This window comes from Peromyscus maniculatus, chromosome 19, assembly GCF_049852395.1.
Source record: "Peromyscus maniculatus bairdii isolate BWxNUB_F1_BW_parent chromosome 19, HU_Pman_BW_mat_3.1, whole genome shotgun sequence".
Taxonomy (NCBI): Eukaryota; Metazoa; Chordata; class Mammalia; order Rodentia; family Cricetidae; genus Peromyscus; species Peromyscus maniculatus.
Window position 1 is genome coordinate 2,355,067 of NC_134870.1, and position 144,179 is coordinate 2,499,245.

At 43.0% G+C, this 144,179-nt stretch overlaps 1 long non-coding RNA gene across 1 annotated transcript; it reads left to right on the forward strand.

Moving 5' to 3' along the window:
- Positions 1 to 24,513: 24,513 nt before the first annotated feature.
- Positions 24,514 to 86,591, forward strand: LOC121823986 (uncharacterized). The gene is made up of 2 exons (XR_013045970.1): positions 24,514 to 24,719; positions 86,256 to 86,591. It is a non-coding gene; the product is annotated as an uncharacterized LOC121823986 (long non-coding RNA).
- Positions 86,592 to 144,179: the final 57,588 nt, after the last annotated feature.

Genomic DNA, 144,179 nt, shown 5'->3' on the forward strand with positions numbered 1-144,179 from the left:
TAGTCTTTGGCAGTTGGGCGTCCACCTGGGTGGTGTTTCCTATAGTCCTTGAAAGTGGCTAAGGGAGGTAACTGGTTCCAGAGAAAGCCTTTCCTGAGGCTGTTCTCCAAATACCTGGAATGTGTATGTCCAGAGAGGGATCAGTCTACACTGTTAGTCCTTCTTAGGGGAAAGTCAATTGGGAAAACTATGAAGGCACACATGATTTTCATAACAGAATACAGCTGATATATAACAAGCCAAGTAACACCAAAAACTCCTTGGGATTTGGCTTCCTCTGGAGGAATTCCCTGATCCCTCCAGGTAGTGACTTTGCCATAACCAGCTGAGTTCTTACGATATATTTCTGCGGCCCGCAAGAGTTCCCCTTTTTTCATTTAGTTAAAAAAAATTTTTTGTAGGACATTGAATATGTAGATAAACTTAAGTTTGGAGATTTCTGAAAAATGATAAATAATGATTAATCAACATTGATATTTAATCAATATTGTACCTATAATATATATTTATAATCAATACTCTATATAGATGGCAGGCTGAGGATTAGTTTAACCATCTAATAGGTATAGCTGTATACAGTTAGAATATCTCTGTCTCCAAAAGGGAGCAGATGATTAATCATAAAAATCTATCCTTAGCTAGTATGGCATAATATGGTCAAAAGTGTCTGAATACTATTATTGTGACTTATCAAAAAGAAATGGTTAGTTTGGAACATTAACTCTATCTATTATTCTTTGGTTAGTGGTATTAATTTGGCTAACCTGTATTTTAAGGAGGCATAGTTAACAAGTTACCTGAGTCATGGGCACCTGTGGGACCAAGGCTGCAGCTGAGGCTTACCTAATTTAAATTTGTAATCAATGCAATATTAAACTATTAGCTATGAGAGAACAGTGATAACCTGTGTCGGGGTATACATAGCAAGACTTACATACATACAATTCAGGATCATGGGCAGAACTTATACAATTAACAATAGAGCATTTTTAAGGGCAGTCCAGCCCCTGGGCTGGAGAGTTCAGTTCACAAAGAGGGGTACGTGACAAAGGGGGCTGTAGAAATCTCTCATGGTTACTTCCTGCGGATATGGGGGCGAAGCTGGGGGTCTTGAGGCCTGGGATGCAGTGGAAACCCAGGAAGCGCAGGCTGTTTCAGGCTCTGTGAGACAGGCAGTGTAGCAGAATTTTCCGTCTCGAGGGCTGGAGGGCGAGATGCAGGGTTGGGCCGGACAGCACATAGGTGTGGGCTGGAGGGTGGGATGCAGACCTGCAGCTAGACAGCATGTCCATGGTCCAGAGAATGACAACCTGTAACTCTTTAAATGGTTAGAATTTCTGCTGGGAACAAATATGTGTATTAATGGTAGAACATGCAGCTGAGGAGTTTTAAAGATGAGGAGTTTTAAAGAGGAAACTTTTTCTCTTAGGTGTACCTATGGGATATTAAAGGCCTGGTTAGCAGATGAGAGAAGGGGGGATACCAGGCCAGGGAGAGGGAAGGCCCCTCCCCTACCCAGAGGAGAAAAAGAAATTTTGTAAGTGGGAGATAAGAACTGTAGTTAGGTTGCATTCCTCCCAGTCCTTCTTGGTTTGTGAGCGTTGGCAAATTTTGATTTCCTGAAGCTTGTGAGAACCTTAATGGACAAAAGCTTAGACATGTTAGCAATATAACAGAGGTAAATTTTGTCAGACAAAAATATGAATCCTTGGAGTCTCAACAGAATCAGGATAGCCAGAGAATGATATCTGAAATGTGTCATTTATATATCTCTCAAGTCTCATTATCTTTTGACAAAAGTTAATAAAATACATTTAGAAGAGAATTATTATTTTTAATCATATTTCTATGAGTTTTATATCATTGATGAACAGTTCATCAAAAGGATCTGGAATTGTATCAATTTATTTATATTTAACACTCAATATTTAAGAATCTAGAGGTAAATAACAGTCTGTATTCAGTTTGGCAGCTTTAGAGCGCCTTTGTCCTGCAGTGGCCTAGTATATGGCGTGACCAGGCGATCCAGGATTCATAAAGGCAGGTCAATGTCCTGTAAAGACATGTAAGCATATCCTCTTCCTGACAGTATGAAAACATCAGGACTTTTTCAAATACCCGTGAGAAGATCACAGAGGCTTAGGTGTAACTTTGTGGCTTGGCCTGGGAGTAATAAGGAATGCCTGTAGTGGGACATATGAAAAATCTAAGCGCCAATTCTTAAGAGTTCTTGAAGTATAAGTAAGGCTATTGTCTATATATGAGTTCTAGGCATTCCTAAAATTGAAAAGCAGTAAAAATAAATGGTGTATTACTTCTTATTTCATAACCAAAAATCATAAGTAAGCCTCATGGTGAGCTTCCATAGGGAAAGAATTTGTAATTGTTGGACAGAAATAAGAAAAGGTGCCAGTATATCCTGTAGAGTTATTTGCCATTCTATAGACTCATAAGTTTTATAGTTTGATATCATCTGTGCAATAAAATTATTGTAAGATACACACACACACATACACACACACACACACAATTATTAGATTGGGGGACCATGAAGAAGCTATAACTGACAATTCTGAAAGTTAATCTGTATGGATAAAATGAGGAATTCTGTTCAAAGAATGAGTCCTGGATAAACAGAACTCGCATTTCCTGTTCTATATGTCGGCTTTGGCTTCCATCATGGCAGGGTGAGTAGGCAAACAAAGTATTTGAAATGCTGACAATCTTTAGGGTGAGGAGGCATGGTAAAGAAGCAATCTTGTACATTTCTTGTAACAGTCTATAATCCTGATATTCCTAAATAAAAAGATATTGGGGTGATTTAAAGGCTGGTGGGGGGCTTTATATGCCCAATATTTAAGTTTTTCCTCCACCAGACAGGTAGCAATTACAATTCTCTCAGCATTTAAAGGTCACTGCTTAACCCAGATAGGAGCATCAGATTTACAAGTAACAGAGTCAACAGTGGACAGTGGCCCCTAGGATAAATTTTGATACCTTAGGCTATGTCTGTCATGTATGATTTCTGGAATAAAGGGCCCAATTATGCCTTGAGCTTGTTTACTCACGTTTCTTTAAGTTTAAAACCCATATAAGAGACAAAGGAGTAATAGTCATCTTAAGTACTTGGTAAATCTTTTCCTGAAATATAAGAAACAACCGTGCTTATGTCTAGCAAGCCGATATTTTTTCCCCCTGTATTTTAAGTATTTAGTTGGTTTGGAATCCTGAATCCAGAAGGCCATATCATTGGAATTCACACCAGTAGCTCCCTTAGGCTCTGCCCTGCATGAATCTGAATTGTTTTTGTAGAGGGTTGTACAATAATCTTAATTTCTTTAGTAAAGTCAGGATCAACCTTTACTGGGACAATTTTTATACCTTGTACAGCAGAGGAGCTACAGCCTATGTTTAGCCCCAGTGTCCCTTCTGGGGAGGTCCAGACTCGTATATTAAGACATAAAAGTCCATTCCTAAAGCTTATATATCTCAGACCTCAATAAAAACTTCATCCACAGATCTAACTTAAGTATACCTCTTCAGTATCTCTAGGTTATTACTGAGATTCATATATCATTAATAGCATATCTAGATGTTTATGTGTTACAATGATCTATCCTAATAACTGGCAATTCATATATCATGTTATTTTTTTTTTAACTTTCCTAAACATTCTCTATATCTAAACCTTTATATCCCTATAAAAACTTTATATCCAAAAGCATCTATGTATTAAACTTGTCAGGAGAAATAAGTGATTGATTATTAAAAATAGCCAATGTAAAGTGAATTTCTTTTAATAAAGGAATGGTAGAGGGTCATTTTGAAATCTGTTAGGTGAGCTATCTTTTACTTGAAATTGGATAGTAAGGCAAATTGTCTTTAAATCTGGTAAATGGAAATATAATCTAAATTATCTTAAAGCATAGTTTGGACAAAACCCTGGCAATAAAGGGTATGGCAGTTTTGTCCAAAGCTTAAACATTTTAAATGCTAGGGGGCTAAGTAATGAATTGATTATATGAAATTTAACATACATAGTATGTATATAAGTATAATTTTGTATACATTAGAGGATTTGATCATTTATGATGATCAAGTTTTAATTTGTATCCTGAAAATTATCTCTAATAGCTTATAGCTTAAGTACAACTTATCCCTAACAGTTTACAGTTTAGGTCGGCCAATCAATCAATAAGTTTTATCTCTCTCTCTCTCTCTCTCTCTCTCTCTCTCTCTCTCTCTCTCTCTCTCTTTTTTTTTTTTTTTTTTTTTTTTTTAAGATTTATTTATCATGTACACAGTGTTTTGTCTGCACATATCCCTGCAGGCCAGAAGAGGGCGCCAGATCTCATTACAGATGGTTATGAGCCACCACGTGGTTGCTGGGAATTGAACTCAGGACCTTTGGAAGAGCAAGCTGTGCTCTTAACCTCTGAGCCATCTCTCCAGCCCCGTTTTATTTCTTAATTATCTTTAATTAAAGTAAACTTATTCTTAAGTTAGTTGCCCTTATAAGCTTAGAATTTTGGTTTTATACCCGCCAGTTTAGCCTTAAAAATATTAAGTTTGTACTGAAATTTTTTTTTTTTAATATAGAAACAGGAACTCTTATTAAAAATATAGTATATGAGGAGAGTAACAATTTAATAAATCCTTTAAGGTGTATCATGAAATGAAATAAGCACAGTAAATTTACAGGCCCAAACTAAAACAAAGGAGGAGGAATTTTTTATTTCTTTATTTTTTATTTTTGTAGCAGTTGCAGCCTGTTTGTCCAGTCTGTATCAAGCCGTATAGCCACGCCACCGGGAATGGCAAGGTGAGGAGAAGGGTGGAGCCCAAGTGAGCTGAGATGCAGATAGCAGATAGTTAGGTTCAGAGAGAAGGCAGATGTTTAGGATTCCGACCCCCAAACGTCTTCAGGGGTCTGATGAATCCATACAGGTCGTAGTAGGGCGTCCCCTAACCAGGACCTGTTTTTTTGAAATGAGTTAACTGAAGTTCTTGTACTTGGCCAAGATTTTTGTAAATTACCAAGAACTTAAATAGTCAACCCAGAAAAAGGAAAGAGAGAAAAGGACACTTTTTTAGGAGAGTTAGAAGTTGCCATTAGTTTTTAAACCGGCTCAGGCTGTCAGGCTTGTACAGTTATTTAAATGAAGGCTGCTGGATCAAGCTTCTAGTTAACAATTAGAAGTTTACAGCTCAAGTTCGCCTTTGGATTTCAATTAATTTTAGCAAGAAAGGCTGTTTGTAGCAGGACGCTGCTACTACTATGGAGAACATAATGAACTTCATTAGCTCTGGTTTATGCTCTCAGGAGGTCTGGTAGTGTGAGAATATTGTGTTACCTCCTTGTAAGACCCTGAATGAAGTAATGGCAGGTTTCTCCTTAAAAGGGAGGGGTTAAAATCTCTGACGCTTATCATAGTCTGATGGTAAATTAATTTAATAAGGTTGGCAGCTTTTAGGGGTCTCCTAAATCTTTCCATACATTTTTTAGGAGGCCTTATGGGATTAAGATAGTCTGTCGTTTCCTTATTTAAGCTTATAAACAGACTAGAGCTGACTGAAATGCCTTTCGTCTTATGCCTGTGTCCTGTAATTTCTATCAAAAACTGATTCTCTTTTGACTCGTGGACTCATGGTGCAAGAAGGATTTTTTTTTTTTTTTTTTTTTTTTTTTTTCGAGACAGGGTTTCTTTGTGTAGCTTTGCGCCTTTCCTGGATCGCACTCTGTAGACCAGGCTAGCCTCGAACTCACAGAGACCCTCACAGATCCTGTGGCTCTGCCTCCAGAGTGCTGGGATTAAAGGCATGCGCCACCACCGCCCGTCTGCAAGAAGGATTCTTAATAGGGAAGGGAGATATTTAACTATTCACCTACTCACCACAAAGAGGCCTGGGGTTCCTCCCGGTCTGCAGCACCTTTGGTGAGGGATGGTTATAGGTGATACTTCGGAGGTCTCCAAAATCGTACCTCCCGGAGAGTTGAACCTCTAACTGGGCAGCTCTCTGTGAAGCGATACCTCTATCCCTGGATATGCTTCAGTACCTACTTCTATCAGTCCCCTGAGTACCTAAACAGTTAAGTCTGTTCGTGGCGCCAGGTAACGAGGACTATGGGGGTCCAGCCCCTCGATAGTCCCCTCCCAGGGTCCGCGGAAGGCTCTATCAACCAGCTGAGGATCTATTCTTTAGGGTCGGTAAATCAGTCTACGCACGCAGAGTTCTTTGGTCCATTCGCTTTAATTCTTCTGGCATAACATCCTTTATACACAGTTCAGTTCTGTTCTCGTCTAGCTCCTTTCTTGCCTGATTTCTCTCTATATTTATCTACTGTCCCCTCTATGTTCTATCTTAATTCCTTCATCTAGTTCTGTCCCTTCTAGGTTCTCATCTACTGTCTCCTTCTCTCTCATCTGGCTCTTCCTCATCTTGTTCTTCCCCATCTGGCTCTTCCTCATCTTCCATCTCGTTCCTCTAGTCCTCTCTTTTAGCTCTTCAATCTAGTTCTTCCCCATCTCAGCTCGTTCCTCTCCAGTTCTTACCCATCTCGTTCTTCCATTTTCTTCTCTCTTCCCTTTCCTCCTGTCCTCTGCTTTACAGTTATATATCTCCCCAAAATCACAATCCTCCCCTCCACCCAGGACACTCAGCCTGAACTTCCTCAGGCAGTGATTGTCCGCTATCAGGATCAAATGGAGGGTTGATAAGAATTACAAAGAGGGGCACTAGTTGTTAATTACCATTTGTGACCCAAAGGGGAAGTGACTAATGAATTAACTAAAGGCTAAATATGGGTAACATCTAAGAAGAGGGATCTTACGTGCACAACTATAACCTTAAATGTGTTTGGTAAAGGATGTTAAAAATCTATAAGTTGCTAGGTCAATGGGAGAAAATAAAACTGTCTTCTTTTTTCCTGTGGCTCCTATCTGTTCAAGCTGTCTGCCGTTTACTGCAGGGTGGGGGAAAGTGTGCTCAGTCTCTAGGCAACCTGTGTACAGCTAGATGCCTCTGGTGATAGCTAAAGGGAGATCTGGAACTGGAGGTAAGGTTTGGGAAAAGAGGAAGTAAGGCTTAATTTGCACATCCACCAGGCCTTCTCAAACAGGTAGCCTGGAAGCTTAAGTCTGTTCTTAGAGAGTACAGAGGTATCTCTGGTAAGGTACTTTCCTCCATCCGGTGATGGACCTGGCCAGATGCTGCCAATAATGATAATTACAGGGAGGCTTGAACTGGGAGTTCTGGCTGAGCATAGCTGTTAGCACAGAAGTTTATCTAAATATTCCTAGAAGTGGTTAGGTAAGTAGTTAGAGGTCTATAAAGTTAGTAAGGCTGTAAGAAAGAAGGGCCTAAGCTAAATTGTGTAAAACTATTACTTAGTGTCCACCTGGCCTAGGCGGCGTCCTCTTGTGAATTTACTGTAAGTCAGGAGACTTGTACGTGGGCTGCTATCACTTGTTAGTCCTTGGAAGTTGGGCGCCCCCCTGGGTGGTGTCTCCTTGTGGAATTTAAGTCAGGAGACTTTCAGGTGGGCTGTTATCATTGTTAGTCTTTGGCAGTTGGGCGTCCACCTGGGTGGTGTTTCCTATAGTCCTTGAAAGTGGCTAAGGGAGGTAACTGGTTCCAGAGAAAGCCTTTCCTGAGGCTGTTCTCCAAATACCTGGAATGTGTATGTCCAGAGAGGGATCAGTCTACACTGTTAGTCCTTCTTAGGGGAAAGTCAATTGGGAAAACTATGAAGGCACACATGATTTTCATAACAGAATACAGCTGATATATAACAAGCCAAGTAACACCAAAAACTCCTTGGGATTTGGCTTCCTCTGGAGGAATTCCCTGATCCCTCCAGGTAGTGACTTTGCCATAACCAGCTGAGTTCTTACGATATATTTCTGCGGCCCGCAAGAGGGAAGTTCCCTACTGTGACCTTCAGTCTGAAACAAAGTGGAGTTGATTCATAAATACCAAAAGACATCTGGTTCCTTCCCTTCTATTGTATCTCTGGGTCTCCACCAACCGTGCAGCACTGGGTGGCTGGAAGTTTTCTTTTGCAGAAAGCTGATTTTGAAACAGACCTTCCTGCACTGTTCACTTTGGTAGGCGAACGTTGAATTTTGTCATTAGTCCTAAAGCAGTGGAAGATGCTTCTCTCCAGAAAAGGGAGCCATTCAGTGACCAGGCCTGCCGAGGCAGACACCATACGGCAGGCTGAAGCTCCACAGGTCACCCCGGCCCGGTTCCAGAACAGACTCTGGACAGGGAGAGGCAGAGGGGTGCTGGGGACTGGACAGGCCTCAGTGATCCATCTCAGGGAGCTGAAGCCAGTCCTGTGCTGCAGCCAAAAGGACCGCAAGGGGACAAACAGTGCGGCCCGTAGGTGGATTCGGAAGAGAGCTAAGAGTTGATGTAGCTGCAGTGTCTTACGCTTCCATGGCATTCACAGTGCTCACCTTCGTCAGTACGTCCCAGCCTGTTTATAATATTTATTTACTTTTAGAAAGACAAAGATCAAGAGAAAATGTGTGTGTGTATGTGTGTGTATGTGTATGTGTGTATGTATGTGTGTATGGGTGTGTATGTATGTATGTGTGTGTATGCGTGTGTATGTGTGTGGATGTATGTGTGTGTATGTGTGTGTATGTGTGTGTATGTATGTGTGTGTATGTGTGTGTATGTGTGTGTGTATGTGTGTGTATGTATGTGTGTGTATGTACGTGTGTGTATGTGTGTGTGTATGTATGTGTGTGTATGTATGTGTGTGTATGTATGCGTGTGTATGTGTGTGTATGTATGTGTGTGTATGTATGTGTGTGTATGTATGTGTGTGTGTGTATGTGTGTGTATGTGTGTGTGTATGTATGTGTGTGTATGTGTGTATGTGTGTGTGTATGTGTGTGTATGTATGTGTGTGTATGTGTATGTATGTATGTGTGTGGATGTGTGTGGATGTATGTGTGTATGTATGTGTGTGGATGTATGTGTGTATGTATGTGTGTGGATGTGTGTGGATGTATGTGTGTGTATGTATGTGTGTGGATGTGTGTGGATGTATGTGTGTGTATGTATGTGTGTGTATGTATGTGTGTATATGTATGTGTATGTATGTGTGTGTATGTATGTGTGTATATGTATGCGTTGTATGTGTGTGTGTGTATGTGTGTGTATGTATGTGTGTGTACGTGTGTGTATGTGTGTATGTACGTGTGTGTATGTGTGTATGTACGTGTGTGTATGTGTGTGTATGTGTGTGTGTGTGTGTGTATGTATGTGTGTGTATGTGTGTATGTATGTGTGTGTATGTGTGTGTATGTATGTGTGTGTATGTGTGTGTATGTACGTGTGTGTGTATGTGTGTATGTATGTGTGTGTATGTGTGTGTATGTGTGTGTGTATATGTGTGTGTATGTGTGTATGTATGTGTGTATGTATGTGTGTGTGTATGTGTGTATGTGTGTGTGTGTATGTGTGTGTGTATGTGGTGTGTATGTGTGTGTATATGTGTGTATATGTGTGTATGTGTGTGTGTGTGTATGTGTGTGTGTATGTGTGTGTGTATATGTGTGTATGTGTGTATGTGTGTGTATGTGTGTGTGTGTGCTCGTGCAAGCTGCAGTGTTTGTGCAGCAATTAAAGGACAAATTTGTGGAGTTGTTTCTCTCCTTCCACCAAGGAGGTTCGCAGGCTCAAACCCGGGTCCTTGGGCCTGGCAGAGGGACCTTTACCCGCTGAGCCGTCTAACACGCCAGCCCGTCTTCTAAATTTCGATCGAATTCTTATCACAATACAAGTGGCTGTTATTAACAGTTAGTCCCTTTCTCGCAGCTTTGGGCCTGAAAGCAGCTAGCACTGATAGTCTTTCTAAAAATAAGTCAAAATTGCCGTTCCCGTCAAGAGGGAATTTCCCAGTACTGCTTCAGCTTAAGAAAATCCCGCTTTATTCCTTCTTTCTGTAGCACCCAAACAATTTCCAAAGACAATTGTCATTCCATATTTTTATCTACATGTCCTATCAAAATAAACCTAAGTCTTATGGGACATCACAGAAAACCCAGGAGACAAGGCATCACCAGTGAGATTGTGTCTTCTGGATATAAAGGGAAGCTGTCGTCATAAGATCTCAGTATGTCCCTAAACAAGATCAGAGCAATGATAATACCAGAAGAGGAAAGTCTCACAGAGCCCCGCCTCCATGTGAAGAGCAGCAAGCAGTTAATGGCTAATGAGAAGAGGAATCAGTTTTCTCCAGAGAAAAGCTAGGTGGTCATCCATCACCAAGACAAGCCCCAAAATACATGTACATGCAAGCAACATAAAATAGACTCAGCAAGCTATAGCCACATATTTATGCTTGTGTATACACAATAATTAGAGAGACCATGAATTTGAGAGGAAATAGGGGCGATGACATGGAGTGAGGTCTTGGAAGGAGAAGAGGGAGGGGAAATGATGTAAATACATCATTCAGATATGAAATTCTCAAAAATTAATTAAAATATAAACTTAGGGTATAGACCATAAGACATACCGATCAATACTTTCTTCTCCTTTTCTGCCTCCTGCTGGGATCAGGAACCCAGTTTAAGGCTGGTTGGTGATGATGTAATAGTTCCACATAACTTAAGTTACCTCTCATGCCAAGAAGTTGAAGACCAAGTTCTCTGCAAGAAAGAACACTTGTATCTCGGCATCTGCTAATGATCTCTCCAGTTTAGTGGCAAAGTTTTGTTTCATTTTTAGATGTTTTATTCTGTAGAATGTATCAGGTTGCAATGTATTTAAAGTGTTTTTTTAATAAGGTATATTTGGCATAAATATGAACTAAACAAGTCAATGAAGGACTATAAAGTTTACTTTTTAGAAAGAAGTTTGAAATGATGAGGAAAACCAGTTACCTGCTAACACATGATTTGTGATGTAACTTTCTCCCTACAAGAATAAGCCAGAGCAACCCTCCCCCAGGAGGCAAAGGACCCAGAAGCTACTTTCCTGGGCTTATAGCACACATGATTTCACATGACACACCTAGCCTTTCAACAGAGGAAGAAGCAAGGAACCTCACCTACTTTTAACAAACACGCGTGCCCATTTGCCCACAGTTCTCCCACATATGAAGATCTCTGGCCACTTCCACCACAGCACACACTCACAGTCGTGTTAATGAGCTCACACTTCAGCCACACAAAAGGCTTTTAAAGTCAAACCACACATGAATTTTATGCTCGTGCTCCAGAGAGACTGATGAATCATAGACTCTCTGTGTGGGTCTCATAAACACTGGCTAAACCCAATGGTAATCCAAGTGCCTGCCATGAATGAGGTACCAGGACAGAAAAGGCTTGCTCTCTCCAGGCTGACAGAGCAAAATGTTTAGACACTTATCTTAGATAATTTTAATATCTAAGCTAGTGTTTTTGAAACATCTCTCTTGTTTTTATGTCTCCTACACTGGCATAAACAGAGCCCATGTACTTAATTTATACCTTTAGAAGGTTCTGAATTGAAATGCTATGTGTTAAACGTACCACGTTTTCTTTATCCATTCTTCAGTTGAGGGACATCTAGGTTGTTTCCAGTTTCTGACTATTATGAATAAAGCTGCTATGAACATAGTTGAGCAAGTGTCTGTGTAGGAGGATGGAATGTCCTTTGGGTGTATGCCCAAGAATGGGGAACCCTGCGGAAGAGGGAGAGGAAAGATCATAAGAGTCAGAGGGGATGGCGGACACCAGAGAACATGGACCAATGAATCAACTCAGCAGGGCTCATATGGACTCAGAGACTGAAACAGCAAACACGGCCTGCGTGGGCCTGCACCAGGTCCTCTGCGCATGTCATGGCTGTTAGCTTGGTGTTTTGTGGACTCCTAACAGTGGGAGAGGGTGGGTCTCCGACTCTTTTCCTGCTGTTGGGTCGCCTTGTCCAGTCTTGATATGAGGACTTTTGCCTTGTCTTGTGGTGTCTTGCTTTGTGCTGTTTGGCTGTTGTCTCTTGGAGGCCTGCCTTTTCTGAAGAAGAATCAGAGGGGATTGGATCTGGGGGAGAGGGGAGGTGGGAGGAGCTGGGAATAGAGGGAGGGGAAACTGTGGTTGGGATGTATTGTATGAGAGAAGAATCTATTTTCAATAAATAGATAAATAGAGATGCTGTGTGCTTCTCTTGGGTCCCTAAGTGGTCCTCTACTTCCCAGAGGGAAGCACTCCTTTCTCACGTGTCTTTCTGTCCTCCATGATACCCACCCCAGTGGCTTCCCTACGGCAAGACGTTACAAAGGTTGGCCCGTGAAGCTGGCTCAGGAGGTAACGATGCTTGCCGCCAAACCTAAAGACCTAAGTTTGATCCCTTGGGATACATATGGCGGAAGGAGAGAACTGACTCCCACAAGCTGTCCTCTGCATATGTGTCCTAGTACATGTGTGTACACATACATATAAATGTAACTAAAAGTAGTTTTAAAAGCTGGAATAAATTAGCCTGACTTCATTCAACTGCTAATTTAGTTGTTTCTCTATGTTTCTGGATTCTAGTTGGGAGTAAAAGCACTGGGAAGAGTTCACTAAAAATTGAACATATCAATCCTGAAAGCAGCAAGCCCTAGCCAGAGTAATTCACGTCCTTTGCACATTAAGGACAAATGAGAAACTGTAAAGTGTTCATGAAAATATCACAAGTGCTCTACGTCTTTCTGGCTCCTCTAGGACTCTCCAGCATGCAGGAGAGAGGTGTACTGCAAAGCCTTGGCTCCACTCTGGAAATTCAAGCTGTCTGGTTGTTTGTTCTTGTTTGTGAGAATTCTTCTTCCGAAGTCACTTTTACTAACTTTATCACATTCTTTACAAACCTCGGAAGGAGAGGCTTTTGACGTAGAAAGTTTAGAAAAGTTGAAAGAGTCCACTGACCTCTGTAAGTGAGAAGTGTGATACGTCCAGACGATCCTCAACTTGCTCATCGTCTGCAAGGGGCCACTTGGAGAGTTATCCTGGGAGTAGGGAACTCTGTGATCATGTGTAGCTCCAAACATCTCATAAATGGAGCCTGACAGCTGCTGGAATGGCTGCCTAAACTTTGCTGGGGTCCATCTTACCACAGGGTGACCCAGGGGAACACGTCGTTTGCTTGTTATCACCACCCATCCCTTTCCAGTGAGATCCAGTAGGAAAGCCGCCCACTTGCCCCAAGCATTCCCTCTGCAGCAGTTACCAGTCAGGGACCTCCAGACCTGTGCCCTGTGCTGGGACCCACGTCCAGGGCAACAGAGTCGAAGGACACGGGGAGGACTTCATCTGATGAGCTTGCCATAGGTGGGGTGCCAAGCTACGGAGAGCAGGGAGGCCCGTGATGGTGGAAGAGACAAGGGGGATCTAAGTGGAGTCGTGTTTGGATCCCAGCAAAGGTTCCCTGTATGACAATGACTGATTTAGTTCATTTCAAGCTCTTCAATCCTGGGATTTTTTTTTTCTTTAAGAGGAGGGACAAAAGGAGTGGGCAGAAGGGAGAAAAACAAAACAAAACAGCACCCAGCCACGCTTTCCCATAGTGCCGCACAAGGTCCTGACACGGTCCTCTCGGTAGTGGGCTGCCAGTCAAGGTCATCTCGTGGAGAAGCATCCATCTAAGTGGTGGTGACCTGCCCAGACGATCAGGGTTCGTCATCTCAGGAAGAAGAAACCAGTAGTTGCCCGAGTCTGTGCTGGCTGGTGCGTTGTATACAGCTGTAGCAGGAATCTTAAAAGTTCTTACTAATAAAATCAAACCCGAGGCCGGTTATTGGGGTCCATGCTGGTAGATCAGAGAGACAGAATAAGCCACAGCTATCTCACCTCGCCACTTCCTCAGCTGGTCCTGTTTCCTCAGACTGGAGGCCTCTGTGTCCTCATCCAGAATGAATCTCAGCTGTACTGTGTTGCTCCATAGCCTGAAAGCTTAACCAGGCCACATGCTTAACCAGCCAAATGCTTAACCAGCCAAATGCCTCTAGTTTCTGGTCCTCACGCCTTATATATCTTTCTACTTTCTACCACCACTCCCTGGGATTAAAGGCTGGCTTTCTGGGATTAAAGGCGTGTCACCATGCTTGGCTATTTCCAATGTGGCCTTGAACTCACAGAGATCCAGAGGGATTTCTATCTCTGGAATGCTAGGATTAAAGGTGTGAGTGCCACCATTTTCTAGCCTTTGTATCTAGTGGCTGTCTGTTCTCTGACCCCAGATAAATTTATTAAGGTACACAATATTTTGGTGAACACAATACCACCACATACAGCGAGGAGGAAACGTAAGCTCAAAGGTGCAGGGCAAGGCAGACGAAGGATTACGCTCCTGAAGAAACTGCTGTGCAGCCCGAGAGAGCTGAGCAGTGTCTCTGGCAGGTAGCCTGAACCTGTAAGAAAAATGTGAACTATGCGCAGTGTCGACAAAGGCGATGCTCTGTAAACAGGCTGGAGAACCCTCCTGCACAGGGAGAGAGGGGTTTGTATTTACCTTTCAGAGATGCTGGGTCCACCCTGTCCCACGCTGAAAGAAGGGAATGTTTCTGACACCTTCAAATCTTGAGTGCATACCACATACCACACCACTGGAATCCAGCCACAGTGGGCATGGCCGTCTCTGTAAACTGACCAGTCTAGCACTCTAGATGTATGTATAGCATCGTCCAGGGACTTCCAGGGTCATTCTTTTTGGAGTGGTCAGGCTTGGCTCATCTACATATGGGGAGAAATGTACCCGCCCTGATCCTGCTCCCCACCTCTACAAGCCTCCATGGCTACCAGTATGTAAGGCACCTCACCAGGTGTGCTTGAGATGAGACAATCTTTGGTAGGAGCCTTGGCAGAAAGCAGACAAGGTGATTAAGAGCAGGGAAAGAATGGATTAACTGAAGACTAAAGAGTGAATGGATGATGTGGTTGGTGATGTAGGATGCTCCTCTTGTTAGGAAAGAGAGAACGTAAAGCATGAAACACAATTCCCTCCTGGAAAGTCCCCAGTAGGTCTCTTCCTCGTTCAACTGCTGACTTTTTTCTGTGTGTTTTTCACGGTCTGCTCCATGTTGGAGTCATTCACTTGTGCCTGGCCCGCTCTGCTCCATCTTAGAAGACAGAGCACGTTGAAGCCTTGCCTCCGTCTTCCTTCCAGGTCCAGGCCCAGTACAGGGCAGATGCCCATTGAACATTATCTGCTTTAAAACCGGCTGTTTAGGAAGGGAAAAAGAACTGCCTGGGGACAAGAGAAGTGTTCAAAGGGTTACAGACCACACAGTAGGCCTTCTAAAGTAGGTCTTCTAAAGCCCATTTGCAAGTCAAGAGCTATTAATGAGAATATATTCAGAGAGAACCCAAGGCATTAGTAAACAGAAAGATAAAAATCTGAGTTAAACGAGACACAGGAACAAAAGTTTATCTGCTTATTATCACACAGTGTTATCTCTGAAAAAAAAATTCCCATTATCACCATTACAGCACATTGCTTCACGGCCCTTTGGCTAAGATCAAGTGTGGTGTCATCATTGCACACACACACACACACACACACACACACACAGATACACACACACACACAGATACACACATACAGGTGCACACACACAACACACACAGATGTACACACACAAACACACACAGATGCATGTACACACACAAACCACACACAGATGCACACAGAGGCAAACACACAGATATATGCACACACACACACCACATACATACAGGTGCACACATACACAGGTACACACACACACACACACACACACACACACACACACACGTGAGGGGATTGAGAGATTTGAGATGCATCAGAAACCATGCATACAAGTTAGAAACTTGGGCAAACCCTGAGAAATACTTTAAAGTTCATGGTGTGGTGAGGAGGGCAGCTGTGACAGCAATGGTTCCAAAACACACTAGCAGAGTGTGTGGTGGTCACTGCAGGGAACTCTGAGAACAGAACGCTGCTACAAGACGCTGTGTAGAAGGACATGTCTACTGAGCAATGGACGTCAATGAGGAAGTCCTAGTTAGAAAGGCATGGTGTTTTACTGTAAAGATAACTCGGCAGAGACATGGCCTTTCTGTCATAAAGGATCAAAATCAGCAGCTAAGGCAGTCAAGACAGAGTTTCCACCAGCCACACAGTTAACCTGATATCTTGAATGACGCACAGTGAAGCGCCAAGATGCGGGAAAGATTCCAGAAGCAGGAGAGTCAGTGTGTCCACCTGTCCTGTCATCGGGGCCTCGACAAAGCCTCAGATGTGGAAATAACCACATACACATGTAAATCACACATTTGGAAAGCGAAGGGGAGAAAACAGGACCGTTTCAAAGAATGAGCTGGTTTGTTTGTGTGGAAAGCGAAGGAGAGAAACTGGGACCATTTCAAAGAATGAGCTGGTTTGTTTGTGTGGAAAGCCAAGGGGAGAAAACGGGACCATTTCAAAAAATGAGCTGGTTTGTCTGTGTGGAAAGCGAAGGAGACTAAGGGGGGGCCATGTTTAAAACACATTGTCAAATAATTATCAAGAAGAAGCACTTTTTCATATGTTTTAACTTTCTAAGGAGCATGGAAACAAAGAAAATACTTATCTGCAAAAAGGCAGACCCTCAATTAAGTATTAAGATGCTCGTCAATAACTGTAACAGCAGGTTCCTAAGAGAGCTAATACGCCATTCCTCTCTGTATATGTGAAAATAATTATGTTTCTTAGTCAAATTACGTGTAGACCTGTTCAGGGTCATAAACTGAGCCAGCAGCCACTTGGGCCTCTTTCTGATCTCTGATTTTCTTCCATTTTCTGTTGCTTATCTTCTACATGTGCTTGTAATAACCTGCCCTCTTGCTGGCACCTTCCTGTAAATGTGATGCCTATCTGGGTTTATTCCAGCTAAGTCAACTGAATTCAATAAAACCATCCTGGCTCATGCTCCAGGAGACCTATTACTCCACTGGCATGCTACTGTGGCCACCGTTCCACAATGTTTCAGGTTCTCTTTGGGCTTGAGTTATGCTGCGTTACTGTATACCTAAGATAAGAGGCTTCTGCGGTCTGTTCAGTGTTATCACAGGACACACAGTGACTTTTTTATTGAAGGCACTCAGGGAGTACCTCCTCACAGATGCAGGTTTTACTGAAACTGATCCAGAGGCCTTGTATACGTGTGCGGGTGTGTGCATCCTCATGTGTGCATAAATGTGTACACATGCACACTTCCAAACATACATAAACATACATGCATAACTGAAAACAAGGCTGGACTACTCTCCAAGGTTAGCTGACTTCCTCCAATAATCCTTGAACTATTCAAGTTTAAATCCTGAAGAGGACAGCACAGTGGAAGCCTGCTCTCCCTCTGGACCCACCAACCCAGTCTTTGGCCTTTTTAAGCTCTTTACTTCCTTGAATATCCAGTCATTCCAAAACTTGAGGTACTCAGACCCCACAGCCTTCATTGAGTCAAAAATGGGGTGTTTGGGGAAGGTACAACATATTAAGGAGCCTTTGGAACTTTTACAGTTCCTGGAAAGGCCGTGGTGGGCTAGCTGTCTGCCTTCTTTGGTTTTGGATTTTATCCTCTCTCTGAGGAAATGTTTGTCCCAGGCTTCCCTGAAGCTTTGTCTAACGTCACATGTGATTTTGATGAATCGATTATTGGGAGAAAATAATTATTTTTAAAAGCCAGCTTAATAGGGGAAAACTATTTCAAAACATGACGTCAAAAACTGCACATGGCTGATGATAAAATGTTGGGTCTCTCAGTCATGAAAGCTGCATAAAGGAGAGACGAACATCCTCACCTTTTAGGAGAAAGTACAGCTAGACAGCCCAGGAACAGAGCCACACAGCAGAGGTGAGAAGAAGAAGGTAGGCCGTACTCCTTTTATTTTTTCCTTTTTTTTTTAATTAAGAGATTTTCTATTCATTTTACATATCAGCCACAGATTCCCCTGTCCTCCCACCTCCTACCCCCCAGCCTTTCCCTCCAACCCTCCCCCATTCCCACCTCCTCCAAGACAAGGTCTCCCATGGGGAGTCAGCAGAGCCTGGTACATTCAGTTGAGGCAGGTTCAAGCCCCTCCTCCCTGCACCAAGGCTGAGCAAAGTGTCCCATCATAGGCACTGGGCTCCAAAAAGCTGGCTCATGCACTAAGGGTAGGTCCCATTCCCACTGCCTGGGGGCCTCCTAAACAGTTCATGCTAAACAACTGTCTCACTTATCCAGAGGGCCTAGTCCAGTTCCATGGGGGCTCCTTAGCTATTAGTCCACAGTTCATGTGTTTCTACTAGTTTGGCTAGTTGTCTCTGTACTTTTTCCAATTATGGTCTCGATATCTCTTGCTCATAGAATCCCTCCTCTCTCTCGTCGATTGGACTCCTGGAGCTCTGCCTGGGACCTGGCCATGGATTTCTGCATCTGCTTCCATCAGTCACTGGATGAGGATTCTATTATGATAGTGAGGGTATTTAGCCATCCGATCACCAGAGTAGGTCAGCTCAGGCACCCTCTTGACCATTGCCAGTAGTCTATGGTGGAGTCACCTTTGTGGATTTCTGGGGACCTCCCTAGCACTCTGCCTCTCCCTATTCCCATGGTGCCTTCGTTTTTCATGGTATCTCTTTCCTTGTTCTCCCACTCTATTCTCATTCCAGCTTGAACCTCCCGCTCCCCTGGGCTCTCATTCCCCTGTCCCTTGCCCTGCATTACCCCCCTCACCCCCAGTTTGCTTATATAGATCCCATCCACTTCTCCATTGCTGGGTGATCCTTGTGTCTTTCCTAGGGTCCTCTTTACTAGCCTCCCTGGAGCTGTGGGATGCAGTCTGATTATCCTTTGCTTTACATCTAGTATCCACTTATGAGTGAGTACATGCAACCACTTTGGAAATCAGTATGGTGGTTTCTCAGAAAATTGGGAATCAATCTTCCTCAAGACCCAGCTACACCATTCTTGGGAATATACCCAAGAAATGCCCAATCATACCATAAGGACACATGTTCAACTATGTTCATAGCAGCATTATTTGTAATAGCCAGAACCTGGAAACAACCTAGATGCCCCTCAACTTGAGTTATGCATGTATGTAAAGAATGGCTAAAGAAAATGTGGTACATATACACAATGGAGTACTACTCAGCAGAAAAAAAAACAATGACATCATGAGGTTTGCGGGCAAATGGATGGAACTAGAAAAAATCATCCTGAGTGAGGTGATCCTTCCTTTATTTTTTTCGGTACTGGATCAAACCCAACTAGGTGAGCACTCTGCACCCAGCTGGTCCCCGCCCCTTCTAATATCTCCATGATTCAGAGACTGAATTCAGCACGAACTAAGAAAACTTCTCTAGCTTTTTCTTTACACAGACACAGATTTTGAAGCAGCTGTGGAAACAGTCTCCTCTTCTTTGTCATGTCGTCTTATATTCACTAAGTTAATGCACCTTCCAGGGAAGAACTTAGGCGGTGAGCATGTGGAGGATTAGCATTAATATTTCTGTGCTTCCAACCAGGAGCAAAGGTTAAAAAAAAATCTGTAGATTTCAACTATGGGAGGTTGGTGTTCATGTAACCCATCAGCTCTGTACCAAGGAAACAAAGTGGGGGGGGGGGGGCAGGGAAAATGAAGTAGATAGAGATGTTTCCTGAATAAAGCAACAATTCTCACAGAATGTCAAAGACACTAGAAATTTGATTGGCATCACTCTTTTAAGGTTTCAAGCTGTAGATAAAATTAAAGGGGGAGGGGTTCATCACCTGACACAGAAAAAAATCTTCACAATCCACCCCTCAAGGATGAAAGGCTTGGCCAGCACTGAGCATTGATTAGTGCTAACACAACATTAACATGTGCTTTATTAATCTAGTTTAAAGCTTGCGGGGGGGGGGGGGGGGGCATCGCGGCAGGTGCTTGCTGACCCTCGAGCTGACCTTATTTAGCCATAAAGTATCAAGAGCAGTGAGCAGGTCAACATGATTGTGACCCGGAAGCTAAAGATGCATCTGAAAACTAAATGCTGTCTCAGCAAAAACCAGCAACTGCCGGTGCCCTCAGGAAAGACAACCAGGTGGCCATTGTGAGCTGGGACTGGAAGTGGCGGAGAGGGAAGAGGTGAGAAGCGGGGGCAGCAGGGTGGAGCACCACTCGATGGCAGGAGAAGACAGCGACATCGGAGGAGCGGAAGAGCAGTGCCACACTTGGTGGAACTGAAAACTGGAAATCAAATATGGAACGTGATTTTTCAAAAGTCTCCTCAAAATGAAAGCAAACAGCAGGAAGAAAAAATGGTGTGAAATAAAATAACAGAAGGTAAGGGGTAGAGATTCAAGCTACATCCCGTTGCCATTTCTAGTGTAGGAACCAGAGTGCGGAGACACGTGTTTCCTGCTAGATCATGAAGTCCGTGGAGATCACAGCTTGGCTTCAGCGGGGGGGGGGGGGGGGGGGGGGGGGGGGGGGCGTTAATAAACCTCGGTCAACTGCAGTTGAGGGGCAGGGGGTCACAAGCCTCAGGCCAGCCTGGGATTCATTGTGAGACCCCGTCCCACAGAGAGAAGGACACAGCATGGCATGCTTGGGCGTAGAAGATGCAGAGTGAGTAGACAACATTCACCAAGTCAATACATATTTAGTAAAATCCCAGCCCCAAACACCAATAGGTGGGTGTTTGTGTGTTTTGTTTGATTGATTTGGGGGAGGGAAAGGACATGGAGACTAGAAAAACTGATTCCTAAAGTTCCCATTAGGCTGGGATGTGGCTCAGTGGTAGAGGGTGTGCATGAGGCTCTTAGTTCAATCCCAGCACCACTCAAATTAAATAATATAAAATTCATATTTAAAAACAACACATAGCCAGGGAATATAGAAGACAAAGAAGCTGTGGAACAAGAGTGCTTTGGGCCTCCTTGACATTAAGACATAATTATGCTGTACACATTTATCAGCTTACTAAGGTCTCTGATAAAAAATACTGCAGCCAGTTCAAACACTGCAAGTTTATTTTCTAGAGGGCAGAAGTCTGAAGTGGGTCTCACTGAGCTAGGTGTGGGTGGGGCTGTGTTCCTTTCCAGAGCGCTGCTGGGGAGTCGGCTTCCTCTCCTGTAACTTCCGGAAGTCACTGTCGCCACTGTCTTTGTGGCTCTCTGCCTCCATCTTTAAAGCTAGAACCACTATCTTTCTCTGGAAATTTAGTCAAGTTTCTCCATCAAATAATCTTTAAAGTATCCCCAACACAAGGTTTTTTTATTTAACTACATCTGTAAGATTCCGTTGCCATGCAAATGAATGTGTTTATAAGTGCTAGGAATTTAAATCTATATTTGGACAAAAGAGACATTTTTCTGCCTAACATGCATAATTCCAATACATGTATACACAAAACAATCAAATATAAGAGCAAACATCAATCAAATACCTTAGAAAGTCTAGCATTAGACCACAATAAACACAAGGGGTTAATTTATTATAAATCCCATCTCATCAGTGGGAAAGATGACTTAGTCAATACTTGTTGAAATGACCAAGTTATAATTGAAAATGGACCAAATTGAACACCAACCACATGTATTATAACAACATTAATTCAAGATGAATCAAAGATTGAAATAAAAAATGAATCTATAACAAAAACAATATAAACTATTGAGGAGCTTTTTATAACCCTTAAATAAGGAAACCCTATAAGAAAATGCTAATAAATTAAACAGCATAAAATTATCATACACATGGTTACACATGAATAAAATCAAAATGCAAACAGTATACAGTATTTTTTAAATTTTCAATTTACCACTGTCGAAGGTAATGTCTTAAGGTTTCTATTGTTGTGAAGAGATACGATGACCATGGCAACACTTATAAAGGAAAACATTTAATTAGGGTGGCTTACAGTTCAGAGGTTTAGTCAGTTATCATCATGGTGGGACATGGCAGCAGGCAGGAGAACATGGTGCTGGAGAAGTAGCCGAGTGTCCTACTTCCTGGCTTGCAGGCAATAGGAAGTGGTCTGTCTCATGGCTAAGCATAGATGAGATCTCAAAGCCAGCCTCCACAGTGATGCACTTCCTCCAACAAAGCCACACCTACTCCAACAAAGTCACACCTCCTAATAGTGTCACTCCCATTGGGGACCATTTTCTTTCAAACCACCACGGGTAAATATCCATACTAAATGAAGAGTTTGGGCTAGAGTTTGGGCTCAGGTGGTTGAAAGCATATACTGCTCTTGCAGAGGATCCAACATTGGCTCCTGGAACCCATATGAAACACATACACATTATTAAAATAATAAAAATGAATCTTATGCATGAAGAGACCCTATAAATTGATTAATAATACTCTAGTCCCAAAAACAGAAGGTACATATAAGTAGTTCATAGAAAAGAAAGTGGTGTCACTATATAGCCCTGGCTGGCTATATAGTGACCCACCTGCCTCCGTCTTCAGAGAGCTGGGGTTAAAGACATATACCATCACTCCTGGCTTAAATGGCTTTATTTTATTTTAACTTTTTTAAAATTAATTTTATATATGAACCACAGATCGCCTGCCCTCTGAACCCTCCCCCACTCCACTCCCACCCCCTCCACCCCTAATTCCCTCCTCCAACAGGGTAACTTCTCCCATGGAGGGACAGCTAAGCCTGGTATATTCAGTTGAGGTAGGACCAAGCCCCTTCCTGCTTCATCGGGGTGAGCAAGGTGTCCGACCATAGGTAATGGGATCCAGAAAGCCAGCTCATGCACCAGGGATAGATCCTGATCACACTACCTGGAGCCCCTCAAACAGATCCAGCTACACAACTGTCTCCCATATGCAGAGGGTCTAGTCCGGGCCCATGCAGGTTAAATGGCTTTTAAATATGAAAATATGTTTAATCTTTCTCAGAAAGAAATTGAAAAACACTCTGACCTTTTTTTATTATAAAGCAGACTGACCATGATAAACAAGACTTATAACAAGCTACATTAACCAGATATGAACACATAATATTGGACTAGATATTAATTGATTAAAGCCCAGTGAGAGTAATTTGTAGCACCTAGTAAAATTTCAAATGTACATATGTAGGTGAGCATGGTAGCACAGACCTGTAATCCCAGAAGGCAGAGGTAGGAGAAGTACAAACTCCAGGCCAGCCTGAACTATATACTCATTGTCCCCAAAACAAAAGAAAACATGAAATGAGTAAAGGGGGTGGAGGAGGGGGACAGACATTGGATGGAGCAATTCTGTTCCTTTGAATTTGTACAATACAGCATATGTGACCAGACTAGAATATATGATGGATATTCATTCTATGTTATTTTTACAGCAACTTAATTGACATAAAAATGTTTACTAGTAGGCCTCTGGTTGATTAGGATATTTCATACATTAAGACAGGTGAGTAATATTAGGCAATCAAAAATAAAGTAATTTCTATATACCAACATAAATGGATCATCTCAATAATTTTAAACTTGAAATATAGAATAGTCGACAAAGGATGCATGCGGCACTATGGTCAAGCACTAGTCCCCAATCCCACAAAAGGACACATCCCAACCCCACAAAAGGACACACCCCAACCCCACAAAAGGATGCATCCCAACCCCACAAAAGGACACATCCCAACCCCACAAAAGGACACATCCCAACCCCACAAAAGGACACATCCCAACCCCACAAAAGGACATACCCCAACCCCACAAAAGGACACATCCCAACCCCACAAAAGGACACATCCCAACCCCACAAAAGGACACATCCCAACCCCACAAAAGGACACATCCCAACCCCACAAAAGGACGCATCCCCAACCCCACAAAAGGACACATCCCAACCCCACAAAAGGACATATCCCAACCCCACAAAAGGACACATCCCAACCCCACAAAAGGACACATCCCAACCCCACAAAATGATATGGAAAATCAATTGTCAAATTACAGAGCAGTTTCTAATGCAAAGAAGGAATAATTTTTAGGCTCTCTCTCTCGTCTCTCATTCTCCCCCTCCTCTCTCCTCTTCTGCCTCTCCTCTCCTACTTCCCCTCTCTTCCCCTCTCTTCCCCTCTCTCTCTCTTTTCTTGAAAGTTAATTATAACTAAAATTCTAACATGAACTGTGATGGGCATAAGTCACCTCTTAGGCATGATAACTGAATGCCAAGTGTAAGCCAGCAGATTTGTGGGGGTTCCCCCTTTCTTCCACTTTTCCCTAGCAAATATTCTGGGAAATGAGTCATTTTTTTATTTCCACATGAAGTATATCTCACTGTGAAATCATTCTCTTCATTCTTCAGACACCCCAAACTTGACCCACAATCCAAACTATGTTCTTTTCTCATTGGAATGTAAGGTTTCATGAAACTGTTACTTTCACCTGCAAAATAAAGGATTTAATCTAAACATCACTATGTGTTATTTCCCTAAATAGTTTTGCAAAGGCTTCTGGGAAGTGTCTGAGAACACCTGTAAGGTCATTGTCCCACCAGCCTTCGTTTTAAAGATGCTGCAGTGTGTGGATACTGTTGCTATGCCAACGGAGAGCCCGTGCCCCTGCTCACACTCAGAGAGTAAGAACTGTCTCGCCCACCGCAAGCAGTAAGAAGGCACACTCTCCGAGACCGTCTTCAAACTGCAGCTTCCAGAAGGCCTGCTGACTCCTCGATGTCTGCTGCCTTCCTTTTCTTATTAGATATCCTGCATGAGGTCACGATTCGGCGAACAAGACAGCTCCGGTAAGCTCTCATCCGGGGGCTGGTTGACATCTGTGTCTACCAGAAGTACAGCAACTGAAACGCAAGTCCTGGAATTCAGATCTGCGGTGGCAGCTGTCCACAGAGGTGGGCAGTTTACCACTTTGGTTTACAAAGACAGCAAAACCTTGCTGATTTTCTTGTAGATATTTTGAACTCCTCTAGAAAGCCATTGAATTTTCAAATCTGTACGTGGCATTGCTCTTGCTGTGACGTGACATCGCTCTCGCTGTGACGTGGCATTCTCCAGCTGGCCGTGACACATTGCTCTAGTTGATTTTGAAACTGGCTATTTTGCTTTCTACATTTTTCCTGATCATTTTCCCCAAAACTTGAACAACTTTAGCGGCTTTTTCAAATATAGTCATTTTACTCTTTAGAAGCTACTTTGCTGGCTTTCTCTTTTTTTATTTTATTTTCTTGTCTTGATCACCTATTCTTTCCACTTTCTTTGGTTTCATTTTATAATTGTTTTGTTAATTTTAGGAATGAAAGACCATTGGTTTTTAGGATATTTCTTTTTTCCAATACAGCCATTTAAGAGAACAATTTCTCTCCCTTAACTCCAGCTAGAGTCCTCAATATTTGATACTATCATTATCATTTAACTCAACAGTGCTCTGTTGTCTTAGAAATCTTCACTTCCTCCTTCAGCACAGCCCCTCACTTCCCTCCCTCCTGAAGAAAATATCTTCTTAACCACAGGAACCTATTACAAGAAAGGATTTTTGAACCTAGACTTACAAAAGATTTCTGCCAGTAAGACTCTTTCTGCAAAGGTAAAACCTACAGACGTGAAGACAAAATCACCAGCATCCTCGCAAAATGATAAGTGGCACACCAGTGGCACAAATACATTTGTATTCATTTTTTATTGTTTTTGAGATTATAATTACATCTTTCCTCCATTTAACCTTCCCATATACCCCTCCTTGCTCTTTCAAATTCATGACCTCTTTTTTTCATTAATTGTACACACACACACACACACACCCTGAATACAGAAATGCAGCTGGCTCAGCATGTATAATGCTGCACATATGTAGTGGATATCCAACAAGTATTGGATGACAAACTGATATGCTGGTTCCTGAGGAAGACTGTTCTCCCACTCCCTGTTTTCCTGGGTTTCCTGTACTTCCCTGTGGAGCCTCCTGGGCTTTCCCATAATCCCCAGCATGCTTATCAGGGGTGTCTTTGTTCAGCTCACATTTGGGCAGTATGTTGGTGAGACTTTGTGGGTGTAGCTTCTGACATTCCTAGGAAACACAATCTCACAGTAGGTTTCCTGCTCCTCTGGCTCTTACAATCTTTTCACCCCGTCCTCTGGAACAGCCCTTGAGCCTTGGGCGCAGGAGTTGGGGTGTAGATGTATCAGCTGGCCTGGACTCAATTGGTTGTGGTTTTCTGTAATGGTTTCTGTCTGCTAGAGGAGAACCGTTCATGATGAGGAGTGGAAACCACACTTATCTGTGAGTATAAAGATAAATATTTAGAGTGTAGTTAAGGATCCATGCTGGTTTAGTAAGGCGGCTGTTATAGGTTCTCCTCTACGATTCATGACTTCACTTGCCCTGCATAGATGGCTAGGTTTCTAGTATCAGGCATGATTTCCCTCCTGTTGAGAAGTATTAAGTATAATTAGAGAGATGTCGGTTACCACCAAGGTATGAGTGCCACCACTGCATCCTTAGGGTTGTGCCACACTGGTCATTCCTGTGGCTCATGGGCATTGTAGCTGGGTAGAACTGCTGGTCGCTTGCCTAATTTGGAAGCTTACGTGGTGCCTTCTGAACCATAAAAGCTAATCATTGAGGAGGAGGCTTTCAGGTCAGTTCCAGCTCAGGAGCCTCTGGGCTCTGTGTTTGAAGTGCATGGTGTCTTCAGCAATAGAGACTAACCTCCCGTCTCTGCGGGACAACTAAGAGCAACAGCAATAGCCTAGAATGTTCAGGAAGTCTCTTGTACAGCCCATACTAACAACTCAAAAGAAGGCTTCTCAAATTGGTGTTGGGTTTTTAGAATGGTCTTTGGCTCTTTGAGGGAGCCATCTTGTCTGCCCAGATAGGGAAATTTCATTTAAACTACATATTTATACACCAACTCACGGGTACTATAGGTACTTTTAAATAGACTAGTTAAGAGAATGATCCTTTAAGACTCTGGAATACAATTCAGCTATAAAGAAAAAAGAAAACACCAACTTTGCAGGTAAATGGATGGAACTAGGAAGGAGCATTATTGAATGAGGTAACCTAGCCCCAGAAAGAAAAACATCACATGCTTTCTCTTGTCAGAGGCTCCTAGCTCAAAGTCTTCAGATGTGAGTACATAACCTGGAGTAACTGCAGAGATCAAGAAAGTAAAATGGGACCCCTGCTGCAGCAGCATGGAAGGACACAATGGAAAGGGGAACAGCTGGGTACCAGTGATCCGATGGGGAGATGGGGAGGGGTGGTCTGACTAGACAGGTAGAAGGTGGACACAGGATAAGGAGGGAGGAACGTAAAATAACAGACAACTTAAAAAACCCAGACTGAGACCCATGCAGTGTAGACTTGGGCTCCCTCTCATGGCATGGGCCTCAAGTTGGACCCGTCATGGGTTGGCCGCTCCCACAAGATTGGCACCACCAGTACCCCAGCACACCTTGTAGGCAGGACAGATTGTCAGTCAAAGGTTCTGTGGCTGGGTTGGTGTCCCGGTCCTACCACTGGAAGCCTTGCCTGGTTACAGAAGATGGCTGGTTCTGGCTGTGTATCTGCCATTTCTAGGAGACTTCTCTAGAGTCACTCTCGTAGATTCCAGGGAGTTTCCACTGCACGGGTGTCTAATCAGCCCCCAAACTCCCCTCATTCCAGTTGTCTCTCCCTGTACTCTTCCCTCCCACCCCTCCCCTGGACCCTCCTGTTTCCATCCCCACCCACCCACAGAATCTCTTCTGTTTCCCCTTCCCAGGGAGATCCAAACATTCTCCTTGAGCCCTCCTTGTCACTTATAGCCTCTTTGGATTGTAGCCTGGTTATCTTCTACTTTACAGTTAATATCCATTTACAAGTGAGTACAAACCATGTTTGTCTTTCTGGGTCTGGGTTACCTCACTCAGGGTGTTGTTTTTTTTTTTCTAGAGCCACACATTTGCCTGCAATTTTCATGATGTTGTTGTTTTTAACAGCTGAGTAATGCTCCATTGTTTAAATGTACCACATTTTCTTTATCCATTCTTTGGTTGAGGGACATCCAGGTTGTTTCCAGTTTCTGACTATTGTGAATAAAGCTGCTATGAACATAGTTGAGCAAGTGTCCTTGTGGTAGGATGGGGTGACATCCTTTGAATATAAGCCCAAGAGTGGGACCAGAGGCTGGGTAGCCCAGAGACCCAGGATAGAACCAAACAGGACTGGTCTTGAATATTATTAAGGACCAACTTGAATAATATTCCCAGGGACCCAGAAGAGAAGCTATGAATGGCGTGAATTATTTTCAGAAAAAAAAAATCTAAGTACACTGAGCTCTTAGTCCATAGATTTATTCTTCTGGGATAACATCCTATCTACACAGCTTCAGTTCTGCTCTCATGCCTGGCTCCTTTCTTGCCTGATTTCTCTCCACATTTATCTCCTGTCCCCTCTAAGTTTTATCTTAATTCCCTCATCTTAGTTCTACCCCATCTTGGTCTTTCTCATCTCATTCTTACCTATCTTGTTCTTCCCCATCTGGCTCTTCCTCATCTTCCATCTCATTCTTCTAGTTCTCCAGTCAAAAAATTCCTCCAAATCCTCCTCAAGTCTCTGAGATTGACAGTTATATACCCATGCAATAGCATTGCTCTAGCTAAAGCAAGGTCACCAGGCTTGAATTCTTACAGGGTCATAAACGCAGACAAGAGTTTTCCTCAGGCAGTGACCATCAAGCTTTCTTTTACAACCCAAAGGGGAATGGTAAAGGAGGAAGTCAACTAAGAACTAAAATCAGATAATATATCAGAAAAAGGGAATTTATGTGTTCAAGCTACATTCCTAGAAGTGGTTAGGTAAAATGTTAGGAGTCTATAAAGTTAGTATAAATACCACTAAGGCTGTATAAGAAAGGAGGATCCGAGCTTAATTTGCCTTAAATCAGGAGACAGTTTGGCTTTCGATGCTTGATAGGTATTTCAGATCAAATACACTATTATGAGTTCTTGGAAGCATACATAGCTTACAAGAAAATGAGTGCAGGGATCGGCTAATATACATACAAAAGATAAAATATCACCAAGACTTCTTAAGCCGTGGCTTGACCTTTGGAAAAGTCCTTGACCTTTCCAAGTAGTAGCTTTTGTGACAGTAGCTGAGTTCCATTACATTTTCTTATGGCTTGCAGCAGATGGTAAAAAAAATAAAAATAAAATTCAGTGATTCCTAATGATATTCTGCTACACCCATAGATCAATGCCTAGTCCAGTTGTCACCAGAGAGGCATTGTCCATGGGAACAGATACAGAAACCCACACCCAAATACTATGCAAAGCCAGGGAAACCCCACAGAAGACAGGGAGGAAGGATTCTAGGAACCAGAGGGGTAGAGGACACCATGAGAACACAACCCACAGGACCAATTGAGCAGGGCTCCTAGGTCCTCACAGAGACTGACACAACAATCATGAAGCCTGTATGGGTCTGAGCTAGGTCCTCTGCATATATATTTGAATAGCTTGGTGTTCTTGTGGAACTCCTAACAGTGGGAGTGGGAGTTGTCTTTGACTCTTTTGCCTGCTCTTGGGACTCTTTTCCTCCTACTTCATCCAGCCTTGATATGAGGGTTTGTGCCTAGTCTTATTATAATTGGTTATGTCATGTTTGGTTGACATCCTTGGGAGCATGCTCTTTTGTTTTGTTGTTGTTTTGTTTTTGTTTTCTTAAGGGAAATGGAGGAGGAGTGGATTTGGGGGGGAGGGGAGGTAGCAAGGGACTGGGAAGAGTGGAGGTAGAAGAAACTGCAGGCAGACGTAAAGTATGTAAAGAATAAAAATTAAAACAACAAAAACCCAGACTGCAGTGTTCAGGCAGAATGTGCGGCTCACCGTGGATTTCAGCCGACCTTATACTTCTGGAAAAGATTTAGAAAGTGAGGGACAAGGGGAGCTAGGGAGTGCAAAGACCTGGTGGATGGAAAGATGAGAGAGGTGCTTCAACAGTGAGTCAACTAGATTGCTCTTACTGAAAAGTTTATGCTATGAAATGAGTCATTTTAATGATTGAGTCTTAGGGTTAAGAACATTACAAAACTACATTGGAAATTTGTATGAAGTAATTATTATAGAAATATTTATCAGGAAATTTAGCTAGAAAAATTAAAAGGGAAGGGAGTGGGGCAGTAGAGAGCAGACGTGTGTCAAGGTGTTCCCTGGTGAGAGCAGTGGCGTCAGGACTCCACCAGAGTCAGTCCGGGCATCTCGCTAATCCTCGCTGCCACTGTGACCTCAGGCAACAGGTGCACAAGAGCCCCCGGCCACATCAAAGAAGCTGCCACACCGGAAGACTTTATTATGGGATCAAAGGCGTCTCACTTTTTCCTTTGTTGGAGGAAGTACTTCCTGGTATTTGGGGAGTGTTGTTTTTACTTCAACCATGCGTGTGGGGAGCTGCTGCCACCCCCACTCGGTCAGTTACTTTGGATAAGAGCTGTTGTGATGCCTTTCAGCCTGACACCTTCCACGATTATATAAATCCCAGACTCCATAGTTTAACAGTGAGCCAAAACCATGCCACATCTGCTCGATGCTGCGGGTCACTCCCTGGGATGCATCATACTGAATGGAATCCTGCTTTCTGCCAGAACCTCTGGGGGCGTCTGTCACAGCATTCATCTTCTTTCCATCCTCAGCACCATCATCATCATATTTCATGTTCAAGCCTGGATGACATCAGAGACAACTCCCAAGCATACTTCTATAGGTTTTTGCCATGTGGCCACCTATTCCCAGAGTCCCCATCTCCTCACTATTATAGATCAAGTCATATTCCTTATAAACCTCCCCTGAACTCTGCTCACCAGTAAAATCATTAATTCTCATTGCAGTGAGAGTTTGTATTTGACACTATCTACATCTCCTTATTGATTGGCTTTTGTCTTCTCTACTAGAAAAGTTATAAAAATTTTGTCTTTGCTAATAAAGCTTTAAATTTTTTTGAATTATGACAATTTGACATGTGTCTCAAACTGACCAACCTGAATTATTTGATTATGATTCTACATGAATTTGTCTTTTTAAAAATAACTTTATTTTATTTCTCCAAACCTTACCATGGGATAATGTAGCCAGAAGGTGCTTGGCACTGCAGCTTGAGAACCCTGACTAACCGTAGTGAGGAAATCAGTTTTTCAAGTGTTTGCTTCTCCACTGATAGGCTTTTGTCTCCCAAAGCTGCCTGAGAAGTCAGTGTTCTTGCTGATGGTGTCAGTTATGAAAATTATAAGAAAACTCAGGGCAGGAGAGATGGCTCAGTTGTTAAAAAGCACTGTCCACTCTTCCAGAGGAGCCAGGATTTGATTCCCAGCACCCACATGGTAGCTAATAACCATCTGTCACTCCAGTTCCAGGGGATCTGATATCCTCCTCTGGCCTCCAAGGGTATCAGGTACCCATGTGATGATCAGATACATATGCAGACAAAACACTCAAACACATAAAACAAAGAAGTAATGAACTTTTCTATGAAGAAGGACACTGTCTACCCCATGCCTCTGATTTCTTAGTATTTCTTTCTCCCTTTTCTTTCCACCACGACTGCCGGCCTGGAGAGCCTGAGACCCCAGTTGGTCGTGCACACCTCAGCATTTTCTTAGCATTCTTTCTTTCAGGAGCAGGTACTGTGCAGCATCCTCCATACAGAAGGCCTGGGTTCACCAGGGAGCCATCTGCAGATGTGAGTAGTCTGATTCCGGAGTTAACTATTCAGACGCCCCCTTTACTATACATGAAAGCTGTGACTAGCTGCCGCTTTAGCGTCCATCTGACTTACTCTCTTTTTTGTCATAAAATTAGTCAAGGAACTGTTTTTTCCCGGTCTGCTCCCTACTGCGCCAGCACCACTGGACACTTGACTGGTACAGACAGAGGTGCACGTGGGCGGGGCGCTCTGGACGTGGGCGTGGCGCTCTGGACGTGGGCGTGGCGCTCTGGACGTGGGCGTGGCGCTCTGGACGTGGGCGGGGCGCTCTGGGCGTGGGTGGGGCGCTCTGGGCGTGGGCGGGGCGCTCTGGACGTGGGCGGGGCGGGGCAGACCTCCATTTCCTTCCTGAAAGCCTTTGTTTTAGTTACCACAAATGATGGCCACTGCAGTTCCCCAACACTTCAGTCCCAGAGACACTCCCAGGATTCTCTTATTCTTCTGTTATGTAGCCTGAGACCATAAGCCAACTCTGGGCACACACAGCAATCAACCCATGCATTCCCTCATGGAGGCAGAACTTCCCTTTAAACAGGTCCTGGCAAGGGAGACTTTTCCACAATGGAGCGCTTTCCATGTCTCAAAGGAGGGAGTCTTCTCTTCCAAATGTGTATCATGCCACTGTGGAGATTGGCAGTGTTTCTACTAATATAAAAATCAAGAACCTAGGGCCCCGTAGTGGGGGTGCCTACCTTTAATCCCAGCACTCTGGAGGCAGAGGCAGGTGGATCTCTGTGAGTTCGAGATCAGCCTGGCTACAGAGCAAGTTCCAGGACAGCAAGAGCGAAATAATAGAATAACCCTGTCTCAAAAAAAAAAAAAAAATCTGGACCCTAAAGGTCATTTTAAACAAATGAACTAATCCAAACCAATTGATGGTGTGGCCAGAATTCTCCCCAACAACGAAACACACAGTACCAAGTGCCTCACTTTCAGATGACTCAGAGCGCCTCTGAGACAGACAGTTGGGAAAAGGAGACGGGGTGAAATTTCCTTTCCCAGATATTCTCTTCCACATCCGCTGAAATCCAGGTCTCCCTTTCTTCTCTATGGACACCTTCCTAATGTAGGCGCAAATAGGATCTCCCGGGGTTTTCTCATTGTGACCAAGTGAGCTTATATAATCTCAACTCTCATTCCAAAAAAATCAAGATCAATCTAAAAACGCGTCATCTGAATTTGGCAAATGTTCTTGTGGGAAAATCTTTAAGCAAAAGCAAATTTGTTGATGTACTGGGACAAGAAACTCAGAAAACAGATAAAATGTTCCATGAGCCAACTCTATCCTTAGCTTCAACATTCACACTTTTCTCAGCCAACAGTCCCTACCACCTTGGGTGAAGCCAACTCACCAGCTTGTCATTAGTGAGCCAACTGAATTTACCAAAGGACCAGAGAAATTCTAAGACAGTCAGGAGAGTCCCCATGTGCAGAAACCCCGGGCTGTGGTAAAGAAAGAAACCAGCTTAATACAAAAGGGATTAGCAACAGTTATGTGCTTTTAGTTTTTCAAGACAGGGTTTCTCTGTGTAGCTTTGGTGCCTGTCCTGGATCTCACTTTGTAGTCCAGGCTGGCCTCAGACTCACAGAGATCTGCCTGGCTCTGCCTCCCGAGTGCTGGAATTAAAGGCATGCGCCACCACGGCCCGGCTGTTGTCAATGTTTTAATTCTACACCTATGTGTTGTGAGTTTCACAATCTACTGCTGTTAGTTTTGCATTAAATTAAATTATACTTTAAAGAGATATAAGTAATAGCATTTTTCTACTTATGTGTTTACCATTTTTGGTGCCGTTCTTTATTTTGTTTACATCAAGATTCCTTTGGTAATACTTCTTGTACAGGTCTGAGGACGATGATTTCTTTCTGGGTTTTTGTTTTTGTTTTTTTGTTTTTTTAGAGATTTCTTTATCTTTATGTGTATGTGTGAGTGCATGTAGCACATGCATGCTTGGTGCCCACAGAGGCTAGAAGAAGGTGTCAGATGCCCTGGAACTGCAGTTACACATGGCTGCTTCCAACACCCACGCCCTCTGTACAGCAGCAAGCGCTCTTATCCACAGAGCCGTTCTCTAGTCCCTTATTTGCATTTTGAAAGTTTTTAAAATAGTTATTTTAATTTCTAATTGTGTGCACATGCATGTGTGTGCATACGTGTGTGTATTGCATGTCTGTGTATGTGTGTGTGTGCGCGCGCGCGCGTGCGTGCGTGTGCGTGTGTGTGTGCGTGTGCGTGTGCGTGTGTGTGTGTGTGTGTGTGTGTATTGCATGTCTGTGTATGTGTGTGTGCTCGTGTGTGTATGTTTATACGTGTGTGTGTGTGTGTGTGTGTGTGTGTGTGTGTGTGTGTGTTTGCGTGTGGTACCTGCAGATGCCAGCAGAGTCTGTCAGACCCCTGGAGCTGGAGTTAGTGGTGGTTGTGAGCTGCCTGACGTGGGTGCCGGCAGTGGTTCTCACTCCTGCCTGCTGAACCGTCTCCCGGGACCTTTCGTAAGCTATCTTTGTCGGCAAATGGCAAGCCGACAACTTTTTCTTGTTATAATTTAAGAATACGGCTCCATTGTTATATGTCTTTTGTTATTTGTGAAACAAAAAATGCTTTTTGCCTTATCTTTAATCTTCTACACATATATTTTGTTTTTTGTTTTTTATTTTGTTTTGGCTACTTTTAAATTTTGACCTGTTTGAATTTCAACTTGAGGTGTATTACAATAGTTTTCTTCCTGTCTTTCTTTCTTGAAGTTTACTTTTCTTTCTGGGCCTGGAAGTTTACACTTTTCACTAAGTCTGGAGATTTCAACCATTATTTCTTCAACTATTTCTCCTGCCGCACTTCCCTCTGGGACTCAGGAAAGTGACTTAGACACAAGTCCACCCCTCCAGGTCATGCTTTGGGGCTTTGCTGGATGACACCATAGAATCCTTTGACTGGCAGCCAAGTTTTCACTGCCCTAAAGCAAAGCCGTTCTTGAAGTCTACCTGACGTCCTATGAACTTTAGGCTCTCCCAGTAAGCTTGGGTAAATGGCTGCCATTCCACAGTGCTCTCTAGGGGCAGCTTTCTCCTCCCTGCACTCTGCCTCTTGGGGGAAGTCACTTCTTCAGCCCGAGTTCCTTTTCCCTGAGACACAGTCTAGTGCTTTCTTCAGAGAAACAACTAAAGTCATATTTAGCACCAGAGGAATTAGATTTTTAGCTTTTGGTATAAGAAGTATCAAATATTCTGTTTGTAAGTTCTTTAGAGACTCTTGTTTTAAGGCTGGAGAAATGGCTCGGCCATTAGGAACACTTACTTCTCTTTCAGAGGACTTGAGTTCAGTTCCCAGCACCCACATCACAAGACTCACAACTGCCTGCCACTCCAGCTCTAGGAGATCTAACATCCTCTTCTGGCCTCCTTGGGTGCCTGCCCCGATGTGGCAAAAATTTACATAGACACATTCAAATATATAAATAACATTTTTCTAATCTTAAAAAATAAAATAAAACTCATTTTTCCTCAATTTTTCTGCTTATTTTAATTTATACAGATAGTTTTTTTCTATCTGATGTTCACTGATAGAATATGCATGTTTAAAATAGGAGCACTAAAAGCCTCCAAGTGTATGAGAGGGCTTGCTTCTGCCCAACTTTACTATGGCCTCTTCACTCTGGTACATGAAGGAAGAGAGACAGTTCAGAATATTGGCAAATATTACCCAGATCTCCCACTTTTCCGTCCAGTATTTCAAACTTAATTGCTGCAAAGACTCCATCTGCTGATGCCTGGTGGAGAGAACACTTTTTACAAAGCAAGAGAACGGCTAGCTCGTCAGAATGTGTGTAGAGGGGGTGGGGGTCTGAGATCAGGATAACTCTTGGAACCTTTCAGCCTTTTCATTCACTCTCTACTCAGAGGATGCTCCAGGGACCACCCTCGATGCCACGCGGACCTGCCTGTAACCCCGTCAGCTCCTGCCTTCTTCCGTGCTTGCATCAACAGGTCTTTTTACCAGGTCCTAAAAGAACATCACTTCCTACTCCCAGATCCCATGACTTAGTTTCTCTTTCTCCAGTGCTCTTAGAAGCTTAGCAGGCTTCTAAGATCTCCTTGTTGTTTGCTTGTGGACACTTTTCTAATAGACTTTTCACCTTTTCATCGTTTTCTTGTATGATTTTACCTAATTCAAAGTCACTGTACTGGCTGGTTTTGTGTGTCCACTTGACACAAGTTCCAGTCATCAGAGGCAGGAGCCTCAGCTGAGGAAATGCCTCCATAAGATCCAGCTGTAAGGCATTTTCTCATTTAGTGATCAAAGGGGGAGAGCCCAGCCCATGGTGGGGGATTCATCTCTGGGCTGGTGGTCCTGGACTCTATAAGAAAGCAGGCTGAAGTTTGTAGAGCAGAGGACTGTAAAGAAAGCAGGCTGAGCAAGCCAGGGGAAACAAGCCAGTAAGCAGCTCCCCTCCCCCATGGCCTCTGCATCAGCTCCTGCCTCCAGGATCCTGACCTGTGTGAGTTCCTGTCCTGACTTCCTTCAGTGATGAACAGCAATGCTGAAGTGCAAGCCCGATAAACCCTTTCCTCCCTGACTTGCTTTTGGTCACGGTGTTTCATGGCAGCAATAGAAACCTTAACTAAAACAGTCAGGTCCTAGGTGTGCACTAAGGTCTGCATCAAGTCACTCTGGTGCCTTTTCAGTTATTAATGCTTTAGAATTGCCTCACTTTTTCATTCCTGTCCTCCCAGCCCTCTGGAGCAAACACACATACACGTGGACATGCATCTACTTCTCCAGCCTCATTCTTTTTTTTTTTTTAAACATTTATTTATTATGTATATACAGTGCTCTGCCTGCCCGCCAGAAGAGGGCGCCAGATCTCATTACGGATGGCTGTGAGCCCCCATGTGGATGCTGGGAATTGAACTCAGGACCTCTGGAAGAGCAGCCAGTGCTCTTAACCTCTGAGCCATCTCTCCAGCCCCCAGACTCATTCTTTTAACAGTGAATACTAAATACATCCTTTTCATTTATTTTGCCTAGCCAAAAGGCAAGATGAAATAAAATATAAATTTCATTACTGATTAGGATATTGCTCTAGAACACCACATTTTCTCCCAAAGTCCACAAGGCATTTAATTTCAACTAATTACCAATCACAATGAACATGCAGGCCTCAAAGAGTTAAGAAGTTGTCCAGTGTCATACAATCAGAACATAGTAGAACCAGGCTTGTCTCCTTTCAAATTTCCACATGACTTGGATATATTTGGAACCTGTTTCCAAAGGTATAAGCATTATCAAGCACTCATCTAGGTGAACAGAGAGAAGGGAACAATGATGCTTCGTGTACTCATTGCTCAACTTGGACCATTCTCAGGGGTGAGCAACTTTCGCTCCATCACACCCCATCTTTCCTCCTAGAAATTAAATCGAAACAACCCCCCAAAAGAAAAATATTTCACAAGCGACAAACTTTTCAGTTGAAAAAAGTTAATAGTTTAGATTAACTAGGTTTTCAAAAGAATGCCATTTTAAATTATGAATAAAATGTCACCAGTTTGAAACGAGTTCTTTTCACAATTAAAAAACAATAAATTAACAATCTGTGTTTTAAAAATATCCCCACTGATATGATCATAACCCAGACACTATTTTATCTTTCAGCAGGAAAGTATCTGAGTGGATGAAGTTCTCAGACTCCAGAAACCTCAGATCCAGCCTCAGGAAGCACTGAGCACATGACTTCCGTGTGCCCTCCACCTTCTGAGCTTTGTTTTAGGGTTTGTTGTTGTTTTGCTTTTTACTTTTACTTTTTGGGCTCAGTCTGCTCTCAACAAATGTAGACTTACCTCAGCTCTTTGGGTCTTCTTATGTATTTCCGACAGTATTTATCTCTATATTATTTATCTACAAGATGAGCTTAATTCCAGTTCAAAGTAAGAATTCGATCAATGCTTACTTAAGGAGTTATGCGACAGCAAAGTGCTGTGGGATGTCGTTCTGTATGCTGTGAATGTGTTGTTCTGGTTGGTTGATAAATACAACGCTGATTGGTCAATAGCCAGGCGGGAAGTATAGGTGGGCAAGCAGACGAAGAGAACTCTGGGAAGAGGAAGGCTAAGTCAGGAGTCACCGTGGCTAAACATAGATAAGTATTATGGGTTAATTTAAGTGTAAGATCTAGTCAGTAATAAGCCTGAGCTAATGGTCAAGCAGTTATAATTAATATAAGCTTCTGAGTAACTATTTTATAAGCGGGCTGCAGGACTGCGGTGGCCTAGCGGGACCAGAGAAACCTTCCAACTACATCAAAAAACTCACAATGAAGGAAGAAACAGAGATCATCTCTCCCGGGGTTCCTCTCAACAGAGTAGGAACTCCTTTCTGCTGCCACTGTCTGTTTTTGAAAACAGAAAAACGCCGACCCACCCAATCATTCTCCCCTCTGAGATCACTCAGATGACCTAGCATTCTGCATATGAACCAGGAAAGCCCCAGCATGAGGTGGAACCAGGGTGTCTCATGGTTCCCACTTTACCTCATTGCCTGTGAGATGATCTGTGCGTAGCAGTAGGGCCCACAAGCAGAAGATGCTTTCTTGGTGCCATGAAGAGCGTTAGGGAGGCAGGCCCAGATTACCAAGGGAAGAATATTCCTCGCAGTTGCTTCCTGCTGTTACAAAAGGAGTGTACATCTGATGGATGTCAAAGACCATTTTCATAGTGCTGCCTACAGAATGAGAGAAACTGCAGATGCCAGACTGTTTCCTGCACCAGAGGCCTAGCCTTACACTGTGGCCTGGCTAAACTGTGAAAGATGGCCTGTTCAGGTGTCAGGCACCGCCCTAGAGATGGGGGAACTCCAAAGAGGGAATTTACCAGCTCTTGAGAAGGCCATACAGTGACCCCAAACAGAACCCCAGGCTCCTGAGGAGAGCAGAAACATTACCATCCTGTGCACACAGTTCACCTATTAAAACAGAAGCCACATTGAAAAGGCCTTGAGGAAGAAAAGGCTTTAGCCCTTCAGAAACGTGATGCTCATCTTTATGCCCCTAAATGTGGTCCCTGGGACTTTGATTCTTACAAGCAAAAGAGAGAACCAGTTTTGAAGAACAAAGTGTCTTGGCCTGAGAGTAATTTCTTGCTTGTTCAGTCAGAGACAGTTCATTCCGAGTCTGTTCAGTGTCACGGTCAAGGGAGGGGGAAGTAAAGCATTGGTCCAAGAAGCCATCTTGCTCTGAGGAGTGATGAAGTACATTTTTGTGAACTGAGGCACTCTCCAGGTTCTGCTATGCAGAAGGAGCCTGAGTAGGCAGGTACAGGAATAGGCCGGTTCACTGGGAGATTATTAGTGAAACCAGGGGCTTATCTGACACACCAAGAGGGAGAACTAATCCCCTCCAAGAAGAAGAAAGGACAGCGTCTTACTCTAACTTGATAGATCACTCGTGTGGTGGGTGGGAACGCTCTTTCAAGTCCTTTTGGCCTAGGCAGTAAATTATTCCTCATGTTTCTGTTTTGTAGTGGCCAGTGAGCCATGAGTCATGCAGTGACTCACAGCATCATCAGACATGTAGATTTGGGGGTGCTCACTGGGTTCACAGGTTCACACTGATAAAGAAAGTCAGCCTTTGTTGAGATGGTGTCTTTTTTCCATGCTACGTGTCTCCTGTGTTTTTCTTAGCTGCCGCAACCATCTGATTTTGCCATAAGACTCAGAAGATAGCAATGCACAACCCTAGAAACTAGAGAGTCGCGGATGTGATGTTTTAGGGGATTTTAAAGTGTACACCCACATGACAGGCCCTCTATGTATTTTTAAAACCATTTTCACTTTTGCCATTTGTGCTGGCTAGTTTCGTGTTAGCTTGAAACAAGCTAGACATTTTGGAAGAGGGAACCTCAGCTGAGAAAATCCCCTGCCCCAGATCGGCCTGTAGGCAAGCTTGTGGTGCATTTTCTTGATTGATGAATAATGTGGGGGGGCCTGGCTCAATGGGAGGTGCTTCCACCCCTGGACTGGTGGCCCAGGTGCTCTAAGAAAGCAGACTGAGCAAGCCATAAGGAACAAGGCAGTAAGCTCTGACTTCTCTGGATGATGGACTACAATCTAAAAGATAAAATAAACCCTTTCCTCCCCAGTTTGCCTCTGGTAGTGGTGTTTTATCAAAGTATGTTTCTTTAATAAACAGTAATATGCTGGTGCTTTGTTTGGGGACAGTAGATTGCAGTTGGATTTACTATTACAAAAGGGATGTCTCTCAACTTTCCAGGACTTATTTTCCTCATCTTCTGTGTATTCTTGATTCCACAGTAACAGTTCAACAGATTGCAAGTAAAGTGAGACTGTGCATGCACACCTATCTCTCTCTCATAGGTCTCAGACCACACCTTCCTTAGCCTAGTTCTCTCTCTCTCTCTCTCTCTCTCTCTCTCTCTCTCTCTCTCTCTCTCTCTCTCTCTCTCTTCCCTCTCTCTCTCCCTCTCTCTCTCTCTCCCTCTCTCTCTCCCTCTCTCTCTCTTCTCTCTCTCTCTCTCTCTCTTCCTCTCTCTCTCTCTCTCTCTCTCTCTCTCTCTCTCTCTCTCTCTCATGGGTCTTCTCAGACCACACCTTCCTTGGTTGTGTTTACTGATGAGTTCTCTAATCGGGTGACTGAGCTTGTGAGACAACCACTCAAGATACTTACTCTAGCAGAAGGGGACTGCCAAAAGTCTATAGACCCTTGAAGTAAACTCATCCACCCAACAAGTATTTTTAGACATTTACTACATACTGGACATTAAACACCAAAGACCTGGTACCAGCAAAACAGAAAAATCCCTGCCTCTTAGGGAGTTTACGCTGTCCATGCACAAATAGGTAAAGTGTACAGGAGCTGGAAACTCTGGAAATGGAGCAGGCGTCTTAGTAGGGAGTCCAGTTCCAACAGCAGATCCAGGCTTGGCTTCACTGGAATGCTTACTTTCGGATCACAACTTGACGGAGTAAGAGAGAGCCAAGAGCATAGCCCAGGAAGAATGGTCGTGGAGAGGAAAGTACCATGGAAGTCCAGAGGCAGAAACATGGGACATGTTATGGAAGCAGCGGAGTGGCCATGGGAGTCACGATGGAGCAAACTCAGAGAAAGCATAAGATGAAGAGGGCACGAGGGAGCCCAGCACCAGAGCCTCTGGGGGATGGAGGGATGGGGGGAGCTAGACTGCTGACTTGTTTTGACTGGAATAAGAAGCCACTAGAAAATTCTGAAGAGAAGGCAAGTGAGATCTGACTTGCATGTTACAATAAAGTTCAATCTGTCCACCATATTGGAAGATAAAATGAAAGGAGGTGGCACATTTGGGGTCATTAATATTAGGGAAGCAATTTAAATGGCCCAGGAAGGAAAATTTGTTTTGACTGGAGAAGTAGCAGGGAGGTATGAAAAGTAACTGGAATCTAAATATAATTTAAAGGTAAACCCATTAAGATTTCCAGATGGAGTCAGGTGGTGGTGGCGCATGCCTTTAATCCCAGCACTCGGAAGGAGAGCCAATCGGATCTCAGTGAGCTCGAGGCCAGCCTGGTCTACAGAGTGAAATCCAGGACAGGCTCCAAAGTTACACAGAGAAACCCTGTCTTGAAAAAAAAAAAAAAAAAAAAAAGATTTCCAGATGGATTAGAATTGAATGTGAAAAAAGAATTGCGAATGGTCAAATTTGAAAGCCTCTTTTACTGTGCATGCTCTTGTGAGTCATAAACATCCATGTGCTTTTATGAACACTCTCATTGGTCTCTTTTACTAATTGCCCCTGACCTATTCTTATTCCCTTTAGGTCTCTGACCAATAAGCCAAACCACTTAGCAGTGCTCGGGAACTCTGTAGATCTACACTACAGGCTACTCACATGAGGTGTGAATAGCACTGCACCCAGCCATAGTCTGTCACCCAAATATGCAGATGGAGCCTTAACTAATTATTCTTTACCAATAAAAAATCAGGAGTCAGATATTGGGGTAAGAACCTGAAAGATTGGAGAAGCAGGGGAGCAGCCATCAGAGCTTCCCACCTCTTCTGTTCCTTCCTCCAAAAAAGCCAAGACCCTCTCTCTGCTCCACCTTACTACTTCCTGCCTCCTATCTATCTACAGTCCTACAAACATCTATGGCTAATTTTGATAAGCTAGTGGCTAGCTTCACCCTCTGACTCAGAGCAAGCTTTATTTGTCAGAACACAAAACACCACACAACATTTTCCCCTTTTTGTCTAAATAAAAAGGGAAGTGTTTAACTAACATAGTTATATAATGTATACAATAAGTACAATAACTATACAAATACATACAGATAAGAATTACATTAACAATGTTCAATCCATTTGTGTTAGACATATTCAGAGAAAATACTCCATTATCTATCCTATCTTGGTGAGTCCAAAGAGTTGTACCTAATTCACTTTCCATCCTAACTACTATTACCAAACCCAAAGTATCTTTTTATGTCTCTCAACCTTATACACTTTACACCTCTTTTGTGGGTTTCTTTTCTGAATTTGTTAACAAGGAAAACTATAATTATAACTATCTAGTCTTCAATTCCATCAGAGACCTGAGTAAACATTAAGTACAGAGCAAACAACTTCCAAAACTAAGAAATGACAGAAACAGTTGGTTGCCTGGACAGTCACCCAAGATTCCTCTGCAATGTTGGCCTGCAGGCCTAGAATATCTGATAGACTTTTCTATGAATCAGGATTTTGAAGAACTGTTCCACCTTGTCTTGGCAAAGTTTGGCAGTCACTTTCTTTTATATCCTGCTTCTCTAATTTGGACACCATACCATTAGCATTTGAGGTGAGGGCAGTTTCTTACCCAGTAACTAACTTTTGCCATAAAGAAAGTAAACACCATATGGAGTTCCTTCAATGCCTATCATCTTCTCTGAAGTAGATTGGTGCTGCCAGGAGCAGACATTTTTCATTGTCATAAAAAAACCTTATGTTATTAAGGCATCTTAAATGCCATATTCTGTATCTCTGAAGTGCTTGAAGACCACCTATCTAAAACATACCTGTTTAACCTTAAAAACTTACCTAACATGACCACAAGTTTCATTGTAATAGGAACTAACTACTAACCTGCATTCTATATTATCCTAAATAGTTTACAATAATAATTTTCAAGAACTAGAAATTTATATTACATTGTTAAATGAGGTGTATAGGTACAATACCTTAAACAAGAGTAGAAACATATGTACAGTATGTTCTCACAAAAATAATCATAAATTGGTATCAATATACAAAAAATCTTAAACAAGAGTAGAATCATATTTACAATATAACAAAAATAACCTCAAATTTGTATTAATATACAAAAATCCATACCAATGTAAAATTTTTAAGACTGATAGGTTTTTTTGTTTGTTTAAAAGCAGATTCAATAATCTACACTTTTATCCTATCATTTCTATATCCCCCAATGTTCTTTTCAGAACAAGATCCCTGAATCTAATCTCCTTTGTTCAGTTTTTTTTTCTGGCCATTACCAATAACAACTTGTAGCTAATGCCCCTAGAGGATGACAAATATCCATAACCCACTGAACAACAACAACAACAAAAAAGCCTACCCCACTTCTTGGGAATGTACGCATCATGTTCTTAAAATGACTTCCTGTTGTCTGAGGGTGGTGGCATCTTTAGGGGACCCTAAAAAAATGGGATAATTGTCAAGTACTGGGAGAGCTAGTTGTATCATTTTTGTCCAGTTTCTATATAAAGGGAAAGTGCAGAGCTTCTTTCAAGTCCATATGAGAGGAGTCTGTGAGTCTGGACCATCTCAGCTAGCCACCTTGAAATTGTCCTGAACAGTTTATAGTCCAAAGCCAACATTTGAGTGGTGTTTCTCGGCTTAGTGACATTATTACACTCTGGGTGAAAATGTTGTGGGGCCTCATCCTCCTTTTGAAGACTTCAAAGGTTGCTGTTAGGAATGGTCATGGTTCACTGCATTTTAAATAAATGCAGTTTATTTAAATGCATAAATAAAGACATTTTAAATGTCATATGCAGCAGATCTCAAAGAGTTTAAAGGACCACAATTTGTTAAGCACATCTAGAGCACAAAAAATTTAATTCCTAGTCACCTGATAAAAGACTCAAATGCAAAATCATGTACAGGAAGCTAAATAAAGCCTTTTTCTAGAATTATTTAGTACTCTGTATGACCCTTAATATCATGACAAAAAATTTAATATATATATAATATTAGTTTTATAAATTTTGAGATAATATTTATACCTTAAGAGAAGTTTTAAAACTCAAAATAAAATCAAAGAATTATGAGATTTCTGGCAATAGAATAGTCCCTTAATTTTGGTTTTTACTCTGTCTCATATCAGGTGACTCTGCAGGCATGAGACAGAGATTTTGAATTTTTCCTTTAACAAGCATGCTTGGGTTTAGAGAAGGAGAGAGACACACTCCAACTCCAAAGCAGCTTTAATTTTTAATGGAACTGGGACTACCAAAAGACCATTTGTCTCATATGTCTGTAGAGGACAGCAGAAACAAACATTTGGGAAGATTTATGAAATTGTATCCTGTTGGGAATGTGATATACCAGGTCAATTTACCCTTTTCCCTGGGACATTTTCTCTGGATGACTTACTTGTCCTTTGTCTTCAGATGTCTCATTTGCCCAGTGGTCTTCAGATTCTTTAGTTGGATGCCTTCATTGTCCTGGAAAGACAAACATGAAATCCTGTCCCAATCCTAACTTTGGGTAGTTTCCTTTTTAGAAAGTTATATATGATCAAATGAAAAGCGTTTGTTAGTCTTGTAAGTTAGCTTAGCTTGAATGATTCCTGCTAATAGAAAAAGTCTTAGTTTCCCCCTATAAGACCAACTCAGAAACCTTTTCTACATAGGTCTTGAATTTTTTCTCTGTTTGAATGGTAAAAATATCCATTCTAAGATGATATCTTCTCTCTGCCTTAGAATTTCAGTAGGAGAATGCATAGAAGGTAAAATAACCAGAATGCAATCAAGCTCTGAATCCAAATGACCCATGTGTCATCCTATAATTTCTTTTCTATTGAAGCCAATTTCTTCTCAGACTCAGGTGATAATTTTCTTGGACTATTTAAGTCCTTATTACCTTGTAATGTTTGAAATAAATTACTTAGTTCTTGAGTTGTCAATCCAATTGTGGGCTGTAACCAGTTAATATCTCCCAGCAATTTTTCAAAATCATTAAGAGTTTGTAATTGATCTCTCCTGATTTGTACTTTCCATGGTTGAATTTTTTGTAAACCTATCTTATATTTTAGGTAATTAATAGAATCTTCTCTTTGTATTTTTTAGGACCAATTTGTAATCCCCAACATGTATTTTTTTTTTTACTTCTTCAAACATTTTCTCTAAGGTATCTGCATCTGAATCAGCTAGTAAGATATCATCCATATAATGATAAATTATAAATTGAGGGAACTGATTACAAGTTATTTCCAGTGACTGTTTTACAAAATATTGATATAAGATAGAACTATTTAACATTCCTTGTGGAAGAATTTTCCACTGATAACTTTTAACAGGCTGGATATTATTATAAGTAGACACTGAGAAGGCAAATTTTTCTCTATCCTGTTCTTGCAAAGGTATGGAAAAAAAAGCACTCCTTTGAATCAATCACTATAATAGACCATCCTTTAGGTAATAGAGAAGGCAAGAAAATTCCAGGCTGTAAAGAGCCCATTGGCTAAATCACCTTATTAATAGCTCTTAGATCTGTTACCATTTTCCATTTCCAGATTTCTTTTTAATAACAAATACAGGAGAATTTCAAAGACTGCTTTAGCTGCTCCTGTACCAGCTGTTCTAATAGCTGTAATTTTCCTGATATCAAAGACCATTGTTCCATCCAGACAGGGTTGTCAGTTAACTGTCTTAAAGGTAGGGCTGTTGGTGCCTTTGAAAGATCAGCAGCTGTTGTGCCCTCTTTATGTACAACCTGAATGGTCAGTGAATTTTTTTTATAATACCTTTTAATATTTTTTTCAGAAACATAAGTTAGTTTATGGTTTGTGTCTGAGATTGGAGGAATGTTAATCTGGGTATTCCATTGCCGTAACAAAAATCACATCCCCATAAATTTATTGCTATGTTAGCCACACATGGCTTTAATTTTCCTTTCTCTTCTATTCAACCCATCTTGTGCTTTGTTTTACCTAAGATAAAGTTCCAATCTGTCAAAGCTGAACACTTATCTCCTGAAGAGGCCAATTTGGATGTCAAGATTTTGGTGTAATTATTAGTACATCTGCCCCTGTGTCTACCAAACCCTCAATTACAATGTCGTGTGTGTGTGTGTGTGTGTGTGTGTGTGTGTGGTGTGTGTGTGTGTGTGTGTGTGTGTGTGTGTGTGTGTGTGTTTAACATTGGTCTTTGATCATGTATAGAAGTTTGTAAAAATATTTGCTTTATGGTTTCTTTTGAAAATTTTGTTTTATCTTTTAAGGCTGTTCTGTCATCCAGAGCAGAATTTTTTTTATAACAGGTGTTAAGTCTTTTAACTGCTCTGTGGAGGAGTTCCCCCAATGCTGTCAGGGAATGACTGAACCAAGTTTGATATGGAGGCCTGCAAGAGGGTCCCTATGATTTTTCCTAATGGCAAAGGGTTACCTTGCCTGTCCCATGTTGATGTGCATTCATTAATTCAATATCGGCCTTTTGCTGTACCTTCTGTGTATTCCAGAAGGCTGGGAACTTCTGTTTGGATTCTCTCCAGAAAAAAAAAAATTGTTCCTAGGAATTGCCTTGCCTACAATCCCTTTTCACATGACTTGGTTTACCACAATTAAAACATCTAATCTTTTTTTTTTAATCTTAAAATTTTTAGAAGTCACTTCTCCTATCTAAGTATCATTATAAGCATGAGATCCAATATCAGCCATATTTCTAATCCATTCATCTATGGGTGCTGATCTTGCCTTTAAAGGCCAGATCACCCTTTTACATTCTGAATTAATGTTTTCAAAAGCCAAAGATTCAATTAATATTTGTTGAACTTCTGGATCTGATATCATTCTATTGACAGCTGAAGTCAATCTTTGTAAAAAAATCAGTGAAGGCTTCTTTTAGGCCTTGTATAATTTTAGTAGGTGGCTCAGTCCTCTTTCCTGATTCTTCAATCTTGCCCCAAGTATTCAAAGCTGCTGTACAGCACAGGGCCAGCTGATCATCAGGTGTCACCTGTCTTTCCACACCAGCATAATGACCCTCACCAAGGATTTGATGTTGGGAAATCTCATAACCTCTACCCCTACTTTGTTGTTCTATAACCCTAGCTTCATCTCTCCACCAAGTGTTCCACTGCAGCTGAGAACCAGATTCCAATATTGCTGTAACTAAATCTTTCCAGTCTTGTGGAATAATTCTTGTCTGAGTGGCCCTTGAATTTAACATCTCCTTCACAAAAGGTGAATGCATAGCATATGAAACTATTGTTTCCTTAAATCTCTTTAAATGTAATGTTTTGTAGGAACCCAGTTAACTTTTGTATATCCTTAATGGTGCTTATCATCTGGTGGTCATTCTTGAATGGTGACTGGATAAAATAAAGCTAGTTTTCTAGTAAACTTGGACCACTCCTCTTCAGTTTCATAATGTAATGGTGTGGTAACTTCTGTTCTAAACTCCTCTGTCTGTGTGTGAATATTTTTTAGTTTTATTAGTCTGTGTTTCTGTTTGTGTGTGAATATTTTTCTTAACTTCATTAGTCTATCTTTTTAAGAATTTTATCTTACCAGTCAATTTTTCGTATTCAGCACTGATATCAACCAACTTTTGGGGGGATAAAATGAGAATAACCAAAATAATAATTGACATTATGTTAATCCTAGATAATAATTATCCCTTCATTTAATTGCTCCATTTTCAAACCATCCATTGCAGAATCATACAGAAACCTAACTCTGTGCATCATAGTATTTCCCATTTTCAACATGGGGATAAAACATTTTTGTAACTAAGTCACCCTTTAAGAATTCCCAGGTGTCTCACCAGATTTACTGATAATGACAGTGAAGCATGAGGCTGGCTGCTGCTGCACAGGATGGCTGAGCAGAGCACACAGCTGAGGGCAGCTGCAGCTACTCTCGTAGTTGTCAGCTGAGAGTATGTGGTGGTTGCAACAGTAACAGAAGCCTGAGCAGGTGTTGAGGTGACTAACCCAGGGTGTCAGAAGCCTGAGGAGGGAGTCCAAGAGAAGCCCACAACCCACAGGGAGAAGGAGCCATGGAGCCAGCCATCTGAAAGGCAGACACAGGAATGTGTGGGAGCAGCACATGTGACAGATGTGGGAAGTGAGAGCACAGAGCTGCCCGAAGGCAGTCAGCCAGTGCTGGGTAGTGAACTCTGGAGGCATTTGGAGCCAAGGCACCTGTGGAGCTTGGGGCCTGTGGAGACTGTTGTAGAGAGGGTGCAACCAGAATATCCCAGACTCACTCAGAGGGCTTGGGAAAGAAAGGAAAAGCCAGCCAGCGTCATGGCAGCTCAGACGGGTGCAGCTCTGGTGGCTGGTGGCTGCTGCAAAGCCAGAGGTAAGCAGCTATCTCATGGATTTATGACCCATGTTGGGTGCCAAGTTAAGCCTTAACTAATTATTCTTTACCAATAAAAAATCAGGAGTCAGATACTGGGGTAAGAACCTGAAAGATCAGAGAAGCAGGGAAGCAGCCATCAGAGCTTCCTACCTCTTCCGTTCCTTCTTCCAAAAGGGCTGAGACCCTCTCTCTGCCCCACCTTACTACTTCCTGCCTCCTATCTATCTACAGTCCTCCAAACCTCTATGATTAATTTTGGTCAGCTAGTGGCTAGCTCCACCCTCTGACTCCAAGCAAGCTTTATTTGTCAGAACACAATCAACATATCACACAACAGGCAGGCATCAAGGCAAAGCATTTGGCCAATGGCACCTGAAATTAAGAGAATATAAAGAGACTCAAAAGAAATGTCGTGTATGAGATGGTGTCTTAGATACTGTTCTATTGCTGTGAAGAGACATCTGACCTAGGCAATTTATTAAAGAGAGCATTCAACTGGGGGCTTGCTTACAGTTTCAGAGGTGAGTCCATGTCCATCACGGCAGGGGGTGTGGTGATGTACAGCAGGCAGGTGTGGTGCTGGAGCAGTAGCTGATATTTTACATCCAATCCAGCACAAGGCAGAGAGAGTGAGCCTGGACTTGGCATGGGCCTTTGAAACCTCTAAGCCCACACCCAGTGACACACCTCCTTCAACAACATCATACTTCCTAATCTTTCCCAAAACATGATTCCAGCAACGAGGGACAAAGCATCCAAATATATAAGCTTACACATTCTCATATTAATTATCACAGGAGGATAGATGGAAGGCATACAGTTTATAATATAGCCCACATAGCATAGACTATTGAAGAATTCTGTATCAGACATGGATAGGGAACAGTACTTAGCAGGACTTTTTATTACATATATGATTTTAGAGACAAGGTCTCATTATGTAGCCCAAGCTGGCCTCAGAGTCATGGTGATCTTCTTGCTTCAGCCTTCTGTGTGCCGGGATTACAATCATGTATTTAGCCATTAGATACTTCACCTTGAGAGAAGAGTGTGATTATTTGGGATAAATTTACTATGAACATTCAGGGATGTGATTAGTTTGTAGTAGCATGAAAGTGAATACTGGAGAGTCAAAGTAATGGACCATCCTTTGTTCAAGATGTGAACCCATCAGTAAGTACAGACAAGCAGCGGTCATGAAGTAGGGGGAGCCAGGGTCTTTTCCAGCTTGGTGGAAACTGAAAGTGCCAAATGATTCTCTCCACATCCCATCTATGGAGGGCAAGCATGTAGTTGTATGCTCTTGCCTAGGAATTTAACTCTGAAAAACTGCAACTAAGTATTTAAGTCATCCCACTGATAAAGATGGCAGCACAGGGGCCCAGAAATAGCAGCACAGGAGCAGTGTCTGGTGTCGAGGGGTGGTAGCAACAACAGCATTGTTGTACTATTCTCTGGATGTGGCCTGACTTTGGTGTGCCTCTGGCTACTTGGATTTCTATAGTTCTCATGTTTTCTGCAAATAAGCAATAACCTGGTCTTTAGTCAAGCCAGAGAACAGGTGGCATTCTGCCAACAAATTCCTTTTCCCCTTAATTTGGAAAGTTGGTTACTAGTATAGATAAGACAGTGTCCCCACCAGGATAGAAGCAAGGATTGATGTTCCTGAAAACTAAAAATAGAACTACCATGTGATCCAGCTATGTCTGCCTGGGTGTATACCCAAAGGAAAGAAGTCAGGACTTAGCAGACCCATGCTTACTACAGCACGTACTCACATCCGCCGAGTTACAGACTCAGCCTCATACCCATCAGTGGATGACTGGATAAAGAAAGGGGGAAGAGAGAGAGAGAGAGAGAGAGAGAGAGAGAGAGAGAGAGAGAGCGCCAAGGAAGAATGAAATCATACAGTTTACAGGAAAACTGATGAAACTAGAGTTCACCATGTCAAGCAAAATAACTGTTTTATCTCCTGTGTGAAATCAGAGGGCGGAGTGATGAGTGAAAAATAGAAGAGTGATTATTAGAGATGAGGGAAGGAGGGAGATGGTAATGGGGTGTAGTCGGAAGTTTTCCTCTGTCCTGCCTGGACCTGCAGTCACTCAGACCCAAGTAAACACACAGAGGCTTATATCAATTGCGAATTGCATGGCCATGGCCTATGGCTCAATTTCCTTGCTAGCTAACTCTTATAACTAAACTCAGCCCATTTCTGTTAATCTAATGTTGCCAAATGTTCCATGACTTTACCTGTGTGCCATTATATGCTGTTCTTTTCCCTCTTCCTTTCTTCTCCCTCTCTCTTCAATTTCCCACCTTGTTATAACCTGACTTGCCATAGGCCAAATAGCTTTACTTGTCAACCAATCAGAGCACACACATTCACAGCATATAGAAAAACGTCCACAATGGGGAGTAATTTGGACAAAGAATGTTATATGCGTGGATAAAAAGCCACTATTTGTGCCAGCTGGTTTTCATGTCAACTTGACACAAGCTAGAGTCACTGGAGAGGAGGAAGTCTCAACTGAGAAAATGCCTCCATGAGATTGGGCTGTAGGCAAGCCTATTGGGGATTTTATTAATTAATGATTAATGTGGGAGGTCCCACTCCATGGGGAGCAAGACAGCAAGCAGCTCCCCTCCATGGCCTCTGCATCAGCTCCTGCCTCCGGCTTCCTGCCCTGCTTGAGTTCCTGTCCTCACTGCTTTTGATGAGGAACTGTGAGTGAAATAAACCCTGTGCTCCCTGAGTTTCTTTGACTCATGGTGTCTCATCACAGCAACGATAGCTATGACTAAAACACCATTGTTTTCTATAATCAATGTATGCCCCAACTATTATTTCCAATATCAATTTCTCTACCATCCTTTCAATCAAATCAGATTTCTGAGGAGTCAACCATGTACACAGCTCCAAGGGAAGCTCCTCCACTGAAGGTGGATAAGTAGCAGATCTGGTTAATAAGTTGTAGTGAGAAGTAGACTTGTATCTTCATATCTTCTCAGAATCACTGTCCCCAGACTGTCAGCTGCTTGTCCTACCACCAGCGTTTCTCTGGGGAATCCCATGTCCTGTGATGGTCTGCAGCCTGACTCCAGCACCCAGAATCTGGACCCTCATCATTCCCAAACTCAGAAGTACATTTCAGGATAAGGAAATCAACTTCTCTGGTGGCTGCAAAGATTAGAGAACAACCCAGAAGCAGAAGGGAGTTAGCTTTTAGGGAGGCAGACACTGATAGGAAGCAGAAGATATTTCTTTTCTTTCTTTTGTTCCTCTGCCCCCCTTTTTTCTTTTTTCTTTATTTATGTTTTAAATTACACTCATGATATCAATCACATTTGTGGTATTCATAGATTACATTAGCATTATTCATTCAATTATATATATATTTATTTAATTTTAAATATTGAATGTCACTTCTTGAAGGGGGTAGGAGGTCTTAATTACAGGCTTACAGCACAATGGTAGGACCCCGGAGCCTCTGCCCCTTTTTTAAAGGGTGTCACTATGTAGATCAGAGTGGCCTAGAACTCTATCTGCCTCTGCTACCTCCTAAGAGCAGAGATTAAAGGCTTGTCGCCTTACTCAGATGTTGTCAATTGCTCTTTCATTGGCTTGTGCTAAGGCATGATTTCTCCATGTAAATCACTGAGATCCTCAGCATCTTACACGGTCAAAGGTGCAGAACTGCTCAAACAGTGGTTGTTTTCTTGACACCAGATGCAGCATAGCAGTGACTACCTGGAATCAGTGTTTTAAATGCAACTCCATCTCACTCTTGCTAGCCAAAGATAGACCCTCTCAGTAAAGCATTGGCACTTAGGCTTATCAAAGTCTCTACTTTTCAGGGATAGTCTGTTGAAACAATCTCCCTTAAAATTGTTTCTTCTTCTAACCAACAGAAAAGGCTAGCACAGCTGTTCCTTCCCTTTTCCCACCTTGACCAGAGACCTGACCACTGGAGGTGTTTCCTGACCATCAGTGAAGGAGAGCAAGTAGCAGGTCCTGGCCCTGGCAGTCAGTGCTCATCCACGACCCTCCTGCAAGCAAGAAAAACTAAGTCAATTTTCTTTTTAAAATTAGATTATAAAGTAGGCTTCCTTATGATATTTCATTCATACTTAGTTCGGGTTGCATACCCATCCCTTCCTCTCACCCCCTCCCAGCTCCCCATCCTGGCTTAAACCTTACACCCCAGTCTTCCCTTCCTCTTCCATATCACGAGTTATTACCTCTCCCTTAAAGCCTCTTTTCTCCCCTCTTCTCACGGGTCCATTTTAATTCCCTGGCCTCTGCACACACTCAAATCTATATAAACACAAACATAAAAATTATAATCTATGACGCTATGAGTGAAGATGCACCATGTCTTTCTGAAACCTCACTCAATTTAATATTTTCCATCTCCATCCATTTTCTACAAATTTTATTTTTCTTTACACTGAATGGAATTCCATTGTGTATAGGTATAATATTTTCATTGTCTGTTCATCAGTTGTTGGATATCTAGGATGATTCTACTTCCCAGTTATTATGAATAGAACATCAATAAACATGGATGTACAGGCGTCTCTGTGTAGGATATGGAGCCCTTTGGGTATAAGCCCTTAATTGATGTAGTTGATTGAATAGTAGTTTGCCACAGAAATGTAGTAAGAATTCAGCTTAATATGTTAAAGCGATACCTGGAAGAATCAAGGAATTCTTCCAGAGGAAAAACCAAATCTCAAGGAGTATTTGGTGTTATTTGGCTTTTAATATATCGGCTGTTTCCTGCTATGAATTTCATGTGCACTCATAACTTTCCCAAAAACTTTTAACAGTGTATTATCTGAAATATCTCTCAAGCATTCTAGACCAAAACTGCAGACAGAATAAGCCTTTCAGACCAAGTGGTGATCTGAATTAAGGTAAACACCCTTGCAGAGAAGGTCTGTCTTCTAGGCCTGTCTCCTAGGCCAAGCACCTGTCTCCCAGGTACATAGCTTTGTTTTTTGTGCAAATGAAGCTCAGACCCTCCTCTCTCTCACAGTCCAAGTGGCATTCCCAAGCAATTGACTCAGAACAAAAGGGTTTTTTGCACACCAGGGGAAATGAAGCCGTGAGGCAGGTTTCCTAGCATCCAGCAGAGTTACCCATTGGGCCAGAAGGCAGCAGGGCAGAGTTTGCAGATTGTAGGGTTATTGAGACCAGGTCACAGGAAGAAGAATGGGAAGGAATGAGGATGGAGAAGAATGAAGATGAAGATGAGGATGGAGACAGAAAAGAACTTAATTGAGTTATGAGTGGACAGAAGAAAAAGTGACAGGGAGGAGCTAAGCATGAGTAGTGAATTGAAGCTGTATAGATAGAATCTTTCTCAGAGGAAAAAAATAAACGGACTGTAGAGCTCGGTGTACTTAGATTCATTCCCTCAGATTATTCTCATTGCTGGACCCCTGGGAAGGAGACTAGAGGGGCTGGATCCCAAAAGTTTCTGATAGTAGTTCTTTTTTGTTTAAAGAACCATATATACTGAATTTCAAAGTGGCTGTGTTGGTTTACACTGGGCACCAACGGTAAACAAGGGCTCCCTACCCCATTCTCACCCGAGTGTGTTGTCACTTGTTTGCTTGGTACAGCCATTCTGGCTGGAGTGGGACAGAGCCGCAAAGTCATTTTAATACACATTTCTCTGATAGCTAAAGATGTTGAATGCTTTTTAAGTTTTTATTGCCATTTATTTCTTCTTTTGAGAACTCTGTTCAGATCTATAAGCCCCTTTTTTTGGATAATTGGCTTTCTTATTGTTTAGCTTTTTAACTTTTTTGTATACTCTAAGATATTAATCTTTGGGCAAAACTCTTCTCCCATTCTGATGGCTGTCTTTTTGTTCAGGTAACTATTTCCTTTAATGTGCAATTACTTTTTAAAATCAAGATGCCACCATTTGTTGATTATTGGTCTTACTTCCTGAGTAATTGAGTGTTGAATTGTAGTTTGCTCAGCTTTTTTCTCTTGCTATTAGAGTGATGATGATGTACACTTTACATATATGGCAGAAACAGGACGAAAACCTTGTTTGGGGATGAAGTAGTACAGTAGAAGCTAATGCTTCTTAGTTTAATCTGTACGTTGATTCTACTAAATCTTCAAGGGCTCTTTTCTACACCTGGAAAAGGAGTTTTAATTCACCCAAAAGATTAAAGATATGACAAAGAGATAGGTGCCTGGGGACGTGTCCTATGAAGACGTGTCTTAGCCTTGGCTCTCTCTGTTCGCTGGCTGCCATGGTGTGAGCAGCTTTCTTCTGACACGCCCACCTTCATGATGCCCACCTCACCTCCTTAGCCCTAAAGCAACGGCAGAACCATAGACTGAAAGCATGAACCAGAATAAATAACCTCCTTTTAATGAAACAGTTGAGGACATCTTTGAAAGGGTGACAGCCTTATTATTCCCAGAGGTCACAAGGTGTCACAAAGTCAGAGTAATTAAAATAGCAAGGAAACATGCCAAAATACACATCCAGATGATGAGAACATAGTATGGTGTTGCGAAAATAGACCAAGTCCTTTTTGAGGATTCATTCTGTGATTAAAGTAGAATTTTATATTAGTGGAAAAATATGGATTTTTGGAATAAATACTATTGAGACACCTGGTTAGAAATCAGTGAAGGGAAATGTCATGAAATCTCTCATGGCACTTGAAACAAAAATAAATTATTCAGTTTTAACTAATTAAAATTAACAGTAGAAGTGATAGCAGTAATGAAGACAGGTGTAAATGTCTTTTTGTTGCATTTCTTTATTGAAATGCAATTCAGCCTTCAATTGCCCTGTGTCCACTCTTTTTTGATAATTATTAGGGGATGGAAAGATGGTTCAGCAGTTAAGAGCACTGGCTGCTCTTCTTAAGAATCCAGGTCCAGCCAGGCGGTGGTGGCGCACGCCTTTAATCCCAACACTCAGGAAGCAGAGCCAGGTGGAACTTTGTGAGTTTGAGGCCAGCCTGGTCTACAGAGCGAGATCCAGGAAAGGCACAAAGCTATACAGAGAAACCCTTCTCGAAAAACCAAAAAAAAAAAAAAAAAAAGAATCTAGGTCCAATTCCCAGCATCCATGTGGCAACACACAACTATCTGTAATTCCAGTTCCAGGGGCTCTAGTGGCCCTTGGTTTTTGTGGGCACTGCACACATATGCGCATATATACTTGAAAGCAAAACGCCCATACACTGAATGAAAATATAAGAAAAAATAAGTAAGTATGAATTACTAAATATAAATGTACTTAAAGGTGTCATTTCCTCTGAGCTTGGCTTTATCTATGTAACACTCATTCTGCTGTGACGTGTTTTGTATGTTCTGCTTCAGTCAGAATTTTAGTTTTCCTTCCTTCTTTCATACAAAGGCTAACAAAAAGAACTTCCCTCACACTTCAGAAAGTTATGCTCCTGTGTTATTTTTTGTTATTTATTTATTAGTAATAAGAGGTGGGTCTGATAAAGAATTGTCAGAGTGTTCAGAGCATTTAACCCTGGTCCACACTTGTTTGAAACAAATGCACAACTCTGGTGCCCCTGTGTCTGGAGTGTGGGGTCACATGTGTACAACCACACTAGGTCAGTCTTAAAAGGTTTAGCCCAGATAAAGCAGCACTGGTATTTGTAGGCATACAAATATTTTTTAAAAACTGATCACATGTATCATCTGAAGGAAATAATTATATACTCCATAAAAATTAAAAATAAGCCGGGTGGTGGTGGCTCTTGCCTTTAATCCCAGCACTCGGGAGACAGAGGCAGGTGGATCTGTGTGAGTTCAAGGCCAGCCTGGACTACAGAGTGAGTTCCCGGAAAGGCACAAAGCTACACAGAGAAACCCTGTCTCAAGAAAAAAAAAATTAAGTCCAAAAAATATTGGAATAGAAATTGAAAAGTGGTGAACAAATGAATATGTATGTTTTATATTTACTTAAATAATATTAGTAAAAGTTTATAGCTAAACATCTTAGAAAATACCTGTATTATTATTTAGGGTTATCCAAAGGAACTGAACATACACGCTCACACATGCATGTACACATATATATATGCTCATGCACACACATACACACACTCTATAGCAATTGGTTCACACAATAAAGAAGGATAAAAAGTTCTGCAATCTCCCTCAGCAAGCGAGAGAAGAAGAAAAGATTGATGGTATGATTCAGTCCTCATTCACAGGTCTGAGAACTAGAGGGTGCTCCTAAATGAGGGTGTAAGTCTAGTCCACATCCAAACGCTCCAGGACGAGGGATGACTGAGTATGGAGGAAGCAGACATGGATGGTACAGCTCAGGCAGGAGGAGAAGTTGTTACTCCTTCACCTTCTCATGCTCTATTGGACCTCAAGAGACTGAATATGTGTGCCTGCGTTAGTGGGTATTCTAATGCTCTCCTCTTTACCCAGTCCATCATTCAAATATTAATCTCTTCCAACACTATTCTAAAAGACTCACTGAGAGTTATTTGTTCAAGCCTCTGTCCAATAATCTTGATATATAAAATTGCCCTCACAATGTCAGCCTGAAAGACAAGAGTCAGATTGTGACAAGAGAGAATCCTGAAAGCATGGTCAATGTCTCACTGCAATGCAGTGAAGGCAGGAGCAGAAGCTGTTGAAAATAGACTAACCCAGATATTGAGCAAATAGGACAGATGTAACTATGTGCTTTAAAACTTATAGGGAGGTGCTAGAAGAATAGGCACAGGATTCGGAGCTTTCAAACCACAAAAACGAACGAGAATAAGGAAAATGTAAACAAATAACAAAACACAAGAAAGGGAAAACATGGCAACATGGACTTCCAGGCATGCTGTAGCTGCTGCACTCTGGACCTCATGGCTTCTGTGGCGATCTGTACAAGATGGCCACGAGATTGAGCCTGTCAACTCCTTGTCACTGAGGGGACTGTGAGACTCACCCCTCCCTGGGGGGTTATACACAGATAACAGCTGATAAGGGAGGGAGAACTGTTTTCTTCAGTCATGTAAACAAACTGCCACCCTGTCCCAGGCCTGCAAACAACCCTAAGGAAACCCCTTGAGTCACAGAAGGAAAAAACAGAAGGGGGCTATTTGAAGAGAGGGATTAACAGGGGCAGGGGTGGGGTGGGGTGGGGCAGGGGGGAGACACACAACAGAGGATAACAGGGAGTGAATATGATGAAAATATATTATACACGTTTGAAAATGTCATAATGACACCCATTAATTGATACATGCTAATGAGCACATTAACATAAAAAGAAAGGGACTATGAAGAAGGTAGGAGTTGAGAAAATGAGGGGGGTGAAAGATGAAGCGATAGAGAAGAATGCCTCTAGCCCAGCCTCAAAATTGATCATAAGAACTTGTGTGCACTAAATTTCTCAGTCATATGTTCAGAGCCTCGTTGAATATAGATATAGTATAATAGTGTCTCACCCTCCCTTTCTTCAGGGGATGAGTTCTAAGACTCTTCAGTGGATCTTGAAACTACAGACAGCCACAGTACTGAGGATTCTATATGTACAAGCCTCTTGTGCAGTTTAATTTATAAATAAGAAACAACCAGAAGTTATTACGATAACCAGTAATAACCACTAATAAAATACAACAACTATTACAATATACTGTAAGTTATGCAAATTTTCTCTCTCAAAGTATTTTTATTTTATTTTATTCTCCCCTTTAATTTAGTACTTTCTGGCCTCTCTGTGGCCTAGCCATACAGCCATGAGTACTGCTCTTGTGTTGGGGGCTGTACTAGTCAGTGAGAACTAACAGAGATAGACAACGGTCCACCCGCTGGTGAATCCCTCATCAGACTGCTTTCCTCCACCAGAAACTACACGTTACATTTAGTATTCCCCACAGGCACCACGGTATGGATGAGATTAAAGTGTTTCCTTTACAGGGTGAGGGGGCTTTCCAAACGTGGTTTCTCCGTGTAATGAATCTGCCTGTCCTGGATCTCACTCGGTAGACAAGGCTGTCCTCCAACTCACTGAAATCCACCTGCCTCTGCCTCCCAAGTGCTGGGATTAAAGGTGTGAGCCACCACCGCCTGGATGACATAGTTCCCAAAAGTGGAATCTAATAGACGAGAGTAGAGGGGACAGTGGAGAGGACAGTGGAGAGACAGTGGAGACGACAGCGGAGAGGATAGTGGAGAGGACAGTGGAGAGGACGGTGGAGAGGACGGTGGAGAGGACAGTGGAGGGAACAGCGGAGAGGACAGTGGAGGGGACAGTGGAGGGGACAGTGGAGAGGACAGCGGAGGGGACAGCGGAGAGGACAGTGGAGGGGACAGTGGAGGGGACAGTGGAGAGGACAGTGGAGGGGACAGTGGAGGGGACAGTGGAGGGGACAGTGGAGGAGACAGTGGAGGGGACAGTGGAGAGGACAGTGGAGAGGACAGTGGAGGGACAGTGGAGAGGACAGTGGAGAGGACAGTGGAGGGGACAGTGGAGGGGACAGTGGAGAGGACAGTGGAGACACAGTGGAGGGACAGTGGAGAGGACAGTGGAGACACAGTGGAGGGGACAGTGGAGGGGACAGTGGAGAGGACAGTGGAGAGGACAGTGGAGGGGACAGTGGAGGGGACAGTGGAGAGGACAGTGGAGAGGACAGCGGAGAGGACAGCAGAGACACAGTGGAGAGGACAGTGGAGGGGACAGTGGAGAGGACAGTGGAGAGGACAGTGGAGGGGACAGTGGAGAGGACAGTGGAGGGGACAGTGGAGGGGACAGTGGAGGGGACAGTGGAGGGGACAGTGGAGAGGACAGTGGAGAGGACAGTGGAGAGGACAGTGGAGGGGACAGTGGAGGGGACAGTGGAGGGACAGTGGAGAGGACAGTGGAGAGGACAGTGGAGAGGACAGTGGAGGGGACAGTGGAGGGGACAGTGGAGGGGACAGCGGAGAGGACAGTGGAGACACAGTGGAGGGACAGTGGAGAGGACAGTGGAGGGGACAGTGGAGAGGACAGTGGAGGGGACAGTGGAGAGGACAGTGGAGGGGACAGTGGAGGGGACAGTGGAGAGGACAGTGGAGGGGACAGTGGAGGGGACAGTGGAGAGGACAGTGGAGAGGACAGCGGAGAGGACAGTGGAGAGGACAGTGGAGGGGACAGTGGAGGGGACAGTGGAGGGGACAGCGGAGAGGACAGCAGAGACACAGCGGAGAGGACAGTGGAGGGGACAGTGGAGGGGACAGTGGAGGGGACAGTGGAGACACAGTGGAGGGGACAGTGGAGAGGACAGTGGAGAGGACAGTGGAGGGGACAGTGGAGGGGACAGTGGAGAGGACAGCGGAGAGGACAGTGGAGACACAGTGGAGAGGACAGTGGAGAGGACAGTGGAGGGGACAGTGGAGAGGACAGTGGAGAGGACAGTGGAGACACAGTGGAGAGGACAGTGGAGGGGACAGTGGAGAGGACAGTGGAGAGGACAGTGGAGAGGACAGTGGAGGGGACAGTGGAGGGGACAGTGGAGAGGACAGCGGAGAGGACAGTGGAGACACAGTGGAGAGGACAGTGGAGGGGACAGTGGAGAGGACAGTGGAGGGGACAGTGGAGGGACAGTGGAGAGGACAGTGGAGGGGACAGTGGAGAGGACAGTGGAGAGGACAGTGGAGAGGACAGTGGAGGGGACAGTGGAGGGGACAGTCCTCAAGAACATAATGAAGGCACTGACTCCGTTACTCAAGCTCTGCCTTTGATTATTTCACCCTAATTATTGCATTAATTTTCTTCCATCTATCTGTGGAGAAATGAGAAGTCAAAGCTTTGGTTTCTCAAACACTGGACACAAATATCTTCATGTTGGTGACATTGAGGTAGGACAAATAAAGTAATGCATTTTTCATGATTCACTAAAAAATAAGTGAGGGGTTTGAAGAATGGCTCAGCAGTTAGGAGCACTGCTCCTGCAGAGGATCTGGGAGTGGGTCCCAGCACCCACGTCAAGTGGCTCACAACCCCATGTAATTACAGTCCTAAGGGCTCCGATGCACTTTGGCCTCTGTGGCTACCTGTGCACATGTGGCCCACATAAGCTCGTGCAAATGCGCGTGCGCACACACATACACACACACACACACACACACATAAATAAAAAGACACACAGAGCTTTTCAGGATTTCCTATGTCCAGTGTATTTGAGGTTCTTAGTAAAACCACACTGTCTTCAATCCAGCTACCCAGCATCTCTACAGACTTTCAAGTATACCAAGAAGAGAGAAGAATTTCCAAAGAAGAGTCAAAGAATCTGAAAAGGGTGGACTTAAGAAGTCAGGGTGATAAGATTAAGAACTAGCATTGTCTTTTTCTATACCTTAGCATCTAAGCCTTATGTTTTACTCAAAACATCAGTTTCTGCACAAAAGCCCTCTTAGGAATATGGCATGAGATGGCCGAGTCAGAAGCCAGGTAGACCTATCAGAGTGAGTCAGAGTCATGGAAGGTCCCCGCTACACAAGAGGAAAACCGGAGGAGGAGGAGAGGGAAGCTGGCGGGTAACAGTACCAGGACCGAAATCCGGTTCCCAGGCTGGAGTCTGGAAGAAGGGTACGTGCAGGGACTTTGGCGGGAGATTCTGCAGTCAGTTTATCAAGGACAAGGAAACACAGCTGAGAAGAAAAGACAACGTTACAGCAAATAAAGGCACTGTGGACGGGATCAGATGGGACCTGGGGCTGGAGGGGGGTCCTGTGCCAAACCGTGGACAATACCACCACATTTCCCTTTGCTTGTGTTCCAGAGTGTGGATGGCCTTTGCTTGTGTTCCAGAGTGTGGATGGCCTTTGCTTGTGTTCCAGAGTGTGGATGGCCTTTGCTTGTGTTCCAGAGTGTGGATGGCCTTTGCTTGTGTTCCAGAGTGTGGATGGCCTTTGCTTGTGTTCTAGAGTGTGGATGGCCTTTGCTTGTGTTCCAGAGTGGGGCAAACTCAAAGACAGAACTACTGTTTTAGCTCAGTAAAGGCATACAGTTCCCAAAACTCAGACAAAAGGTCAAGGTAAGTGACAGTACCTGGAACAACTGTGTGTTTCCAAACTCCAACCATTAATCTGCTGTCTACTTTGTGATGTAATTCCACCAGAGCGTTCATTTCCATATCTGTTAACTTACATGTTTCCTGTGGCTGTCTTAACACAGTAACTGGGTTGAATAGTTGACAGAAAGCTTATGTTCCACACATTCCAAGATATCTATTGGCAGGTCCTTTGCAGAGAAAGAAAAAGTTACACCTTGATCTAGGATATAAGTAAACTCCCTATATCTAATCAGCTGTATCATGCCAGAGGCAATCGGTAAGGTTTTTAAACCCAGTACCCTGTGGGCAATGAATCCTCTCAACTTGCCCAATTACCAGCCCACCGTACAGTTTAACAGGGTTCTCAGTAAACAGTCTCTTCCCTGGAAAACCAAATGTGAACAGGTCGTCTGTGAATCGTTAGCTCTCTAACAACTTTGACTCCTCTGTATTTACAGCTGAGAGGTAAAAACAAGTCCTTAGTGTTCCGATGATGACGACAGTCACACATCTTGACAAAGCAGCTAGAGTGGTGGGAACACTTACCAATTCGGGTTCAGAATCTCCTATAAGAGTGAGGACTCCTCATACTTCAGTCCCCTGCCAAGGCTTCCTACTTCCCAGGAAGACGTCACACCTCGTGTGAGATCTTACCATCTCCTTTACATGTCCCACTCATCATTATAACATTAAGTCCTGATGTTTCCCTTTCATTACTAGAAATTCACAACTGTCCTACCTCTGTTCATAGTCTATGCCTTAAATAGATTGATTAGAAATCCCTTTAGAAAATCCAGACTTCATTTGTTTATGGGTGGATTGTATTTTAAGACTGACATAACAGCATATCAGAGGATGATATTATTCCTTTACCATAAGCAAAAATCTATCCCAGTGGAAGAATTTATTGGATACACCAGAATTTCTCTGTTCATGAGAAATAAACAGATAGTTCTCAGTAATGTGAGATGTTGTATATTATGGAAAGTAGTACATACTTTTGAAATGTTCTGTAAACAAGGTTTGGCCAATTCAGTTTGTTCAGAAAAATTAAAGAACTTTTGTGTGCTGTAGTATTTCCAAAGGAGGCAGCTATGATGGCAGTGAGCATCATGTGAGTAGAGGTAACAAGAGGAGAGAATAAATCCTCCTGGTTCCATATGCTTACCAGACAGCTCTCAGGAAAGTTCTAGACAAAGAGAATTCCCAAGATTTCACTACTATGGAGGTCCAGAGAAGCTTTTATAGAAAGTGGTGGATATTAGCCATTCTGACAGGCGTAAGGTGGTATCTCAGAGTTGTTTTGATTTGCATTTCTCTGATGATTAGGGATGTTGAGCAAGTCCTTAAATGTCTTTCAGCCATTTGAGTTTCCTCTGTTGAGAATTCTCTGTTTAGTTCTAAAGCCCATTTCTTAATTGGACTGTTGGTCGTTTTGATGTCTAATTTCTTGAGTTCCTTATATATTCTGGATATCAGTCCTCTGTCAGATGTGGGGTTGGTGAAGATCTTTTCCCATTCTGTAGGCTATCACTTTGCCTTCTTGACCATATCCTTTGCTCTACAAAAGCTTCTCAGTTTCAAGAGGTCCCATTGATTGTTTCTCTCAGTGTCTGTGCTACTGGTGTTATATTTAGGAAGTGATCTCCTATGCCAACGCATTCAAGTCTACTTCCTACTTTCTCTTCTAGCAGGTTCAGAGTAGCTGGACTTATGTTGAGGTCCTTGATCCACTTGGACTTAAGTTTTGTGCACGGTGACAGATATGGATCTATTTGCAGCCTTCTACACATTGATATCCAGTTATGCCAGCACCATTTGTTGAAGATGCTTTCTTTTTTCCATTTTACACTTTTGGCTTCTTTGTCAAAAATTATATGTTCATAGGTGTGTGGGTTAATGTCAGGGTCTTCAATTCGATTCCATTGGTCCACATGTTGGTTTTTATGCCAATACCAAGCTGTTACTTGATCAGGCCCTCTGAATAGGTGAGATAGTCGATTGGCTTGATCTGTTTGGGAGGCATCTAGGCAGTGGTACCAGGTCCTGGGCTCGTTGCATGAGTTGGCTGTTTGAAACCTGGGACATATGCAGGGACGCTTGGCTCAATCTGGGAGGAGGGGACTGGACCTGCCTGGACTGAGTCTATCAGGTCGATCTCAGTCCTGGGGGGGGGAACCTTGATCTGGGGGAGGTGGGAATGGGGGATGGGCTGGGGGGAAGGGGAGGGGGCAGGAAGGGAGAGAACAAGGGAATCTGTGGCTGTTATGTAGAACTGAATAGTATTGTAAAAAATAAAAATAAAATAAAAGAAAGAAAGAAAGAAAGAAAGGAAAGAAAGAAAGAAAGAAAGAAAGAAAGAAAGGAAAGGAAAGGAAAGAAAGAAAGAAAGAAAGAAAGAAAGAAAGAAAGAAAGAAAGAAAGAAAGAAAGAAAGAAAGAAAGAAAGAAAGAAAGAAAGAAAGTGGTGGATAAACTGAACACTGAAGTCACTGGTAAGGAAACTACTAAAATGTCTTAAGATGTCCCTGGTTTTTCATATAATATGGGTCACTAGCATGGTCCTCACAAAACTATAAATCTGGGCGTGGGTAAGAGTCTAACACTCAGGGTCCACTTGCACACCTCTAAATGGATTCCATGTCTCTGCTCTTGGGATGGGTCTGCCATGCAGCCTGCTTACTGTTGGCTGTGTCTTGAAATGGGCCGAACCTCTTTCCTGGCTGGGGAACTGGGATTCTAACAATGTGGGGTGGGAGAAATAGAAACTCTTGGAGTTGTCAAAGCCAATTTAGGGAATTCTAGTGTCAAGAGCACAGACTTCATTGGAAATATTGAAATATGGATGGACTCAGTTTGCTTCCCTGGGGTCTCCATTTCCTGTTGTGTGTGCCTTTATGTGTCACCATTTCCTGCTGGCTGTGCTCAGGACACCACATTTGTTTCTAACCAGAACCTGGGGTTTTGGAGGTGTTGTTCTGTAGTTGTGTTATAGCATATACGATTCACCTTGTTAACAGACTTCCTGCTCTCCTCCCCAAATTCAGGGAGAAAGCAGTCACATTAGGAAAGTCTCTTTGGCAAGGAACAGAGAGCAAACTCTGGGACCTGCAGGCAGTCACCAGAGCTTCCTGGGCCTGCAGATAGCAGGAGGTTGAAGCCCTTGATCTTACAGCAAGAAAAAGAAAATTTTAACAGAGTTAAAAACAGATTCTTCCCAAATAGGAGAGTAAAAATGCATCCTGGCTAACTCTTTGATTTGGCCATTGAGAATCCTTGTGCATAGCACCCTAATGACCATGGGGCACAAAAACTACAAGCTATGAAATGTAGGTATTTTAAGTGCAGGGCTTTGAGTAATTTGTTACACGGTTATAAATAATTAGTATAACAGTGCTATTATTTAAGACCATTGTGAAGTACTAACAGTGATTTAGAGATTTTATTGTCAGTATCAGCTCCAGTCATCAGGAAAGGTATAAAAAACAAATATAATTCTTAAAGTTCAAATTAGCACATTTTTAAGATTCCCAGTCATTCGTTTATGGCCTAAGATATTATCTCTGGCCTTTATGACAATGAGATAATTCTTTCCAGGACTCACCAACTTCCCCTTACGATTGTAACTGGTCAGCATCTAGACTTACCATCTCTGATTCTAGACTCAACATTTTCACAAGGAATCACAAATATTCCAGGCCACCAGCACAATCCACCCAGTGTCAGCACCTGTGAGTACAGTGCTTTCTTTAGTATCATCTGAAATGCGACTTCAATGATCCAAAGCCTGGAGCTTTTATAAATGAAACTCCACAAAAGCAGAATGAGAATTAGGAAGGCATGTGAGACCTTCAGAGGCTGGTCCCTTCGCCTGGCATCATGTTGTCCTACCCTGTTTCTTTTTTTCATTGGGGCAGCTCAGCTTTTTCAGTGTTCCTACTCTAGATGCTATCTTAGTTAAGGTTGCTATTGCTATAATTAAAGAGCATGACCAAATCGACTCGGAGGAGGAATGGGTTTGTTTGGTTTATCCTTCCACATGCTATTCCAACACTGAAGGAAGTCAGGACAGGAACTCACACAGGAAAGGGGCCTGGAGGCAGGAGCTGATGCAGAGGCCATGGCAGGGTACTGCTCTTACTCCTCATGGCTTGCTCAGCCTGCTTTCTTACAGAACCCAGGACCACCAGCCCAGGGATGGCACCATCCACATGGGCCAGGCCCTCTCCCATCAATCACTAATTAAGAAAATGCCTATCGGTTTGCCTACAGCCCAGTCTTATGGAGGGATTCTCTTAATTGAGCTTCCCTCCCCTCAGATGACTCCATCCTGTGTCAAGTTGACAGAAAACTACACAGAACAATTGCCCCTTGTCATATCACCATTAAGCTACAACCTTTGTTTTCTCATTCATCCCCAAGACCTCACATCAAAACTTAAATTATTTTAAAAGTAACACAGTCTTCACAAATTCAAACACATTAAAAGTTCAGTCCCTTTAAGATATCTAGTCTCCCCCGAGGACTGGGAATGGGGGATGGGCTGGGGGGAAGGGGAGGGGGCAGGAAGGGAGAGAACAAGGGAATCTGTGGCTATTATGTAGAACTGAATAGTATTGTAAAATTAATAATAATAATAATAATAATAATAAGATATCTAGTCTCTTTAAAAATCCAAAATCTCGTTTAAAGTTTCAAAATACCTCAACTATGGGCTCCTATAAAAATCAAAATTAAGTTAAATATTTTCTTACTTCAAGAGGGAAGAACCAGGGCATGGTCACAATCAGATCAAAGCAAAACCAAACTCCTAACGTAAACAACCCAGTGTCCAGTGTCTGGGATCCACTCACAAACTTCTACACTCTCAAAAGGGCTCGGGCCACTTCTCCAGCTCCAACCTCTGCAGCACACCTCGCTTGTCTTCTAAACTCAGGCAGCCTCCACCTCACCACTGCTGCTGTTCTTGGTGGTCGTCCCATGGTACTGGCATCTCCCAAATGGCGGGGTCTTCTTCTGCAACTGGGCTGCACTTTCACCAATAGCCTCTCCTAAGCTTTCTTCATGGTGTCAAGCCTCAGTTTCTCTGCAAGACCCCTTCAAACATTCAAAACCAGTACCACCTGGGTGAATCTTACACTACCAAGTTTAGCTGCCAGTGTGAGGTACAGCCTTGCCTGCCTCTGGAACAGCTCCTGTGTGCTGACTCTCAGGAAATGCGTCCCAGAAGATTTCAACTCAATAATGCTGGTCTCTTCTTAATCACTGCGAATTTCTCAGCTCCAGCTGACCAGCATCCATTGTGCCAGTGAAACGAAGGTTTTACTTTAGTGGTTCTGCTCTCTTGTTAATCACATCTGACTCGTCAGCTCCAGCTGATCTGACACCACAGAGTCTTCATACAGATGGCTCAGTAGTCTTTGCTTCCCTTTGAAACAAGCCTCCATTGTCTGCACTGCTCTCAGCACTCTTATCTTCAGCGCTTCAACAGAACTGCCCACTGAGCTCTCCACACCCAATGGCTCTTCTAGTATAAGGTTCCAAAGTCCTTCCACGATCTCCCCCAAAACACGGTCAGGTTTGTCACAGCAGCACCCCACTCCTGGCACTCAGTTCTCTTAATTAGGGTTACTATTGCTGTGATGGAACACCTTGACCAAATCAACTGGGGAGAAAAGGGTTTATTCGGCTTACACTTCTATATCCTAGTCCATCACTGAAGGAAGTCAGGATGGGAACTCATACAGGACAGGAACCTGGAGGCAGGAGCTGATGCAGAGGCCACAGAGGAGTGCTGCTTGCTGGCTTGCTCCCCATGGTTTGTGTGGTAGTCTGGATGAAAATGGCCTCCGTAGATTCATAGGGGGTAGTATTGTTGGCAGTGTGACCTTGTTGGTGTAGATGTGGCTTTGTTGAAAGGTGTCACTGAGGGGTGGGCTTTGAGGTTGTGGAAACTCAAGCCAGGCTCAGTGGCTCATTGTCTGTTCCTGCTGTCTGCTGATCCAGATGTAGGACTCTCAGCTACCTCTCCTGCACCATGTGTGCCAGCATCCCACCATGATGACAACGGACTAAACCTTTATAAAAATTACTGTGGTCATGGTGTCTCTTCACAGCAATGGAAACCCTAACTAAGCTTGCTTGGCCTGCTTTTTTTTTTTTTTATAGAACACAGGACCACCAGCCTAGAGATGGCACGACCTACAATGGGCTGGGTTCGCCTCTATCAATCACTAATTTTAAAAATGTCCTACAAGCTTATCTACAGCCATATCTTATGGAGGGATTTTCTTAACTGATATTTCCTCCCCTTAGATGACACTAACCTGCATCATGTTGATATGACCACCCAGCACAGATGCCCGCCATTGGTACATTCTTGATGAGCTGTGCTAAAGGTCAAAAAAATGACTTTTCAACCCTCTCTATGTATTATGGCCAAAACAGTTTAAGGTGACTCCCAGTAGCTGGTATTAAATTGGCAGCATAGAGCTGTCTATGGTATTAAATTGGCAGCATAGAGCTGGCTGCTACCTATAGATTGGAGAGAGGCTTGGTAACTTGACCAACTTATGCCTGTCATTGAGATAGCAACAGTAGTTTGGATCTAATTTGGTGCACCAGATAACCTTTAGGAATTACAGTAAAGTAATAGGTTTTAAGTAGAAAAGTAAGCCATTTTTGAGACCTCCAAACCCTATCCTTAGAAATAACTTTTGCTTAGCTGTTTTTTCTACACACATACACGCACATGCACACATTAATTTACTTAAGTGCCTGGAATAGTACTAAACCTAAGCATATTTAAGATAAAGACAATGCAGGAGAAGAGACTTTAAGGGCAGTGAGGAAACACATCATTAAAATACATGTCCTGGGAGAAGGACAAAGATAAGAAAGTTAGCCGGGATTCATGAATTTTTATCTCCAAGTACATAATTAAGTGAATGGACCCTTGGGATCTTTGAGGCCAGATTTAGGACAGATCAAGGAAGAATACTGCCCAAGAGAATTCTTGCTTGTGTTCACACATCTGTTACCTCCTCTCTCAGTGCCCAGCTTTTCACCCTGTGAAAGCCAGCAGTGGCCAGCGGCGGCCAACGGTGGCCAGCGGCGGCCACCAGAGGCCAGCAGTGGCCACCGGAGGCCGGCGGCGGTGGCAGCGGCCAGCAACGGCCGTTCTTTCTCTGTCTCTGAATTGTTGATTCCCTAGCTTGTTTGCATTTGCTTTCCTGTCTTTTCATTTTTTCACTCCTTTTTTTTATAACCCCCTCTAATTCCTAATTTTCCATATTTTCTTCATGTTTTGTTACCAAAACCTGTCTTCAGGACATATGAACTCGAAATTGGAGAGGAGACAGAATTCAATATTCAAATAAGAATTTGTTGAAAGCTAATGTGACCTGGTCATTTGCTCTCTGCCTCTGTGCCAATGTACGTAGAAGTGGAGCTGAAACCAACAGCTTCTTTAGGTGCCTTTGACTCTGAATTGCGCAGGCTGAACTGTCCAGCTTTCTTGTTTGACCATCAAGGGGAAATCTGGTGTGATGGAGAAGGAACACTGGTTGCACTCAGGAAGTTCTAGTTTTTTCCCTTACTAGCCTTGAGCCTTTGACAAAACACTGGAAACACTCTGATGCTCAGTTTCCTCTGTGGTCAAGAGAGGTTGGCTACTCCACAGTGGTGTTGTAGAGGACCAACAAGATAATGACAATTAAAGCCCCCGATAAACAAGTGGTATTGGCTGCTATAATCATAATGCAATAAATATTTATGGTTTGGTATTGGCTTCTACATTGTAAAAAATGTAACTGTGAAAAAACACAACTGGACTAGAGGAACTATTGCAAAGTTTAAGACTGTGCTGTGTAAACAAATTAGAAATTACTAAGCTGTATGTTTTTTTTCCACTGTGTCTTTGCAAAAGAGATTTTTTACTTTTAATTAGCAGACCCAAGGAAAGAACTTCCATGAGCACAGAACCTCTCATAAATAGGTATCAAAGTCACTGCCTAAATGAACCATGAACTCTGTGAACTTGACCCCTCTGTAACATTTATGACACCATCATCCTCACTGAAAAATAAAGATCCATGTCCACCTCATTTTCTGATCTGTGTGGCTCCCTGGAAACAGGGAGGGTCTCCTAAATTTAATTCCTATCTACCTGTGAGCAAGGAGATTCATATTTGCTCTGTAAGTAAACCAATTCCTGTGTGTATGGGGCTCACAAAAGATTGGCTCTTCCATGCTGGGACCTGAACTTAAAACCACTTCAAAGGGCACATCCTTCTTTGGTTCCTGAAGCCATATGCTTCAAGTTTTAATCTCATTTGGCAGACCAGCCTTCAGACTGACTCCACTAAAGAGCAGAGTGTTCAATCCCAGTGTCCTCCTCTACAGAACTGAGTAATAATAAGCCCCTCGCTCAGAGTGCTAAGAGGAGCAGCTGAGTCCTCAGATGCTCAGCTAGGGTCCAGCACAGAAACCTTAGTTAACAGGAATCTAGGGACTGTAGCAGCAATAACATCCCAGTCATATTCTAACTCACACCTTAGCAAACACTTAATTGGATCAGTGGCACAGTTTTGGGTTGGTTTGCCACTTTTTCCTTCTTAGGTTTCTTTGGCTGTTTTTCTAGTCCTCCGTTTCCCAGGGTAGGTCTGTTTCAGTTCAGTTGCTGGCCAGAACAGCTGGCAGGTCGCCCACACTTGACGTTTTTCTGTTTGTGGAGCCAACAGGCTGTGGAGGTTGGGGGTTGATCATCTTTACCACGGAGACATTGGAATCTGTGGAGTTAAACATTTCCCTACCGTTCCCATCCCCACCCTCTTTCTCTCCCTCCCTGTGAATGGATCTGGAAAGAATGAACCTGAAGTCTATCTTGAACAGCTATAAACCTTTATGGTCCGTGGGCTGCTCCCCGAGGGGTGGGGCATTGGCCTCCCTCTTCATTCCTGGAGTAAACAAAAGGCATCAGCGTATTCCCTAACATGGGGTCAATGTCTGCGGGAGTGGAGCTCTCGGTGCCTGGCACCTGCTGATGTGAGAGGCCTCTTGGCAGCAGTCCGCCACAATCAGCTTTGATGACCGCACTAAATACAGCATGCTCCCAGCCTTCTAACTCCCCAGGTAATAGTTATCCTGGGACAGCAGCATCTCCAAGACTGGCAGACTTTATTCTGTAAGACTATGTCCTATAATATATACATCTATGTGACAGAATACATTTTATGGCAGCTATGTAGCCGAGATTAAATTGACTGATTTTTCTAGTTCCCTCCATGAAAACCCCAAAGCTGAATGAATGTGTGTTCTCCTCTGAGGTGTGTGCTGACTCCAGGCTTTGAAGTTGCCCTGCTGTCCTCTCTGATGTCATCCATAAAACGCTGCCTCCTTGATGGTTCCAGTCAGTCTCTAGACTTTGGTCTGTGACTTATTATAGGTGCCCTCTTTGAAAGCTCAATGGCACCATGCCATAGCTGTTGACTGCTTAGTCAAAATGTTTTAGTTTGTGATATGAGGTGTAATCCTTCCTGGTTGTACACAAGGACATGGGAGAGCATGAATAATTATACTGGAGGGTCACCTACTTTTTCTCTGTCTGTCTTTATTCTGTGCCTGTGAAGAATCACGTCTTAGCCCCTACACGAACTTCATATGCTTAGTTCTGTGAAGGGGCTCTGTCCATAGAGTCCTCCATGCCTTCTCATCTCTGTGGTATATTCTTATATTTGGATTTCATTATAGTCATATAGCTCCCATCCTGGACAGAACATCATCATCAGGCATTAGACCACAAAAGACTGGTGATCGCCAAGAATCAGCTAACCACAGCGATTGCTGCATCCACCTTTGCTCTGATACATAACCTCGAGAGACCAGCTCAGAGCCCTAGAGTTGCTTTGCTAACAAAGATTAAGAAATGGGAGAGGTTTGGTTTCTGATTTGTGGTGAACTAGTGAGTTCAAAGCAGTGTCACGATTGGTACTAAGATAAAGATAAGAATAAAAGTCTCAGAAAAGTCTCATGATTACAGAAAAAATGAGAAACACTGTTTTGGTGAAAGTAATAACTATACAGAAATTTACACGAAAAAACAAGCAAACTTAGCATCATCAATACAGCTTGGACTCTGTATGGGCCATTTACAGGAAAGGCAGCACAACCTGGTGTTAGTTTAGCCTTCAAATTATTTTCCAGAAATATAGGAGACCAAAACCCTGAGTAGCTTTTCTTTAAGGATCAGTTCACTCTAAACCTTAATTTAACCCACAAAGTCATATTCCATAATTTTATATTTTCATTATAAGCAATAACTCTGGTTAAAAAATTTAGTCTATTTTTTTTGCTTTAAATATTCTTTTTACAATTTGTCTTTTCTTATTAATTATTGCATAAGAACAGGGTAATAATACATTAAAAAATATAAAGAAGAAAATTAAAGCTGCCTACAGTTCTTCCAGCCAACAGGACTGATAAGATTTTACTGTCTTTTTTCTTTATAATTATGAGTGTTTTTACATTTTGAGCACACTAGTAATGTCATTAAGAAAAGAGCTTTTTAAAAATCACTTAAATTCAGCACAATATACTGAAAGAAATATTTTCTGATTACTAAGGGCTTTTCTAAAATTTAGAATCTTAAATGAAGACTGTTAAGAAGCTGTGTTACAGTTCCAATATTACGGATCTCTTTACGTGTCTGTTTCTTGGACATTACTCCTTCTACTCCTCTGAAGGCTATAGGCCCACATTCTCCACTGTTATGTAACTTCTGTAATGTTTACACACATAACCTGGACTTCCAAGGACGGAAGTTCCAACACTGACAGCAAATGAACTTCTCTACACTCCCACCACCAAATCCATCACTTTTACGCACATCTGCAGCCATAAATTCTGAGACATCTGCTGCCAAGCCACGCCCCTGGCTCCCATTCCCTTGGGACTTCTAAAAGACTCTTCAATTACCATATTTTGTCCTGCATTATTAATTTTTCTCCCTCCTATCATCACCGTTCAGAAAGGTCATCATCGCCTCCATCTTAGGATACCTTCCTTGGGCCCTTCAGTCTGCCTCCAGCTTCTTCCTCATTTCTCTGTTCCCATTCCTGCTCCTCCCATGCTCTCCAGAAGAACGCCATTGGACACTGCTTCGGTCATCGTCACCATTAAGTTAGATGTTATCCTCTGGAGTGAGCACTTTCCCATCCCTATATTAACCTCTTAGCAACACTGTACACAGTCGACACTTCTCTTCCTGAAGCATTTCTTCTCGCTGGCAACACACAACATCCTGATCTGAAAAGACTGCAGGAGGGCAGGTGTTTGCTTTCTCTCCCGACATTCTGCATCTCGCTGATTTCCAGCGCTGGTTTATAGTAGAATGACTTAGAGAAGTCATTGAAATTTCTTCCTAGACTAAGGTGTGGCACAGTGATTCCCTTGCTTTCGTGAGGAGCAGGCACCCATTCCAGGAAATAAATAAATAATAAATAAATAATAAATAAATAAATAAATAAGTAAATAAGTAAATAAATAAATAAATAAATAAATAAATAAATAAATAAATAATAAATAAATAAATAAATCCAGTTTATGTGGAGGGATAAAGGATCATGCTGGTCTTGCAAGGACCAGTTTGATTTCTAGCACCCATGGTGAACAACCTGAAACTCTATCTCCAGGCTACCCAGCACCCTCTTATGGCCTCTGTGGACACACACACACACACACACACACACACACACACAAATAAAATAAAATAAAATAAAATAAAATAAAATAAAATAAAATAAAATAAAATAAAATAAAATAAATCTTCAAACCAAATTTTCAGAGCTCAGAAATTCTCCCTCAAGTTCTTCTCTAACTGGTCTAGGATGGAGTCTGGTTGTCCATGTACTTTGAGTTTTCACGAATGATTCTAACACACAGCCAGTGTTAAGGACTATTGGCCTAGCTTGGCCTTTGATGGCTTAATGTACTAGTGCAGCTTTAAAATAACATTAATACAATATCAGTTATTTAAAACATCATCTTATCAAAGAGATCTTCACCACACTGTGTAAGAGAGCTCAGCAATCTCCCACCACTAACAACAGTTCCTAGTCCCATAGAATGTCTCATTTTTCCTAGTAATATATGACCTTATGATTGACATAAGTAGCTGTTTTTTCACAAAACCCTCCACAAATCAAAAGTCATATGTTTAAATGCATTTAATAAGTGAAAGCCTACCAAAAGTCCGAGTTTAGCAACATGACACACTGTAAAATACCCATTGCTCACCCTCAGCACACAGAAGAGCATCAAATCAAGTATTGCTAATCAAATCAAGTAGTCTAGAAAAAGATCAAAATCTAAAGTATGGTTTCTACCGTATGATTATCACCTTCACACCATCATGAAGTCAAAAAAACTGTAAGTTGAACCACTATAAGTTAGAGCAGTCTGAGTATATATTTCTTTTTAGGTTGATTGTCTTTTTACTTTGGAATTCCCATGTACTAAAAAATAGTCTTGTTACAGAGTACATATTTACAAAATATCTCCTGACTGAATTAAAACAAAACACTGGGGACTTTTTTAAAAAGGAAAGAAGAGCAATTCGTAGAGCTCAGCTGTGCCGGAGACATCACGTGTGGTACCAGTGGTGTCTTGAAGGCTGTTAAAGGCAAGACATTGACTCAGAGGCTAGAGCGGAGAATAGTGTTGATTCAGTTGACTCTTTCGGGGACCTTTGAGGTCATTTATTACAACTTCATCATGTCACTTTGAGAAGAATGGCTTAGAACTGCTGAGGGACCCACTAAAAGACCCAAGAGGTCCTTGGTAAAGACAGACTAGAGTGAAGATACCCAGACTACTGTTCATCTGATGAGCCACACCTCCTTGTCCTCCAGCTTTTTAAAGATCAATTTTTATCTTAGAATACCACAAAGTAATGCACACAGTATCATCACTAGGTAAATTATTCAACTTGACTTAAAGAAATGCAATGCACACCTAATAAGGATCTCAAAGACACACAAACCAATAATCAGCTTAGGATCCAATGAGAGAGAGAGAGAGAGAGAGAGAGAGAGAGAGAGAGAGAGAGAGAGAGAGAGAGAGAGAGAGAGACTCCCCAGCACCCTTCCCTACTTCCATGCCATGTTAAAATCATCATATTGTATCTCAAGGCCCCCTGTTTAGCCTTTATTATTCCCACTAAAAAGGCAGAGGGAATAATCCCAAAAAGGCTGACACCATAATGCAACTTTTTTTGCAGGGGGGGTGTGGGAGAAAGAGAGGGGCAGAGGCAGGTCATATATCATAGACTAGCCTCAAACTCCCTCTGCAGCCAAGGATGACCCCTATCTCCCAATCACAGATTATACGTATATGCTATCCTGTCTGGTTTTATGTGGTGCTAGGGATTGAACCCAGGGCTTCAGACATGCTGGGCAAACACTATACCGACTGAGCTACATCCTTAGCCCCACAGTGTAGCTTTAAGGTGGCTATGATCATGATTATAATGGCGACATTTACTGAAGGGAAATAAATGAGGAGGCATTTCATATCTAATAAGCTGGCTTTCATCTCTAGCCACTTGCGGTATTTAGTATGTGTGAAAGGAGAAGGTTACCAGGAAACATGTCAAGCTGGCTTACAGGCACCAGATCTGAGAATCAAGGGGATGTTTTTAACCATTAAAGTTCTGCGCATTTGCTGGGAGCTGAAAGTCTGGCCTTGAGCCCAACTCTTCAGTACACAGTTAACACAATCATCAGTTGCATTATTTGCTCTCCCTGAAGATCCACCCTTACCTTCCTCTGGCTAAATCACAAAATATGTTTTTCATTTGCTGTTAACACAGAGAGAGCAAGAGAGAATGCAGCTTCCTATAAAATCCTCTCAATTAAAGAAATATATTTAAAAGGCACCCAGCTAAAGAAAACAAAGTTGAGCAATGGTCATTTTTCATCTTCTCTATAAAAGTGAGCATTTTTTTGTTACAGAGAAAAATATTCATTTAATACCACTTGAAATCATTTCAAAGCACTGGGGAATCAGTGCATGAATCAAAGCCATACCTACGGAATCCTGCAGTCTCAGTGAAACCCTGCTCACCATGGATCTGGAGTGCATTCCTCTGGCTCTTTGAACCAGTTTCTGTTCTTGCAAAAAAACTCTCTGTACGGTTTAAAGCCTTTGACCAGGCAGTTGGTCCTCACAGCTCACTTGTAAAACATTTGCTTGGCAGAAAGGGATTGGGAGCGATGGGGGGGGGGGAGCTGGATGTGGATGATCTTCATCACACACACACACACACACACACACACACACACACACACACACACACACACACACACACCTGAAAAGAGCACCACAAACTCCAGAATAGTGAGGAAATCCAAATCTAGCATAAGCTCCCAGAACCACTCATCCCAAAATATAGACCGAGATTGTCCCAGGCCTTCAAACCCCACTGGGCTTTAAGACAGGCTAGAAACATAACTAGTGGGAGAAAGTGTAAAGACTGGGGAGGACACAGGACAAGAGGAAAGACCCCAGTTTAACTCCAATTTCTACTTTGATATGAAAGCCATAGAGTTTTTATCACTCAGACCCAGCCTACAGATAATGACTAATATTCTGGCCACCCAAGAAGAGATCTTTAAAATGTAAAAATATGTCATTACCAGATGGTCTCCTAAGATTTGGTAGCCTGTGTGCACACTTGTGGGGCTAGATGTGTTAGGATCCATGAGCGCTGTTTACCTATCGAGATATCTTAGCTCCCAGCATCAAGGACCCCCGTGGCCCATCTGGAGTCTTGTCAGCAGTACTTAGAAAGGTCCTCGGGGTCCTGTCCCAAATTTGTGCTCCTTTTCCTCCACTGAACTACAAAAGGGGGAGCTAGTGTCGTTTACCCAGAAAATATATGACCAACAGTTAAATCTTGGCATGATGTTAACTTAAGTATCCTGTTACTAGGCATGGAAACAGTTGTTTGGAGAGGGGAAGTGAGCTGCAGTTCTCTTCCGCCTCAGTTCAGCCTCAGCTGACTAGATCCATGCACACCGCTAGGCTTGCTGATGCTTCTCCTGAACCATAACCTAATGTTGGCAAAGAGTCTCATGAACAACACACCGGCTATCTCTGCGCTGAAGTCAAACACAGGCACCAATCTACGGCCCTCCCGATTCCCAGCCCTTACTTCTCCAGTTCAAGTATCTTAAGATCCTTAAGCATCTTTAAAAACATTTGGTCTTCTGTTAGCGTTGCATTCACTAAGTCATAACTACCGGTCTTTTTGAGTTAGGAATTAGCATCCTTGATTTGATGAAGCCAAATTTTTGTCATAAGTGTCTCATTTAGTTACAAGTCACGAAATTGAGGGAAGGGTAAAATTCAAGCGGCTGTTATGGAGGTTTACCTGAACGAGGTTTACCGGAGATTGTTTCCCAAGGCCATTGACAACGTGTATTTGCTGAGCATTTGGGTTACATGAATTTCACACACAAACACTTTAAACAAATGTCAGCATACTTAAAAGACTTACCCTCCTCTGACTGGCATTCTTTTCATTATATTTCCCAGCACACACAGCAACAGATATTTGTGTATTTGTTCATAGGTTTCGGTCTAACTACTTTCCAATCACTGATGACGTGTGTGCATGCATGTATGCGTGTGTGTGTGTGTGTGTGTGTGTGTGTGTGTGTGTGTGTCTTCCCCAGCCAGATGCCTCTCCTACAGCAGCTGAGTACTATGTCATCATTTCCTCTGGAAAAGAAGCCCCACTAGGATCATGCTGATCATACATATTGGCTCAAAAACACATATGGGTAGATGAATGGATGGATGTTTGGATGGAAGTGGTTATGTCTGTGTGCTTTCCTGTCTTGTCTAATCATCTTCTACATCTGGTGCCTTGACTCTAAATGTCACCTCATGTCTCTTTTCGGAATCTAAGTAACTTCTACAACTTCCCTTCCTCAGTCTCTACTCCTTGCCTCTCAGTCTCAACCTTTTCATGTCTTCAGGGCTCTAGTTTCTCACCTCACCATGTGATAATATTCCACAACTGAACTCTGGAGGCGCTGTCTTCTCTGCTCTTCCCTTGTGGCAGCCTGATGCTAGGTGTCTGGTTGCACCTCAGGGCCTCCACACCTGAATGAACTTGCCTATGTATTTTCACATATCAGTTTGTTAACATGAACCTTAAACTCTTCCTAATCCAACAAAGATAATCCCTCCTGTCACTACTGTACACCATCTAAAGGATAATGGAACCACACAGTAGAAAGGGGGGGTACCTTGGGGTAATGATAGAGATCATGTCAGAAAAATAAAATCCCCTAGACTTTCAGCGGTACTGGAAGCCCTGTATCAAATATAATTAGTAATATTACTTCTATAACAAAACATACTCAAGTGATACTCAATATCAACTAACCAACATGACTAATTCTCTCAAACTTGTAATCCTGACACATTTACAGACATAAACAAATGTTTAGATTGCTGGGAATTTATGAATGTCTTAGGAGTACCTTTAAAAATTATCGATTGGATCACTGAAGCTGAAGAAAGGGGGAAAGGAAACCAGGGGACCGAATCATTTAACTCTACTTCTCTATGGCAGAAGACTTCAGAGCACCATTCCTTAACAGGAATTCCATGTTGTTGCATGTCCACCTCGCCTGCTTGATGTCTCCTCCTGGGAACATTTCCTTGACTTGGCAAGGCAGTGCTCATCACTGAGAGCTGATGAGCTCTTACCACAGCCAGAGCAAATCATGTTACCTGAACTTCTCTTTCTTAATTTATCAAGCAAAACTCCATGGAGTTATTAGGACTGAAGAAATTCGTGAAAACTCATTGCAACTGACAGTTTTGTAAGCTGTGCATCGATTGCTTTGCACTTGACAAGACTTGGTGCTCAGAGTTTTGCAGTTCCCACCTCAACTCTTCTGAATGTTAGCGGCACCTAGAAAATTCCAGGTGGCTTAGCCCAATTCAAAATCCTTTGTGTTGTAGAATATGATTTTAAGGTGTGTTACTTTTGTTTATGTTGCATTTGTTTAAAACTCTGTGAAGCTGTGTTAATGTGCCTGTCTAAAACACCTGATGGTCTAATAAAGAGATGAATGGCCAATAGCAAGGCAGGAGAAAGGATCAGCAGGACTGGCAGGCAGAGAGAATAGATAGGAGAAATCTGAGAGGAAGGGAAGAAAGAGAGAGAACAAGTAGAGGAATGAAAGAGGAATGAGTAGAACTTCAAGGGCCTGCCACCCAGCCACCCAGCCACCCAGCCACCCAGCCACCCAGCCACTCAGCCACTCAGCCACACAGTCACACAGCCACAAGCCACACAACTACACAGCCACACAGCCACACAGCCAGACACAGAGTAAGAAGGAAAAAAAAAAGGTATACAGAAATAGAGAAAGGTAAAAGCCCCAAGGACAAAGATAGACAGGATAAATAAAGTTAAGAAAAGCTGGCAAGTAATGGGGACAATAGGGGGTCCTGTCCCTCGATAGTCCTCTCCCAGGGTCTGGGAAGAATCTACAACCAGCTGATAATTAATCTTTGATGATATGAAGTGAATCTACATACACGCAATTCCTTAGTCCATTCACTTTATTCTTCTGAGTTGGTTCTCTCTCTACACAGCTTCTATTCTGCCCTCATGCCTAGCTCATGCCTAGCTCATGCTCCTTTCTTGCCTGATTTCTCTCTATATTTATCTGCTGTCCTCTATGTTCTATCTTAATTCTCTCATCTTAGCTCTACCCCATCTAGACTCTCAGTCATCTAGTTCTTTTCCATCTCAGCTCCTCTCCCATCTCCTTTCTCATCTTGTTCTTCCCCATCTGGCTCTTCCTCGTCTACCATCTCTTTCCTCTAGTCCTCTCTTCTAGCCCTTCAATCTAGTTCTTCCCCATCTCAGTACATTCCTCTTCAGTTCTTACCCATTTAGTTCTTCCATTCTCTTTTCTCTTCTCCATCTCGTCGTTCTCTGAAAATAAAACTGCCTTTTTATCCCTTTGGCCCTTATCTCTCCAAGTTACCTCTGCTCCTGCCGTTTCTGGTGAGTGTGCTCAGTCGCTAGGTAACTTGGCTAAGCAACTTCCACCACAGCTGGATGTACCTGTAAGCTGGAACCTTTAGTTCTGAGTTAATTGTTAAGGGTGGACCTAAAACTAGAGATGAGGCTTTGGAAAGGGAGAAAGATAAGCTTAATTAGCACATCCACCAGGCAGGCTTCTCAAACAGGCTTCTTAAGTCTGGATGCTTAAGTCTGTTCCTAGAGATTACAGAAATATCTCTGATAAGGTACTTTCATCCATCCAGGGATGGTCCTGGCCGGATGTTGCCAATGACGATAATTACAGGGAGGCTTGAACTGGGGTTCTGGCTGTGTATAGCTGTCAGTGCAGAAGGTTATCTAATTATTCCATTAGTAGAGGGGAAATTGTGCCCAATGAATGATGGAAAAGCTACAATAGCATGAGAAATTCATAGTAAAAAGAAAAACAGCTAATAATCAAAAGCCAAATATCACCAAGACTCCTTGAGCCTCAGCTTGACCTCTGGAAGGCCCTTGGTTTCTTCCAGGTATTAGCTCATCATAATCAGCTGAAATTCTACTTCATATATTTTTGTGGCTTACAGTAGGCAAGAAACAAGCCAAACTGACGCCAGGCATTTACAAATAAAATAAACTCCCATGTGTGATTTATTTGGGAGCTTGGTGTTGGGCCCTCCAAAAGAGAAGAAACAACCAATAACACTTTGATTCCTTTGAAATCTGAATTCGGAGCTTTTTAATTTACCTAGAACATATGTGAGAAACAGGGGTCTGGGATAAGTCATTTACTTTTTCAAGATCTCACAGGTACTATGTGCAAAACATAGGATTAACCACTACCCAAGGATTTAGGGTAGAATTCTTTCTAGAGCTCTAGATTGATAAGAGGTGAGGGGTCATGAAAACTCTTTGCTCTTTTCTTTTTCTAAATAATAATTTTGAGGAATCAAAAATGGCAATGTGTGTGTGTAAAGATTTGGTAAACCATGAAGTGCTAAACAAGTAAAGGATGTTTATCCTACCCCATCAATGGAAGGGAAGCCATGCTGTACCAAAGCATAGCAAACACACTGAGTGGACGGCATCTATTCCTGTTTATAGAAGCCCAAATGTTACCCGGGGAACTGTGGGGTGCTGGTGTTTGTTTGGTAGATGTGAGACATGGATCACTTCAGACTTTGTAAATAAAGTTATAGATTTTATTGCTGTTGTTGTTGGTTTGGTTTGGTTTTTAGACAGGGTTTCTCTATGTAGCCCTAACTGTCCTGGAACTCACTCTGTAGGCCAGAGGCTGGCCATGAACTCAGAGAGATCCACCTGTCTCTGCCTCATGAGTGCTGAGATTAAAAGCATGTGTCACCACCACCCAGCCAAGTTATACTTTAAAAAAGAATGTAGCATTTCCTGAAGTTTACAATTTCAATTCTGAATGGCCTCTGTGCCCAAGTGGACTTAGATGTCTCCATCCTCTCTCTCCAGTCCACCTCCTGGATCTCAGCCCTGGTTGTGTCAAGGGGAAAAAAAAGTGTGTGCGTGCATGCGTGTGCGTGTGTGTGTGTGTGTGTGTGTGTGTGTGTGTGTGTGTACATGTATAATCTTATTCTTCATATTTTTATTTTCAAAGTGCTTTCTTTATCATTTGAAGTTTATAGGAATGTGGAGGATTATCAGGGCTTGTACTCTGTTCTTAGTTTATAAGAAGAAAATTAGGGCACATTAAGATAAAAACATTTGCTGGGTGATGGGATTCACATCTTTAATCCCAGCACTTGGAAGGCAGAGGCAGACAGATGTCTGAATTCAAGGCCAGCCTGGTCTACTGAGAGTCCCAGGACAGCCAGGGCTACATAGAGAGACCCTGACTCAAAGAAGAAAGGAAGGAAGGAAGGAAGGAAGGAAGGAAGGAAGGAAGGAAGGGAGGGAGGGAGGGAGGGAGGGAGGGAGGGAGGGAGGAAGGAAGGAAGGAAGGAAGGAAGGAAGGATACAAAACACCCAGTCTAGAAAACAAACAGGTACTCCTAGCTAATAAATACAAGGAGATTAATCTTCAGTTCCTAAGTGTAATCCTTTCAAATGTGTTTGTCTTCTGGGGCCATTCAATGTTCTCTAGTGAAAATAGCTCAACAGTGCTATTTATGTGCTCCAGGTCACTGGAGCCCAGGTATGGAAAGGCAGCCTTACTGTGCTGACCCTGATCAGAACTATGGACCAAACGGAACCACAGACAAGCCCCAGTCTGAGTCACAAGCCCACAAGCCTAAGATTTAATCTTCAGAACCCGGACAGGTGCTCCTGTTGTGTGCCATCCAGGAACACAATCTTTCTACCTCTTGGAAACTCTGAGGGCTGTTCCCAGGGCAGGGCAGATGGGACAGGAAAAGTCAGAGGTGAGGAACACCCACCCTCACGCCAGAGACATAGCTAGGCTTTCCTTAGCCTGAAGGTTTGAATAATCTCCTAACTTGTCTTTTTTCTCTCTCACTCACACTCAAGATCTGGATGCGTTTCTTCCCAGAAGGCTCTGGGGCCTCCAAATGTAGAGGTTGTTAGATGGGTCATTCTGTGCAAACTTAATCTTCAGTGGTCTGTGGAAAGTGGGAATAACACTCTTGGAGGGCTGGCTGGCGTAAAGGTGGCCACTTCACATATCTAAGCATATCTAACTCTCACCCCTTTCTTTCTTTTTTTAACTGAAAATATGTTTTTCCCATGAATATAATCTGTTCACACTTTCACCTTCCCCATCACCTTCTGGATCCTTTCCACTTCTCACCCATCCAACTCCATGCCTTGCCTTTCTTTTCTCTCTCTCTTTAGAAAATAGACCAATAAACAAAAACAGAATGTTTTAGAAGAGAGAAATCACAAAAAAATGCACATACAAATAATACCCATAAAGACATAAAATCAGAAACCATAATATACAAACAAAAGATGAGTAAGACAAAAAAAATGCCTAAACAAAGCAATATGAGACTAAATAGTGTTGAGTTCATTTAGTGTTGCCTAACTCCTCCTGGGGAGGAGGCCTGCCCTGAAGTGTGGTTGATAGACCCAGTGAGCCACCACCAGAGAAAACTAATTTTTCCTTTTTCAAGCAGATAGGGGTTTTTGGGGGGTAGAAATAGAACCCTATGTCCAATCCCTCCTCTCGGTTCTGGGAACTCATCTGGCTTGGACCTGTGCAGGCCCTGTGCATGCTACCACAGTCTCTGAGTTCATCTGTTCATCAGCCCTGTATTGCCTAGAAGACACTGCTTCCTTGGAGTCCTCCTTCACTCCTGGCTCTTACAAACTATCCACCTCCTCTTCTGTGTAGCTCCCTGAGCCCTGAGGGGAGGTGTTTGTGCTGGATAGTTTTATGTCAACGAGACACAAGCTAAAGTCATCTGAGAAGAAGGAACCTCAGTTGAGAAAATGCCTCTGTAAGATTTGGTTGTAAGGCATATTCTCTATCAGTGACTGGTGGGGGAGGATCCAAACCATTGTGGGTGGGGCCACAACTGAGCTCATGGTCCTGGGTTCTATAGGAAGCAGCCTGAGAAAGCCAGGGGGAGCAAGCCAGTAAGCAACACTCCTCCATGGCCTCTGCACCAGCTTCTGCCTCCAGGCTCCCACCCTGTTTGAGTTCCTAACTTCCTTCAGTGATGGACTATGGCTATGGAAGCACAAGCCAAACAAACCCTTTCCTCACCAACTTTCTTTTGATCATGGTGTTTTATCATAGAAATAGTAACCCAAAGTACGACAGTGTACGATAGAGACATCTTTCTTAATTAGGGTTTCTATCACTGTGAAGAGACACCATGACCATGGCAATTTTCTTATAAAAGAAAAACAATTAATTGAAGTGGCTTACAGTTTTAGAGATTTAGTCCATTATCATAGTGTGACAGGGTGATATGCAGGGAGACATGGTCCTCGAGCAGGAGCTGAGAATCCTTTCATCTTGACTCACAGGCAGTAGGAAATGGTCTGAGACACTGGGTGTGGCTTGATCACATATGACCTCAAAGCCCACCTCCACAGTGACACATTTTCTCTAACAAGACCACACCTACTCCAACAAGGCCCTACCTCCAAATAGTGCCACTCCCTTTTGGGGCCTTTTTTTTTTTTCAAACCACCACATTCCACTCCCTGGCCCCAAAAGGCTTGTAGCCATATCATAATGCAAAAATGCATTCAATCAAACTTCAAAAGTTCCCATAGTCTACAATAGTCTCAAACTTATTTAAAAGTCTAAAATTTAAAGTCTCTTCCAAGATTCATGCAATCTCTTAACTGTAATCCCCTGTAAAATCAAAATCAAAAAACAGTTCACATACTTCAAACATATAATGGCACAGGATATACATTATCATTCCAAAACAAAGGGGAGGGGCATAGTGAGGAAATACTGGACCAAAGCAAGACCAAAATCAAGCTGGGCAAACTCCAAACTCTGTATCTCCATGTCTGATGCCAAAATGCTCCTCAGATCTCCAATTCCTTTCAACTTTGTTGACTGCAACACATTTCTTTCTCTTGGGCTGGTTCTGCTCCCTTTTAGCAGCTTTCCTCACGAGGTATCCCATGGCCCTGGCTTCTCCAACATCTTGGAGTCTCTAAGGCAATCCAGGCTTCAACTTCACAGTTTTACACAATGGGCCCAGTGGGCCTCCATTCAGGGGCATCCCTGACACATGCCTGGCCTCAGCGGCTTTCCTTAGTTGCAGAGGCAAATTCCGTAGCCCCTTTCTTCTGTGTTAACACTAGAACCACTCGGTAGAAGCTACCAAGTTTTCTTGCTAACAGGGGCTGGAACATGACCTCATCAATTATATCTTCACCAGCTTTCTGTCCTTCACTGCCTAAGCTTGGCTGTCCTGAAACTTGCTCTGTAGACCAGGCTGGCCTCAAACTCAGAGATGCACCAGCCTCTGCCTCTGGAATGCCAGGGATTAAAGGCTTGTGCCACCATACCAAGCTCTAAGCTTTTCTTTAATGCCTTTTTACAAATTGGAAGCTTAGCTGGGTGGGATCTGGTGCTGAAGACACCACTCCCTTTATTCCATTTCTTATTCTGTTTATCTCCTTGAACACAGGGCTTAGTTCCATTCTACTTATGGTGTTCTTTCTCTCCTTAAATCCTACATTTTGTAATTTACCCTGCTCATTTTGTTCCTTTCCATTATAAATCTTTATTAGAGTTAACACTAATAACCACACAGCAGAGTCTATACCAGGCAGTTTTTAAATTTCTTCTGCCAATGGAGTTAATCCAAATCTCTTCACTTTAGCCTCTGGCAGACTCTGCAGACAAGGGCAAGAAGCATCCACATTTGTTACCATAATACCACAAGAAAGATCTCCAGGCCACATATTAACATTCTTCTCCTCTGAAACCTCTTGAGCCAGGCCCCCAAAGTTCAAATCACCCTCAGCACTACTGTCTTCCATGCTCCTACTAGGATGGCCCATCAAACAGCATTTAAAGCATTCAATGCTTTTAGTCCCAGGTCCATATTCCCTTAAACAAAAGCATGGTCAGGCTTATCACAACAATACTCCAGTCCCTGGTACCAACTTCTGTCTTAGGGTTTCTATCACTGTGAAGAAACACCATGACCACAGCAACTCTTATAAAGAAAAAAAAAAAACGTTGAATTGTGGTGGCTTATATTTTCAGAGGTTTAGTCCTTTCTCATCATGGTGTGAGATGGTGGTATGCAGGTAGACATGGTGCTGGAGCAGGCGCTGAGAGTCCTTACATCTTGACTCACAGGCAACAGGAAGTGGTCTGAGACACTGGGTGTGGCTTTATCTTGAATCTAACACACGGGTGTGGCTTTGAGACCTCAAAACCCACCTCCACAATGACACACTTCCTAATAGTGCTACTTTCTTTGGGGGCCATTTTCTTTCAAATCACCACAACTTCTCATTTAGGACTGAGTGCTCCAAAGTCTCTCAGTCTCTGAACATTACCCTGTTAATTCTTATTTGCAGCAGGAGGAAGCTTCTTTGATGAGGGTGAGTGAGCCTTTGGTCTGTGGGTATAGCAGAATCGGGGCATTTATTGCTATGTTCCTCTAGCTTAACAACGGCATTCAGTTTTCTCCTAGGTCCATAACCTTCCCAGTCTCACGTTTCTGGTCTCCTGAGCAGTGTCAGGCATGGTTCCATCTCATGGAGGGACCCTTAAACTGGATCAGATCGTGTTGGTGACTCCCACAATGTTTGTGCCGCCACTGTGCCAGCATCTCTGCAGGCAGGTCACTGTTGTAGATCAAAGGGTTTGTAGCTGGGTCGACGTCACCTGTCTCCTCTGCTAGTGTGCAGAGTACCTCCCAGTACCATGAACTAGTCAATGGGGGTGATGGGTCTAGTTAGACAGCAGCTTGATTTCTCCATGCTCAATGAGATATGTAAATGTCTTCAACAAGAGGACCTTACCACCAGTTTGTAGAGAGCAACTAATAACCTCGGCAATAGCCTGAGTTATTTGCAGTTTTTCATAGGGCCCCTTTGGCCAACAGCTCAGTTAGATGTAACAGTGTGAAATATATTCTATTTCCCTTTCCTTTGGAGAGCCTCCCTTCTCCCCAGTCCCTTACTCTCTACCTAACCTCTGTGGCTATTCAGATAGTAGATGCCTATAGAAGACTTAAAGCTAACATCCCATATGAGAGAATTCATACAATATTTGCCATTCTGGGTCTGGGTTACCTCACTCAGGATGACACTTTCTAACGCCGTCCGTCCATGTGCTTGTGAATTCCATGATTTTTTTTAAAGAGCTGAATAATATACCATTGTGTAAATGTACCATATTTTCTTTATCTACTTGTCTACTGATGCTAGGCTGTTTCTAATTTTTTACTGTTATGTATAGAGCAACAACAGACATGGATGAGTCAACTCCCTCTCTTGATGAAGAAAATCAGGACCAAGGAAGCTAAAAATCTTAGGGTCAACCAGACAGGAAGTAACAAAATCAAGATTTGAATTGTGATTGGTCAATTCCAGCTTCACCTTCTGCTTCACCATGGAACTCTAAGGGATGCCCATGAAGAGGGGAAACTGAGACCATGGTACACATACTAATTTCTTTTGTTCTTTTTTTAAAAAAAAAATCACCACAAATGTAACAATTGGACTAAAAGTGGGTTATTAGCAGGGCTGCATTCCTTCTGGAAGTTCCAGTAAAATCTGCACTTGCTGTCCCAGCTTCAATGGCCCTTCCTTGTGATCCTTTCTTACGTCTCCAAAATGCATTGTCCCAACCTCTATTTTTGTTGCCGGCTCCTTTTTCTGACTGTGAGCCTTTTGCTTTCTAATGACAAATACACTTGTAATGACACCCAGGCTGCAGAGAATCCAGGTCATTCTCCTTAAGCTAGTCTTGTTAGTGGAGTACCCCTCTCCAAGTAAGGCAGTATATTCACAGGCTGAGATGGGGCCATGGACGTCCCGGGAGGAGGAATGAAGTCACAGCTGTGCCTACAATGCACACGTAGTCGGTTCTATACATGGGTGATGCAGTCTTGTCTGTCACTCAACATCACACGAAGTATCTTAAGTACACCTGTAAGAACCTAAAACTGAAGAACAAATCTTTGTATAAAATTGAATCTACCATTTGAACCACCAAAGTTGTAGGATTTTAATAAATGAAAATGTGGGTACTTCCTGATTTTTAGTTATTTGACTAGGGTGAATAACAGTGAAATCATCATAATTGCAGACAATCATCACAAATACTGATATAAATAATGTATATTGGATACTGATGCTTTATTAGCTTTCCTTCCTGAAGACTGATTTTTACTTGAATTTCTTTCTGTTTCAAATGTTGGAAAGTTTACAAAACACTTGGGTCTTTGAAGCAATCAAAGACAGTATAAAGCGTCCTCTTTCACCCAAAGTAATATTTGTATGTAAAGTAAACCGTAACAAGCAGACCACGTACATATTTGAGTATAGTCATTTCCTATTAGGTGAAGATGAACATTTTACCTTGACATTAAGAATATATACTTGGAGAAGGAAGCAGGTCCTGCTCGGTACCAGGAGAGACTGTGGGACAAGGAGACCCACGCACAGGCCTGCAGCAGTCTGCAGGCTTCAAGGAGAAAATACAGGCCAAGGTGCTGGGCAGACGGGCACTAGTATGGTGAGCAAGTGCTTTGTGTGGTGTGGGAGGGAGAGACAGAATGGTTCATGTCTCTGAACCTTATCTGAAGAGGTGAAAGCAGTGAGGTGTGGGCTGAGGTTGGTGGCTTGATTGCTACCCAGGGCCGTGGTGGTGTCCGGGCTGCTGTGGGGCTATGGGGCCCATGTCTGAGTTCACAACCCTGATGCAGACGAAGGAGCTGACCCTCCTTACCGGCTGCAGCACTCAGGAAACCGGACCCTGCTCCTTGCCTGGGCAGCACAGTAGCGCTGACCCTGTTGGCGGAGGCTCGGGTGAGCTGGCCTTGAGGGTGTGAGAGTAGATTAGCTGGCCACACTCCCCTCATCGGCCACGTGAGGTCAAGGGAAAGACCCCCTCCCCACACTTCCCCTACCACCTGTGGTGGGTGAGGGAGCTGACCCTCCCCCTTACCAGCTACAGCACTCAGGAGAGTGGCCCCTGTACCTCTCCTGGGAAACACGGCAGAGCTGGCCCTGATGGTGTAGATACGGGAGAGCTGACCCTGAGGGTGTAAAAGCAGGACTGGCCTGCCCCTTGCTCACTGCTGCAAGGGGCGAAGTATCGAGGGCAGTGCAGGAGAGCTCCCCCTAGTGGTGAGGACAGGGAAGAGCTGAAGTGCGACCAACCCTGCAACTACCCAGACCCGGAACCATGATCTGCTGGGGTGCATGAAGGGACCGGTCCTGCAGACCCAAAAGTGCAGGATCTCCAGGACACAGGGCAACAACAGGACATCCAAGAGGAGTCCCAGTGAGGGCCCAGCATTGACAGTGTAGCAGAAACCAGAGCCCAAACCAGTGACTCTTTGCAATGAACACTTGCAAGTAAAAATAAATGGACTCACTGTGTCATACTACAGCTTCCATGATGAGACTGATTTTTCCTTTTTTTCTCTTAAATTTTATTTTATTTTATTTGGGGAAGGGGGCTGCAAGGGCAAAGGGAGGGCACGAAGGAACAGAGAAATGAATGGGATCTGTGGAACATTCCTTTATACTGTGTGGATCTATTTTCACTGTGACTGGGTTAATAAAGAAGCTGACTGGCCAATAGCTGGGCAGGTAGAGGTTAGGCAGGACTAGCAGACAAAAGGAGAGTGCAAAGAAGAGTAGAGTTGGAGGAGACCCCATGAGACACAGAGCGAGCAGGATGGGAAGTACATACATGAGGTAAACAAGCCTCAGAACGGCACATAGATTAATAGAAATGTGTTAATTTGAGTTATAAAGCTAGCTGAAAACAGGCCTAAATTACTGGCTGAGCATTTATAGCTTATAATGTCTCAGTGTGGTTGTTTGGGAGCAACTTCCAGGACAGAGACACTCCACTTACAAGGATCAAGATGTATGATGTGAAAGACACAAAGAATAAATAAAAAGAAAGTAGAGATAAGAATATATACTTGTAGGGGCTGGAGAGATGGCTCAGAGGTTAAGAGCACTGACTGTTCTTCCAGAGGTCCTGAGTTCAATTCCCAGCAACCACATGGTGGCTTACAACCATCTGTAATGCGATCTGGCGCCCTCTTCTGTATACATAATAAATAAATAAATCTTTAAAAAAAACAAAAACAAAAAAAAGAATATATACTTGTGTTTTAAATACTTTAATTGAGGGGCTGGTGAGATGGCTCCACGATTAAAGCACTGGTTGTTCTTTCAGAAGACTTGGGTTTGGTTCCCAGCACCCACATAATGGCTCACAAACGTCTGTAACTCAGGTTCCAGGGAATCTGGCGCCCTCTCCTGGCCTCTGTGGGCACTGCATGCACATGGTGCATAGACATATGCAATCAAAACACCCATATGTATAAAATTTTTAATTATATTTTAAAGTATACAACAGGAGTTTTTTAACTATGTAAACAAAATGCATATTTGGTAATACTCCATTTACTCTTCAAAAGCATATGACTTTGTCTTTCTGTAACAAGAGCACCACATACTAAATGTTATATGGGTGTTTGCGACTGGAGTTGAATCAGTATTTGTTTTTGTAAGTTGTAAATGAAAAAAATCATAAGCCATGTAATAACAAATATTTAAGACTCAATTATATTTTAACAGATGAAAATTTTCAATAGAGTGCTCTTAAAATTATGAGTGATTGGCTGGGAAGGGCAGAATATGCCTTTAACCCCAGCACTTGGGAGGCAGAGACAGGCAGATCTTTGTGAGTTCATGGCCAGCATGGGGTAAATTACGAGTTCCAGGCCAGCCAGGGCTACACAGTAAGACCCTGTTTCATACACATACACACATACACACACACATATACACAAACACATACACACACATACACACACATACACACACATATACACACACATACACACACATACACACACATACACACACACACACACACACACACACACACACACACACACACACACACACACACACACACACAGAGTCCCAATCCATAGTCAGCAAGTACCACAAGTGAATTCCACATGACCTTCAAAGAGTATGCACATAGTGAAACTCAAATTAATGTGTTTATTGGGACAGTGTGTTAGTCAGGGTTCTCTGGAGGAGCAGAGCCCAAAGAATAAACATACATTGTGAGAAGGGATTCATTAGATTGGCCGCACAAGCAGAGACTAGGAAGCTTGACAATGGCTGTCTGCACGTGGAGAGGCTGAGTCTCCATCCCTGGAGCTGGACTCATCAGAGTCCCAGTCTGCTGCTAGAGGAGGGCAAGTAGCCTTCAGGTCCACATTATAAGGCCGAAGAAGCTGGGTTCCAGTGTAATGAAGGACAGCAGCAGCAGCAGCAGAGCAGATGCACTTGCTAGCAAGAAGCTCAGGCAGGTGCAGCAGCACAGCCTTCCTCGGCACGGACCTCCTCAGAAGGCTCTTATTTTATCCCATATCCAATCAAGCTGACAGTCAAGAGGAACCACTGAGTAAGCAGACAGTTATAATCACTGCAGTCAGTCAGAACCCCATCCATCAGTTCTCGATAGAAGTACTGTGGCTGCAGGTTATATGCAATTGCAGGGCAGCGACTGCAGGCCCATTTCTGTTTTTCTCATTGAGAGACAGTGTTTGTCATGCACACCAGGATGTGGAGCAAGGGGAACACTCTGCCATTGCCAGTGAGAATGCAACCTTGTACAGCCACTATGGAAATCAATATGATGGCGCCTCAGAAAACTGAGAGTCAACCTACCTCAGGACCCAGCTATGCCTCTCTTGGGCATGTACCCAAAGGACACCCTATCCTACCACAAGGACACTTGCTCGACTCTGTTCATAGCAGTTTTATTCATAACAGCCAGAAACTGGAAAAAACCTAGATGCTCCTCAAGCAAAGAATGGATAAAGAAAATGTGGTACATTGCACAATGGAGTATAAGTCAGCAATTTTTAAAAAAACGACATCATCAAATTTTGGGGCAAATGGATGGAACTAGAAAAAGTCATCCTGAGTGAGATAACCCAGACCCAGGAAGACAAGCATAGTATGCACGCCTATGTGGATATTAGCTGTTAAGTGAAAGATAATCATGCTACAGTACACAGACCCAGAGAAGTTAGGTAAAGAGGTGGGCTATGGGGGTGACACATGGATATCCTTGGAAAAGGGAAACAGAATAGATTCTGAGGGTGGACTGGGAGTGGGTGAGGATGGGAGCCAGAAGGATCAGGTTGAGGTATGGAGGTAGAGAGTCTGGGAAGGGACAGTTGGAATTGGGGGAACCTGGAGAGTGATGTGGAAATCTAGTGCAGTGGAAACTTCCTGGAATCTATGAGGGTGACCCTAGTGAGGACACCTAGCAATGGAGGATATGGAGTCTGAGCTGGCCATCTTTTGTAACCAAACAAGGCTTCCAGGACTGGGTTGCATTCAGTTGAGTTGTTGGCTGAGGAGGTTCTGTGGAGATCCCTAAATAACCCAGACTAATGCTGGGACAGAGGGTGACTGAGAAGCTGACACTGGGACCCCATTGCTGAGGCCAACTTCCACTCAGCTCATTGAACATAGAGAGTGTGGGCTCAGAGTCCTTGCCCCCACATTCCAGTCTCTTTGGCATGAGAATGCACTCTGCAGGCTTCTAAAAGAGAAACATGGACACCAACCCAGCCACAAACCCTCCGTCAACAGTCTGCCCTGCCTGTAAGATGTGCTGGGACAATGGTGGCTCAGAACTTCTGAGAGTGGCCAGCCAATGTTTGGTTTAACTTGAGGTCCACCCCACAAGAGGGATCCCTTGCCTACACTGCCTGGATGGCCAGGAACCAGAGACAAGATAGGGTAGAACCAAACACAACTGGCCAAAAAAAAATCAATGAAATGATTCCTAATGATATTCTCCTATACTCAGAGATCATCAGAGAGGCTTCCTCCAGCAGCAGATCGGAGAGGATGCAGAGACCCATGGCCAGACATTATGCAAAGAGAGGGTCTAAATTGGTTTCCATCAGGTCCCTCTCTTCAGAGACTGGGGAACCCCATGGAAGAGGAGGAAAGATCGTAGGAGTTAGGGGGGCATGGAGGACACCAGGAGAACATGGCGCACTAAATCAACTAATCAGGGCTCATATGAGCTCACAGAGATTCAGATGGCAAACACAGGGCCTGCATGGGTCTGCACCAGGTCTTCTGTATATCTATTATGGTTGTTAGCTTAGAGTTTTTGTGGAACTCCTAATAGTGGGAGTGGGTGTGTGTCTGACTCTTACCTGCTCCTGGGACTATTTTCTTCCTATTGGGTCGCCTTGTCCAGCCTTGATACGAGGGCTTTTGCCTCATCTCATTGTGTCTTGTTTTGTCCTGTTTGTCTGTCATCTCTTGGAAGCCTGCTCTTTTCTGAAGAGGAAACAGAGAAGAAATCATCTATGGAAGAGGGGAGGTGGCAGGGAGCTGGGAGGAGGGGAAGGGAGGAAACTGTGGTTGGGATGTATTGTATGAGAGAAGAATCTATTTTCAGTTTTAAAAAATTTACAAAAAAATGGTAAGTTGATTATCTTCTTACACTTCTAGGTGTAATAGAAAACACAGACTCCCATATTTCTAGGCCTGTACTATAGGAGATGCTACTTGGTAAACCATGGAAGGGAGAGGAAGAGTCTTAGAAGGTCCAAAGCTCCACTGTGAACGCAGCTCACAGGGTGAGTGGTGGGAAGCTGGATGCAAGAGGAGCCATTCTCAAAGGAGACTTGAAAAGAGGGCAGCATTTTCCTTAGCTGTCACCACGCAGCTCGGTCCTTCTGCACTGGGGTGAAGACTGCCAACCAGCACCATGCCAGAGTCTGCACCATATCCTCCATCTCTGAGCTTGCCTCCCTCTGCCCTCATCTTGCAAGACAGGACGGTCGGTCGTGGAGGATACAATCAATGCCCTCATTAAAGCGGCTGGCGACAGTGCTGAGCCTTTCTGTCCTGTTTGTTTGCAAAGGCGCTGACCACATTGGAGCCTCATCTTCAGTGTAGGGACTCGTGGATCTGCTCCGGCAGCTAGAGTCACCCGAGCAGGTGTCCTGCCTCCTCCACTGCTGCCCCAGCTGAGGAGGAGAAAGCAGAAGCAAAGAATCCAAGGAGTCTGATCGTGATGGGGGCTTTGGTCTCTTTTTACTAGTTCTCTTTTGTTAACATGTTAAATAAAATGTCAAACGTGTGTGTGTGTGTGTGTGTGTGTGTGTGTGTGTGTGTGTGTGTGTGTAAGAGAGAGAGGTGGGGGGGTGAGAGAGAGAGAGAGATTTAGGGAAGAAAATAAAGAGCAAACTCCAACAAAGGAGCTGTTAACTATCTAAAGCTAATGAAAACAATAATTGAAGTGTGTCCTAAAATTTAGAAATTTAGTAATATAATTTAAATTCTATTTTGAGAAAAATAGTAAAATATGTTTTCCTTTTGTAAAACAAACTATAAAAGTATGCCTAGTGACGTTGATGGGAAGACAAAAAAAACAAAAACTGTTGGGGCTGGGGATGTAGCTCAGTGGTAGATTTAATGCAGTAAGCCCTGAGTTTGCTCCTTAGCTACACACACACAGACACAGAGACAGACACACACACAGACACACACATACACAGAGACAGACACACACACACACACACAGACACACACACAGACACACACAGACAGACAGACACACACACACACACTACAACCCAGATTCACCAATCCTGCATACTGGACATTTATTTACCCAAAAGACTGAGTCAACGCACCACAGAGACACCTGCACATGAGTGTTTACTACATCCCTAGACACAACCGCTGAGGTATAGGACCGTACTAAACGTCCATATCAGAGGCACGGGTGGAGAAAATGTAGATAATACACAAAATGGATTGTTTTCAGCCATAAAGATTAAAGTTAGGCTGTTTGTAGGAAAATGAATGTGGGTAGAGATAATCATAGTAAGTGAATTAAATCAGTCTTCGGAAGGCAAATATTGAATGTTTTGTCTCATTTGTGGGTCCTAGATTTTTTATAGATGCATAAAATCATTTACATGCAGGTAATATGAAAGCATATGTGAAGCAGGAGAGGCAGGACGAGAAGGAAGGGTGGTGGGTATCTGGCAGAACATAGGAAAGCACATTTTTCACTTGATAAAATTGGCTTACAGAACCAAGGATAATAAACCCTTTTAAATGGAAAAGAAAAAAGACATAGGAATATTAGGAAGAAAAAATTATACAAATAAGTTTATACTTTGAGTTTTATCTCGAATAATTACAAATGTACTTGTATGCTACTAAATATAACTGTTGTACATGCATGTACAGATAATTATAAATACTGATATGTTATTGTAAGATGCACACAAGTTAATTAGACAAGACAGTTGATATAAAACAGAAACGGGAACACTGGGCTATCTTCCAAGTCATGTTGTTTTCGACCTAATATCGTGTCTTTTTATACATGCCGCGAACAAAGTTATAAAGTGGATGAAACATACTTTAGTGTCTCCCAAACCTCCTGTCTCTACTACACCTTCAGTGCCTCCACCTTCGGCGTCCTCGGGTCCTCTCTGCTAACCTCCAGGGCTCCTGCAGTCCAGAGCGGAGCATCCCACACTTCGGTTCCTCTTCACCCAGAAGCGTTCCTGGGACCCTGTCTAGGCAGTGTGGTGAGGAGGAGTAAGTCCCATGGTCAGGGTGTCCTTGCCCCTCTAGTCACACGATGCATTCCAGCAGACACCTTCCAGAGCTCACCTCAGCCCAAGGCGTCACAGGCAGAGAGAGCACACTCTACAATAGTAGTCCTAGCATTTGGATGCTGTGTAAATGTGTTGACCTTCCTGTTAATGTGCCTTTAATGGTAGAATGGTGTCATTTCATCCCTGAGAAAGTTCTTCCTTTAACAGAATCTTCACATATACAGACCATGGTAACGCACACGTGAGTGTTTTCATTCCGACTCAGATGCCCACTGTATTCTAGCAGTACCTGCTGTCATTTCTCTGCCTTAGGGGGATCAGTTTCTTAAGCTTCCTGATTTGGGGACAACTACTTGGTCACAACGTCCTCTTTTTTCTGGAAACGGCCATTTCTATAAATTCTCTTCACATGCCTTTTGGTCACTTCAAGACTTCATTCTCTCCCATCCTGGGACTCTTTTCCTTTTTGATTTTCAGAATGGAACTGGCAGATGCTTCCCACCCACTGGTTTTGTTTTGCTGTCCCCCCCCCATAGGATTCTACATAAGACTTCACCTCATAAAAAACAGGAGGAAATGGAAACCAGTTCTATTAGGGGTCAAATACTCCAGACAATCACACTTCTACATTGTCCAACAAGGCCTGTTTGCACAATTTCCCTGCAGTTTTCAGATCTAAGAAAAAGTTCTTTGCTTAAAAATTATATGTACACAACTTCAAAGGGAGGAAAGCCTCTACTGATGGAGTTCATTTAGGGATTTTCAAATGTTGATCACTTTCTCCATGTCAACACTAGGGATAAAGAGTTCAGGCATGGGTTTCTGCCCTCCTGGAGTTTCCCCCCTAGAATCCTGTAGCTGGAAGAGTCCTTTAAAAAAATCATCATTAACATCATCATCGTTGTCGTCGTCATCGTCGTCGTCGTGGTGTGTGTGTGTGTGTGTGTGTGTGTGTGTGTGTGTGTGTGTGTGTGTGTGGTTTGTAGGGGGAGGCATACCACATGGTACACCACACACAGGGAAGTGGGAAGATAACCCTGTGGCAACAGTTCTCTTTCCAGTTGGTTCTGAGCATCAGAACCAGGACATCAGGCCCCTGTTGTCAGTGCTTTATCCATCAAGCCATCTCACCCCTACTGGCCCTGGAAGAGTCTTTAAAGACCCAAATTATCCACCAGGGCCATTAACATTTATCTGCTGTCAATTAGTGTTTCATGGCTTGGGTGGAGGAAGGAATTGTGGTTAAATGAAGCTTGAAACATCAAGTTTCAATGTACAAAAAAGTAAATGAAGAAAATGTGGTTAAATGAAGCTTGAGACATCAAATTAAAGAAAGCTAAACCAAGTATTCGCAGGCCGCACAGACCTTTGCAGGTAGCATACGCTGTAATTAATTCTGAGGAAGAGACAAAGAATGAGACACCATAGAATTTGCTTTCCACATTCAACGCAAATCTTTGAAGTCTACTCATTGACATCAACTTTTAGCTGAACTTATTTTTGTTAATGTTTTTAAGGCCAAGACCCAAGGCCAGCATTTCCTTGTACGTGTGAGGAAACTGAGGCAGCCAGAACTGCATGGGACAGAGCTGAAACAGAAACTCAGTCTCATTATTTCCATGATCGTTTGTCCATTTTCGGTGGTCCTGTTCTTATTCTTGTCTGTCTCCACATGGAAAGACAAAAATCAACGTTCCTCTCCCCGACTCCCCTTCCTCTCCTAACGAGTGTCTTGTCACATATTTGCATTTTTTCTGGTTATGTGTTTGGATTGTAAACTCTTAAAAGGCAAAAATCAGCCTTTAGACAATAAAATGGGGCCAGTTGGTGCTCGGTAACCATCTGCAACCAGAAGATGAGAGCTGATAGTTCCCTGTGCGTCTGCTCCTTCCAGTCTCAGAGAACTTGCTTCCGGCTTCTCTGCCATCCCAGCCCAGAACCACTTAGAGTCTTGTCGACAAGAAGGGCATAACTTATGAAGTGAAGTATTTTTATGCAATCCCATAGAAGTTATATTAACATGCTGTAAATTATATTCTGCCCACTCACACAAACTTGCTTCTTTATCACTATATAATGTTCATGTGTGAGGAACTAAGGGCTAGACAGAAAACAGAATACTTGTCTTAACATAAAAGGAACAAGTTTACGACTGCTTTTTCATGAGTATGAATATGTGGTTCCATATTTCATTTTTTAAAGTATACTTAGGTGCAAATTAGGACATATGGGTATGGTTTTATGGAAACTTGAAGTAGGAAAAAATTCCACATGCAAGTGATTGCTATAGTCCTAATAAGCAAGTAGGGACTGCTATACTGCCACCTTGTGGTAAGTATGCGCAGGCGTCAAATAACTACAGCCGCCCCTTCTGCATTCTATTACATAATGAATAGACGAGGAAAATACTTTTAAGAAAACATAATTTAGAAAAATTGATGATTTAATCATATGAGAAGTCAGGTTTTGTCTTTATAATCAAAGCATCACATATTGGTCACTTATGAGTACTCACTACATATGTGACCTGCTCATATAATTTCAAAAGTTCACATGGATCCACACAGGAAAACACACCTCACCAGTCCGAGGAGCAAGTACTGCTGAGCTAGAACAGGAGACATTTCAGAAAATGACACTACCCTCCCTGGTCCTTTGGGGATTTGGAGTGTACCATTCCACTTGTGAGACTTGACTGGCTCAGTGATGGCCGAACATGATGGAAGGAAGGGTAACATCGGAAGTCATCTCCTTGATTCTGACAATCAGTTCCTTTTCTACAAGTGATTCACCAGCTGGTCTTGGCAGTGTCCATCCACCCATTCTTGTATTCAGCCTATAATTATTACACCTCACTCGTAAACAAGGCACTTGCTAAAGAAATAGAGTTGTGAACAAAACCATGTGTGGTCTTTCATACACACACTCATTGCCCTTAACACTATAGACTTGCACCAATACCACAGCTGATGTTCCATGGGTTTTCACTCATGTCTTCCAAGCAGCCCCTGAGGGAAGCTGTCCCAAGTCCTGACAGAGAAAAGAACAATGTTAATCAAAAGATCTAGCCAAAGTAAGTGAGTATTAACATAAAGGAAATAGTAAGAAATGGAAAACACCTCTGTGGTAGAGACTTGCTGAAAGATGGCTGGCACAGCCCACTTAACGGGTGGTCAGAGATTAGAGGTCTAGCACTGTCCTGGAAGACACAGACCACTTAAAATTGAGTCAGTGACTACAAGAGGAGAAATCATCCCAGAGCACACATGGAAAGTTAACCTGGAAGCCATAAACGAGAACAAAGTAAGATTCTGGATGAATGGGAAAACAGCGTAAACCTGAGCAGACAAAGCTTTGGAAAGAAGCAGCAACTCCTCGAGGTCCTGGGGCTGGGTTTTAAAGAGGGGCAGAGCACGGTAGATGGTATGGAAGGAACGGAGTGGCAGGAAGCGCTTTAGTGGACTGGAGAGATGGCTCAGTGGTTAGGAGCACTTGCTGTTCCTCCAGAGGACCTGGGCTCCATTCCTAGCACCTACATGGTGGCTCACAACCATCTGGAACTCTAGTCCAAACATGCAAATGGTACGCAGACATACATGCAGGCGTAGCACCCACACACATAAAATTTTTTAACTTTTATATTAACAAAATAGAATAAATTTTAAACAAAGAAAACCATTTTGGGTGAGAAAAATAGTGGATCCTGGTGGAGAAGAGACCTGACCAGATAGCCCTTTGAAGATGATGAGACATTTGAGATCTGGGCCCACCAGGACGCTCATTTGTCTGAACGCAGTTAGAGACTACAGTGTTCTAAAAGTGAGCTCCAGGCTTGGTTTTTCCTCTCGGCCTTTGTGGCAGGGCTGATGTGCTAGGTGAGCATGTCACCAGAGAATAAAGTTTTTGTGCTAGACCCAGAAGTTGGTGGAAGAAGCCAAGCGTCTACCCGCCTGAGCTTCCGGTCCTGACCTCAGGGCAGAGCCTGTGTCTTCCCCTCAGGAAACAGGATCCGGAATATTTGTCATGGCAGATGAGAGATGACAGCTTCTGGACAAAAGCACTCAGCGTAGACAATGCAGGGCTCCCGGGGTACATGGCTAGCAAGCGAAAGAGCTGAGGGAGAGCCACAGGGTCCAGGAAAGGCATACTGCATGACACTGAGAAAATCAACCGTTGGACATCATCCCTTCCTTCTCCCCGAGGATCTCTTGACTCCTGGAGCTTCCTCACCGAATAGCCTCCGTATTGACTTGCTTGCCTGGGTCCTCTCCTTTACACTCTATTAATATCTACATTTTGAAGATACAAATGCATAAAAGTATTTAATGGCGTGTGAATCCTTACTCTTGACATGAAACCAATTACAGTTTTATAGCATAGTTTATGGCAAATTGTGTCCCACAGACTAAATCTGACCCACCACCGATTTTTGTAAGCAGGATTTTATTGGAACACAGCCATGCCCATTTGTTTAAGTATTGTCTGTGAATGCTTCTGAGTAAAAGTGGAGGGGTCAGTGCTTGTGACAGAGAACACATGGTCTGCAAAGCCTGAGTTATTTATACTCTGGGCCTTTATACAAGAAAGTGCAAACCATCTCATTGTGTGTGTGTGTGTGTGTGTGTGTGTGTGTGTGTGTGTGTGTGTGTGTTTATCACAACAATTGGGTCCAAACTTATGGCAAGAGGTAACGTATTCTCTCCAAGTCCCGGCTGTATCACCTCAAAAAAAAAAAAACAACAACAACAACAACAAAAACAGCAATAATAGTTCTTGCTTCAACTATGTCATGAATGACACTGTGGTAAGGAATAAATGGTATAACAAATAAACATTTATAAACTGAAGCTATGTTCCAGGGTCTCCAATATCCTCACAAAATTCTGTAGAATCTCTGCTCCAAGTAGAGTAGCCCAGCTGTCCAGTGAGCTAGCTTCTCACCCGTCCTGCTCGTCAAATAGCTCCTGAACAGTTCTCTGGGCTCAGCTAGTCTTTTCGTTTTTGGTATTTTCCCAGCAAATTCAAAGAAACTAAACTCTGTAATTCCATTAATGAGTAGCAAAGCTTTACAATGGAGAAAGCCAGACAGTTACCACAAGACAACCAACGTGGCTAGATCCAAGAGCGAAACAAAGATATGCTCCGATGTTTGAAGTCAGTAAGACCTTGAAGACAGCAGCCAGAAGTTTACATTTGATCTGATGACTAATGGAAGTCCCTGGAGGCCGGGGTAACAAGGCTAACACTGCAGGTGCAGAAGAGGACCTCGCTGCAGTGTGGAAGCCCCAAGGACTGAGGCTCTTTACAGAGTTTCCAACCAGGCTCCATTTTGACATTGGGATCAGTCCTAAAAAGTTACGTTTCATGATCTCCCCATCCCTCACCCTCTGGTTTCCTCGGTGATTAACAGCCTGGCTCCGGGCCTGACAGTGAGCTGTTCCTCCAACTCAAAGGAAGCTCAGTCAGAATGGCCTTGTTAAACTCGCTGCAGAGCGCTTGGATGTGAGGGGGCTTCGCTTGGAGATTTACGGCGCGAACCCAGGCTCGGGTTACTTGGTGACTGGGCCGAACTTCCCATTGAGCAATAAGACAGGATAACAGCAGAGCTCCTCAAGGTGAGCCGCCTTCTGAAGTGCGCCCAGTTCCACACACTCTTCCTAGTGGTATACAGAGGAGATTTATTGGGATGTTTTGCAGGCCAGGAAATTGCTAAATGATTTTGTCGTTGACAAAGGAGCAAACGTCACTGCCCAGTTTCTGTTGGACTTTCTCCACCTCGTTAGCTCCAAGCCACAAATGAAGAGAATCGTCAGTTCCTCGTTCCGCTGGGAGAGGCACCCAAACATTGTTACAGTTTCACTGTTCTCACTTCAGGAGTTATTGATGGCAACTTCAGAGCATATTTGGATTCCCACTTTTTCCCTAGCCTTGTCTAATTCATTTAGATTGTTACTGGGCTGGACATCAGCATTTTTCTAATCATGCTGGTGTCAGAAGTACCCTTCTTTCTCCCTTCTTTTTATATGCGTTGGAACTATTCATCAAATGTGCTTCCTGCAGAACGGAAAGGTACGGGTGTGTCAACACTAGTTCCCATTGCGTAGCTACCATCCTTTCTTCCTTACAGTCAGGGAATTTCCAAACCAAATCCACCAGTTATGTCCAATCGAGGCATAAAAACAATTTTTCTGAAGCAGAAGATTTTGACAATTGCCAAAGTGATGCCCAGGAAAACATTAATACTTGCCACATTCCCTCCATGTTAGTAGTCAGAACTGAGACACAGGACAAAACAATGGAGACATATTGCCCACGGTGACTTTTGGCCAGGCAGGGGGTTGGGGGTTGGGGAGACAGAGGATTGAAAAAATTAGATGCACCATTTTTAGTAATTTTTTTAACATCTCCCAAGTGATTTCTAAAAATGTTAATACTTTACTACAGTTTACTACAGTGTGACATTTTACTCTCTACAATGTGCTCCCAAATTGGGGGAAGATTTTTGGGCCTCAGAAGAGGGATTCAACTTACAGATCCCAACTGCTTTAAAAAATAATAATAAAAGTCTGAATGTCAATTGCAGCCCTTTGGAAGCTCTATGGCACAAAGATGTTCCTCATCTTTTCTTACTCCAAACCAAGTTAAATACAAAACAAAGCTAGAATATTGTACGTAAAAAGGTGAAACAACATTACGCCTATCGGCCGTCAGTTAGTAATGGAACAGAAGCACGGAACCTGGGGCCCCCATATTATCTCTCACTGGGAAAGCACTGGTCTAGCCCGAGACTGCCTGCCTGTGTCCGCTCGGTCCGTCCGTCTCTGCACAGACGCCCAGCCCCCACACACCCACGCCCTGTGGTTGTGAGCTGTCTGTCTGAGAAGCTCCACTCCCTTCCTCTTCCCAAGTCACTGTTACAGGAATTATTGCAAGATTAATTCTTCTGTACTATATTTCACTCAACAGAAGAGCAACTCAGGGGTTTGTGCTTCTGGGACAAGAATCTAAAAATATTAAGTTCCTCAGAAAGAATCTTCTAATGAGATTTAGGGTTGGTGATATATACATAATCGGATCAGCAGACATGCAGTCTGGGTTTCTGTTTATTCACCTAGCAGCTAAAGATTCACAATACTGTGTAAAGAACCAACCAACCTACAGATATATTTTGGGCGAGTGCGATAATGTAAACTGCATGTTCAAAAGCAGTTTCTTGCTCATTCTTGAGTTGTAATCTACACAGTATAGCCTGCTGCCTGCCAAACACCGTGTGTCAGTCATGTCGCACCGTGGACACCTGAGAGAACAGTGACCATGATATACCTACTCACCTCATCACCTGGTATGCTAAAAGTGTCCTTTTCTAAATCGATAGGGCTTAATTTTTTTAGTGGTTTTAAGCTTATAGAGAAATTAAGTTATTCAAGTCTTCTTTAAGGGCGTTTTCTTCTTAAAAGCTATGGGTGTTTCACTAAGATGAAAGTAATGTGTTTTCCAGAGTGGGGGTAATGTTTGACAGGGCGATCGTGGACCTGGAAGCAGATCCTACCTCAGCCCTTAGCAGCTCCGTGGCGCTGAGCACATGAGTCCCCTGTCCCCTCTTGGTCCGGCTTTCTGGTCTCTAGAAGAGAAACAGTGGCAGTGGTCACAACAGTGCCGTGAGCACCTACGCAAGGGTTCAAGCATCAGCCGGAGCAGCAGTTAGGCGTGTGCTGCTGCGTACCGTCCGCCGCTGCAGTGGGAGACCTGCCCTGCAGCTCAAGCCGGACCCTGAAGGCTGAAACACTGACTCTATGAAGGGGAACCGAATCCGGGCTTCTGTCCTTCAGCATGAGTTTGCTCTGCCCGGGGCCCTTTGCGTTAAACTAAAGAGAAACGAGAGGTTCTGCGGCCTGCACGGGAGCAGGGAATTGAGGACATCTGGTTTTCTACACAATCTTGTTAACTGAGCCTTTTGATCTGTCCTGAAGAGATGGGATTAAAGGAAAAGTCATAATGAAGTTGAGAGCCGGCCTCTGGGCCGGGACAGGGCTGTCCTTGGCAGTGAGGGATGGCGCGGGTCACCGCAGAACACTGGAAGGAGTGAGTGCGGGGAGGAACAGACCACCACAGAAGTCCAGACTAGCCCGTCTTAGGATTCGCATTCATGCCTTCTGATAAAATGCAGGCAGCCTGGGAACTGCCGGGAATGTGGAGGAGCACTCTTCAGGGCAAGGCTCCGTGTGACTGAGGAACTCTAGTCAGCGGTCAGCGGCAGGACCCTGGTACTAACCCTGTGTACCTCCTGTGACCTCACTGGACCTGACACTGTCCAAGCTGTGCCCGCTCCTATGGCTCCTATGTCGTGGACAGCGGCTGCAAATCAAGCCCTTCTAAAAGCTTTTCTCGCCCCCTGGTGAAAGAAAGGAACGGGAATTGGGGGTCTGCGTGAAAATGTGTTGAGAGGTAAAGGGGGGATGGCAGGCTAAGAATACACAAAAAAGAACCCAGAAAAAAGAGGGGAGATCTGTTGACCACAAAGGCACTTACAGCTGCTTCTCCCACCTCCAGTCAAGAAAGCTTTCAAGGCACCTGCTGGGTGCCAACTGACTAAACTCCAGAGAAAGCAGCAAGTGCCTTGGTTTGCTTATACAAGGACTCTCTTTTTTATAATCAAACACCAAAACAGAAAGTTCTAAGTAAGTACCTGAGTCATAAGACATATGGGAGGTTTGATATGCAGCTTAATTCTTCAAAGAGAAAATTCCAAATAACTTACAACACAATTTTTACAGATTTCCAGTTTGAGGGAGCCTTGGAATCTCATAAACAATAATATAAGACTAAAGCTTTTTAAAAGTGTGTGTGTGTGTGTGTGTGTGTGTGTGTGTGTGTGTGTGTGTGTGTGTGTCTTCCCTGGACCGTAATTAACACAATTTTGTACCTGTACCTTTAGACTTTAAAAGGGTGGATTATTTGTAGATTCTTCCATTTCTTTTCCCTGTGCGTACCACTTTGTTAGAACACACACAACTCTTTGAGAACAGTGGGAGCCCCCATCTCGCTGCCTGGACACGCTGGTCAGGGCTGCTGCCTCCTCTTTCCTCAGAAGGCAGCCCCTCACATATCCTTCAAAGACAGCCCCATCAGCACCTTAGAATTTCTCACAAACTGTCACATTCCTTTGAATAAAAGAATTGTGTGTGTACAGTTTCTCACATAGACGACTAAAGGTTTGGGTGTAGACTTCTTAACAGTCAGATCTGATGCTTTGAAACTGACCAATATCCTCTTCCCTTCTTTTATATCAAGACTTAAACAGGAACACATTACAATTTTTCAATCTATGTTGGAAAGATTTAATTCAATAGCTTCTACAAAGTGACCCCCAAAAAGGGAAATTTTGTCTCTCCTAAGACAAGAATGAACAGATAAGCCATACTTTTCGATCTGATTTTGTCTTTATCTCTCCCTACATGTCAAAGGTATCTTAGTTATTCAAGGAGACATGGTTTGACAGATCCTCACTGTGAACAGCCCCTGAAACACTTCAAGAGCTTTTGCTAAATTAAGCTTTAAGTTGGCTTTTGAAAAACTGTTAGAAACTGTATGGCTCACATCATGCTCTTCTCTTTTTGGGGATGGAGGGGTCTTTCACAGTTCTGTGTAGATTAAGTGGCAAGGTGTGGTATGACCTAGGTAAACTCATTAAAAGGGCAATGTTTAAGACTTAAGATGGACAGGCGGTGGTGGCGCACGCCTTTAATCCCAGCACTCGGGAGGCAGAGCCAGGCGGATCTCTGTGAGTTCGAGGCCAGCCTGGGCTACCAAGTGAGCTCCAGGAAAGGTGCAAAGCTACACAGAGAAACCCTGTCTCGAAAAACCAAAAAAAAAAACAAAAAAAAAAAAAAACAAAACAAAACAAAAAAAACCTTAAGATGTAGGTCTCATAATTACTAGAGTTGGTAAGCTAATTTATGTGGAAGCAAATTTAGATTTAAGTTTAGGTTTCTTCTTGAATGTGCTGAAGCTGGTCCTCTGGGCAAAAACAAACAAAAAGCAACATTAAATGTTCTTTGCCAGACTAGAGTCATTTCCTACACGAGTCTTAAAGGACACTGGGTAATCCCACTTGACTGAATAATAAACAAGTCAGTCATCTCCAGTGTTCACATAGGCTCTCTGCTTCCTGACCACATGAGGCAAGCAGCTCGCTCCGGCTCCTCTCTGCCCAGTTCTGCCTTACCATGGCCAGAAAGCGATGGCAGCTGAGACAGGCTGCTTCCGGAACAATGGGCCAAACCCAGCCTCCCCCTCCAGTCATGCAGATCAGGTGGTTCAAAACATTGATCAGTAAGTAATCAATACAAATGTATCCTCTATCTCCCTGTTCAGTTTCTATTCCCTGTTCTCAATGCTGAGTACATATACATTTAGAAGGGCTTTGTCCATTTTAAAATGTTTGCTATTGTTTAATTAGCTTATAAAGAAGCAGGTTTTCTGACAGCATTTCCATGGTTTTGATTGACCCTCCCCAGCCCTCCTCATCCCATCTCCCTGCTGAAGCTTTCCACGCCTTGCCCCCCGCCCCCCCCCGTTTTCAGTCACATGCACCCCCCATCCTGCTCCTCACCGCCTCCTTTTACCCCTTTGAAGGGTCTCTTCCTGTATATGGAAGGTCTATATACACACTCAGATAAATACAAGTGAATAAAAGTAGAAATCACAAGCTAAGATCCATATATGAGTGAAAAACATGTGACATTTGCCTTGTTGAGTCTAAGTCACCTCACTTAGTACAATATTTTCAAGTTCCATACATTTTTCTAAATTTTTATAAAATTTCATTTTAAAATTTTATAATTTCATTTTTCTTTATAACTTAATAAAATTCTATTGGTGTATGTAACATATTTTCATTATCCCTTGATCAGCTCATGTGTATCATCTACACTTTTCCTAAAGTCATTTACCTAAAGTCAATTTTGTCCCTTCTTCTGGTTACTACTTGGATAGAATATCTTTTTCCATTTCTTGTACTTCCATAAAATTATGGGCTTAAAGCTAACATGTGTCTCTTCAATTGAAGTGTGTGTGTGTGTGTGTGTGTGTGTGTGTGTGTGTGTGTGTACTTGTGGGTACACATGTATGCATGTTCATGCATATGGAAACCAGAGAACAGCCATAAGTGCTGTTCTTCAGATAGCGTCCACCTTTTTTGTTTTTAGGCAGGGTCTCTCACTGGACTGGAACTTGCCAAGCAGCCTGAGCTGGCTGGCCAGGAACCCCCAGATATGGAATTACAAGAGCTGCCACATCCAGCTTATTTTACATGAGGTTTGCCATCCAAGAAAGGTCTTCATAATTAAAAGGCAAGTGCCTTGCCAAAAGAACTATCTCCCTAGCAATTCAGTCTGAGAGTTTAAAGTTACCGTTGAATGATTATCTACTACTAATAAATGTTTTGACTACCAAATAATTGGTATAGGACTGGGTAGATAGCATTTTAGATATTGTCAAAGGCAACTCTAGTAAGAAAACAAGTTATAAAAATTGTTTGAGCATATGGAAAGCACACACACATATATATATGATTTTACATATGTATATGTTATATATATATATATACCAGCTTATGCAACAGTAGAGAATGGATACAGTGGTATGACACTGTGATCTTGGCTCAGTATCTCATGAATGGCTGGACTAGTTGCAACAGTGGCCTGGGGGAACCTAGCAGCACCCTCCATGGTGAGTGGTGGTTTAGCAACAGGATCAGATTAATGTCCCAGGAGGAAAGAATGTGCTGGGGAGGTCTAGTGTCTGGTGGTGAAGCCAAGAAATCAGTGTACCTGAAACACTGCACCGAGAGGGTGGCTAAAGAACCAAATCCAGATGCTTGACTAGGTTCCTGAGGGTTCAGATTGGAGTAGATGTACAAGGTGAAGCCTCCGTGGGTATGCTCAAGATACAAAGTGTAGTGATGAGGACTCTTCATGGTGTGCATCAAATGTTCCTGGGGGTGGCAGGCATGAGCACTGTGCCAAGGAAGAACAGATAGCATATGCCCTGCTGCTCAGGACTCAGCCCAGGGGCAATGGACATGAAGTGGGGGCATTCTTGGTCAACCTACAGAGTAAAGGGGTGTTTGAAATCATGGATGTCCTTTGGCCCAATAGATAGAAATCATTCAGTTTTCAGAACTGAACAGGGCCTCACAGGCAAGCATGTGGGGAGAATTCTAAGCTCAATTTCCATCTCTCTAGAGTACTCTCTGATGGCACTACCTGAACACTTTTAGATCATCTGGTGTTTAAGTGTTATTATGCTACTGTGTGATTTATTTTTATTTTGTATTTTGGGGCTGTAGCCCCAGCTGGCCCCAAACTTGTGGCTGATTCTTCTGACTCAGCCTCCAGAGTTCTGAGCTCACAGGTGTGTACTACCCTCCTGGATCTAATTGGAGAATCTTCCAAATGCAAGATTAGAAGGATGCAGTTATCTTTTCCTTTGGTTTACTTAATAACAGGATAAATTGCACATATGCCAGCCCTTGAACAGTAGTTACTTTTAATTGCTTAAAAATAAAGGTCTTAACAAATAAATAAATCCACTAGAAAGATGGAGGGATTATAGTCTGGAGATCAGGGACCAAATCTAGCTCTGCGATGTGTGGATTCTTTGGCCCTGCCCTATCAGAAGGCTCAGAGAGCTAAGTGACATGCTCGTATAGCACAGTGTTGTAGTGTCACAGAATCTGTGCTTACAAAATTGAGCCCATTTTCCGAGTTCCTCAGACTTCATGCTTTCCAAACTGTAACCGTGATGAGGTGTTGGCTAACAGGGTACTAATGTTAAGGTAGAAATCTACAGTTCCTACTGGTGCCCTTTGAGATATCATGACACCAAAGAATTTAAAGAGACCCCTATCTTGAGGACATCATTTTTCAGAGAAATGTACATATTATCACTGTGCATCCACAGCACAGCCTGTAACTTCTCAGTTCACTTTAACTGCGGCCCCATGACTGACACAGATGTTACTGCTCCCCAATTACAGTGTTTCTACTTGGAGGCATCTTGTCCTCTGTGATATACCATGGGCCAGAGCCCCAGTGCTAAGCATTAGCTAGTAATTTATGGCCAAACCCTCGGAGGCAGAGGGGCAGCCATAGCTCACTTTGGACTTGGGAAAGCACTCCAGGTTTTCCCTCAGCTCTTTCTCTCTCTCTCTCTCTTTTCTCTTTCTGCATTTACTCATTACTGTATCTTTTCAATTTAAGGATGGCCTGGATCCTGCCATGTAAATCAAAGAAGAGAGGCCCTGGCTTAGCTGTCTAGCCTGGGTCACCTGGAACCCATTATGATACAGAATCATAAACACCTCCATTTTCCCTTCAGAGAGAGACCAGAACCACTGAAGTTAAGCTACCTGCATAAGAGTTGAGTGCCATCAGCTGTACTTAATCTTTAAATGTCCAACCCACTGATAACCTTTGGTTTGCTTTGATAACTGTGAAATAAATTCTCACTGCATTGGATAGCAGCACTCTGGTTTCTATTCCAGGCTGTAGTGCAGATGTCGTGGGATCTTGGACAGGACAGTCATCCTTGAAGATCTCTGGGGCCATTACTGTCTCTCAGGCACTTAATTTTTAAGTCCCTCTCTACCAACTCTGAGTTTCTTTAGGGAATGACAGGGCACTCGTGCATTATCAAACTTTATGCACTCTATGGGAAGAAACTCATTTAGAGGTTGGAGAAAGGAAGGAAAATGTCACGAAAAGTGTAGGATATCTAGCTGGAATCTGAAGGATCAACAGAAACCAACCATGTGGTAGGAAGTAAAGAGAAGCTGGTTCCAAGGAGACAGCAGGAAAGATGAATGAAGGCAAATCCTGGGTGGATGCGAGGGGCTGAGTCCAAGCCAGCCTTGGGTTTCTGTCCTGAACAGGTTGGTGCTTGTTATTGAAGGACCAGCTAGCACATCTGGGAACTGATGGGACTGGACATTCCTTCATTTTTTCCACAGTCACTTATTGATCCTAAATGCTGGGTCCTACTCTAAGCAACAGATCAATAAAAACAACAACCAATCAACAAAAAGGCAATACCTTCTGCCATATTTAGTCTATCATTTATTGAAGAGAACTAGATAGAAAATCTTAGTATATATTGCAACATCAGTAAATGTTACACGGACAAAGACACAGGAAGGGGAAAGAATGCTAGGCTGGAGGGAGAGTTGAGTTTTACGCAGAGTTGTGAGGGAAAGCCTCAGCAAAAGTTAGTGTCTGACCAGTGCTCAAAGATGGGAAAGACTACATACATCTGGAGGAAGACCAATTACAGAGCCCTCTGCATTGAGGGCAGGTCTGGTCAGTTTGGCTAGAGTGCTCTGCGTCAGGGGAAGAGCAGGGGTGACAAGGGCAGGGAGTACAGCATTGATGCCGATTATAGTCTTGGGGGAATTTCGATGCCTGTAGTTTTTACTTAGAGCAAGACAGCCAGACATTGAAGAGTTTTGTGTAGAAACCTATAAATTCAAAATGTCACTATAAGCTAGTTCATCTTTAAAATGTACATTAAATATCTCTTTCAAGTTCAAGTTTGAACATGCTGATGCAGAAACTGTGTGACATTCAGGTGGGTTATTCTTTGGTCTGGAGCTCAGACAAGGTCTGTAGAGAGATGTGTTCATAGTTTATTAATAGTTCAATGTTGGCATTATATCCAGCAGCCATAGGGATCATGACAGCACTCGTGAGAAGGTATGCATTGGAAAGCGAGTGGTCCTGAGACTGCAGAATGAAGATACCAGGTGTACTGGCTGGTTTTGTGAGTCAACTTGACACGATCAGAAACTCTGACAGCAATCAGGAACTCTGACAGAGCCTGTTGCTAAGCCTTTAGGCAGACTCCAGGTTGGCTCGTAAGGAAGTACATTATGTGCATGCCTTGGCAACTAGTTTGAGCCAGTTTCCTCAACCCTATGAGCCTATCCTACTACAAACAGCATCCTTCCATGGCCTCTGTGTCAGCTCCTGACTCCAAGTTCCTGCCCTGTTTGAGTTCCTGTCCTGATTTCCTTCAGTGGTGAACAGCAAAGTGGAAGTGGAAGCTGAATGAACCCTTTTCTTACCCAACTTGCTTTTTGGTTATTGGTGTCTCTTCATAGCAATAAAACCCTAACTAAGACATCAGGATGGGAGAGGATTTGGGAAACAAAAATGTGAGGAGTTCCAGGAGAAGGATGTGAGGAGTCCCAGGACAAGGATGTGAGGAGTCCAGGCACAAAGATGTGAAGAGTACTGGGGAAGTCATGAGAAGAGTAGGGATTAAGCATTCAAAGAATGCCCAGAAATCATACAAGAGCAGAAAGGGGCTCTTTGCATTAAGTGGATGCACAAACATGGATGATATTAATATTAGCAAATGCAGGACCAATGAAATAGTGATGAAGACAACAGAAAAGAAAGGAAAAAAATTTGGCAGAATAAGCACAGACAACTTTGGCTGTGAAGGAGAGAAAATACAGCTGGAAGCTGAAGGGGGAAAGGTTTTGTAAAATGGAAGAGAATCTGGTGTGGACTGCATGTTGGTAAAAAGAATTCACTGGGTGGGGTGGGGGGATTCCCAGAAAGAAAGAGGAATAGACAAAGTGAAAACCCAAGGTTAGTTGGAATGAATGAGTCCTGGGACAGCCAGAGTGTGTGTGTGGCAGGTGACAGGTTTAGATGGAAGAATGGGCGGAGAACTCAAGAATGAAAGAGTAGCTGCTATCTTGCAATAATGAGAGGCCTTTGTAGTGTTTTACCAATGTGCATATTACCTAGTATGCAAAGTGACATATCCTTATGGTTGATAAAGCATGGTGAGTGAGTGGGGCTGTTTAGGATGCTCACAGCAATATGATATAGATGCTAATTGTTCAAAGGTCTCAGGAATACACGAGGATAGACCTTTTGCTTATAAAATATCATTTGACTATCTGACCTAATTGTGGTGATTTGAACGAAAATGACCCCCAAAGAGAGTGGCACTATTAGGAGGTTTGGCCTTGTTGGAATAGGTATGGCCTTGTTGGAGGAAGTGTGTCACTGTGGGGGTGGGCTTTGAGGCTTCATATATGTTTAAGCCATGTCCAGTGTCTCAGTCCACTTCCTGTTGCCTGCACAAGATGTAGAACTCTCAGCTACCTCTCCAGCACCATGTCTGCCTGCACACCACCATATCCACCATGATGATAATGGAATAAACCTCTGAAACTGTGAGCAACCCCAATGAAATGTTTTTTTTTTTCTTTATAAGAGTTGCTGTGGTCATGGTGTCTCTTCACAGCAATAGAAACCCTAACTAAGACACTAATATAACCTAATATCAGGGAATAAAAAATAACTTCCATACCTTCAGTTTTTATAATTATTACTTGGGTTGAACATTTGTTTTGCAAATGTGTTTCTGCAAAAATTCATGTTATATGATAAAAATATTACTGTCAGTTTAAATGTTCATTATCTGGCAAGGATATAGAACTTAGCTTTTGAAATTTGTCTTACATTTAACAAATTCTGAAATAAACTAAATGTTTTTACATTTACTTATATAACATATGTGGATACATGTGTGCGTGTGGGCAAATAAACGCCACAGCACACCTATAGAGGTCAGAACACAGTGTGAGGTGGTTGGTTCTCTCCATCCGTCACGTAGGTGTCAGGGATCGAATTCAACGCTTCAGCCTTGGTGGCAAGTGCCTTCTCTCCATCCCCAAACTGAAAGTTTTTACAGAAAGTTTACGTTAATCTTTTGTGTGCAAATGTGTGGAAATGTGTGTGCATGTTCATGTGTGTATACCTATTAAAAATAAGTTGCTTTACTTATCAGTAAATTCACTCCTACATAAGTAAATTTTTAACAAAATCTGACATCACAAAGAGCCATGAAATACGGTAGACTAGAAGGCACATTTTGTCCCGTGTTATTAGTTTAAACTATTCTAAAGTTGCTGTTTGCATTTTACATTTTTATCTCAGAAGATGGTGATGAAATTACATAACACAGATCAAGATTTAGCCCCAGACTACTGTCCCAAATACTTCAACGCTCACGAAAAGCTAGGGGCATTCAAAAATCAATCCTTTCTGTGTTTACCTACATATATAAGATGGGAAATGTGGGAAAACTCTTCCAGAAAAATGGACAGTGTATTGGCTGCTTTGTAGCTAGCTGATAGCCCAGTATAGAGAAGGTGGAGGGAGCGAAAGGAAAATTCTAGCCTGCTTCCAGTTGAGAAAAATGTTTAAAACACTGAGATTATGATCTCCACATTCATCTGTCTGAAAAAAAGCCCTGGGACAAATTTCCACCCAAGGCCAAACAGTCTGCACGTGTATCAGGACCAGCCCCACCCTCTTCCCCAGTAGGAGTTAGGTACTGTTGTGTTATGTTGCCATGACCACGGGCGGGGGGGGGGGGCGGAGAAAAGACCTGAGGAGGAGAGAGTCCTTTGGCTCACAGTTTCAGCCCGTTCAGCCCATCACAGTGGGACAGGTGAGACAGCGCAGAGCCTTCCATCGCGTCATGCTGAGATGCAGACAAGGACAGTTGGAACTTGGCTGGCTTTGTCTTTTTCATCCTTTTGTTACATCTATGGGGTGATACTGCCTGCATTCCTCGTCTTCCCTGCAGTTAGTCCTTTCTGGAAATGCCCTCACAGATACACTGTATATTACCCCACCAGTCTCCTAAACAGTTGCATCCAGTCGGGACTGGAGAGGTGGTTCAATGTGGTAAGAGCGCTGGCTGCTTTTCCAGAGGTCCTGGGTTCAATTTCCAGCACCCACGTGGTGGCTCTCAACGGTCTGTAGCTATAGTGCTGTGGGATCCGGTTCCTTTTTCCGGTGTGCAGACATACATGTAGACAAAACACCCACACACATAAAAGAAATAAATGCAAAAAAGAAAAGGAAGATTAGCTGTGACTTGAGTATCAGCCGTCTTTCATTTGTTCATTTATTCATTCTCTCTTGCAGCTAGGGACAACCAATGAGATATAAGTAGAAGTATATTTAAACACACACACACTCAGTTGTCAGACACAGACGGCACTTCTTCTCTCATTTTAGAGTCAGGCTGCTGCATTTGGCAATTCCAAATAAAGGGTGCTTAAAGCCTGGCAAAGAGGTGCACACTTTTAATCCCAGCACTTGAAAGGCAGAAGCAGGGGCATCTCTATGAGTTGGAGGTTAGCCTGGTCTACAGGGTGAGTTCTAAGATAGCCAGAGCTATGTAGAAAGACCCTGTCTCAAAAAAAAAATTAAAAAGTAAGTAAGTAAAAGTTATTTAGTTATATTTGAATTTCAGATACAGTTTTTAGCATAAATGTGTACTATATAATTTTGGACATACTAATATTAAACAATAATTGTTGCTATCTAAAATTCATTTTTAACTGGGAAACTTGTATTTTATCTGTTGTATTACATGTCTAAGAATGCTGTCTGAAGACTCCAGCAGCTGCCAAAAAGAGGGTAAAGCCAAAGACTCATGGACAGTCTAGTTATGGAAGACCAGGGAGTGCCACGATGGCCAGGCTGCCTATACATCTTGTTTGAGCCACTGTTACTGGAACTGGATACATTTGACCAAACTGCTGACTTGCAGACTGGCATTCTCACATGATATCTTTTCCTCCACGCTCCTTTTGGTTTTTAAACCGTTCTAATCATACACATCTTAGGCTGGTTTTGCCCGTTTATAAAGATTAAGAGGGACAGTAAATGTCACACAATAACCTGTCCCTTTCCTACATCTTCAGAAATAGAACTAAGGGGGAAATGCAGACATAGGACCCGTGAGCCTCTGGGAAGGAGTGCCTGAAAGTCCCCAAAGGACGGCCACACTGTGTGAGGAGGCCGGCTTAGGAAGGCAGAAGTGCTCCCTGAGGAAGCACCCGTTCTGCTTCCTGCTTCTGCAGCATCCTACACTACACTAATAATGATAATCAGAGATATTACTTATGAACACTTATCGTATATCCAAACCATACCAAACATTTTATTTAAGTATGTGTGTATACATTATAGAACCCCCATGATACTTTATTAGTAACTTTTTTTTTCGTGTAAGGAAAACAAGGACCAAAAAGGAAAAGAAACTTCTTCCAAATCACACTCCTGCAAGATGTGCGGCAGAACTTTGAGTTCAGATTTCCTCGAGTGCAGTCTTCACTTTGAATTCTTTAATCAATACTATGAAACACTGTAAATTTAAAATACTTTATAAATTATGATACTAATCTGATATACTATACATTTTACTAGAAAAGCCAGAAGAAATATTTTTTATATATTCTCTCTCATCAAAAACAAGTGGCAAACACATGTGGAAATAAATAAGTTTTTGGAATTCAAACATTAGATATATCAAAATATCACATGGTGCCCTACAAATATGCACAATTTTTAAGTATTAGTTTTTAAAAAATTTAGGACATACTTAACCTGTAAGTTTAAGATATATTCCTTCACTTTTCTGTTTTACCTGATGATTCAACATTTCAAAAGTTCTTCCAGACTCGGTTCTTCATTTTCATACAAAAAGAGCATATCAGATATGATGAGGTTTATGCCAATAAACCAATTAAAACCTGAAAATAACATAAGTTAAAAATTAATTTAGAGCTGAGCGGTGGTGGCACACACTTTAATCCCAGCACTCAGGAGGCAGAGGCAGGCAGATCTCTGAGTTCAAGGCCAGCCTGGTCCTCCAAGTAAGTTCCAGGCCAGCCAGGGCTACACAGACAAAATGTATCTCAAAAAAAAATGCATTTAGGAGTGGGAGATAGCTCAATTTGTAAAGTGCTTGCAAGACACATGAACTCAGTCCCCAGAACCTACTTCAAAAGTGGGTGGGAGCATGATGGCACAGGCTTGTAACCCCAGAGCTGGGGAGACAGAAAAGCAGGGACACCTTGGTTCTCTGACCAACCAGCCTGGTCTACTTGGCAAGCTCCAGGCTAGTGAGAGACTTCCAAAAAAGGGGGGAAAATATGTGTGACCTGCAAAAGAACATCCCAGCTTTCCTCCTCGTTTCCACCCACACACGCACCAGCAATAACAAATGCAGGCTTCATTTAATACACTTTACCTACTATACAAACCAGTTTTTATATCTCTATGACTGAGTGAGTGAGCAGAGAAAGAAAAATTAAAAATTTGAAGTATGATTTCTACTAAATTCACATTACTTTTGTACCATTACAAAGATGGAAAATCTTAAGTAAATTAGGGACTGTCTGTCTGTACAGCTTCTGAGAGACGGGGAGCTTACACTTCCCAGGCAACAGAATCAACAAGTTAGGTAGAGATCTGCTTCCTAACATCCTACTCAGGTTCTGCAGATGAAAGGTCACCGTGACTTCTAAAAATAGCGAAAAGCACAAAACCCAACAGCAACTTTCTATCAGGTTGCTACTCCTCACTCTCTCAGAGAGGAATGCTGTGGTAGAGGAAGGAGAAGACTGTGGAAGATTCCTGAAGAAAAACTCAGGCTTAACCGCAAGCAACCTGATTAGCCTGTGATGAGTCTTCTCAACTTAGTCTCGAAGGCTCCATTTCAGGACTTATAAACACATCAAGGATTGATTGGACAGCCCACAGCAGAGGCCCACTTCAGGGTAGCACTCATCTTGCTGGGACTTAGCTTCAGTATTCTCTGAGAACATCCACACGATCCGGACCACAGACATGGGCCATGATGGTTAAGAAGATGAAGAGCTCCCTCTGAAGATTGCTGAATCACAGGAAACACACAAACCCAGCAGGAAAAACGTCCTTGAACTTTTCCACGTACTTCACCTACTGCAGCCGGGGGTGGTGCATTTTCCATGAATAGGGCACCCAAGGAGAATGGCTAATAACAGACTGATCCAGAACTAAGAAAGAATAGCATGGCATCTTGCCCCAGTCATGAATAGATGACATAACAAAGAGAGAGGAAAAAGAAACAAGAAACCCAGGAGTAATGGGGAGACCAGGGCTCACCAGCCAGCCGTCTGGTAAGCGACGAGTGTGGGAACCTTTCCCTGCCTCTGAGACACATATTGTTGTCCAACAATGGCACGGTGACTGATGTTGCAAAATCTCCATTTCAAAGCAGAGACCAGCAGAGGTGTTCTGCTCCTCTCCCCTCTGGGAAATCCTGGAAAGTGCCAGTCAGCTTGCATCATTGTTAAAGACATGAAAAAATAAAAACAAATACGCAGCAAACCCTGCATTTATGATGGGCAGGGAATAGGGAGGATGGAGTCTTTTAGGGTGCTACAATGCAAAATTTAATCTTGGTTGAGACCTCACAGGACTGCGGTGGGGTTCCAATTCAGCAAGCAATTTAAAATGCAACCTCATCTCTCTGGTTCCCAGTGTCCTCACCCATAAAACCAAGTTATATTGAGGGACTGAAGAATCTCTTCATTCAACAGTGTTATCTATCTCAGCTCCATAAGTAGATGACTCGTGGATCTTACTCTCTAGTAGATATAGTAGATAATAAAACTAGTTAATAGATGCCCTGTGGTGATAAGGGCTATAAGGGAAGGGCCTAGTAAATGGAATGGAAGGGAGTGAAACTGTCACTCTGGGATGCAAGGGAGGGCTGCTCAGAGAGAGCTCAAGGCATGGCTGAGCGTGTGTGTGCAGGGTCCTGCCTTGACGCCCAGAGCCAAAAGGAAAACGGCAGCAAGAACCTGAGACTAAGAAGTCAAGATGCAAGGCTGGGGCAAGTTGTTCCAGCCATAAGGAACAACCACACACGGCTATGAAATAGGAAACTAGTTGTCATGTTTGGGGTGCGTCAAGAAAACAATGTAAGATTGGAGAAAGGTGATGGGAGATATTCGGAAAGAAAAACAGAGGAGCCGAGCGGTGGTGGCACATGCCTTTAATCCCAGCACTCGGGAGGCAGAGCCAGGCAGATCTCTGTGAGTTCGAGGCCAGCCTGGGCTACCAAGTGAGTTCCAGGAAAGGCGCAAAGCTACACAGAGAAACCCTGTCTCGAAAAACCAAAAAAAGAAAAGAAAAGAAAGAAAGAAAAACAGAGGAGAAATGGTTTAAAGTTATAGAGAGTTGAAGTTTAATGGTGATACAAACTATTAAAGGGCATTTATTGAACAAAGAGGTTCACCAAATCCTACTAAAACATCATTATGACTGATGAAAACAGTTCGCTTACGCAGTAACAAAATAGCGAGCATCACCCTCCTCCAGCCTTCTTCAGGAGCATCAGAGACTAAAACAGCATCCTATCCCAGTGGCCCCTTGGGAAGCCACAGCACTGGCTCAGCTGAAAAGTGACAGTGGCATGGGAAGGAGCAGGGATGGATGAAAATGGATTAGTGTGTAGATTTGCTTTATATGTGGAGCAAAAAGGATTTGTTGATAAATTAGAATGGGGATAAGAAAAGAAATAATGACCATTAACTCTCCCTCTCTCCCTCCCCTGTTCTGCTCCGTCCCACTCTTCACTTTCTCTCCCCACTCTTAAAAACTAGTTGGCTCCAAATTTTTGTTCAAGTGTCACCTGTTGAATGGCGCTTCCTCCAACAGCTCTGGTTTCCAGCGCTAAGGTAATGCAGGGCACTTTCCCTCTGTTATCTTTGTGCTTTTACAGATATCACAAACGGCACGGCTGGAATTGGGAGAGAAGGTTGTTAAGATGTCCATTAGACACCCAAAAGGAAACAAAAATGCTAATGTGAGCTGGCTTAGATGCAAAGGAAACATCAGGTTGAACACTGTTTTAAAAGTCACCTAAGAAACACATGCATGTGAAAGAGAAGACAGAGTGTTTCCCAGAGCATCCACAAATTAGAGATCAAGAAAGGAGGAAGTGCCACACAGACAGGAAATGAAGCAACCGGGTGGTCCAGAAAGAATGTGCTCTGGAGAGAGGAACAAATTGGCCTTCTCAACTACTGCAAGAATTATTGAATTTGAAAATATGGAACTGCAGGCAGGGCTTACAGGACAAAAATCTCAATCAAAGTAGGTACTGATAAATTTTAAGCCTCCTGAAGGCCTCTCCACCGTCGCAACAAACCGAATCAGACCGAATCAGGAAAAGCCCAGGTTTGATGGGTAAAGTGTTCCTGGGCAATTCCCCGGCCCTCGGAGAGGAGAAGTGGATGAGACCAGTAGAACCAGGAGTCTGTTTTCTGGGATGCTGCTTGTATATCCCCTGTGGGAGTGGTCTTGATCCTCTCTAGGGGAGGAGCTGTGTTTGGTGGGCTCTGAAGGGGCGGGAGGAGCTGGGAAGGGTAGCCCAGGTGGATCTTCCACCAGACTCCTTCCAAACAGGTGTGGTGGTTTGAATGAGAGTGACCCCCATGGGCTAATATATTTGCATGCTTAGTCCCCAGTTCATAAACTATTTGAAGAATTAGGAGCTGTATCCTTGTTAGAGGAGATATATTATTGGGGGTGGGCTTTGAAGATTCAAAAGCCCATGCTAGGCTCAGTCTTGATGATAGATGATAGATAGATAGATAGATAGATAGATAGATAGATAGATAGATAGATAGATAGATAGATAGATAGATGATAGATAGATAGATGATAGATAGATAGATATTATTTATGTAAATATAAAATATATATAATATATTATACACATGTATAAAATCTGCCTGCTGTCTGTGAACCAAGATGTAAAGCTCTCAGCTACTGCTCCAGCACCATGCTTTTTCACTCCCTGCTATGATGATCACGGACTAACCCTCTAAAACTGTAAAGAAGCTCCCAATTAAATGCTTCCTTTTATAAGAGCTGCCTTGGTCATGGTGTCTCTTCACGGCAATAGAACACTGACTGAGGCAGTGGGTTAATGAGAAACTGAAGGTGAAGGGCTGGAGATCGAGTTTGGATAGCTTTATCAAGTTTTATAACAAACAAGGGTAGAAAAATGAGCAACAATTACTATCCAGAGGGTGCAGTTTACGTTGTGGTTTGTTTTTTAAATAAAGTTGCAACTAAAAAGCAACCATATGAAAATCCTTTCTTGACATAATTATAAACATTTGAATGAAGATTAATATAAAATTATGTTGAAGAATGATTGTTAATTTTACTAAGAATTAAATTGAAATTGAGAGTATAGAATTTTAAAATTCCAGACGAAGTACTCATAATGACAGAAGTAATATCTGGGGTTCTTTATGAAATACTTGAGCAAGCAAACTTGGAGATTTGAGCGAGGCAGATGAAGCTGTCCTGACAAATATAATATTATAGAACTTGTTGAATTTCTGTAATAGGCGTAAAGAGTTCATTGTACACGTAACTTTGTGTGTGTGAAAAGCTTCTTAAGACAGCCAGTTACAGATGTGTGCTTCCACAATGACTGGACACTCCACCTCTCCCTGCCAGGATGGATGGAAAGATGATGGGAAGCCACCAGTCCCCAAGGACAGTGCGTCCCCTTCCCTCTAATACCAGTAAGGTGGCATGGCTTCCATCGCCTCCAGGTGTCAGTGAAGGCAGAAAAAACCCACAAAACATCCCCTCAAGTATGTGTGGAGGCTGAATGGAAACTAGACTCTAGACTCTTGCCTCCCTCTGGTAGTAATAAGGTCAAGTCCCTTCATGTTAACATGGAAACAGAGGACTACAAAAAACAGAAAATTAACTAAGGTCCTAGTCTTCACAACATCATACCCTAAATGTCTTTATGCAAACAGAAACCACTCGTCATACAAAGAAAAATGTCCACTTGAATAAGAAAAGACAGAGGCCAATACTGAGATGTCACAGATGTTAGAATTATGAATTCTAAAATAATGAATTATGAATTCTAAAGTAATCATCATAAAATCTTTCAGCGAATGATTATGAACACACTTGAAATAAGCAAAGAAAAGTTTCAAATTGCAAGTACAAACAGAGGTTTACAGGAATAAATTTCCAAAGCAAAATAAAAATGTGATGTGTGCTGCACACTTTGGGAAACTGGGTGCCGAGTCCGGAGGTTTGAGTGAGTCTGGGTGCACAGCCAGCTCTGCGCATCACTATCCCTGGGTCTGGGTATTTTAGCACATCACAGATTTCCCAAAAGTGAGCAACCCCGCAGGCCACTGCATCACTGGCAGCTTTCCCAGTCCACTCCCTCAAAAGAAGGATTACGGGTTTCAGAATGTCACTTCGGTAAGAATGTTTAATGCAACAAAATGCTAGCCCTTCAAAGATCTCAAGGCTCATCCTGAAGTTTCGCCACACTTCCTCCTTTTTAGGAGGCATAAACTTAAAAATATTTATTATTAATATATTCCAAAAAAAGCCATTGGAACACACTCAGAAATGAATTATTGTGACCATTTCCAGGCACTTACGAAAATGTTTCCTAGCAGGACTACATCCATCAAGAAGAGGTAGACTAGGTGTGGTGGAGGCAGGATGGGCAGGAGTTCAAGGTCACTCTCAGCTTCATAACAACTACAGGGCCAGCCTGGACTACCTGATGCCCTGCTGCTTTGTTGGGGGCAGGTACCTGGGAGCTCCATAGCCCTTAAGTATCTCTGTAGAGAACTTGCCAGATGCAGCCTTTGGGAACAGGCTAGTCCTATGGCTGCCACCATGAAGGAGGCCTTTCGGCCGGTACAGCAGCCATATTGGAACCAGGTGAAGCTGTGGTACTCACCCACAGCCAGCGCTCACTTTATCTAGTCCCTACCCACTCCTGCGCCTTCTAGCCTCTGACAGACGGCACGAACTGCACAGTCAATCTACGACCCCTGTGTCATTGCCCATCTTTGGATAATAGAGGAAAGAAGGCTTCTGTGACCGCAGTCAGTTCCTACATTTGTGGGGAACTCGGAAATGTTTTTAAAAACATGATAAACGTTGGTAGCTGCCTTCATAATGTAGTCTGTCAACTAGGTATGAGGGGACTACTTTTGGGAAACAGAGACATGTAATTGAAAACTGCCTCTGATCAGAAGAAAATTCCTAAGTAAAAGCCAAAGAGTTTGGAAATATGAACACAATGATAAAGAAGCCCCCAAAATGAACTGTTGTTTGAGATTAAGAGTTGATTGTGGGAAATAGGAACTAGGTTTTCTTTAATTTATTTTTATTTTATGTGCATTGGTGTTTTGCCTGCATATATGTCTGTGTGAGGGTGTCAGGTCTTGGAGTTGCAGACAGTTATGAGCTGCCATGTGGGTACTGGGAATTGAACCCGGGTCCTCTGGAAGAGCAGTCAGTGCTCTTAACCACTGAGCCATCTCTCCAGCCTCATGAACTAGTTTTTAAAGGAGTTTATAGTTTATTAATATTTATCCAGAACAGACAACCCTGTCTCCCAGCTGTCTGTGATCTTTCATCTCCAGACAGCTATTACATCAGCACTTTTTTTAAAAACAGGGGATTAAATGCACAGTCTTGTTCACGCTAGGCATGTGCTGTACACTGAGGTACACCCATCCCCCCTTTTTTTGACATGGGGTTTCACTAAAGGTGATCAAGTTAGTGTTGAACTTGGGATCTTCCTGTCTCAGATTCCAGAGTAGCTAAGATTACAGCTCACATTTCTTTTTACGAACCTAGAACCTTAAATCTGCGTCCTATTTTTTCTTAATATAAATGTTTTCCTCTTGGCATTACTCTTTTTAAAATATTTGTAGTTATTCTTTGACAATTTCATACATGCATATAATTTATTGTCATGTTCCCGCCACACTCCCTGTCCCCTCACACTTCCTGTCCCCTCACACTCCCTGTCCCCTCACACTCCCTGTGGATTCTTTATTGCCACCTCCTTTCACATCATTTTTTAATATGTACAAATGACTGAGTTTCATTACAGAGTTTATGTGTGCATGGGTGTGAGGTTATTTACTGGATCATGGCACACTAGTGGCTATACCCCTAAAGAAAATTATTCCCCTCTCCCAACAGTCAGTAACTATCAATAAACAGATCCTCAGCAGGAGGCAGGGCCTCCTGAGCCCCTCCCCCATCCATCCTGGGATGCTGATGGGCTCTGTCTTATGCAGGTTTTATGCAGATAGCCACAGGTGCTTTGAGTTTGTGAGCACAACATCCCTGTCAGGTCCAAAAGACAGTTCGTAGCCTCCTTCACAAATGCTGGTCCCCAGTGCTACATAATACATGTGTGATTGTGTGTGTCTGTGCCGCAGTGTGTGGGGGGGGGGTCAGGCAGCAGCAGCTCTCCTTCCAGCTTGAATCTGTGGAGATGCTTGTGTGCAGGTGAATCGATGCCATGGTGTGGGTGAGCGTAAGTTATCTTCTGCTTCCTTTAAAAATCACCTCTAAGCCGGGTGGTGGTGGTGGTGGAGGCGCATGCCTTTAGTACCAGCAGAGGCAGAGGCAGGAGGATCTCTGTGAGTTCGAGTCACACCTGGGCTACAGAATGAGTTCCAAGAAAGGCACAAAGCTACACAGAGAAACTGTCTCAAAAAACCAAAAAAAAAAAAGAAAAAAAAAAAAGAAAAGAAAAGAAAGAAAGAAAGAAAAGAAAAGAAAAAAAGAAAGAAATCACCTCTAGTCACTGAGACATGAGACATCCCACCGGCCCCTTGTGCTGTTGTTGAGGACTATAGAGCCATAAGGAGTTGGGGCTTGGACAGAGGAGCCAGATCCCTTGGAAGGTTATGTCCCCTGGTCAGGCCAGGCGTCTTTACTTCCTGGCCTGGGCAGTGTTGACAACTGACATCTCATGTCCCTGCCCCCACAGTCGGAAACATTCCCACCACTGTGTCTCCCAGAAGTGGAGGATTCGGACCTCTCAAATCATGAACTGAAGTCAACTTTTTTAAGTTGCCTCTGTCACAGTAATAAAGAAAAGAACTAGCACAAAGTCCAAGTATATGAATTTTTAAAATGGATTATTAGGGGACTTCCAGCTTTCCAGCCCATAAATATCATCCACCGATCTTCGACAAAGGAGAAAAGGCAATATAGTGGACAGAAAAGTCTTCAACTAATGATTCTCTCACAAATTAATGTCTACATGCAAAAATTTAAAAAAATAATAATTCTGGACACAAACTTTACAATAACCTCGAAAATACATCACAGACCTAATGAAAAATTGAAAGCCATAAAATTCTTAGAAAAACATATTTATATGACAGCATTTTGGAGATGGTCTTTTAATTGTGATTTTAAAAAGGCAAAACCCATGAAACGTAGAGCTGAGAAAAATTCCCCTACAAAGATAGACTTTGTCTTGCAAAAGACATAGTTGAGAGGAAACAGCAGACTGGAGGGAGGCTGCAAACCACGTATGAGGGATTATATTATACAACGTATAGAGAGTTCTCAGAACTCAGAAACGAGGGGGAAAAGCCAGCAAGTGTGTGCAAGTGGAACTGAGTTCCAGATCCTAAGAGTCATCCTCAGACTTCCACATGGCAAGTGGTAACATGGCAAGGAGGTGTCTGTACACACACAGAGAGACAGACAGACAGATACGCGCACACACACACACACACACACACACACACACACACACACACTTTTAAAATACATCCTCCCAAAGAGAAAGAATAAAGAACAATCAAAAAGCAGGCCAAAGACATTAACAAACATCTCACCAAAAAAAGCTTATGGATAATAATAAATAAGCATGAAGAGATGATTCACATCATAATGCATGAAGGAAATTTAAGTTAAAACAGGACACCATTAGAAGCCTATCAAAATGGCTGCAGGCCAGAACACTGATGTCATCAAATGCTGTGAAAAACATTGCTGGTGGGGGTGAGCCATGGCCAAGGCCACTCTGGAAGGCAGTTTTGGCAGTGTGTTACAAAGCTAAACATATCCTTGTCATGTTATCTGTCGAATGTTCCTTGATATTTACCCAGAAGAGTTAAAAAATTTCCACATCCCCCCCAAATTACACTGATCTGTTTTCCTCCTTCTTCCCTGGTCCCTCCTTCTTCCAATCTATCCATAGGTGTTTCTTCAGAAAGGGTTGTCTGGCTCACTGAAAACTTCATCCAGTGTTCTTTGGAGGATGTTTCTATTTTAAGGCAAGAGTTGACAGACTTTCTAATATTGAACATCTCAGCTATAAAATGACCTGAGAGTTACTTGACGGAGGGAAGCCTGTCTGGTATATAAATGACACCAGCGTTTGACCACATACCTCACGTATTCACTCAGTACAACCTAGTGTTCCCTTCACCTCCTGCACAGTGGAAGTCTTGGGTGTTCAAGCTTTGAATGCTCAGATTTTCTACCTTAAAAAACAGTATCCTGTGCACTCACTATACTAACAAGATCTCCCTTGAGGGTGTATTGAGTTATTTATTCTGCAGCTGATGGCCTTTGGTACCAGCATAGTGTCCTTTAATTCTAAAGTGTGTTTGTAGCTTTAATGATTAAACAGAAGGAGCTCCAGCTGGGGGAAACCCTGAACAGATGTGGACAGTAATTTCCCATGATGCATCTGTATCTTGGAGTTAAATATCATGAATCAAGTGTGGAAGGACAGACTGACAAAAGTCAGTTTTCAACTAGAAAATCCACTCAATAGTTTGAATGAATGTAACACATTTTACTGAGGAGAGAGAGAGAGAGAGAGAGAGAGAGAGAGAGAGAGAGAGAGAGAGAGAGAGAGAGAGAGAGAAAAGAAGAAGAAGAAGAAGAAGAAGAAGAAGAAGAAGAAGAAGAAGAAGAAGAAGAAGAAGAAGAAGAGGAGGAGGAAGAAGAGGAAGAAGAGGAAGAAGAGGAAGGAGGAGGAGGAGGAAGAGGAAGAGGAAGGAGGAAGAGGAGGAAGAGAAGAAAATGACACCTAGCCCTCTGAAACTGTAAGCAAGCCCTCCATTAACTGCTGTATTTTATAAGTTGCCTGGTCAAGGTGTCTCTTCACAGCAACAGAACAGTGACGAAGGCATCTACTCACAAAATGCAATGGATAAGCAAGCAGTGTCACCCAGGGACATTCAGGTTCTTGTGGGATGCTACTGTGTAGAAGAGGGACTGCGAGCCCTTCTGGAGGGACCTGTAACACACCTCACCCTTATTGGAAGAGGGAGCCCTCCTGCACTGTGAGGGTCCCAGTACATTCTCACTGGCTAGAAGGCTCCTGCGGAGAAACCCCTGGTAGCTCTTTATACAGACAGTTGAGGAGGTCAAGTTGTCTAATCATTTTCTGTGTGTGAGGTTGGTGGCAGGGGGAGGGGGATGATGTTTATTCTTCCTTGTTCACAATGCCCTTGGTTCTGTGTTCCTTCAGCGATACACACTGAGATGGTGAGCAGACAGTGAACCTGTGCACACACATTGAACTGGTGAGCAAAGTGAACCTGTGCACACACACTGAGCTGGTGAGCAAAGTGAACCTGCCCACACACACACACTGAGCTGGTGAGCAGATGGTGAATCTGTGCACACACTGAGCTGGTAAGCAGACAGTGAATCTGTGCACACACTGAGCTGGTGAGCAGATGGTGAATCTGTGCACACACTGAGCTGGTGAGCAGATGGTGAATCTGTGCACACACTGAGCTGGTGAGCAGACAGTGAATCTGTACACACACTGAGATGGTGAATCTGTGCACACACTGAGCTGGTGAGCAGAGTGAATCAGAGTCCAGAGGCAACCACTTCAGGACAGCAAAGCAGCTCTGGGATGGAAAGGATTAAAGCCCTAAGCACCGGATTTAGAGACACAGGCCTACCAGCAATCCATTTTACCAGTAAGTTCCCTGGCTAAGTGGTAAGTAGAAGAGTAGAGGATTCTCCACTCCTTACACTACAGTGAACAGAAGTTAGTACCTAAACCTCACATTATGAGGACCAGTACAAGGAGCTCCTGCAAAAAAACTAAAAGTAGATCTACCAATGTTCCAGCTAACCTATTTCTGGCTACATATTGCAGTTGGAAGTTTTCCTGTGTCCCACAGACACTCGGTCCCAAGTAAACACACAGAGGCTTATATTAATTACAAACTGTTTGGTCTATGGCTCAGGTTTCCTGATAACTAGCTCTTTTATCTTAAATTAGCCCATTTCTGTTCATATATGTACTGTCATGTGTCTCATGGCTTTACCTGTGTTCCATTACATCTACACACACACACACACACACACACACACACACACACACACACCACCCCCACCCATCCACCCCCTACCTACCCTCATTCTACCCATCCCTCACCCAGCCCCCGACCCCATCCACCCTCCAGCAGTGCTCAGTGTCTCCCCTGTCTCTTAGATTTTCTACCTGGCTATATCCTGTGTCATAGGTCAAAACAGCTTCTTTATTAGCCAATAGTAGCAACACATATTCACAGTGTATGGAAAGTCCATCCCACAGCAATATATGGGAAGGAAATTAACATAGCAAAAAATCCATGTTTATTGTAGCACTACTTGTAATAACTAAAATATGAAATCAACCTAGGTTACCCTCAATAAATGAATAAATTCAAACATACACCCACATAAATACATACATACATATATATATATATATATATATATATATATATACCACAAAAATAATGAAATGCTAAAAAAAAAGAGAAAAACATAATGAAATGCTGCTATTTGAGGCAAGATGCATGGAATTACAGGATATTATCTTGAGTGAAGTGGGCCAGACACAGAAAGATAAATACCGCTTGTTCTCACTCATATGTGAAAGCTAAAAATAAACTGATGTGAATGTTTAATAGTATGTCCTGGAAGGTAGAGGGGGTTGTACAAAGGGAATCTGGGTAATTGGTACAAACACACACAAGTTCATCTGTCTGAAGAGTGAGTCGATGCAAAGCCTTGCTTACTAGACACGGAACTGCTCTCTCTGTCCTCATATACTGACCCCCTCTCTCTCTCCCTCATTCACGGCACTTCAAGATGAAAGGTGATCATGAATAGGACAGAAATCTCCCTGATCCCAAAAGCCTTGAAAGCCAAATGCCCATATCTAGCTATGCTGTAGAAGCTGCAAAGAGAAAGATTCCAGTTTTTGTGGTTGTGTTGGAGACCAGTGCTGGAGTGGAGAAACTCTAACAAAAATTCTTATTTTGATTAATTACAGAGAAGAACCCAGGAATATAACCCACGGGCCTGAGGAGCTAAAGCAACCTTTTGAGGGACACTTTGGGTGAATTCAGTGCACTGTCCTGAGCCCTGATGTTTCACGTGCCTATACTGTGAGCTCCCATAAAACCCAAAGGGGATCTTCCAATCAGGAAGAGCCCTATGTGTAAAGTACTAACGAGATACATAAATCAATTTCTAAACTACTTCCCTGTCCCTTCCCAAATGATCCAAGAGAAATATCAGAGTTCCAGAAGGCAAAATAACAGCTTTTAGCTAGGGCTTGAAGGCTGCTGAGGTAGTACATAACACAGTGTCTCAACACAAAGCAAATATCCTGTATCGGACAAGGAGAAAGACTAACAGAAGCTGCATAGACTTACAGTAGAATGTCGCCAAACTGATGTCAGTTTGTGGCAATACTTCCAACTTTTTGTCAGTGATAGCACTTGTTTCCTGCCTTGGAAACAACCGACATGTTTTTTAATAAACCATTAGCACCTAAATACCAAAATAATTCACAATCAAATAGAAAACCTTCAATGTATATTTTTCAGTTCTTTCCAGTGGAACCTAAACTCCTGGCTTTGCCAACGGTGGACAGGTAAAAACTTGACATAAATGCCCTGGTCTCACAATATCCAAAGCCTTCTCTGCATAGATGTTTTGTTGGTGGAAAAATCACAAACCTTATTGTCAACAGCCTTCACAAGGGAATTACCATACTTCCATCAGCAAAATTCAGAGTTCTGCTTACTAAGTAGTTCCCTCGAGCTATGTGAATGGACTCTCAATGCTTAAACTACCCAAGAATCAAGGAAAATCTACTGTCACGCTGCTTCTCTCAAAAACAAAGCAAATACAAAATCTGGACCTTTTTTGCTATTGAGATGTGGACAAGCTTGTTGATCTTTTATAGCTATTAGTTTTGAAGTCAGCATGGAGATTGAAGAGAGCTCAAACCCACTCACTCTGGAAGCTATCAAACAAGCTATTGTGCGACCTTTACATTTGTGTCCCCAAAACCCTGTGACCTTTTAGCTACCAATCTCTATGACTAATGAATTTGCCAAGTAAAGATCTTGAAGTGCTAATTTGAACTTAAGAATTTTATTTGGTTTTTTATACCCTTCCTGATGACTGGAGCTGATATTGATAATAAAATCTCTAAATTATTGTTGGGACTTCACAACATTCTTAAATAATAGCACTGTTATGCTAGTTAATTATTACTGTATAACAAATTACCCAGAGCCCCATGCTTAAAAGTATCTACATTTTTAATGCACAGTTTTTGTGTACTATAGCTCTAGACATGGTCATCTGGGTGTAGGCTCTAGAAGGATTAGCTTCCACCCAAAGACATTCCTTTAGGAAGAGTGTTGTCATTTCCACAGTATGACAATCCCATTGAGAAACGGTGGTTAGACAGCCAATTTTTGCTAAAACTGAATAGCAGATCCATGGAACCTTGTAACTCATCCCCATTTGAGATGAGTCAATCAGGGATAACTGACCAACAAGTTGGGAAGGACCCAACAAGCTTTGCTAATATAAATGGAAATAGTATAATCAAGAGCACAGCTGCCCTGTCCCAAATAGTTTTCAGCCTCATACAAAAATGAGCTGTTCACCACCTCACTGGGGAAAATCTGCTCCACCTCACAGGGTTCCTCTACCTGACACAACTCTTCCCTGATGATTCTGGAAACTGTGTAGCTGATGTGGGCAGTCGCAGCTCTCCAGTGGCAAGGACAGCTCCGGAAGAACGGCAGTCAGGAGCCAATCAGCACAGCAGACGGCCTGGGAAGCCTAACCCTCACTTCACACAGCACTGGCCAGGACTAAACGTGCTGTGTTTCTATTGAGTCTTGGATTGTTGCCAATGGCCTCGCCACCTGCTTGCCATTTGGAGGTAAAAACCCCAAGTTGATACATCTTCTTTGAAGCTATGAACTGTGAAAGCTATTTCTGACTGCCAGTCTCATAGCCTAGATCACATATATTATCCTTTATAGTAGGGCTTTATTCTCTGATAAGGCCAGCGAGAATCAAATCTGCACCACCAGACACCTTGCCACACAGTCTCATCACTACATAAGATATGGCAGTCTGTCTATCACTGTAAACTGGATACAAGGAAGCCTCTGGTACAAACGCTGTCATTGCTTTGTGATTTATGGCTAGAACGAACCCGTTTGTCTTGTGTGGAAGGAGCCCACAGTGTTGTCCTGCTCCATTCTAAACGTTGCATGTATAAGAGTTTGGGGCCCTTCCTGGGCTAACAATGGAAGCCCAAAGCTGCCAACACTTGGTGTACAGTGTTATTGTTTTAGTTGAATAAACTGAACCAAGACACACACTGTGATCCTCATAACCAAGCTCTCGGGTTGGGGCTTTCCAGACAATTTATGGTCTTACAAGAGAACACCTTTTGTCATAAAGACACTAAAGAGTTGATAGTTGAAGTATCTAAAGAACATTTAACACTCTTCTTCATCAGTAAGAGGGAGAATAAGTAGAAAGGGCTGAAGATACAACTCAGGAGTTGAGAGCACTCTCTGTTCTTCCACGGGCCCTGAGTTCAGTTCCTAGGACTTACGTTAACCCAACTCACAACTGCCTGTTAATTCTGTTTCCAGGTGACCTGACCTCATTCTTTTGGCATCTGAGGGCACCAACACATATGTGGCATACACACACACACACACACACACACACACACACACACACACATGAATAAAAATTAAAATTAACATTTTCTTTAAATCAACACAAAATTATATATTATTATATCCATCATTCCCTGATTTAGTCACTCAGAATAGCCATCATTCAAAAGTTCATCTTTGAGCTGGAGAGACAGTTCCATGGTTTAGAGCACTCACTCTTCCAGACAACTCAGGTTCTCAAAACCCACATGGCTGTGGCAGCTCATCCCCATCTGAGATCCAGTTCCAGGGACTCTGACACCTTTTTCAGTCTCTAGGGGCACTGCATGCTTGTGGTCCACAGACACACATGGAGGCAAAACACCCATATCATAATAAATAAAGAAAATGTAAATGCTCATCTTCTCTCACCTGCCCCTAGTTAAAAAGTTACAGGGAAGGAACTAAGCTGGTGTGTTACACAGCCCTACTTCACAAATTTCCCTTCACTCTTTCCTCTAAACACACCCACTTGCCATGCCTCCTGGTGGCAATCCAGTTTAAAAGGGAAGACTCAGACTTGATTCTGACGGAGCATCCTGGCTTCTGCTGTTGGACTGTCATAGTTCTAAATCAAAAAGATGTAGGTTAGGTGGAGGATGACCTCTTGGTTTAGTATACTATTACAGGTCTCTCTACGGTGACCCACATGGAGCGAGAATAAATAAGTCTTTGTAAATTTTATATACAAATATTCTTATACATGTTTTTAGCATATGAAAAGTCTGGTTGTAAGTAGATGATTGGGGTAGGGTATAAAGCCAGCACTGGTGGGATGGGATGGGATGGGATGGGATGGGATGGGATGGGATGGGATGGGATGGGATGGGATGGGATGGGGTGGGGTGGGGTGGGGTGGGGTGGGGTGGGGTGCGGTGGGGTGGGGTGGGGTGGGGAGCAAGTAATAACCCCAGAAAAGACCTGACTTCTGATACCAACTTCCTATATCAGTTACTTTTACATTCCTGTAATCAAACTAGCTGCAAGAGACTGCATACAGGAGAAAACATTTATTGGGGGTGATGGTTTGAGTCCACCATGACAGGGAAGACACAGCAGTGTGGCTGAGGCCATGGTGGGAGGCGTGTCAGGACCGTGGAAGCATTGGACAGTGGGGCTGGAAAAGCCCTATGATGCTTTAGAAAGGGCTAATGATGATCACAGTGGAAGTTTGGAGGGTTAGCATGTTAACAGAAAGACAGACATTAGAGACTGCACTCACAGATGAAAGAAACACAAAGAGGTGGAGACTCATCCAATAAAACTGAAGAATCCTTACTCCACTGCTTCACAGAATCAATGTCAAAACCGATGCTATTGTTTTTCATTAAAAGCTCCAAATGGTTTTGCCAAGTATGTCTATAATATATTTAGTTATTGCCCCCTTTTAATTCACTAACTCCATTTCCTAATGCTGTATCTCAAGTTCTTACAGTTACATACACTTTTCACGTTAACCTTTTATTTCCTCATCACCCTTCTTAACTTGACACAACCTAGAGTCACCTGGGAAGAGAGTCTCAACGAGGGGACAGTAGACCAGGTTGGCCTGTGGGCGTGTCTGCAGGGGATGGGTCAGCTGAGGGCGTGGATGGGGGGGTGTGTCTGCGGGGGATGGGTCAGCTGAGGGCGTGGATGGGGGGGTGTGTCTGCGGGGGATGGGTCAGCTGAGGGCGTGGATGGGGGGGTGTGTCTGCGGGGGATGGGTCAGCTGAGGGCGTGGATAGGGGGTGTGTCTGCGGGGGATGGGTCAGCTGAGGGCGTGGATGGGGGGTGTGTCTGCGGGGGATGGGTCAGCTGAGGGCGTGGATGGGGGGTGTGTCTGCGGGGGATGGGTCAGCTGAGGGCATGTATGGGGGGGCGTGTCTGCGGGGGCGTGTCTGTGGGGGCGTGTCTGTGGGGGGCGTGCCTGGGGGTGTGTCTGCGGGGGCGTGCCTGCGGGGGGCGTGTCTTCTGTGGCATGGTATTGTCTTGATTGTATTAAGTGATGTAGAGAGACGAAGCTCATTGTGGGTTGATCTGGCTCTGAGACTGTGTAAAAGTGGAAAAAAGGAAGCTGAATAATAAGTGTACGTGTATTCCTTGCTCTGTTTCTGATTGTGGATGCTACACAGAGAACGGGTCTACTAGGCAAGGGGAGGAGAGCAAAGAGAGAAGAGAAATGGGAGGATAAGAAGCAGGAGAGGGGACCGTAGACAGGATTGAAGTGTGCTGTGCATATGCATAGAAATATCAAGAGAAGTCCTTCATTTATGAAGTTAATGTACATCTTCAGTTCTAATAATATAAACCAGGGTGTCATGCTCAGAACATAATCCTTGCTTGGAAATCTTTACATTATTTTTATCTTAAATTCTATAACCTGCTAGCTGCGTTATGGGCATGAGGTATTTAACCTGCCTAGGGCTTAATTTCTTTCCTCACTTATAGAAGGGGAGATGGCACTGCCTACCTCAGGAAGTTGTCGTGGGAGTTTAAGACAACGGATATTAATGTAAAACACTTAGTACAGAACCTGATCCCACCGGAGTCTTCAACTGTGGATGACAAACAGAACCAGAAGAACTGTGAAGAACAGGCACATGTCTGTCAGACTTAAATGAGTGATATTGCTTGCCTGGGCCCTCGGGATAAATTCCACAAGGAGCAAGGACATCGGCAGGATTGAAGTGTGGGCTTTAGTAGACTACGGGCACTTTCTTTAGAGATGTTAACTCTGCTTTCAGTTTTCCCATGGGATCCAGTGTTCTTCGGCCTCTTGTTACTGCCAGGGAGGAGAGGGCATCTCCTCCAGTTGACAGAGGGCTCACTGAAGACAAAGGCTTCCTGATGGAGACACAGTTTTAATCTTACTGCTCTGTGGGATGCTCCGCATAAGACCAGAAGTGATATCACTAAGGATATCCTTACTTATGTGAGGCAATATTGTGATGACCATTTTACTTATATCAGTTTCACTCCCACATATGTTACAAGAAAAAAAGATTTTTCTGAGACAACCCTGTATTGGTATGATATGCACTGGAAGAATTTCAAGGGTCTAGAAAAGTTTACAGGTCTTTCTCAAAACTATTAATGGGTTCCCAGACACTGAGTCATGAAAAGTCCACAACGAAATGCCTCCAGCAATACTCCATTCCAAAGGGCGAACCAAGATACGGTTTATTTTTCCTCTTTTGAGCTGATTTTTAAACAAATGATATATACATGTGTATAAAGTGAGTTGGTGTCTAAATCTTTCTTAGAAGAGCCTCAGATTGAAAATCTAAACCATGTTCTGAAGACAGAGAGCTCAAGATACACATACACAGACTTGGAGCTGTGCATAGCAGAAGGTCATGTCTCCAAGGAAAGACACAAAACCCACATTGCAAGGGTCTTGAGACCTCAAAGCAGCCCCGGAGGTGAGCTCTTACTTGTGTATAAAGAGCTTTGGGAATTGCCATGGGGCCAAAGCAAACGCACCTCCTGAGAATCACAGAGCAACAGAGACAAAGGGACTACAGAATCATTCTCCACAGACAAAGCCCAAGAAAAACTTCACATCTACAATTCTGACAGGTATTAGAGATGCCCTTTTCCATATTTGAATAGTTGAAATTTTTAGAAGCATTTTTAAAAAAATAAATTGTGGCAAAGAAAAAAATCCTGAGCTACAATCCTGCCTTTCTAAGCAGCAAAACTCTCCATTTCTGGGAGTGAGAAAACATTAAGAAATGAGGTTGAACCCCCATTCTGTTTTGTCAGGAATCTGTCTTGGGCTTAGCCTGAAACTCCTGTGTCACAGACAGTGCTGTTTCATCTGCTCCAGGGCTGCAAAGCCCAGGCTCTCCAGGCACACTGGATCTGAACCACAGCCCCGGCTCACCATTTGTCCCACAGACTTTGAGTCTATGTCTCCATTTCCTTTTCTGTAAAATGATAATTTCTCACCTAGCAAAGTTGCTGTAGTGACAAAATGACAGCCTTGCGCATCTAGAGAGTTCATAATGCCAGTGAGTGTGTCTGTAAGTGTGCTTACACAACCACATTCATAACCGCATGGGCCCTTTCCTGTGGTTTCCAATCATACTCTTTTCTTACAGATTTGTTTTGCAACTAACTATTCAAAGCCGGAGAGGGCTACAAACCACCTGCTTTCCACTCCTGATCTGCACCTCTCCGATCCTCTTTTCCAGACTAAACATCCCTTCTGCCTTTGACCATAGCTGAAATGAAATGATTTGCAGAGCTTTGGCCCTTGAGTTAACCCTCTCCAAGACCCGCCTCTCTTCAAGTGCAGACAGATGACCAAGCACAGCTCCCTCGATGTAGTCCGACCAGTGAGGACACTTGGACAGCTTCCTTATTTCTTCTGGAGGCTCTGTTTCCATCCCGTGCCCTCGGATCACATCAGCTTTTTGGCAGCCTTACCCAGCTGGCTGTGTTAACTGACAATGAGCTAGCCCTCCTGAGCCTTCTCTCTCTTATAAACTATCAGGCGAGTTCTCCTTTTTCTGGTTTCAGTCGCTTCTTTTAACAAAAATCAAGAGTCTAAATTTATCCCTATTAGCTTTATTATGCTGGCTTCAGCCTGTCCTTCTAGGCTGTTGAGATTTTTATGACTCCTTAGACCGTCAGCCAGCAAATTATTTTTCTCAACTTTGAGTCATCTTCAAGACTGATTAAAATACTGCTTCAAACTGTTGATTTTAAAATACTGACCAATTTAGAGTCAAGAATGGAATGATTCCAAAGTCCTATAAAGGTTAAGTCTGGTTAATATTAAGAAGTGCTACTATTTATCCAATAATTGCTCTGAGCCAGACAGCTAGTTAGATACATTACAAACATCCTCTCATTTAACTGCACTCTCTCCAAGATGAATATGATTGTCCTCTTTTAAGAAATGATAAAACTAAGATGTGGTCATGTCAAATGTCTGACTCAAAATCAGATGGATAATAAAAGTTATAGTACATTCTAGAACTAGGTGTGCCTGACATTGAAGTCTAGACTTTTTCTATAGCACCATTCTGCTTTGAAGAGGGCTATTAAGTCCTGATAAGTAGCTTTAGCCAAAGTCCCCAAAGTTGGGTAAGTTCCAATCATACCCATCCTGGCAGCTTCTGCTTTCCCGTGACCATCTGCACAGTGAGACCCCACCAGAACTCAGGGCGAAAATCTTCTCCCACACCTCTCTCCGTTCCCTGGGGCTCCATCCTTTCCTGCTCCATCTGTACCTCACCACCTTCTTCCTGCTGTGTTCTTCAGTTTCTCAGTTCAGCTTTCAAGCATTCTTAGACTTCTATGACATCCCTTGCACAAACCTTCACATTCAGCTGAACTAAAGCTCCCACTTTCTTCCCAGTTCCTCTCAAAGATCTGATGCCCTGAGCAGACCCCCTATGCTGGGCTCCATATTGACAGTGAAATACAAGTGAAACCCAAGGTCTTTCCTTTTGCAGAGTTTATAAACAGGGGAGGAATAGGTCAAATAAATGCACACTGTGCTGTGTGGTGCCTGGTGTGTGAATGACGGGCACCAGGGACTGAGCAAGAGCTGGAAATCGGGGGAACTTACAGGGACATTCTAGGCAAAGGGAAGAAGATCTGCAAAGCTTTGGAGAAGTGGGTAGCATAATACATCTGGAGGTCCACAGAAATCCATTTCAGTTAAAGTAGAGAGTATGTGCAGACATCACATGGCTTTTTACCTCCGTACATATACTGCCTACAAACAAAAGTAAAAATCTTCAAGGGTAGGTGGTGGCTCATAACAATATTCATGTACAAATGAGCTATAATTACAATATTTGGGCTAGACAAGGCTAATGAACATATTCTGTGACTCTGTGAGAGATGGATGGAATGTGTGTAGATTTGTGTATATACATGTAGAGAGGAGAATCAGAAGTTAAACTACACTCCAAATTTATTTTATAAACACCCCATAATAGTTTGACTAGGAACTTGTTTGCAGTCCAGATCATAACTTTAGAAAACATAGCCAAAAATGTAACCATGATACTGCATAAACAAAAGGAAAATAAAGAACTCTGATCCCATTACTGGGCATACATACTCACAAACAACTTATTAATTAGTCTTGCTTAAACATAGCTTTCAGTATCCAGTTGATGAAGAGAACTTTTTAGAAGTTGGAATGTAACATTATCTGTCTTGGCAATTTTATCTATGTGCAGTCATTAATCAGGAGGGAATTACTACCTCCTTGTAAATTTAGTTCCAGTATTTTTTCTTTGACCTTATCTGGCAATCTTTCTCATGAAGGGTCATTCTAGATCCACTACCAGCTGAAAAATCCAACCCATCCTTCAGCTGACCTCCTGAAGTCCAGTCCCCTTCCTGTTCAGTCAGTGTACCAACTGACACAGAGTTCCCATCTGTCACTTAAGAGTGTTCTTGCCACTGTTAAGACTTAGAGCAGATTTAAGGGGGGTTGAAGACCCACATATAGTAAGTACTGCTTAAGCAAAACTACATTGTTAGGTACCAATTAAATGAACTAGAGTACCTAAAAACTAAAGTCTGAAAACTGTATTATGTTTTGTTTGGTTGGTTTTTGGTTTGTGGTTTTGAAGACAGGTTTTCTCTGTGTAGCTCTGGCTGTCCTGGAACTCACTCTTTAGACCAGACTGGTCTTGAACTCAGAGATTGGCCTGCCTCTGCCTCCTGAGTCCTGGGATGAAAGGCGTGTACCACCACCACCCAGTCTTTATTATTATTTTTTAAACACAAGAATAACTGAGGTTTGGAGAAGTGACTTGTACCTCAAAAACAGACAGGACTAGCTTTAAGAAAAAAAAGTTGTGTACTACTAAGTGGTTTCTTGCTTTTAATTTAAACACTTCCTTTATTGCTTTTATTTTATTAAGAAAGTATACTGTAAGAGCAACAGAACATCATTGACCTCTCGGTACACCGTCACTCCACACAGCTGTTCTGACATCTGCACCCAGACCTCACTGTTACTAAACAGTAAGGCCCTGGCTCTAGGTCCCACGTCAATCCACCCTCTGCTGACATCTCTGTCCTCCTAATTTCTATGAAGAAGATAGAAATATGGAAAGTGTGCTCATTAAAGCCAGGACTCACAACAAATGCTGTTGATTAAGAAAATCAAGATTTATAAAGAGCCACAAAAAGCTGGAACAATGAACCAAATCAAACAAATAAAATTTAGAATGAACAAGTACAAGGTCCCACACAAAGGTTAAAAGAATGAATGTCTAAATTTGGTGACATTTGACACTGTTAAATTTTGAGGGTTTTCATTAACAAATGCTGTGTCAGTAGTGTGATGTGATCCTAAGAGAAAATCCAGTGGTCCTCTGCTTTGCAGCCTTTCACTAAATATACAGTATTGAAGAGAAAGAGGTAAACAAGACTGAATTCAGCTCTGGGCATCTCCATTATGCATTTGGAACATGTGTGGTGTCTTAGTACTGTTCCATTGTGTGGAGAGACAAGACAGCCAAGGCAACTTATACAGAAAAGCCTCTAACTGGGGCTTGCTTGCACTTTAGAGGGTTAGTCCATGATCATCATCATGGTGGGAAACAGGCATGAAGCTGGATGGAGCAGCTGAGAGCTTTACGAGGATCTGCAGGCAGAGAGAGTGACTGGGCCTGGTGGGGGCTTTTAGTTTTATTTTGTTTTTCCTCCAACTAAATCATTTAGTTTTCCTTGAAGTAATGACTGAAAAACACAACTCTAGAAAAACAAGGCTGAAGAGGATTCTTCATGTTGTATTATAAAATGGCCCGTTAGGAGACATGGTCATACTGCCCATGGGAGGGTCTAGCTATATGAGATAGGAGATCCGTGCTTTCAAGTTTCATAGCTAAAAGAGAGGGGGAAAACTGAAGAAAAACTCCAATAAATGCACATACGTGATGTTGTTTTTGCATTGCACTTCAGAAGGGGGCCCTGCAGCAGCACAGCTCCCTCAGTAAACCAAGGGCAAAACCCTGCAGTCGACCTGCACGTCAGCACCGAATGTCGCATCGGGGCTTAGCAGTCATTAGCTGTAGGCAACAGTTCCTGAGGTCCTTTGCTCCTGCTCAAGCCATCTCCACTTCCCCTCAGCTCATGGCTGCCCTGCTGTGGATATCACTCTATATAAATAAAACACTGATGGCCAGTGACAAGACAGGAAGTATAGGTGGGACAAAGAGAGAGGAGAATTGGGGAAACAGGAAGAAGGAGGGAGAGACACTGCAGCCACCGCCAGGACAAGCAGCATGTAAAGACGCCGGTAAGCCACCAGCCATGTGGCAAGGTATAGGTTTATAGAAATGGGTTAATTTAAGATATAAGAACAGTTAGCAAGAAGCCTGCCACAGCCATACAGTTTATAAGTAATATAAGTGTCTGAGTGATTATTTTATACGTGGATTGTGGGACTGCGGGGCTTGGTGGAACCTGGAGAGAAGCTCTCCAGCAACACTGCCCTGTTAGAACTGGAGAAGAGAACTCCATCCGGTGAGGGCTTTTAAAGCCTCAAAGCCCCCCCCCCCCCCCGCAGTGACCCACTTCCTCCAATATGGCCACACCTTGTAATCTTTCCCATACAGTTCTACTAACTGGTGTCTAAGCATTCAGATATATTAACCTATGGGGGGTCATGTTCATTGAAACCACCACACTAGGTAAAAGACCCTCAACCCAAGATTCTAGTTCCACAAACTATATTATTTAACCCAAACAAAAGAGTTGCAGAATAAACAATAACTATCTGAAACCAGTTAACATGGGATTAAACTTGCTGCATGCAGACCTACAGGGGGAGAGTTAGGTTCCATGAGTGAAAGTTTCATGGAGGCAGATGTTAGCTCAAGAAAAAAATGTGTCACCACACAAATTATAAGTCAAAGATGGAATGGATTATGTGTGCTGTGAGATAATTCTCTTCTACATTGTAAAGATTCATCAGTTGGTTTAATAAAACACTGGTTGGCCAGTAGCCAGGCAGGAAGTATAGGCAGGGAGACCAAACTAAGAATGCTGGGAAGAGGAAGGGCAGAGTCAGGAGTCACCAGTCAGATGCAGAGGAAGCAAGATGAGAATGTCGCACTGAGAAAAGGTACCAAGCCACATGGCTAAACATAGATAAGAAGTATGGGTTAATTCAAGAGTAAGAGCTAGTTACTAATAAGCCTGAGCTACCGGCAGAGCATTATAAGCAATATTAAGCCTCCGAGTGGATTGTTTGGGAAGTGGATGCTAGGTACTTGGGAACAGGCAGGCAGGAGAGAAACTTCCACCTACAGGATTGCTTAGGGGCACCTGAGGGTCCCAGCCCCCAGCCAGGTTACATAACCAATCAAATTACCATATCTTCAAAATGTATCATTAGAATGTTTGGTTTTTAAAATTGCTATTTGACCTGCCAACTTGAGTTTTATTTTTTTAAAAAGCATTAAGAAAACAATTAAACAAGTTTTTGGTTGGGGATAGGATAGAATTTCCAAGAACTTTTAAAATGGCTCTAAGAATTCTTTCTCCATTTTGTACCACATTGCTGATAAACAAAATCAAAAAATCAATTAGCTCTATAAACTGTTAAAGGTGTATTGCATCCTGCATTACTAACTATTTATCTGTGATTTAATTCTTTATGTTAAAAGCAAGACATTTTATCTACAGATAACAGAGAGACATTTTCTTCAGTATGTAGCCATCCGGTAAGGTGTCAATATTCCTTAAATAATTCTCTACCATGTTCCTGGAAAGCAATGCTAATTTAACTCACAGGGCCACAAAATGAAAAGAAAAGGAAAGGAAAGGAAAGGAAAGGAAAGGAAAGGAAAGGAAAGGAAAGGAAAGGAAAGGAAAGGAAAGGAAAGGAAAGGAAAGAAAAGAAAACCCACAAAAATAGGATAGAAGAGAACTAGTTGGGGAGAGGATTAACAGGTTCAAAAGGGCAAGAGTGGAACAGTGGGTGTTGGGGTGCATGCTCTAAATACATTATGTACATGTATGAAAATGTCAAAATGAAGCCCATTATTATGTACATTGGACATAAACTTTGTAAAGCACAGCAATCTCATTACTATACAAATTTGCCTTCCTCTTTAATGATAATATATGCATGCCAAAGAATTGTTTTAAAATACATTTATTATCAGGAAATGTTTTATTTGTATGCCTATATTACACACCCAAGGCTGCATTAAAACTCCTCAGTGGCTGTGAGTGAGAAGCTTCAGAAACTTCTGAAGCTTTTGGAGGGAATTCCTTGCCCCTCACAGGTGGAACTCAGGTCCAGGGTGAACCATGCCTGCCAAGAGGAAATTGAGCAGGCACTGCTGTGATAATCCAAGTGCTTGGAGGACTGCAAGGCTGGAGAGTCTATGATCCAGCCTTTTTGGACAAATGACTCTCACAAAAGGGTTTCTACAGACAGCTCATCTGGGCTCCCACAAAATCCTAGATCTCTTACATCTGTCAAAAATTATAGCCTTGAACGTGGTAAGGCTGACAGGAAGCTGATACTTGAGTTGTTCTAAATGGGATTTTAGCCAAAGGTTAAAAAGTAATATATTTTAGCAGTGTGCAGTGGCCTGAGAGAAGGACTATTATTTTATTAGGAGCCCCTTCTCCAATTGTGTGAGATCATCTTTGTGCTTCCAAGAACATTGCCCAGACCCTGTGGGGACTGCAGGGTGAAGTAATGCCATACTTGGGCCTTCCAGAAAAACGATGTGCTGAAAACAACCCAACCCAAGATCCTTAAACTAAAACCTAAGGGCCTTTTAGACAAAGCGAAAACACAGAGGCAGGGGTCTCTGAGATTAAATTGAATTGGGAGCCTATTTAGCTAAAATGTGTACAGATATGTAGCATTATGCTTTTCATGTTAATGCACTGAATAAAAGCAACAGGCCTATCCTGTTGCCTTGCTTCACTTCACATCCAGTCTTCCAGTGTGGGGTCAGGCCTGCCCCTGCCTCCACTTACCCCATTGCTATCCCTGTTTCTTGACCCGTGATCACTCTCCAAGCTGCAGACCTCTCTGGCAGAAGCTCAATGAAGTATCTTCCTCAACCACAAGTCAAACAACTAGAAGAAAAAGAAAAGCAAACGTCCTCCGCACTTAGAAACTCACGTGGTCTCCACTAACCACAAGAAGGAATCTGATTTTATTAACTTGGAGTTTTTACTATGTTGGATACAATTTGTTTTTGGAGAGAAGATTCTGGTATATACTGGTGCTTTGAAGTCCACAGGAGTAAAATGTCTCTCCTCCCAGAAGAATATGCAGTATGCTGTAAGATGGGAATGCCAAAGTGCAAGAAGAACCCATCAGTATCACTTTCTACCACTGTTCACTCAGACTCCTTCACTGTCTGATTTTCTTCTACCCTTTAGATGAATCTAGAACAGGTCTATTGTGGTCTGCGTTGACATTCCTCTCAAGTGACGAAAGTGAAAAACTCCACACACAGCAAGAAAAGTGTGTCACTTCTATCCAAAAAGCCAGTCAACTTCAACAATTTAAATACTCTGTCCCACATCACAGGCAAAAACCAAAGCTGGACTTCACGTTCTGTTGCTACATCCTCTCTCCGGCACCGAGCTCCTTGGTGGAGCTGACTGTAGGAGGCAGAAAGGGCACCAGTGTCTTCCCTGGCCCCTGCTTTCTTCTCCTCCTGACATCTCACTCACTGTGCTTCCTCCCCTTTCTCACGGTGGGGAGAGGAGATGGTGATTCTGTTCCTGAAGAGCAGGGAAGCTGCACCCCATGGGGAACAGAACTGCCCTATTGGGGCCTCTCATCCTGGAATGAGCTTAAGACCGTTTCTTTTCTTCATGGACCATGTTGTTTCCTTGGTGACCTCTCCTCCATCATGACATCGTAACAGGTCCATTGGAGAGGCCAGTGCTTTTCCTATGGATGCTTGTTTACAGCCTCTACCCCCCATCCTCTGGCTCTAAGTTTCAGCTCTCCTTCCTGTGAAATAATCTTGCCCATGTCAGCAAGCTCTTTGAGGTAGGCTTCTGTCTTAGTTACTGTTCTTTTGCTGTGAAGAGACACCATGACCAAGGAAACCTATAAAAGAAAGCCTTTAATTGGGAGCATGCTTACAGTTTCAGAGGGTGAGCCCAGGGCCATCGTGGAGAGGAGCATGGTAACAGGCAGGCAGGCATGGCACTGGAGCAGTAGCTGAAAACTTATATCATATCTACAAGATGGAGGCAGAGAAGAGAGAGAGAGAGAGAGAGAGAGAGAGAGAGAGAGAGAGAGAGAGAGAGAGATGAGGGGAGGGAGGGAGAGAGAGACTAGGCCTGGTGTGGCCTTTTGAAACCTCAAAACCCATGCTCAGTGACAGACCTCCTCTAACAAGGTCACATCTCCTAATCCTTCCCAAACAGTTCCACCATTCAACCACACATTCAAATATATGAGCCTATATGGGCCATTATCATCCAGTAGTTTCCTAGGCTTTCTCCCTCCTATATGTCCTGCATCTGGTTCACAGAACACACATACACAGTTCTCAGGGCTTTGGTGTCCTCATATGGCAGCAAATGGACTCACCTAGATCCACTGTGGTTCAGTCCTCCACCATCGGCCTGATGGTGGATCTGATTGAGACCACAAAGTCCCAGGGTACCTGTCCCCTTGTTCCAGAGCATCTCACCATGCTGCTCTCAAGAGCTGTCCCATGGGCCTGGAGAGATAGCTCAGTAGTGGAGAGCACTGGCTGTCTTCCAGAGAACCCAGGTTCAATTCCCAGCACCCACATGGTGACTCACATCTGTCTGTAACTCCAATTCCAGAGCTTCTAATACACTCACACAGACATACATGCAGGCAAAATAGCAATGAACATAAAGTAAAAATAAAATATATATTTAAAAAGAAGAGTTGCCCCAATACTGGGAACAGCCCCAAACAAATGTCCAAAGCTGAGGCTTTCTGTAACTTGAAACAGATAAGAAGACAATGTTCTTCCCTCCAAATCAACATCATGCTCTTTAAATTTCTTTTTTAAATCCATCAATATGGGGGCTGGAGGAATGGCCCAGCAGTTAAGAGCACTTGCTGTTCTTGCAAGAGAACCAGGGTTTAGTTTCCAGTACCTGTATGGCATCTCACAACTGTCTGTAACTGCAGTTGCAGGGGCTCTGACGTCCTCTTTTGCCCTCCATGGACACTAGGCATGCATGTAGTGCACATACATACATGCAGGCAAATCATGCATGCACACAAAACAAAAATAAGTATTTTCTTTAGTCCTTGTACAGCTGAGCATGTAGCAAATGCTCGTAGTCCCAAACTCAGGAGGCTGAGGCAGGCAGAGGGCAAGTTTTAGGCTAGCCTGAGCTACATTGCAAAGACTGTGTCTCAACACATACCCCCCTCAACAATATGCATAAAGCCATGGCCATTCTATCAGCAGCCTTCTCACTGGCTTTTTGGTCCCTAGTTAGTTAGGTGATTACTTGATTCTAACAGAGAGAAAAATGAAAGATTTCTGCCCTAGAGACCATATCTTAAGGTTTACACTCTCCCCCACTATCTCCTCTCAGAACTTTTTCATCTCGATTCCCTTACTTAGCACTGCCGAGGCAGCCCCAGCTGAACCCTTCAATAAGTCCTCTCCCAGCATGCCAAAGGCACAGTGTCTGTCTGTTCAAATGTGTCATGGTCTTGCCAGCTCCGTGTTTCTCTACTACAGAGGGATGACATATCTTCACACGTTCTCTCAGGGTTCCGCTGTAAACAACACATGTTTTTCTCTGAAAAAAAAAATGGTTTCACCATATAATCTCAAAATATTTATACACAATTCCTACTTAATCTCAAGGAGAAAGAAATACATTTACAATGAAAGAGTGCGGCTCCTTAACCAAGCATTCACTACTAGAGTAATTACTTATTTATTTTATTGAGATGGGATCTCAGCGGCTCAGGCTGGCCAGGAACTTGCTGTGCAGATGGCTTTGAACGTTGACCCTCTTGCCTGGCCTCCACGTGCTAGACTACAGACGCGCATCAGTGCACTTCCCCTGTGGAACGAGCTGATATGACGTCAACACAGTGCACCACTGATTGTGTACTCTTTGTGCTTCATCAAAGCTTTGACCCAATTTCCAGTTTACAAGAAGTGCACAAAGTAGAGGAATCTGGCTACAAACACACACACACACACACACACACACACACACACACACACACACACACACACACAAATAACCATGAGCCAGGCGTGGTGGCGCACGCCTTTGATCCCAGCACTCGGGAGGCAGAGTCAAAGGCAGGTGGATCTCTGTGAGGCCAGCCTGGTCTACTAAGTGAGTTCCAGGACAGCCAGGGCTACACAGAGAAATCCTGTCTCAAAAAAACAAACAAACAAACAAACAGCCATGGATGAAAACACTAAAATAATCTAAAATGCATACATCCCATAAGACAATGAGACTAAATAAGGGGACATAATAACCAAAAAATACATGAAACTTCATGGCTTTTCATTTGAAAGAGTAAACGTCTTAGGAACGACAAGAGATGAACTGTTGATTAGATGTTAAGTAGGATGACATCAGAATTACATGATCAAATGTCTCTATAATTAAATGCATCACATACATTAACACATATCATATGTAAGTATGTATGTAAAGTATACACGTGAAATAAGTACGGTGTTCTGTTTTAAGAGATGAGAACTGAGGCTGGAGAAATGGTTCAGTGGTTAAGAGCTCTGACTGCTCCTCCAGA